Source organism: Gavia stellata, chromosome Z, assembly GCF_030936135.1.
Source record: "Gavia stellata isolate bGavSte3 chromosome Z, bGavSte3.hap2, whole genome shotgun sequence".
NCBI classification, from domain to species: Eukaryota; Metazoa; Chordata; class Aves; order Gaviiformes; family Gaviidae; genus Gavia; species Gavia stellata.
Window position 1 is genome coordinate 57024668 of NC_082637.1, and position 144179 is coordinate 57168846.

General features: G+C 44.2%; 2 protein-coding genes across 4 annotated transcripts; both read left to right on the forward strand.

Annotated features, from left to right (window-relative positions):
• The first annotated feature begins 8244 nt into the window (after positions 1-8244).
• Positions 8245-8406, forward strand: LOC132320710 (uncharacterized). The gene has a single exon (XM_059833786.1). The coding sequence runs from the start codon at positions 8245-8247 to the stop codon at positions 8404-8406; it is 162 nt and encodes a 53-aa protein (XP_059689769.1).
• A 453-nt stretch (positions 8407-8859) lies between these two features.
• On the forward strand, positions 8860-109801 carry NRG1 (neuregulin 1). 3 transcript variants are annotated; one of them, XM_059833785.1, is made up of 9 exons: positions 8860-9487; positions 82860-82989; positions 89098-89165; positions 96091-96114; positions 100614-100716; positions 104095-104221; positions 105916-106046; positions 106559-106762; positions 109150-109801. In XM_059833785.1, the coding sequence occupies exons 1-9, from the start codon at positions 8860-8862 to the stop codon at positions 109799-109801; spliced, it is 2067 nt and encodes a 688-aa protein (XP_059689768.1). The 3 variants fall into 3 exon arrangements, with proteins under 3 accessions (XP_059689768.1, XP_009817999.2, XP_009818000.2); XM_009819697.2 differs by lacking the exon at positions 89098-89165 and adding an exon at positions 89821-89879; XM_009819698.2 differs by lacking the exons at positions 89098-89165; positions 96091-96114 and adding an exon at positions 89821-89879.
• The last annotated feature ends 34378 nt before the right edge of the window (positions 109802-144179 follow it).

The following is a 144179-nucleotide window of genomic DNA, read 5'->3' on the forward strand; positions in this document are numbered from 1 at the left end:
GTGCCAGACCATATATAGCACAAAGAGAGCCTGGGTGCAGAGGTGAGAAAGATGTAACAAGACATCTTAAAACGCAGGCTGGGGTTTGCATTCAAAACATAGCTATGTAATAAAACTGTATTTGATTAGACTACTGAAAACTCATGACTAGACATAAAACCTCCTTTGGCATACTTATTTGAATTCTTCTTAATTATTTGCTGGAAATTGACAAAGTTTTCCAGCCAATGCCAAAGGAGTGATTCATGCCTTCTATGGCTTTCTGAATGCACTAAGAAAGAATATTAAATATTAAATGTCCTTGATGATGCTAGGATTCTGAGGCATGATGAGAGCTGTTGCTTTTGTTATTGCTGGAATTTTTGCAGTTATAAATACTGTGTTGCTTAGCTGTTTTAAACAGCGAACATCTCAATTCTGCTAACTTGAGCTTAATCAGACTACATATAGACATGACCAGAGCTGAAAGAACCGGTGTAATTGAATTGATATCTTGATTTAGGATAAAGTAGATTAAATTCTTTATTTGGAGGTATTTGCAGAAAGCTGTTAAGCAAACCAGCTCTTGAGCTGAAATCATAATATTTTCTGCAAGCAAAATTCTGAAACTTGCAGATTCTGAATGTATAACTGTACTGTAAGACGTACTTTACAAATCTAAGCCAGTAATATGTCAGTGTTCTATCATCAATACCCGTTTATTTAATGATACAGAAATTCTTCCATGCAATAGGCTGGCTCCATGTCTTTGACTTCTTTTCATTTTTCTAATACTAAAACTCTTGAATATGCATACACTAGAGAGTTACTCTATGAAAAAGTCCATGTGTAGCTGAAATTTTGAAAATGACACTTTGAAGTGAAGTGAAGTTTGATGCCTTAAGTTTTAAACAGCAGCAGTTGAGAATATGTGCAGGTACAAAAATAATTCTGTCTTTACAAAAAAATGAAAGATGTAGTAAGTAGAGTCAAAATTTTTCAGAATAATGGGTATCTTGTTGGGATCTTCTAGGAGCTTCTGCCTAAGTTAAGCCTAGATTCAGGAAAGGCCTTCGGTCATGGTCTCACTATGCAAAGTCTGTAGTGATAAGACAAGGTCAAAGAACTTCTGTCCTCTGGAGCATGGTCCTGTCCCCATTCTTCCAGTCTATATATGTTCATGGGGACAGGCTGGGAATTAATTGGTAAGCTTACCCATTAAAAAAAAAAATCTTAAATTCTTTTTAAGTCAAAAATCAGTTCTCTGATCTCTGATCTCTGACAGTTGACAGTCTGGCCACATGAAGAACGTTACTGAATTAGCACAGGTGACAGAACAGAGGGAGCAAAAAGAAGGGAGGGACAGGGAAAAGGATGATATTGCTGCCAAACTGTTTATCATGAAACCACAGCACTACGCTCCAAAATACCTTTTCAGTTCCTGAATTAGGCTCTGATTCAAAAAGGCACTTAGATATATGATGTAGCCCACCTCTAATCAGGAAGGCTTTTCACCACTTGTTTAATTCTATGCACGTTTAAGTACTTTATTAACCAGGGGTCAATGGGGGAGGGATAATTCCTTGATTCAGGGCTTTCAGGACCTTTACTCAAATTATCAGTGTCCAGTGACTCCCTCAGCAGCAGCACTGCGGATATGAAGGCTGGCCAGCACGAAATCCTGCATAGCCATGCCTGTCAAAGTAGCAGTACTGCCACTGTCCCATGAACACCAATGAGGAATTTCTTCCATCTGAATAAAGTGGCTCAAATGCAGGTGCTCAGATGCATTTGAGCACTAAGGTGAGTGGGAGTTAATGAGCAAGCCTGGGCTCTGCGACTACAATGCTGCCGCAGCTCACTGCCACACTCTGAAAATAAATAATTGCGACAGCCCCAGCAGGTCTGCTGGAGACTCCAGTGACAGGGTGAAGCTGGTGCCAGATCTGGGGAAAGAAAAAAAAAAAAACACAACAAAAAACAACAACAAAAAAAAAAAAAAAAAAAAAAAAAAAAAAAAAAACCAAAAATAACCCCAGAAAACTGCACATGGTCTTTCTTCTGCTGCTTCTGCCCTCAAGCAGAAAAGCTTAGCTGTGCGCATTACATGTCTTTGCATCTCTTAAATGCTCCTTTACCACATGGCAGAGCTAATTGTCATTAACCTGAACAATGGCAGGGCTCATCCCAGTTTTGTGACTGAGCAGAGGCTGGGGCAATGAGTCTGTGCCATTGATGAAAACCCCTGACATTTGTGGTTTGATGTTGGATTTCTGTGTCTCGTGTAGTGCCACTAGCTCTGCTTTTGATTAGGATGAAAGAAACTCAGTGTCTCACATTTCACTTGAAGATGAAAAGACTCAGAAAACCTTTTGGTTACCCTGAAATAACAGCCCGTTTTATGGCAGTTTTCAGCTTCAGTTACTGGCTGTAGCTATTTAAAGTATAAACATCTCTTGAAATGGCCATTGTAGTTGTGTTGTTTTTTCAAATCACTGTTTCTACAACAGTGGAGCTATTGGACTTACAGAAAGCATGTTCCTGGTGTAAATGTGCACATGTGATGTCAGTACAGAAAATGCTGCCACAAAGGCAACATGTGCTCTCCCAAATGTTTTCACAAGCACTGACATTTGTATTCTGTGCTCCAGACATTTCCAAGAAATGTACTAGTGTGAGGACCTGCTTCTGACACACCTACATGAGCAGTGTAATAATTCCAGTACAGTTGTTTTGGCTTGAGGGTACAAAGATGGTTTCGATACAGCCTCTTCATGTCCCTGTCTCCTGTGTTGTCTAGGGTAGGGGGTCTTCCCACAGCAGCCCTCTTACAGCAAATGAATTAAGCACACTAATGATTCTGCTGACATTGACGTATTTACCCTCATGTCTAAGGCTGAATATGTGCTTAAGGGTACGTATTTTTACTGCTCATGTTTTCCTGCATTTTCTTACAGGCTTGATGTTTCTTCTCCTCAGTCACATGTAGCTGAAAATGCCAGGGGGTATAAAAGAAAATAAAAGGGAAAAAGGTGGTGGGAATAGGCAGAGACATACAAACTGCACTAGCACATGTATTCTATTTGCTTTCCATTAGGTGAAAAATGCGATGTGTGTGTGTGTGCAAGTGACATTTTAACATTTGCAGTTCCAGTAACAGGACCAGTATAGAAGCAAAATGAAGTTTTCTCCTTGTGCCATTTGAGCTGAGAGATGGGGGTTTTGGTGAAGGCTTTTGGAAGGACTCAAAGGGAGAGAGTGCTGGCATTAATCCAAGGGAGATGGATTAAGGAGGGGAGGTTGGTGAAGCACTGAAAGGAGGAATAAATGAATCATTTGCACCGTGTGTGATAGCCCACTGTTCCTACACCATGATTGCTGGCAGTGATGCTGCTTATTGGGCCTGCTCACTTGCTTTGGGTCACCGCCCCCCCCCCCCCCCCCCCCCTTAAATAGTGCACTTATTTAATTTGAAGAAAGTGCCTGCAATCAATAAAAAGAGATCCTTTTATCTTCCTCATCAATCTCTTGTTAATGAACATGCACTTTTTTTTCTTTTTAGCTTCTTGGTGACAATGCTTTTAATTTCTCAATGTATGTAAAAAAAGGGAGTGCAATCAAACACACGATGGAGCAGCTGATGCCACATATTGCTGCTTGCTTCTTTCTGAAGAACGGGCATGTTCTTAAAGGAAAGCAGTGGTGTGGGAGAGATCACTTGCCCTGCAGGGATGTGTGGTCCTCTAAGCATCCTTTCTTAAGCTGTGATCTAGCAGAGCCATGAATAACCACTTGTGAAGACATACTTTACTTTCCTAATGTCACAGTAGTTGCAAAAAAGTAGGTAATTCTTAGAGAATCTTTTGGACTACTGGGATTTTATTTAAAGCAGATGGATATTTGAAATCCAATGGCTTCCATGAGAATGACTCATGACTAATTTCCAAACCCTTCAGCTTGTTTGGGTCTGATTATGGTATGACCGAAGGGTCAGATGAGTTAAATGGTACTTGCTGCTCTAATTTGCAGGATGTTGTCAGTTGTGATCACGTATCTGTTTAAGCTTCATTCACATCTTTGTGGCTGGCCAGAGAGAATGGTCCTCTGCAGTTTGGTAATAAGAAATCAACCTCCTTTTAGGACCCATAAAACTGGAGGAACACATACAGCTGTTCATCCTCATCACAGGCTGGAGGTTCCTGCTAACTTTGGCTTTGTGTCTTTCCATGATTCTTTTGGGAGTGGAACTTAGCAAAATAACACTTGATTATTTGCAAAAACACTCCACAAAATAAAATTACAGTTTTGTAAGACTCTGAGTTTCAACCTGTCACATATGGCAAAAGTCCAAATCTCAGTCACAGATTAGCTTCATTAGTGTAGAATCAGACTACTTCCTCTAAGTCAAAGACACCCAAGCCATACAATAATCAGAAATAAACCTTTGCACAAGGACCTAACCTAATTACAAACAGGCAAGTAATTTCCTTCCTTACCCTTCTATATTGCCCGCCAATGGGCTACCCTAGTAAAACTTTGTTACCTCCAAGGTCATGTTCCCTCTTGTTTTCTTCCAGGGTCTCCCTTTCTATTAACAAATTGCTGGCTCTTTTCCAAGGCACTCATCTCCTCCAGCCTGGGCCATGTTTAAGCACAGCATGCTAGTGCTAGCATGTCACTACAGAAATGTAAAAGGCTCAAAACTGCAGCTGCAGGGAAGTATTTCTACATTGCTTTGGGGGTGAAGGGAAGCAGAAAGGACCCCCAAAACCAGCGAACTGTATCTCCAGTTTACAGTCATATCTTGAGACTCAAAGTGAGAGACCATCAGCCTTTACTGCAGCCGCAAGAGCCAGCACGAAAGGCAGCATGCTCCCTTACCAACTCAGAAGCGGTAAAGAGCGTGGGGTTGCATTTTTTGCCCGAAAAGTCCCGAGAAGAGCCAGCCCCGTGCAGTATCGGATTGCAGCATCCCGGGCAGGCTGTGTCCTGGCCCTGGCTTTGGCCATATGTGGAGCGGGGCCAGGGAAGCAGCCTGGCCGATGATTCAGCATTGCCTTTCTCCCTTGTTGGCCGGGGAATAACGGGAGCCGCCAGGCACCTCTGAAGGCAGGGTGCCGCCCTGCTCTTCTCGCCACAAGCCCCAGCACCCCGCAGCTCCAGCGGGAGGGTGAAGCAGCTCTGCAGGCTTCCCTGGGGAGGGGGACGCGAGGAGGAGGAGATCTGAGCAGAGCTGGCTGCGCGGTACTGAAGCAGCCGCGGGGGAAGGGACCTGCAGCAGAGGAGGGTACTGCAGCCTGGAAGGGAGCCAGGCCCCACGGAGATGCTGCGGCCATGGAGGCAGCGGGAGGGGCTGGAGGTGGCTGTGTGCCGGGAGGAGATGGTGCAGGCAGGCTGGGCCCTGGGCGGTGGAGGAGAGCGTGAAAAAGCAAGGGAGGTAGCAGAAGCTATCCTGGCTCAGTTTAGCCAGGAGGGCTTGGGGTGGGGGGCAGGTGAGACCCCTTTGGCAGAGCCCTTCCCCGGTCCCTGCGAGCTCACAGCCCCTCCGGCAGCAGCGTGAGGAGGGGGGCAATTTACCCACATGCAGGGAAGCCCCTGCAAGTGTCCCCACGGGGGTCCTGGGACAAAAGGCTCTGAAGTTTCACGGGGCACTGTGCATGCAGAGGTGACAACCCATGGTCTGAACTGGTAATAATCCGTCTCTCTGTCCAGCTATGCAGCGTTGTGCATGATTACTTTAACTTCATTACAGCCCTTGTAAGGAAGGTGCAAGATCTCCACACGCGTTTCTGTTCACATCAGCACCAGAAAGATGTGAGCAAAGCAGAAACATAATTTAAAGGAGAGCAGTTAAATGTGGATAGGCTGGAGAGTAGTAAAGATTACAGGAGAAGATTGAACACGGGTAGTTTGCCTGGAAGGGCAGTGCAGGGAAGATGTGGACAGGGCAGTGGATTAAACACAAGCTCACAAGCTCAGCATCAGCAGGGAGAATTGTCTTAACCGGAAATAGGAAGGTTGAAAAATTAGACGTGGATGAAGAAGGCAAGGCATTTTAAAAAATTTGTGCCAAGCACTCAGATGCTGTAGTATCTCATCTGTGCAATGAAGAGAATATTCCCAGCTGGTTCTCCACTTGCACTCTGCTTTGAAGAGTGATGCTTCAGCTTCCCACCTGAGGAGCAACTTGTGTGTGCAAAAGTATGTCTGGGTTTCCCAGATTTATCAGTTAATCTAATAAAATATGCATCCTTTCCCTAGAAACCTTGCTTACCTGTACCCACAGACCACCACAGCTGTCACAGCAATGCTGCTGTGATGTTACTCTTTCTACAGTGGCTGTGTTGTTACTGCTGTTTGAAATAGGTTTTGAGATACTTGAATCATGCAGAGTATTACCAGCTAAGGAGCACATGTGCTTTGCAATCAGAGGAGCCATGTACGTAAATATGCAATGCAAGCTGTCCATTCTGTCTGAGGTTACTGATCACATCATTAACCTGAGGACCAGACACTTCAGTGGTAACGTAGACTAGATTGTATGATGATTAATCTTTTTCCATTCTTCCAGAGAATGTTATCACTGGCTGTGCTTTAAGGTAAATTCTCCAGGCACTTAAATGTAGTAGCATGATTACTTCAGTTGGCTACTACAGCCTCACAGGAAGCTTTGTGATCAGACATCCATCAATTAGTCCTTGACATGAGAGTCTGTGAAAACACTATGGGATCCATTGATATTTTGATAAACCTTTTTTACGTGAATGTTACTAATGTTCCCATGGAAGTCAGGGCGGGGACGGGCAGGGACGGGCAGGGGGGGAAGAGCTGAAGACAGTGAGAGGAGATGGGTAAAGACAGATGTCTTTTTTGCCACTACCAAAAATACGTGACTACAAAGAAAATTATCTTTCAGATACCTGACTAAGGTACCAGCAAAAATTAGTTCAGGGCAATTTGTAGCACTTGATGTTTTGTTTCCTTATGTGTCCTGCAGCCATTTACGCTAAGAGGAAAGGGGGATTCATACTGCCAAATCTTCAATGCAAGTGTTTTCACAAAGTCCAAGGAACTGGAAATTGTGTTAAAAGCCCCTCTCCCTTTATATATATGCCTGTATTATTACTTTTCTGTGGGAGACAAAAGAGACTGGGAGTAGAGCTGATTCTAATCTTACTTTCATTATGTTAACTGGACTGTTGATTTACCCTTGCACTACACTGCGCTGGTGGAAAAGGGAGTTAGTGCTAGGTATTGGTAGAGGTGAGGCATGACAGCAAATGTAAAAACAAAGTGGAAGCCTTGTTAATAATAAAATTCTTTGATTTTTTTTCTTTTTTTTTTTTTTTTTTTAGTCTAAGGGAGGGTGAGGATATATGCTAGCAGCATGCCAGCTCTTGACAAGTATGTTCAGGAGCTCACTTTAGTGTGAAGTCTTTGCTTTTTTGGTTTTGGAGGGTTTTGGAAGGGAGGTTGGAAAATGGAATATAAAAAAAAAAAAAAATTATGCAGACCTCTTTATAATAACTTAAAGGCAAATTTGCCAGAGGTGGGAATGTTTTAGGGATTTTTTTTTTTTCCTCTGCTTGACCTAAGATGCATCCCAGCACTATTCCTAGTGAATGAAACTTATTCAGGGACTTGGAAAGAAAAGCTGTCTCTAGGTGTTAGGCAGGGAGAAACTGCTGCTGGAAAGCGGTCTTCCCCCTGGGAGAGATCGGGTATCAGACTGTGCGAGCCCAGTCCAGCCCAAAGAGCTCCCACCGACACCCGGTCCTCGCCGGAGGACCGTGTCATCGATGGCCGCCGCCTCCGGCCGCGCTCGGGCTGGAGACTGGGAGCGGGCGGGCGCGCAACTCCTGCACGCTCCCTCCCTTTGATTTGATGGCCTTTATTCCTCCTAATTGGATAAAATAGGAAGTCACTGACAGTCCTGCGTTGCTGGGTGTACTGATTTCCCTCAGACCAGCCCTGCAGAGGGCGGGGGGTGGGGTAGGGGAGGAAGGAGCGAGTCTGTACATCAGGGAAACAGGCTGAGAGGGGGCTGGGGGAGCGGGGCGGGCGGCTGGGGGGAAGGAGGAAAGTGAATGAGCGCTCAAGAAGGACAAAGAGGGAGGGGAGAGAAAGGGAGTTACCACCGTCTTGGCATCGCTCTTCCTTTCAAACCTCTGTGTAATGATATTGTTTGCAGTGATGCTCAGACAGCGAGCACCTGCTGCTCTGTAATGATTCAGCCTCTTTCAGCCGCCGCTGTAACGCGACAGGATGCTGCTGCTACTGTCACTTCTGCCGCTGCCGCTGTTGTTACAGATTTTGCTTTTGCTCCTTCTACCGCATGACAATTGTTTTCCTCGTCTAAGCAGATACCAGCCTCAGATGCTCAAGGTGAGAGTCTTGCCTTTCGCTCTGGGCTATTGGTTCACTTAATCCGGTCAATTTGTTCGGTGTTCGTGGTTTTCTTTCTCTTGTCACCCTCCTTCCCCCTGTTTTGTTTTGTTGTGCTTGCTTTTGGGGGGATGTTTCTTCCCTCCCGCAGAAGAGCTGGAATTGCTTGAGAGGCATTTAAGGAATTATAAAAGTGGCCACAAACAGCAGCTCAGTAATTGTGAAGCTACTCTTGCTTCGGAGAGGCAGAGAGAGCGACAGAGGGCTCGGGGGCAGGGGAGGACAGGGGGGGTGTCTCATTTTTCCTGTGCATTACTCCTCTCCCAGTTTGGATGACGTTGCTGGGCTCGGACCTTTTGTTGACTTGCACTCTGTGATTTTTGCAGAGCACTGTGACTATTACTACCATCTCTTTTTGTCTGTGTCTCACAGTAATGGACTGTGATAGAGTTAAGGCCTTTTGGAGGTGAGCTGTTTGAGAGCTGATGCTTAAACATGTCTGAAGTAGCTGCCGACACTTTCCCCAGCCCCTCAGCTCAGCTGAGCCTTGATGCGTCCCTCGACGGGCTCCCGGCTGAGGACAACATGCCGGGGACCCAAAGAGAGGACAGGAGGGTCCAGGGGATAGCAGGCCTTGCCGCGACCTGCTGTGTGTGCCTGGAGGCAGAGCGACTGAAGGGCTGCCTCAACTCTGAAAAGATCTGCATCGCCCCTATCCTGGCTTGCCTGCTCAGCCTTTGCCTCTGCATTGCTGGCCTCAAGTGGGTCTTTGTGGACAAGATTTTTGAGTATGACTCTCCTACCCACCTTGACCCTGGGAGGATAGGACAAGACCCAAAGAGCGCTGTGGATCCTACAGCTCTATCTGCCTGGGTGCCTTCGGAGGTCTATGCCTCACCCTTCCCCGTACCTAGTCCCAAGAGCAAGGCTGAAGCGACAGTGCAAAGTGACAGCTCGCTTGTGCCCTCCAAATCGTTCCTCCAGCCTTCTCTGTATAACCGCATCCTAGATGTTGGCTTCTTGTCCTCTGCCGCACCTTCGCTGTCACCACCCGCCCTGGAGCCTACCACAGCGTCTCAGGCACAAGCAACTGAAACCAATCTCCAAACTGCTCCAAAACTTTGTAAGTAGAAGCTATGTGTTTCTTTGTTTTTCCTTCCACACACACACACACAAAAAAAAAAAAGGCACTTAACTATTCTGCAGCTGTCCTCAAGGAGGACGTGTGATTGGCATGCAAAGCTTAAACGTGCTAAGACGGGTATAGCATGGGTTACCTTCTGAGGAGAGCACCTAGGGGCCTCTGAACCTAGTTCTGAGGTGTGCATGGCAATGAAGAGGGCTTCATTTGGGACCTTTGTAAAGCACCAGTACCACCCTTTTCTCTGCATCCACTTGTAAGGAAGTATGTGATTTACTTCAAGGGTTTATCTGATAGCTATTCCACATGGTCTATTAGCGTATTTTTCTTATAAATTTGATTTGCGTCCTGTGCTGGATCTTCGATGTGTGTTCATTTTCTCTGCCTTGCCTGCAGAGCACTTCTGCTACCTCCTTCCTGAACTCTGTTGCTGGCAAACATCCCTGTCATCCTCCAGAAACACTCAAGGAGAACAGTGGGAAAGAGTGACAGCATTTTTGAAGCAGTTAGAGACTGGGAATTATTAATTTAGCAGTTAGCTTATGATCTTTCCCTTTCTCTTAAGAGCATACCACACATTTCTCTGCGTCTTTCCCCTCCTCTAGGAGCTGATTCTTGTTGAACCTGTTTCTCAGACATTGCCTCATTGACTTCTGTGGGGCATTTCAGGAAAGCATTCTTGCTGATGCAGAAGGGGTCAGTTTCCAAATTAGTCTTTGCTCATCCTTAAAGCAAAAAATACCCACAGTACCTGGATTATTTTCTCAGTAGCGATCATAAAGCATCGAAATACCATATTGCTGAAGTGTAATTTCTTTGACATTCACCATTTTAACCCATCAAATCTGGAGCAGATCAAGCCAGTAATTCCTGAGCTGTGTAAATTGTGCAACTCTAGTAGAAGAGAAGACAGCATGCCGTTGTGCCGAGAGCACAGGGCTGAGGTTTCCTTCGGAAAACTGCAGTGGTCAGAGTGAGCAACGGTGTTCCTTGCAAATTGCCTTGCAGGACCCCATCTCATTTATTCTACCTCATGCCTTCCCTGTAATGCCGCAGGATGGCCACCCTGTCGGTGGTGCATACTGGATCTCACCCTGGAGCCCTGAAGTCACCAGAAGTTCGCTACTGAGTTTAGCCCCATCAGGACTTGACTCAGTATAGATATGTGGCAATTGGATTAGATACAGTATTTTGGGCCAACCACCTTGCCAGTGAAAATGAGCATAACTACAGTGATTTCAGTAGAGGTCCTTTCAGCTGAGAGTCAGTCTTGAACAGCAATTCCAGAATCACTGAAAGAAAATTTTAAGTATTCCTATAGAAGCCTTGCTGCCTTTTGCTTAAATAATGGGTGCCTGGATTAAAAGAATTTGTCTGATGGAAACAGTCTAATAAGGAAATATTGTCATGCAGTTAAATGACAGGGGGCTTTGTGGTAGGTAAGACATTACTGGTATTACTGGGACACGTAGCCACCTTTGCAGTTATATAGAACTATTCTAAGTGATTTTTTTTTTACCACTGATGCAGAAAATATTTTTTGTAGTGCAAATATTGTGACATTAAAGATATGACAGCACTTTTTACTTCGTAAAGAGACCAGGGACCACCATCCAGTCAAAATGGCCTCTTTCGTGTAAGAGGGAGAAGCAACAAAAAGCTAGTTATGCCAGGACAACCCTCACCCTCTTGAATTTCTACATCTGAGGCAAGCCTTTATCCATAACATGCTAACTTCATCTCTGAAGTAAATGAAGCGGGGGGGAAAAAAGAGATTCTTTGGAGCAGTCACTGACAAAAAGCCATTATCTGCATTCAGATCTGCTCACATCTGGGAAATAAATGGTTGTTCAGAAATTAGGTGATTGGGTTGAGTTGTGTTTTTTACTGTTGCCTTAATTTTCTTAAGGTAAATGTGTTTTAACGCATCATAGACTTCCAGATAGATGCAGACTGAAAGGAGAGGGTGAACTGGCAGCAGGTCAAGTTTGGGTTGCTCTGAGGGACAAGGTTGTGTAGACAGTATTTTTTCTAACTGTGGCATGTAATTCTGGCTATGGCAAGGGGCTGCAATTCCCTGCAAAGAAAATAAGAAAATAAGCTGGAAAAGTACACTACAGAAGGTCTGCCTAAGAATTCAAAGAGGCATGAAAATAACTTTTTGGACAGCTCTAAAAGCACTGTCTTGGGGTTTTTGAAACAGATGCATTTCAAACACATCATTGTGTTTTACGTAGAGCAAGATTTGTTGGAGAGGTCGACAGATTGCCTTTTTTTTTTCTAATGAATGCCTTTGACAGCTATAAAATTCTCAGAGAGATGGCTTCAAAAGTAGGATCAGCAAATTGGATTGTGCCTTCTTTTGCCTCTCAGTGTCCTTTTTTCCATTTCAGACAGAGTGAGGTAACTTGTTCCCAGAAAGCCCCTTTTGTGCTGATAATTTTCTTTTCCAGTGCAGAAATAAAGAAGAACTGACACATCTCATATTCTGTGGTTGATGTATTGTTTCTGAACCAAGCCCTTCCATGAGTTTCCAAATCCTTTTCTCTTCTTCTCCTCTCTTTTCTGTCTTACTCAGCATATTCCCTTTAAAGCTGTATCCTTCAAGGTCATAGTCTGCAGAGAGCTAATTGATTCTTCTTTCTCCTGGAGCCGGGGAGAGAAAGCAGAAGAGAGACAATCCTAGTAATTGTGTCTGGTGCATTAGATTCAAGACTGGTCTCACTCCTATTATTATACCATGCCCTTTGTCAATATAGAAATAATCTCTTCCTTTCTGTTTGGTTTACATTTTATATTGTAATATCATTTCTCCTTCGCTGAAAGAGAAAGGAAAGGTGAATGTTTTAAAGCATTGCCATATTTAGGGACTGTGTCAATCTTAGCATAATTACACCAGAGAAGATTTCATTACAAGCGGGATATAATATTACACACTAACCTACAATCTCCCTCCCTCTAAGAAGACATGCAGATTGTAAAAGTGCTAACACAGTTCGGGAGCTAAATTTTACTTCTTCCTACACCATCAGCTTTAAATACAATCCCACCCTTTACACAGGCTGGTAATAGACTCAGCTCTGTAGTACTGTCAAAACTGTGTTTCTGTAATAACTGCATCTATACATCTGCAAACCAACCACTCCGCTCTTTACAGGTCTTTCCACTGCCTTCTCTTTCCATTTAAGCACATTTCCCTCAAAACCACCAGCCAAAGTCCATGTGGGGTTGCCTTCCTGGGGTGACAGCTCTGCCAAAGGATGTAGCGCTCCCATGTTTTGGCTCTGCCCTGAAGTGGAGGTGCCCAAGCCCTTGGCTTTGGGATCACAACTCTCCTGACTTGATGAGGTGACATGGGGCACATAAGAGGCAGGGCAGGAGATAGATACACCATGGCATGAGGACTTTGCTGGAGTGGGTTTCCCTATAAGCAGAACAAAAGGTCCGTCAGAGAACAGGGTCCAGGCGATCCGCCTCCCCGCGGCACAGCCACGCTGCCCCTGCGCCCTTTCTGCCTTTGGCTTCCCTGGCCACCTTGGGTGCCGTGCACTGATGGCCAGCTGCATGCCTCACTCCACACTGGCAGCCAGCAGGTGACTAACAGGCACGTCTGCATCTCCCTACCTCTGTGCCCAGTGAGTTGTTCTGGTTGTAACACGCAGAGGTGGGTGAGTGGGTGCAGCACCAGACCTGTGCATGCCCCTCGGGGGCAGGCAGGGCTCCCTCCTAACTCACTGGTGCTGGCCCTTGCCTGGAAAATGTGGCAAAGCGGAGAAAGGGCTGTGCACTGCTGTCAATCGCTGCTGACTGGGTCTGCTCCCTTCTTGTGTTTCTGATTTCTGCTGCCACTTCAGGTGTGCTGGGCCAGCATCAGCAAAGGCTGCTGCTTTCTCATCCTCAGTGGAAAAAGTGTTAGAAGAGTGCCTCTGAGGACTGGTAGTGGGTGTTTATGTAGGAAATGGTCTCAGCCCCCCTCCAAAGTTATTCAGGCACAATGGCTGAATTTCTTGTGTCTTTTTAGAGCTAGAGGTGAGAAAAATGGAAAGAAAACTAGCCTGTCCCTTGTTTTGATATCATACTGTAAATATTCCTTACATTTTCTCTCTGCCTCTTTCACCTCCGCTTGTTCTTTCCCAGCTCTGCATTTGATGTCTTTTCTCCTATACACTGTGATTTGTGAAAGTCTGTATTTTATCTCTGTGGCAGGCTGGAGGGAGCCTTTCCCCCTAGTTATGGGTGCTGCAGCCCAGCTGAAGGCTTCAATTTATGGACAGTGAGGGTTTGCTCATAGCAGCTTCACATGGTGTTTGTTCTTTTTCTTGAAAGAGTCTAATTCTGACCCATGCTCTGCAGTTCAAATCCCCATTACAACGCCATAGGGTTGAGTCCATGCCTGGCAGCCTCTGAAAGTGTCAAGGTCAGGGATGTCTCGGAGAGCCGCAGGGGGCTGTACTCACAGAAGGGGAGAGCAGATGATACAGCACAGGCTATATACCAGCCTTTTCTACTCTCACTGTTACTATGCAGGGCAGCACCACAAGGGAGATTGCTTTTTCCCCAAAGCTTGAAGATGCAGGAGGAGAGCACCTTAAAGCAAATGTTGCTCCATTTCTGATACAGTATTGGTGCTGATTAGCTTCAGACACCTGACTTAAGTGCCTACATTAGGAAGCTAAGGCGTCCTTCAGCTTCCTATTCAACATAATGGGAGAGACCTCCCCCAGCCAGTTCCTAGTCTAGAAGGAGTAACTCTTTCTCCAATGAGTGTATAGGGAGACTAACCTTGCAATTCAGTTTTTAAGTGAAATGTCTGCTACACAATATGAAGACTCGTTTTGAAAGCCATGACTTTTCTTTGACATGTCCTGTGAATTAACAATGTCTTGTCACAGAGAAGTTATAATTATTCATGATTAAGATACCAGACAAGTTCTGAGCCTAACTCACAAGAGTAATAAAGAGATGCTGATCTCAGTAATCCCTGGAGACAGAACTGGGCCTCCATTAACAAGCAGCAATAAAGCAAGTACCACTGTACTGAGCCAGCCAGTCCGTATTTCCCTGAAACACTTCTTTCTCTGCTTTCCCAAAGGTCATGGTGGCTTACAGATGTATATACTTGCGGCAGGAACACTCAGAGTAAAGTGGGATTGGGACTGATGGGGTGAGATGCACAAGACGCTGCAATTTTTAGGGAGTTCAGGTCCATTAAGCCTTCTAAAGTGATAACTGGGACTTCCTCTCCCCAGCTGAGTTAGTCACACTGTCTTTAAAACGCCCTCAACAAGCACACTGTTTCTTCAGACAAATTTATTGCTGTGTTTCTTTGTTCCCCCTTTTTAACATTCGTTGCTTGCATAGGAACAGTTCTTCTATTTAACATGCAGAGGACTGAACTAATTGGTCCCGCACTTCTTTCTCTTGGACAAGCACCCCAAATTCATGGCTTTCAAAACTACCTCATGGGTGTGGTTTTTTTCTTTCGTGCACTGTGCACCACGCACCATGCACAGAACATGATGGAGAAAAAGCAGTATTTCCTGAAGTATTTTCTCTGAATAACAGTATGAATTTCTCAGTGCAAAATAGTAGTTTGCACTTGTATTTCTTTTTAAAAGCTTCATTTTACTTCATAAACTTCACTGAGAATGTTATGTATTCATGCTACATGGAACTTCTGCATGGTCTCCCTCCTCATTTATATACATATGTATATGTGAGTATAGAAAATACAATAGGTATATGGAGTATACGACCATTGTTTCTTTATTAAAAACGACATCAGGGACTCTACTGCGTCATAAGTTGCTAAGTAAAACTGATTAAAAATTGATGTCACAACAAAACCCAGGGTTTGGATTTCCACTGCAGGGGACTGAAATTATCATCCTTCAGTATCTATTGTACTTCTAAGTGAAATGTTTTATTTCCTATTCGTACACTGCAAATAAACACACACAGCATTCCACCTCAGATTTGCAGTGCCTAACTTTTAGGTGCAGAGAAACCTTGGGGAACTTTTTCAGCATCAGATGACAAGGCAAAATTTGGCTTGCTGGAGGCTAAGTAGCAGGTTAATTGTGATGCAGAGCTGGAATGATACAAATGAGCGTTTTCATCATTTGCAGTCTTGCTAATGGAAATGCAATAGATTTGCTGCAGAAATCCAACTCGGAATCAATAGCAATGCAATGAGGCAGCTGGTTCAGGGAGAGCACATGTGATGCCAATCTACTGCAGACAGTACCTGGGGAGAGACTGCTCTGGCTCTCTGTCAGGTAAGGGCAGAGATCCCTAGAAGATACCATGGCAGGTGATGAAAGACTTCTGAAAGGAAAAAGCCTGCTTCACCTAGGATGGAGTGGTGTTAGGCTCTCTGACTGAGTGAAAAGAATTGTTTTCTTTGAGGAATTCAGATCTGTTTGGACCCAAATATATCTTTTTTGCTACAAGGTACTAAGTTAAGCAAAGACAGGAGTCTTGTGCTTCAGGTCATGTTCAGGCCACATGAAATCAAGGAAGGACTGAGTCACGGCGCGTAACTTTGGAGACAGGTAGGCGGTTTTATAGTATCTCCTGCTAACAGCTTCTGCCCTCTTGTTCCCCAGGCAGACCATGAAGAGGAGCAGGCACTGCCTTTTTGTGGATTGCTTTATAGTAGGCACACTGACTACCTTTACTATTTATACTGCAGGGAGCCCAGTTTCCTGGAGAGTGAGCACTGTTGAATCACATCTTGATCTTTCACATTAAAATATTATATGAAGTTACCAGACTCAGTAGGAGACACACATGAAACTCAAGAGCCTGAGCATGACCATTGTTTGGCAATTAGAGACCTCTGGAAAGCAGCATGGGAGAAAAACCTATGCGTTATTTTCGGGCAATGTAATGTCTGCTTATTTACAGCCTGTCCTGTCTCATCCTGCCTCTCATCCCTGCCCTCCCACCCCATTTATAGTCTTAGTCACTGAGATGAAAGGAAAGGTTTTAGCTGGGGAAAAATGTGGAGGAACAAATACAGTGGGACATGGCTGGCCACCACTCAGGGCTGCTCTAAGCTAAACCAGAGGCAAGGTCCATCCAGCTCCGGACGAGATCGGTGGTATTGTGGCATCCATCTATTACCTTTGCTCCTGTATTGTTTTATTACAAAAGCCTTCTTTTAATATATATCTTCTTGCAGAGTATATTCAGCTTTTTCAAATATGCTTTCACTACCCCCTCCCCCACTTTTTCTTTTTTATATCTATGTTTCATCCTGGAACTTGCTGGCAGTGCATTCTCATAACTCAGACAGCTTTTTATTTTGGCAATGAATATCGCTTCAGTTTTTGAGATGAAAGGAAATCAATACTGGGTTGGTAGTCACATGGAACTGGGGGGAGTATATGCAGCTATGATCTTAAGCATGATTCGTGACATAGTTCAGTATTTCTATGGAATTCCTGAAAGAGATTTGAATTTTACAATTTTTAACAGTCAATTAATTCATGTGATTAGACAGATCAAAAGAGAAAAAAAGAACATCAAGCTTGTTCAAAAGACTTTCTCTTATGCAAAAGAAGAAAAGACTCCAAGCTCATAAAAGATCACTTGAATCTTCTAAGGTGATAACAGGAACCCAGCGTAAAGCTGCTGAAACTGGGTCTCGAGAAGAGAAACTTATGCTTTTCACTATACTAAATTAATCTGGATAATTAATTTAGGTTTTGTAGGACTGAATTTTCACTGGCATGAATGTTCTCAGGTCCATAGGCCTGTAAGACCTAGCAGAGCATGGGGATGCTCTGGTCCATGGCCTACATGACAGAGTATCTTCCTGACTAAGGTTTCTCCCAGACCCTCACTGGTTGTGGTGTGAAGACCGAAGGCGAGACAGTGTCTGCCTTTTCCCCTATTCTAGCTTTGCTTTTAAACAGAACCGCTTACTTTGCTTTGAAAATATGTGTTTGTATTCTGGCCGTTTGTTCATTTACACCTTTCTCTCCTAGATTAAAAAGCTCTTCCATGCCATGTATTTTACCCTCACAAAGGTGCATATACACTGTAATCAGCTCAGCTTTGGATAAGCCTTTTTGACAGGACAAGCAGGCTGAACTCCATAATTCTCCCCATGGAGGGAATTGTTTTCAGTCCTTGAATTATTCCAACCCCATTCATGCTTTCTTAGTTTTCAGATAAATAGAGCTATAATTTTGATATGATACTTACACATGGGCTAGTCCAAAATCCCGACAAAGGACAACAAATCTGTTCGGTGTCTCGGTCACTGTTCAGAAGCACCCAAGATGCATGAGGTAGCACCAGTGTCTAATATTTTAAGCAGTAAATCAGTAATAATGTCCATTCAGAGCAGAAGACCCATGTCTCATACATGCAAGGGACCTCACTGTCCTGCTTCTTGACCCCCAAGGTTGCATGCTGCTTCTTACTGGGGTGCAACAACAATCATAAGAGCCAGTCAAGGGAAGAAAAGACAAATATCAGCCGTCCTTGGCAATGGTGTGTGCTTTTTAGGAGGAGTTTCAGCTTTCGCATTCCCCAGCTGATTCTGTCCTGCTCTGAAGGATGCCCTCAACAACATTTCTTGGGTGAACCGGAGGTCAGCTCAATGGTTTTAACTGTGCAGGCTCCCCTATTCCCTTCACTTCTGCTCACGTTTTCGAAGATTTCTCCCTCTGTACCCCACTGACACTTCTCCTATTGTTGGCCCAAGGACCACTGCATTAGTTTGCCCTTCATTCAGTTTATTGTCTCAGCCTCTCCAACATTTGGTTTTTTCCTTCCAAAAGCAGAAACAGCCCCAGAGCATGGATTTGTGGGAGGGAAGTATTTTGGTGTTTGTGCATTGCTCCTGTCCACTCTGCTTAAAGACACTTTGCTTATGTGATGGATTCTCTTGCATTTCTGTCCTACAGTTGGTCTGCTGCATGGACTCAGTCTGATAGGGTTCCGTGACACCCAAGCATCTTTTATCATCACAGGACATGGGAATTAAGGAGCGTGATCATATCAAGAAAGTCACAATGGCTAATAATTTCAAGATAGCTGGGATTTTCAAGACATTTTGATATTTTCAAGATAGCTTTTCTTGGGCTGTTCATGTGCTCAGCAGAATGGTTAGCAGTGTGAAGGTAATACTGCCTTAGCAAAGGAAATGAAGTGTATCAGGGTGAGAGAGAAAATTGTAGGGGAATGGAAGAATGATCATTTCTGTACCTAGTCTGAGCTGGTCAGGGAAAAAACTGCTGAGTGTGTTGTTAGGGTTTTAGGAATTAAAAAGCACAGGATAAGACGGATGACAAAAGGCTTCCTGCTGTGTTGGTACAGGGGCTTGGAGAGGCTTGAGCTCACACTTGCAAGAGAGGAACATCATTAAGTAGCCAGGAAAGTGCCAGGAAACTGAGAAGAAGTGGTTATATCTGCCAAGCACAGGAGAGCTGGGGAGGTCTGATCTTTTCTTGACTGGAAGAAAGCAGGAAGAATCTGTTGCCCAATGCCACAGGTACCTGCAGTCTGCCTGGGACTTGCCAGAGATCCTAAAGCAGCTTTTCCCCCTGCTGAGGGGCTGGACTATGAATGCAATCATCCATTCTTTGGCCATGCTGCATTTCCAAGGGAACCTCTGCAGGGCAGATCCCCTTGCCATCCAGCCATGCTGAGTATGGGCTCCTCACTGACACGGAGATGAAAGGAAGTGCCCTTTGCACCCTGCTTTCCCCAGCCTCCCTGAGGGCTGGAGCCACTCTGCTCTGCCTGTGCCGCGAATGCTGCAAAGTGGCTCTCTGTCATTGAATTACCTCCCACCACTTTGTTCAAAAGCTTTCCGTGCACTCCAGCCATTGCCTCATGAAGGTTAGTAAGCCCACCCTACTTTTTGGAGACTTGGATTTGGTGATAGCATTAATAGATTTCAAAGGTTATCAGTACCAATTTTTGAAAACTTCTTCAGCTATGTAATTTTCATGACGTATGGCTGTGTATGTATTCTGTTTGTGCACAACGAAAGGCTGTGTTCCAGGATCAAAAACCCAATAAATGCATTAGTGCACAGAGTCTTTTCTTCAAAGTCAGTTAACAGAAAGATACCTCAGAATTCTCCTTTCGCTTTATAAAATTGTATCTTGCCAGTAAATCCAACAAATACACTGAGTTTTGTACATGTGAAGGTTCAAGAACATGGCTCTCAAACTCTCTGTTGCCTGCTGGCTCCAAGCATTTGAATTCACCATGCTATAGAGATTAATGGAGATCTCTCAGATAAGTAGCTTTTCAAGCAACCCTGTAATTTTCCTAATTGTTGCTAATCGACTGTTTAGTATGTGCAGTTTTTCCTTCACTAAATTTGGAGGAAGGATTAGAAAGACAGGTTCTGTAAGTGTATTCAGATAACTGCTACAAGCCCAGGAAGCAGATTTACTAGCTGTGAATCAGAAGTATCAGTTCCCTCCAGCCACTTAGCTGGGCAGAAGCTGGCAGGGGAGGGGGCTGAAGACAAAGAAAGCAGAAAAATATTCTGATGCTTCCTGAAATCCAACGAGCATGGCATGTCAGTATGCCAGTATTCAAGGAAGAATTCGGTGTCTAAATTGACTGGCCCCTAAAAGATATCTAGCAGGTTCTCCAAGTTGCAGAGTAATATGTGGTTATTCTCTGCTTTTGCTTTTCCAGATTATCTGTAATTTCTTCTCAGGGCTGTTACTGATACTTTCAGGATGCTAATATACATTGATTTTAAGAAATGTGTATGCCAGCACTGCTGTCTGATGTTAACTTACATTCCATTCATATATTAATTTTCATACATTACTCTGTTTTACAAATGGTGATGGCACAATGACAAAATATTCCTCATTATTAATCCAAAATTATGACTTAGCAGAAACACTGACAAAGTTTTTAAAATCACAGCTTGCAAATGTTGTTCAAGTCATGTAAATACTGCCCCTGCAGAGGAAGACTTAAAAATGTCAGTCAATAGGAAAAGATCAGACAAATTACTTGACCATGACTTTTGTGTAATGACAGGTCATATAAGAGAAAATTGGGGGTGTTTAGATCTGGCAAGCAAACACTGCATCGTCTGAGAGTGAGCTGAAAGTAGATTATTCAAGCTAGAAATTAATGACAGTTTTTTTAAGAATAAGGCTGTTCAACTGCTGGAATTTTTACTTTGGGGGTTAACTGACCTTCACCAACCGCTCAGGAAGAATGCGTGTCCCAACCAGTAATGTCACCAATTGCACCACGGTAACTTGCTACCCCAAGGTAACTGATTCATATCCCAATCTCATCAAGACAGAAATTTTAGCACATTCAAATCCCACCCTCTGTTGACTTTAGGTGAATGCAGATTTCTTCATGTTTATAATAGTTACTGGAAACAACTCTTTACCTACATGCTGACTCTAGTTTTCACTGAAAACTAATGGGCAGTTCAGCCACACTGGCCTTTGTTTTACCTTGTGGTGAGTTCAGGATTGAAAATGCTGTCTACCTTTCCAGTTGCAGCTCAACCTGTCTGGGCTTGCATGTAAAAATAGAAAAAACCTTGGAATGACCATTCAAAATCTAACAGCAATTCTGCTTTAAATTCTGCTAATTTAAAGAGCATTATGTTCCATTCTTGTGGGGAGTCCATACGGTGAATATTCATAAAGCATAAGAAGACTATGTAGCAGAAGGACCAAAATCTAGAGATACCTGTAAAACTACAAGAGCTTCTGGGGATGTTCACTTGCTAACTGAGCTTTTAAAGTTGTCAGTTTGTGACTTCCCATGTGTGATCTCAGCCTCAGTCTTTCCTGGGCTTCATTTTCTTGCAGTGTGATCTTTTCATTGCTTGAGAAGCCTTCAAGCTTGTGCTGCTTGACATTCTCGGCAGACTCGGACTTAGAGATCTCCTGAAGGCAGCTTGTGTTTTGAATTATGCATGAGTCCATCACAGAGGAGCTGCACTTCATGGCTCCTTTTTGGGGGTGATGATGTAACGGAGTCAAAGTAATACAGTGACACTTTTCATTTTTCATGTCCTAGCTCAGTTAAGAGCAACCCTTGAATTGTGTCATTTTTCTCCCATGTGGCTGTTTAATCACCTGAGAGAGTACCAGCCAGAGTTTTGTGGTAAGATTGATTATACTCCCAACAAAGTGCTTCCTTCAGCTGAGCGCCAGGAAGTAGCCTAGTTTAGCAGCTAATGGGCTTCAGTCTGAAGGGGAAATGGCGACTGTGATTGAAATGTCACTGCGGTGCATGCCAGCCCTTTGGGCTGTGTGCTGAACAGTACTTAGATCCTAGGGAGGTTGTTCAGGTTTCAAGATGGGGGAAGATATTCCTAAGCTGGACCACACAAAGCTGTGCTATGAGGGGGCACTTCACCTTCTCCTTTGAAAGCGTCAGGGGGGCGAGTGTGGGAATATCCAGACCTGCAAGTAGAGAAGGATGTTGCTGCAGATGTAACGACGATTTTGTTCGCACTGTTAGCCTGCATTTCCATAGGGCTGGCACTGTGAGGTTTGCAATATCACTGCTGGTGTCAGCAAAGCACACTGCAAGACCAGCTAGGACCCCAGTTTGCATGGCATGAGACAAAGAGAACCATAATGGAGTGATCTTCCACCAACACCGCCCAAAAACACGTTTTGGCAGCAGCCTGCACTCATACCCATTACAAGCCTGGGAGAGAACTAAGGAAATATACTTGCCAGCCTCGTTTTACAGAGCATGAGTCAATGATAACATCGTAGGTGACAGTTTACAAATGTTTTGCCTTGCTTGGGTGAATTCACAGTTTCTAAGTGCCAACAGCTTCTCTTACAGAGGCCTCTGTGATTTACCCAGTATCACAGAGGAAACCTGTGGCAGCACCAAGAATGAAGTCCCACAGCCTGAGAGGCAAAATAAAAGGTCACAAATAAAGGGTAGTAAGTATGGTTGAATAAAGATACAACAAAGAAACAATCACTCCAGAATCCTTCAATTCCAGAGGTTTGTTTTTTTAGTTTGTGATAAGCAATATTGTTTAAGATACATAGGAAGACAATACACTTTCACTGTTAAAAGACATTCCTTTCTGGCATTTATTGCTAAAAAAAGATGAAATAAATGTAAACAAAATCAGATCCTGACATTTCAAGTTAGGCTGTTTTTCTGTCATTGCATCATTGAATGTAATAGACTGTTAACTAACGGCTTCCTTCAGAAAAACAAAATAGCAACATTGCACTTCATTGACAATTGACAATTCAGCCGAAGTCTAGGGATCACATTTCCAGAAGTTGAGAGCTTTGAATGTGGAAGACTTGTTGTTCACCCTTTGGCTGAACCTCAACCAGCTGCGGGCCCTGTTTGTTTGTGTTTGTTTCTGTTTTCTGGTTTTGGTGGGGTTTTTTGTTTTTCTTTTTAATAGGGATTGATTGCTTCTTTCCAAATCTTTGCTAGTTTCAATTTTTGTGCATAAATACGCAAAATCAGCTGGTTGTTTTGAACACTGTCTGCTCCTCCCATGGCTGTTTTTTCACTGTCCCCTGTAAAGCATGGGTCCAGACCTCAGTTCCTCAGCCACTCACAGACCCCCATTAAATTTAGCAGCCTTGACTTGCACAAAGCAAGGCTGCAGGAATGACCTTCACACCGTCACCTCCTGTGTCTCTGGCCAGGCGATTTCTCCCCAGGCAGCAGTCACTGCATGGCTCTCCTGCTTGGGCCAGGGGAGGAAGGAGTCCAAGTCTGGCAGACGGAGGAGCATGATGGTGAGGTGGAAGAGGAGCTGTGAAGGCTCTGCCGCTCCATTACTGTGGTGGTGGCAGGGTGCCAGCCGTGTGGCCAGGAGGGAGGGCAGACCCCACAGTGTTGCTCGGCGAAGGTGCAGGCATCCAACAGGTACGCGGTGCAGGGATGACTCCAGCTCACCAGGCAAAAAGGCAGACCCTTGAGGTCGGAGAAGAAGGGATGTAAGCATTTTCTGAACATCCATGGGGGACTCATTGGTCTGAGTGCAATCTCTTTGGCAGAAACCCCACTCCTTGCTGGTCAGTCCTGTCCAGAAAGATTTTTTAGCTTTGCCCTTCACTATTGTCATTACTGTAATAAATTGAGGATAATTGCTTGGTTTGAAACAGCTCTGCCTTCTGCTGTGTAGGTGGGGAAATGATGCCAGGAACAATTCTTTCTTCTCCTGCCAGTTTGCTTTTCTCTGCAGCAAGGATACTGTACATACCGGTTCTGCATAGCCGCTGCTGTTAGCAAAAAGCAACCTAAGCACTGCCTCAGCTAGAAATGCAAGATTGATTACATTAGATGTGCTCTATGCCCAGTGTCCTGCATGAAATCAGCTCCTGAATAGGTAAATGCCATTGCTTCAGAGTGCAACATGCCCATATTAATACAGGGTTTGCTAAGGATAGACAGCTTGGTACAGAGCACAAATGCATGGGATTGGATCACTGCCAGACTTGTATTTGACAAGGGAGGTCAAATGAAGGTTTGCATGTGATGATATCTCCTATACCAAACTCAGCATGTGACCAATTGCTGAGACACCCTAGGGAGCTGTATCCTCTTTACGTCTGAGTTCAGCTCTGCCATGATGCCGTTTACAGAAGACTCAAACATGTTTTCAGCCACAACCTAAATTATTCTGTTGCTTCATGGTGAGGGCAGGACACCATGACAACACTTTAAATCCCACTTTAAAATGAAACAAGTCTTCTGGAAAGTGTCTAGTTTGAAACTGCAGGGAAATTACTGGAAGTAGAGCACATGATGCCTACTGCAGGGGCAAGAGCCTCTGCATGGTACTTGTGCAGTGCAAAAGGGAGGGATCCTACCTCTTTTTTGGGACAATGCACAATATCCAAAAGGCAGTAGCTCTCTGCTGCCTGGCAGTCCAGGCCGTCTGCTGCACTGGCCCAGCATCAGTGGTGGTGGAGACGTTAAGGGATTTTGGCATGGCTGTAGATGTGGGAGATCAAGTTCTGCTTTGCCCTTGCTCTGTGATGCTCTTCTCCAGTGGCCCACTGGCCAGAGAGCAAACTGGACTTACCGGCCATATGAAGCCAGGGTATCGCCCAGGCAAGACTGTGGTTCTCAGGGGATGGATGTGCAAATGAACGGAGAAGTGTCTTTTCCATCTGTCTTATCTCCAAGAGCCCAGCCTTAGAGTTCAGTTTCTGAGTGTTCTGGTATGACCAGTGTAGCCTCCCACTTAGAAACACGGTGGCTGGCATGGGGCTACTCACAGCCAGAATGGAGATTTGCACAGAGCTGGAGTGAAACGTATAGTTCAGAGGGGTGCCCCAAGGGGAGAGAGTGCCGCTGGTCCATGACCTGTCCGTAAGGAGTGCTGCACAGAGCCTTGCATCGTGCTCCCTTGTCCCCACCCACCACGTGCTGCACAGAATCTCATTTGCGGTATGCCTTTGATGTTAACCCATCTTCCAGGATGGACGTTGCTGCAGGGGGGGGACAGAATGGTGGATTCATACAGTAACCTGGTGACGCTTGAACAGCAAATGATATGCTGCTCCTTAGGTGAAGACTGGTGCTAGGGTACGAGTATGGGGCTGTACACTTGGTTGGCTGTTGTTCAGGCTTGCAGGCTGCGAGGAGGTCCTAATCCTTCAGAGCCTGACCATGCCAACATAGTTAAATTTTCTGGGTCAGGATGTGCTAGTTTTGTACACTTTTTACATTTTCTTGGCCTTTGCACCTTCTCAGGTCACAACCCACGTTCATCATGTACCCCAAGTACTTTTAGGTAAATGCAAGAGCAGTAGTCAACTGTAAGGCAGAGAAACAGCAGCTCTGAGACTTCTCAGTATCTTCTATTACTGGGCAAGGTTGCATAATTTGTGGAGTGCTGCATTCTGCAAGGCATGAGGCAAAATGCTGCACACCTCTTAGACACAAAACAATAAAGAACCATTCGGCTTGCAAAATACCAGCAGCCAAAGTGATGCTCTGCCATGCGACACATCTGTTTTGCGTTCGGATCAGGCAAAAAGGAAACACACTGTAGGCTATTTTTAACATTTCAGATGAATTGGTGGATATGGCAGTGGGTTGATCAGTCATAAGAGTCAAAATTAGAAAGGAGGAAACATACCTATTTTTTCATAGCTACTTCTACAGTAGAGTGCATGTATGAGTTAGTGCCTGTTTAATGAAGCACTAGTTCTAGTCCTGGCTGCTAAGCTTTTACCAAAGACTCCGGAACATCCAAGCACCTGTTTTCATTTACTTTGTTGGGATAATCTCTGGGGCTGGTGTGGACTTTTACAGGTATTAAATCTTAATATTTGGAAGATAATTGAGAAACACAGATTCAGGATATTGTGGGTGGTGGCCTTATATGGTATGGCCCTGTTCTTTCACCCTTCCTTAGAGATCTGACAACCCAAAACCAAAACCAGCTGTAGTAAACAAGGCTTATTGTCCTATTGCTGTCACTGATATTCATGATTAACTGTCTGTCTCTCAACTACCCTCACCTACTTTGGCTTTCCAAGGCACTTTTTTTTTAAGAGGTCCCTTGCATCCTAAAACATTTCAGTGGTATATTGTTTCCTAATCACAGTGCCTTATATCATGTCCTGGTTATCTGACACTTCTAGAGAATGACAAGAAAGCTAAAGGCTTTTTATCTATTGCCTTGGGACATGGCTAAGACCTCATTTCACTTACAGATTCAAGGCCTTCATGGGGGAAAAGGGGAAGTTGCCATTGCTTCTCACTAGGCTAAAATTACTATATCATTATGGAGATTAAACAGAATAATCTTGAATGCTCTTAGTGTATTAGCACTGCCTGATTCCAACTAAGAGCTGGTGGAACAATATTTCCAGGGGATCATCTATTATTCATCTCTCTCTCTTCCGCTAACTGAAAGACCATAGACACGGACCATAACTAGTTTTACTTTTGCTTCAAAAGTAATACCATGCTGTTTCATCTTCCATGGTGCAATTCAGTCAGGTTCTTTTGGTGAACTACATAACAATCTGTTCTTGCCATGGTGGGGAGGCCATCATTTATTCTAACGGAAAAGGGCTTTGCAGGAGTATAAGACGTTAGCAGAGAACAAGCTACAAGGTTTCATAAATCTCCAAAGATAAATAGAGAGCTCTCTAGCAAATAAGGATTCTCGTATAGCCTCCCACTCCCCTTCCCAGTGTGTTGCCAATTTTAGGGAAAATTAAACAATTTGGCAGGGCCCTAAGCCATACCGTTTCTCTCAAAACGACAGTTACAGCAGACCTTTGCTAGTAATGTTTTACTCAGTTCCTCTCACACAGATCTGCTCAGCTCCATAATTGCTTTTCATAAAATGCATTTGTCTGCATAACTCCAGCTTTGTCATTCCTGCAGTGCAGGGTCTTGCTGGTGCTAACGAACAGAGTTCTTGCAGGCTCAGGATCATGCAGCAACAGGGAAAGGTGCTGAAATTCCATCAGGCCCTGGATTGTCACAAAAGGGTATTGCATCATGCGGTAGTTGCCCAGGGCAGGACTCTTCCAAGCTGTATATTGACAGAGCTACTTAGGTACCACAAACGGTATATGTGTTCCCACAGGGGTTGAACTTGACCTGAATGGGGGGCAGAACTAATTAGCCCACTTCACAAGCACAGCAGTGCTGTTCTGAGGGATGCGTTGCCCTGTGCAACATGGGCAACAGGGTCTGTTTTCTCACGGCTGGCATGGCAGCATCTCTTCATGTTCACCCTTTTGGCATCATGCGCATGGCCAACTAATTGCAGCATGTTTCCCAAGCTTTTCCAATGTGTGCCAAATCATACTGCTCTGCCTGGCCAACTGGGAGAGAGATAATTCTCAGATCCCATCACTGCATGCTGTATGAGCTAGAATAGATGTAGCAGCCTCTGCTGTAGCTCACAACCAGCAGGGATCATCAGGAAACAAGAGGGTTAAGTTGCACCTACATCCTGGTGTAGGATAGTCTCCTTCCCAGTGTTGTGATTGGTGAATGCAGGCTCTCCCAAAGTGCTGAAGGACACTGACGAAGGTGACATTCAGCCCTGGGGGACTTGGACATCACTGCACCCTCCAGGGTGAGGCTGCTCTTCCCTCTGCTCTGACCCTAGCTGTAGTCTTTTGAAGACTGCAAAAAGACAGACCTCAGCAGGACCAGAGTCGGAAATGATGCTCGTAGATGTGGCTCCTTTGGGCTTCTGTTGTAGGTCAGCATAACATTTCAGATCCTGTTAATAGCTTGCTAATGCATGTTTATTATTACTACCATTATAAGGTATGTCTTGAGGACTGCTATGCCAACAAATTGAGATAAGAGGCAGAGCCCGCCCTTTAAGGTGTTGTACTGCACAGAGCCAAGGCAGATGAAGGGCTGAAGGGGAAAGCAATGTGACCGAGCTCATGCTGCGAGTCAAAAGCAGGACAAGGCACTGAATCTAAGGCTTCCGGGTCAGGTCTTCTCTGCTGATGCTACCTTTTCCCAGCTCCTGCTCCTGGAGCGGCTGCAATTTACCAACGCTATTGCTTACACAGCCAAAGCCGGTGATATCCCATACATACTCATAGAGCTCCCTGCCCTTGAATAGCATGTTGGGAGGCTGTGATTTGACAGACAACCAGCTTTGGGAGGACCTAGTGACTGGGACAAACATACCTCATCCAGACGCTGCCAAGTACTGTGATCTGAAATCAACTCTGATGCTTCAAATTTGTTCCAGAAGTGATTGTATGGGCAGGCTTTTGTGCCGTCCAGGTACTGCCTGCCCTCTACAACTGGCAGAAGACCACTAAACAAAAAGTAATGTGTAAAACAGGTATTTGCACATCTTGTGGTGGTGCTGCAAATTAAGAAATTCAGTGCAAACTCAAGGGAAAGCATAAGGAGCAGTAGTTGTCATGTAGCAGTTCTGAAAGGGCTTGGCTTTGCTCTGGACCAAAGGCTAGTAAAAGGGATTCGGAGGTGGAGGGCAGAAAGCCGCAGGTTTGAGCCTCAGCAGAAGCAGTGTGCACTGACCCCGATGCCTGCCCAACAACAAACCACTTCCCAAGCAGACTGGACATCCCTTATGTAGGCCAGCTATGGCCTGAGTTTGTGACTACCCCTTACAGGTACGTGCAAAGAGAGAGCAGAAGGCTGTCCCATGGCCGCAACAGCCCGGCTCAGTCTGCAGTGCCTGCTGGTTCAGGCTCTAACTGTACGCAAAACCCCTACAAAAACAAAGGCACAGCTGCTGGCCCGTTTTGTGTGGCAGCCCTTAGTTAATGCTGTGTAATGTGAGAACTGCTCTGTGCTGAGACCACTGTGTCCCTCCTTCCTCTTGCCTCCCTCCCCAGCACCAGATGCATCTCCAAGCTCAAAACCTGCCCCCCCCCACCCCCCCACCCCACCCTTGGATAAGGAACAGGGCAGATTTTGCAGGAGTGGAGAGGAGCAAAATCCCTCATGGCACAGGGTTCGGTCTGCTTTGTATTATCCACCTGGAAATGGTCAGGATTATGGCTATCTTCTTTGATTATACTAGTTCACATATTGCACATACTCCAGACCCACAGCAATGCCTGCAGAGGAGTATAGCAAATTAATCTCCCTATACTCAGATTTGAAATCCCCTCCCCAGGAGAAATTCACACCCAACCCTCCTACATACACCCACACACACAGAGCAGTGAAAGGCATCGAGGGAATGGCACTGAGGCTGATATTAAAAGCATATTAAAATATGCTCACCTATTGCTGACAGATGCGCCTTCTGCAGCAAATTGCTGGGATCCGCTGGTAGCAGGTGAAGTTATAGAAATGACCTTATGCAGAAGGAATCGTGTGTCATGTGTGGCCAACATGTGACAAACATGTTCTCTCTCCTTTCTCTTTTTCCCCCTAAAAGCTGTATGAGATGGAGGCAGGGAAGGAAGAATGGATGCATTTTACTCCAGGGGGGAGTTAGACACTTTTAGGAAAACTCCTTAGGTGTCAGCCACCTTAGTTAGGTATTTAAATCCCTCTGAAAATCTGTCTGTGCATTAGAGAATTGTTGCTCTGCCCCTGCAAAACAAATTCTGCAAGTGCAGCCTCGGTCCCTGCTTTCCATTAAACCTCTCCCTCTTCAGGAAGAATAGCAATCAAGTCAAAAATGAAATTCAGCATTGCTTTCCACTGCCTTCCTGCCTGCAAAAGGGAGGTGATAATGGCCATGGCTCTTGCTGCAGTAGCACATTTTCCCCACAGCATCTGTTCAGCCATTATTTACCTAGGTTGACAATAAAAGCTCCTACTTTTGTGAATTCAACCAGTGTAGATAGTGTGAGCTGTCAGTTGGATCATGGCCCTGATTTGGTCAGCTGTTGTCAAAAAATACTAATGACTATTGACTAAATATCTGCAAACACTAATTGACAGCTGTTCTTTGGAGATACCTGCTTTGTAATAAAAAGAACCTCAGAAACAGAGACAGTCAGAACAATTGTCTTAGAAGTCATTTGTAGCGAAGTGATATATTCCACCAATGCAGCACTTACAAGCAATGGAGAGTGGCTTGTAAAAATCCATCCAGACATAGACACTGGCTGTTCTGCAGGGGCCAACACTTAGGCTATTACCATGAGGGTCTTAGTACTTAGAGCTTTCTTGAAAAAGTATCAGCCCATTCAGTCCTGATACTACTTGAAATCTGTACTTCTTTCCTCTGCAATTTTATTTTTTCATTTATTTCTAATCGTGATGATTGCAAAAATCTCGGCAGCTAAAATTCAAAAATCCAGAGGCCAAAACCTGATGTGTCATTTTAAGAGTTATTTTCATTTTCTGCCAATTTCATGATTTTTGAGCACTTGGGTTTAGCAAGACAGACTGTATAACCTTTTATTGAGAACACAGGCTTCAAATCTTGGCATCTTCAGGAATCTGGATTTTAACAGAACTTTTTGTTGTTGTTGTTAGTTACAGTAAGACATCTTTTAATTCATTTTATTTTATGGCAAGCTCTTTAGGCCAGATTTCTGGATGACTTTTTCTTTAAATAACTGTCCTTGTTCTACAAAGTCTCCAGTTTGGCTGAATAAAATGTAAACAGGCCCATACATGTGACTGATGGAAGATCTGGATGATGTTACAAATGTCTAAAAACCTCTAGAATGTTTCAGAAACACGTAGGGTAATTTTTGAAACTTTCTGGAATTACTCCACTAATAGCCTTTTCCCACAGGAAATTACTATTCTATCCCCAGCAATAAACATCCAGCATCCTCCAAATGACACTAAGCTGATGAATTGTGAATATTGCTTTCCCCTCATCCCCACACAAAATTTCACATACTCCTATGCACATGTACATGCACACACACACACACCATGATCCAAACACTGAACATTTTGCCAAACACAGCATCAGGATCTTTTTGTCTCCTCACTAATTCCTCTACCATCTCAAGAGCTGCGCGTCCTGTGTTGTACAGAAGGTCATGTTCACAAAATATAACAACCCTCCCTCTGCTGAGACTGTAAAGCAGATCTGAGACAACCAAATGGTTTTATCATCTGCCCCAAACAGACTGGTAATTTTTGCTAAAAACTGAGCCACGTGTTCATTATAAGCACACTCTAAAAAATAAACTCCTTTTGATCTATTGTCTAGTGATAGTGCTCTTAACGTAGGAGTTTAAAGGTTAAAGAGGGCAATTGACTCAAGGCTCATTTAATTAATATCCTTCCACCAGAAGAAGCATAGAGCAGGTTGTCTGTCTGAACAACATTCCTTGAAAATGAAAAGGGGTGGCCTGCTGGAGAGCTAGCCTCTCCCGTGCACTGAGCTGCATTTGAATTTGAACCGTGAAAGGGTAAATCCAAAAGACATGTGTCTGACATCGGTAGGGAAACTCCATATCCCAGCAAAATCAGAGTCTGGCATGCAATGATCTGTTGCAGCAGTAGCATTAGATTGTTACACTGCTAAAGCCAGAGTAATGATCTAAAGTTTAAATGCATGTAATTTCTGTTGCCCTGTTTAAGCATTTCTGATCTTGACGTTAGTCACTGCTTTATAATAGCTCAAGTTTAGGGTGATTGTTGCTGTCCTCTGGACTCTCCCTGGTTTGTCCACATCCTCCTTCTTCAAAGAGCAGTCTCAAGTCTTGCAGGGGAAGCTTACTGATGCAGCACAGCATGGCAGGTGCCTTTTCTGTGGCTTTGTTGTTTCCCACCATTTGTGATCCATAACAACTCAGATGTCCTCTCTTAGAGTCACTCATCCCCACCTGTGTGTATGTAGTTGATTCATTTTGCTTATTTGTTCCCACTGAGCAGCACCTTTCTCCTGTTTTTCAAAATCCCTTTTCGTGAAGAGACTGCCAGATATGCATTCATACCCTGAAGACCATAACCGAACTTCTCAACCTTTATAGTTTTGCCAGTGTGTGACACAGGCCACAGCAATGTGTGACAAATGACAGAAATGTGGAACACTTGTGCACCATTGTGTAGCGTGCTGTAATTGACGGATGATAATCGGTTTTAACCATAAAAACTGTTTACAGAGTGCTTTTTCAGAGACCGTGCTTCACATAAACCAGTTTGTGTCACTCACTTGTTTACACGTGATTTGAAAAATGGGTGCTGTTATCTGTGGCTGTGGTCAAATTATCTGATGGCTGAGGCAGAGGATCTCATCTGGGAATCTCCATTGGTACCTGAAAGAGTGAGATGGTGGCCAAAAGAGGAGACACCATCCCAGTGACTTAGCTCCTATGTGTATCCTCTTCTGTAACTCTGCAGGTGCTCCTGCCTCTCCCCACAGAAGTTGGACCAGGTGTAACCATTTGTAAACGTGCTACCGTCTTCTGAAGCCTCTCCCTCATGCAGTTGGGGCTTAAGCATCAGGACTTCTTTCTTCCCCATTCAGTCCCTGCCGGCAGCATGTCAGAAGGCACAGTGTTTTGGACAGATCAGGCCCCAGCTGTCAGAAAAATGAGAGAAACGAGATTAGTGGCCATGTCCAAGAACGTTGTTGCTTGCTTACGCCGCACTGGAAGCATGTGGCAGAGCCAGGGATAAAGCTTTAGTCCCCTTCCGGCACAGCACAAAACCTTAATTTTATAACTGCATCCTCCATCCGTACCACTTCTTCAGTTAGCTGGTAGAAAGCAGAACAGTGCCAGAAAACAAGGTGTGCATCCTGTGGCAGGGATAGAGTCAGCAAGGCATCTTTGACCCAGAGGGACAGGACACCACTGGCATTGCTGGCCTGGGAGCCATGCAATTATAAATGGTGGCGGTGGAGTCTGGGAGCCCCACAAAAAGGAGTCTTTCACCCTCCCCCGCCACACCAACACAAATCCAGTGAATGCGTCAGGAGGATAATATACAGTTTTATAGCAGCTTTAACCCAGCTCACATTTAAATGTGCAATCTCACACCCATTCTAAAAACTTGCCATATTTAAGATTTGCAATTAAAATGAAGGAGCCTTGGTGAGCATTGCTCCTCATAGGATGCTGCAGAAAAGCAATGGGGTTTTTTGTATAGTTTTTAGAAAGCTGTTACCACAATGCCCTCATTCCATAAATGTATTGATTATGAGAATAAACTAGCAGTGAGAACTAACTCAAAGTCACCAGAAAGGGAAGTGTAAGAAGCTTCTGAAAAAGTGCAAAGGTGTCTGTTTGGTTACCTGGAAATCCCTTGCAATATTTGCTCTTGTAATTCTCACTCGCACCAACCTCAAGAATCAAACATTATAATGGGATCAGGCCCTGGATGGCGGAGAATAGATAGCCTAGACTGACTCAGCAAAATTTGACATCTCACTTCCTTGCCAAGTTTGTCATAGGAGTTGTTATTTATCACGGTTAGACAGACAGGGATTGTCCAGGAGGGGTTCTGACCTAGGCTTCACCAGGAGCAGTCTGGACACATAAACACATAGATGAAAGTCCATCTCTGACCCACATCCCCACCCCAAAAAAGGAGGAAAATTGTATTTTAGTCCTTCAGAAACCAAATAAATTTGCACAAAGACAGCTCAAGTGTGGAGAGCTGCAGCTGCCTTTACATAATCTCTGCAGCAAAAAATAAAAAACTCTAACAAAGAATCAGGTTCTGAAAAAGCTGCTCCCTTCTGCAGTTACCACTAAATTTGCACAGCAACAGCCACTACAGACTGCTTTGCATTCATTAGTTATTATAGTTATTTTAATGAAGTGCTTAAAGATGTAGGAAAGCATAAAGTGCCATGACCACACTGCTCAAGATTTTTTATAAGCATTAGCAATTAATGTTGAGCACTAAATTAGAAAGCTTTTTCAGTTTGTTGGCAAAGTTATCTGCAAACCTATTGCATAATAACTGTTCTCAGGACAATGTTCTGTCATGAAAATTCTGTCATTCAGGCAAATATTTCATAACTTTTCAGAGCCTGATAATTTTCAGGACATAGCTACTTATTTCACAGTGAGGGGACGAGAAATGAAGGAAGACATTCTCATTAGTGTTCAGTGTTGCAATATCATTAAGACAATTTATTATTTTAGGGGAAAAGCTTTCCTAATTCAGCTGCACTCATTGATTTTTTACTCTTGCCTTCACAGTATTTGTTTGTTATATGCTCATATGAAAGTGGAAGTAATAGAGTCTCAGATGATTAGCTGATGAGTTTGAATGCTTTGTAGCAGGAGTCTGCCTAGAAATGAGCTGGTCTCACCTGACAGCCAGATATTACATTTTTAAAAAAAAAGGGGGGGGGGGGGGGGGGGGGTGGAGGAAAACACAAAACCTTGCTTCTGTAATTAGCTGCCCCTTTTTGGAAGGCAGCATATCTTCCCTCCTCTGTACAGTGAGGGGACTGACCCTTGCAGTCAGAGTCTATACAGTGCTGAAACCACACTGACCGCAGTGGGGTGGAGGAGCTAGAGGGGCCCTTTCCATCAGCTCACATTGCCCATGTGCATGTGGTTGGTGAAGCAGCTCTCCCAGTGTGGTCTCACCATGAGGATCTCCGTCACAGCTTTGTCATTTTCCAAGCAACAATAATAACTGCAGATATCCAGGGGCTGGAAATTCATAGCCAAGCCTTCACACAGGATTGCTTCCAAGTCCTCTTGCCAGCATGGTTTTAGCAAGGCCTGAGCGTTTGTTGGACATGGTGACTACTGCTGCAAAGAAACAGTCTGTCTGAGGTGCATTTCTGGACGTGCAAGTGGGGAGTCACGCCAGCTTCTCAGGAACAGGACCCACACCTACATTAGTTACTGTAGGTAACAGCATCCACAGCAAGGCAGCTTGGACTTGAGGCTGGCAAAATGATGGTGGAAAGTGTGCTGTGTCCTTTTTGCTGCCAGATGGGTTGTCAGTGTTCCAGGTTTTGCCTTTTATATTCAGCCATGCAGCTAGGACATTCCCTTCCCCTACACATACTGGTGTGGCTCTGCCAGCTTATCGAGATCTAATTGGGTGAAGGCAGTGGATGTAGATGGTGGAGTACTTGGGCTGATGAAACAGTTTTCTGTTTGCTCAAAAGAAGTAAGGAGAGTGTCTAGCTTTGGAGGCGCTTAGGCCCTTGGAGGAAAACCATTACTTTATTCTTTTCACCACAAGCCAGATATACTGGGCGCTGCTAAGCATCTTTTGGTCCTTGAATATGTCTCTGATCACCTACTACTAAAGTCCAGCTGAAAGCAAGATGTGAGGCAGTTCCACTCACAACAGAGAAATTCTCTAATTCCTGTGGAAATGCTGCCTTCCTCCCTGCATCCGTTGTGTTCCCTTCACCAGTACAGCCTGCTACTGTGAGTCATCTGCCTGGGGCTTAATGAAGTTAGTCTGCAGTGTCAAAAGCAATTAAAGTGCTTTTGCAGAACAGGTCCACACAGTTACCTTTAGCTTGTCCTCTGAGAAGTCCTGTGCTGCATCTGCAAAGACTCCCCTGGAATTGTTGGGGAACGGTTGTGCTGGTTTTACATGTGAGAAGAATAAATCAGGATTGCTCTTGTCCTCAGTGTGGCATCACTCCGCAGGCTGGCCTGCCCTGAGTTCAAGAGTGTGGCTCCTGGAGTCACATGGTGGAGAATGAAACTTGGAGGAAGGCTGAGAAAGGAGGCTGTTAGTGGCCAGGTCGCCTGGTCCTGGGTTAGAAATGGGCTTGCTGTGTTCCTACAGCTGCCACAGACTCATCCTTCAGGGGGTGCAGTCTTCACACCTCCACCCTCTGATGGTACAGGCAGTCCCTGAATATTAGCCATAAGAAGATGCGGATGTGCTGTTGGGTTGCTTAGGACTCCAGCTGATGTGTTTCAGTTGGGCACCAAAAGGAAACCCAGTCCTTCCCAGCCATTCCCCGCACTGAGCACCAACAGCTCAACAGTGAACATAATCCCTCACAGTTCCCGGGATGCAGATTCACTCCCACTTCAGAGAACAAGGAGCTTTTACACCCTAGCTAAGCTCACCAGCCTTCCCTTGTTTCAAAGGCTGCTACCCCAAGCCGTATTCCCACTGAAAGCTTTGTAGAAATGCAGACATTTGTGCAGAAATGCTCCGGTTGCAACAAGTCAGTGCTTCCTGAAAGACTTTTCACTGCACCGCCTCAGCTCTCACTCATGCTAATCTGCACCCTCTGGGATTTTCCAGCTGAGCTGATGACAATGACAGCCATCTGGATGTGCACAGGTGCATCTCACTCTCCCTCAGGCCTGTGACTTGTTGGTGTCTTGCTCTTCCTGACGCTGAGGCTGATCCTCCTTCCCCATACAGGGCCCTCAAGCCAAAACTGAAGGTCAGGTAGGGCAAGCTCTGCACACAGTCAGAGGACGTGAGCAAGGGATGAACAAAGCTGAGCGGCAAATGCATGGGAAATGCAGGGACTGACTTCCCAAGCCAGGGCAGAAGGCACCCAGAGGAAAGTGCAAGAAACACAGGTGCTCCAGAGATTTACAGGGAAAAATAAGGGTAGCTGCAGGTACAGGGAAAGTGATATGTGAAGCAGTAGCAGGATTTGGGAGGAAGGCATAACAAGTACAGTAGTTCTTAATAGCTGTTATTCTGAAAAAGGGAAGTGTGGCAGAAAAGACGGAGCAGCTTGCTTTGTAGCTGTGGCAGCAGCAAAGATCTCACACCCTCTCCTCCTGCTCATGCCTCCCTAGCACATCTGCCTGACCCCACACTGGAATGGATGGGATCCCACTTTCCTTGTTCTCCATGGTTTGAGTTTTGTTTCTTTAGTTCTTAAGATTCATTTCTGGTCATCTCGTTCAAGCAAAGCAATATAGATATATATTTTTCATCTTCTTTTGCACCTCACCTCAAGTCTTGTGGTTTTATGCAGACACCTCTGTGTAATGTTTCCTGACAGTGGATGGCAACAGGACCCACAAGCAAGGATTGTGTGTGTAGTCTCAGGAGGTGATGTGAATACTTGGGAAATGTCCTGGACCAAAACCATGCAGCAAAGGAGATAATTTTAGAAATAAGCAGCATGCTTTGCCTCTAGAATGCAGTCTGGCAGGAACTGCTCATGGACTGTTCTGCATTGCCTTTCTTTCCGTTGCAAGGCTAGGACAATGGTGTGAATGAGCTAACCAAGTCGTAGTTGTTCAGAAGGAATCAGGTCCTCTTTCATTGCTTCAGCACAGTGTTGAGCCGGTAGTTTCCTCCTTTCTTGAGTTTTTCAAGCTGCTACCCTTGGGCGTCAGTGCTGGTAGTGAGTATCACCAATAGTAAGAGCATCACCCAGCTCTGTGCTGGGCACATCTGCCTTGAAAATGGTCTGGGTACCAACATACAAACCCTTGTACAGCAGTTTGTTCCTCACCGTATCTCTCTACGCCTCCTTTTTCCTTCCACACATATGTGCCTGCCTCTGTGAGGGTGCAGGCAACAGGGGCCGTTTGTGGGCAGTGGAGCTGGAGCATAGAAGGTGCTGCGGTGGGTGGCTCCACATCCCTAAAGAAACGTAGCAGTGGCAGGGCTAAGAACCAAACCAGAGCTGCAATGTCATCCTACCCGGCCTCTTCAACTTAGGGGTGCAGAGTGGAACCTGAGCAGTGTATTGCAAGGCTGCCGTGCTGCCCAGCAGATCTGTCCGCAGAGCCTTTGCTGCAAAGCGCTTCTTTTAAGAGGAGGTTAGTATTCTTCACCACAGCTGGCACAAGCTTCTGCCCTAGAAATCAAGGAGGAAAGGCAAGCAGCAAAGCTCTCATTAAATAAGCAAACAAAGAAACTGTAATGTCACACAGACAAACCCAGATTTTCTTGCACTTCCCTCCCTTGGGCAGAGTCTGTGGCACTGTGCTTTGAAAAATAGTGATTTACTGCATAGTGTGAAGGAAGAAATGTTGCACAAATATTAAAAGATCCAGCAGGTCAAAAACAGCTTAGTCATAAGTGAAATAGCCTTTGTAATACCCCAACAGCTGTCTGATGTCCTCTTCCTGGTGTACAAACCTGCTGCTTCTACAGCACTGCTTTTGTGGTTATCTTTGTTTTTAGGGTGTTGGGTTTTTGGACGAAAACTGATCCATGTCAGAAATACCTACCCCAGATGTGTGGAATGCCACATGGAAATTTCCAATGACAGCTGTCTGAAGCAGAGGGGGAGAGCGGCAGGTGGTGCTGTCTGGGTGCACATAATTCCTATTGTGAGATCTGCAAAATAAGATGAGAGAAAATCTCCATTTCTGTGCAGAAATGTGCTTACATGTATGTGCTTACATGCTTACTGTATGTGCTTACAACAGTAAGCAAATAAGCAGGCAGTACACTGGCACCACAGCCAACCAAAGTCAGTAGCACCTCCAGGCTGTAATTTGTAAGATATCTTCCAGTTAGCAAGTTGGTTTCTGCTAGCAGAAGTGGCAAGCTGGCTTCTCAGGAGGTGGTGGAGTGCAGTAATCTCATTTGAAATGCTTTGAGCATTGTGTTGTAATTTTCCTCAGCCACGGGCTACAGAAACTGTTTTAACACCCTCATTTTCCATTCCCCTTCAGCCATTAGGTACCTCTGATCACTTACTGAGTGCAGGACACTGCTGCATGTGCTCCCTGAAAGATTGCTCCCTCACTGGAGCTCTTGCATGTTTCTTGCAAGCCAAGAATAGGACAATTACTGGCATTTTTTTAGGTGACACAACACATGAACCAGCCTTGGAAAACTGCTACCCTGTCCACAAGTTTTCAGAGTGTTAGTACAGAGAGAAAAAGAGGTTGTGAATTACCTTGAGACGAGCATGATTTAGTGATCAAATATTCCTTGAAATTCAGAGATAAATGACTGGGGAGACTCCCAACTGTTGCATATTTTGAGTTCTCTATGGTATACCAAGAACAACTTTTGCCTGCTGGAGTCTGCCTATTCCTAAGTCACAGGGATGTTGCAGTCTTTTGTATTTCGAGGACAGAGCTGGAGCAGGTGAGTAAGTTACTGCCCCTGGTTGTTCTTCACCATCAGTCTTCTGGAGTCACAGTTGAGCTACACTTTTGAGGGTACAGCGCTAATTTGGAGTAACTCTGTACAGATCAGTGTCAAAATACCTTTGTTCTAATGGAGTCATGTTAGAAGTAGTCCGGCTGACTCCATCCTGATATGAGGGGAAATAAGAGAATTCTCTTAAATATTAATTTTAGAGAGTTTGGAATGAAAAAAAATAGTTCTGATTTAGAGGCTATGTATAAAGCTGCTAAAATAATAGCTCTGCATGGCTGAACATTTCTGGGCAGTAGCCATGTAGAGTCCTACTTTCTGCAGTTGTCTGGAATGCTTGAGTTTCTCTGATTCAGTTTGGAAATACAACACTATCTACTTTTGCATTGGTTTGACAATCTCTTCATTGCTTTCCGGTGCCTTAGACAATTTGAGGTATGTCTTTGGATATGACATGCCATAAAACAAAGCAGAATAAAAATTTATTGTGCCTCTGCCTATATGTCAACACTTTGAGCACTGAGTGCTGCTAAGGCCTTTAGCAGAGCCCCTTCACTTAGCAGATTGTTTGCTTCTTCCACTATCCCTGACTCTAGCAATGCATGTGAGGGCTATGTCACTCTTGTTAACCCCTCTTGTTCCATGAGCTCATTTTGACTTAGGATACCATGAGGCACCTCCACTTGCAAAATCATTATGGTAATAAAACAATGTCAGTGTTTCAGGTTTTCATATTGCACATGACACATAGCATAGAAGGATGTTGTTTCAGTGCATGCTTCATACCCTGCTCATTGCAATATGCAGGCCAGCAATGCAAACAAACTTCTTCTCTGGCTTTAAAAAAAAAAAAAAAAAAAAGAAAGAAAGAAAATCCGGTATCATTTTTAGCAGCACCCCCAGGACGATAAGATATTGGTGTTGCTGCTATGTGACCATAGAATCGTCAGTGGATTTGCTTGTTGTGAAAAGGCACAGAGGAAGGAGGGAAAAACTCCTTGGATGATTCATTGTCTATGTGTGGAGATGGAATCTCATTACCAACTTCATGAAATGTCTCCCAGTTTCCATAAGAAGGGGAAAGTTTGGGGGAGAGATGGTGAAGACATGAAGAGAGGGGGACGGAAAATGACAGGCACAGGATGAGTTTTGAACACTGCGCTGACAGATACCCTATCATTGCCTAGTGGCTAAAAATAGGCTCCTGCTAGTGTATACATAATGGATATCCAGCCTGTGTCCAAACAAGGTGTGTGCAGGTTTTAAAAACGCCTGTTTTCTTCCCAGTAAGACAGAAGAAGGCTGCCACCCTACAGCCTCCCCTATACACAGGCACACAAACTCCTGACTCTCATGTACACTCATTTACACTCATTTAGGCTTTTGTTTAGACCTGGGATGAAGAAAACCCCGCATGCTCAGTCTAAATAAAGGGCCCTGGCTCCCACTTCCACCAAACCCCTTTGTGCTTCAGGAGGAGTGGAAGTGGGCTTGGGAACCAGGAAGAATGAGACCCTTGTGCAGGGCCAGCTTGAGGCGGAGCTGCTCGGGCAGCTCATCCCCAGAGATTTACAGGGGCAGGTTTCCAGCTGGTGTTGCTCTGAGGAGCTCTTGTAGCCAGTGGACCTGCAGGGATTTACAGTTGATGAAGCTGAGACTCCCAAGCCTGCAAGCATCTGGTGCTGACTCACTGCTGGGTGCAGCAGCCGAGTGTAGATACAGTGTGAGAAGGCACTGACATCTCATGCTTTCTGCAGCAAATGCAGCAGTAAAAATGGGAGCACAGCAGGACCTGCTCCTCACCCTAAAGCGAAGGCTCTCCCTGCCAGCAGCCTGATGCAGAAGCCATGGGGGGGTTGTACAGAAGCTGTGAGGCTGTGGAATTGTTTTAAATTTTGTTTTCTGCTCTTTGCTTAAAAGGAGATTTCTTCATCCAAATCCTCTTCTTCTCACTGCCCACCCCAGCTCCCCAAGAAAATCCATGTAAAAAGCAGCTTTAGTCACAGAGTATTGCTTCTGTCGCATTACTGGCAATAGTGTGTAGCTCTGTACAAACTGCTGCCTGCCTGTGCTGCCAAACCGCTGCCTACATGAGCCCTCCTCACTGTCAGACGTCTTAGCATCCACATGTGCTCAGTGAGAAGCAAGATTTATTGCAGTGATAAGTCGTCTCTGAAGTGCAGTCCTGCTGCTCAGTAACTGAAGCCAAAGAGCCAGGAGGTTCTCAGGCCTCGTGTGACTTTCAGCACGGCCAGCACTGCCTATTCCCTGTCATGTCTCTGCCTGTAGTTCTTCCCCATACCCAGTGGCAATGCCTCCCTTAGAGCTCTGCCCTCTTCTGTCTCCATTACTGTGGCTTAGCTCCACACAGGCAAGGGTAAGCAGTTTGCTTTTGAGGTGTATGCGTGCTTTCCTCTTCCCGCCAACATATGTGCTAGTTAAGGAAAAGGAAAACCCTCATCTCAACTCTCTTGCTGTCAGCAGACATCAGTCATGAGCATCTTCCTCAGAGGTGAAACATTACAAATAGAGTGTGCTTGGTATGGGCAGCTTTTGACAGAGTGTCCAGGCAAAGCTGCCTCCCCTAAGCGGACCTTTCGCTTGGGGCTTTCAGAACAGCTGCCCAGCAAAAATCACATTAGGAGGGGAGTGCAGTCACTGCTGGACAGGTAAGAGGCAGCCCAGGCTGGAGGGAAGGTCCACATGCTGTGGTTGGTTTTGTTCTTATTTGCTCACTTTGTCATTCAAGGACTTTCTCTGACACCTCCTTTATGAGCACGGCCTCCCTGCTCAGGCCCCAGCAGGCAGATACACAGAGCCTTCTGTAGGGATCCCAGAGGGGCTGAGAGCTGTTTCTGCATGGAAGTGTTTAGGGAAAGCATCAGGAAATGAGAAGAGGTCAGGCTGCGAGAACAGGAGAATATGGCTTGAGTTACTTCACAGCTGAAACATGCTGACTAAGGGCAATTAGGTATTTTCCTAAGCACTGTGCCTGTCTGTTATTTCCAACCCAACACAAGCTGTGTAAAACATGGAGGGATGGTGTAGCAGGCACTGCACAGGAAAGTGAGGAACCTTACCAGAGTAGCTGGGGTGACCCAGCAGATCCCCACCACACAGGTCAGCCAGGGAGAAATGCCAGTGATGTACAATCACATTGCTGAGCCTGGATGGGATCCAGTCCTGGGGGCCTCAGCTAGATTTTAAGGCTTGTTATTTTGGACTCACTGGGAAAGCCATGCACATGGATGAGGCTCCCTACCCTCCTGACTGCCCCAGGATAGATTTATAGGCTGTGAGACATGCACAAAAGTCACCCGGGGCAGTGCCTGAAGACACTGCCGTTGTAGTTCCTCCCATTCCAGCACACAGAAAGAGGCCAGAAAGTGAAAATAGGGCATGGTTTCCCAGGGTGTCCTGTTTCTACCAACTGCTGTGACCCTTGGCACTGGTGGAGGGAAAGCAGAGAGACTGCATGCAAAGAGCTCGAAGAATGAATCGGAGCTGTTAGCATTACTGAACTGAGATCTTTCATACCTACACGCATCTTGGAAGCTATTAATTATCATCCATGTTGCAGGGAGTAGGCTGATCCTGACTCTGAATAACTGCCTCTGAATAAAGAGGGTGATGGAGTTGTCTGTGGGCTGGAGGGAAACAAAGTGCATATGAGACAGTAATTCACAAACCTCTGACTGAGTGTACTCAGCTTGTTGAGCATTAGCAGCTGAATTGCTTGGCTTATGAGCAGTGATATATGGGACACAACAGTAAGGCCTTCAAAAATATTCTTGGTTCAGTTGCAGCATGGATAAATTAGGACAGGTGCCAAGTGGTCCAGGCAGTGTTAGAGGCAAGAGCAAATTCCACAAGTTTAGCAAGCTTAGAGACTTAGATGATATTGTGTTCAAGCAGAATACCTGTTAACTACTAAGCCAGCAGCCATGGGGTTGGGACCACAGCTAAGTCGACACCACGTTAAGTCAGCTCAGTCAATCTCACTAAGTGATGTTCACTAATATATTCAGTACATACACACATAAAGCCAAATCCAGCACAGATGTAGGGAGCCGCATTGACCCATGTGAAGTTAAACCCCTGGAACACCAGCAGAAAGTGGTGCTTATGGAGTGTAAGAATATTGTGGGATTAGATGAATTTGTCGAAACTGTAGAGGTCTGAAAAGACACTGGTGGGCTTAAATGCTCACCTGTCTTTTTCCAACTCAGTCCATCAGTCTACCAAAAGACACTGCCTCCCAATACAGACCTTACCTCATTTAAAAGTTAAGGTGTACTAGCGTGTATGAGTTATGAAGAGGGTTCTGCTGCCTCCTTACCTATGTTACTGCAAAAAATACAATTAAATCTTCAGTTGTCTGACATGGGAATCTCCTGCCATCAGCAAAAGCATTGCAAGCAGCCATTATATTTAGCAGGGCATGCTTAAAATGGATCATCAAAAATGGTTTCATGTCCATCAATAGGTTAAAAAAAAAAAAAATTCCTCCTCTGTTTTAAGATGCTAAGGAAAGCATCAAAGCTTTCCACTGAATGGAGGACATGGCTGCAAACAGTCAATTAAGTACTATTCCAGAGCTGTCCAAAGCACACAGTAACAAATAGCCCTGAAAGACAAGCGCATATCTTCAGATGAGGAGGAAACTGTGCCCAAGGTCTTCTTCATGCAGATCTAAGCAATGGCCACAATACAATGCAAAAAAACAGACCAGAGAGTATATCTGCTGTTTTGTCATTAGTGACCCAGTCTGAAAGCCCCTGTGGAACAATGTCTATAGTACACTGTTTTCATGAGACACATAATCACAATAACAGGGCAAACCATAAAGAACAGAGAAAGAATGTACAGAGTCAGGAAAGGTGAGGAACCAGATACACAGTTTAGTTACTAATGCTTTTTGTAAGAAGCTGGATACCTAATGTTCAGGCAAAGGCAAATTTCATCAAAATTAGACTAGTGTAGAAAAAAAGCTGATTCAACATCTTGTCCTTTGCTGAGCACCCTGGGGAAACAGCATAAGTATCCATCTCCATGAGAAGTCACAGAGAGGATAATCCACACTGCTGAGTGTGATGGTAGTGTGTGTTCATGGCGACAATTATCAGAGCAGATAATCTTGTGAGACAAAAAACAGAGGGGGAGGAGATCCTTTCCAGCAGTCACTGACTGTTTACAGGCAGCCAGGGAGGGAAAAGAGTCCAAAATACCACAAAGCCTATTGAAGGAGAGACCCTGTCTACACCTGGCCCATATTTAGCAAAGGCCAAATGACTAAGAGTCATTAAAAATGGGAGGAACAGTAACCCTTCCTTAGTCAGGAGAGTGGCTAGCGGAGATCTGCCAGATGTCTGGGTTTGTCTGCCAGGGAAGAGCAGCCAGCTGGGCAGCACCGCTCCTTCTTCAGGTGTGGGATAGCCCCAGGGCCCTCTCCCAGCCAGGGATGAAGGACAGTCTCAGCAACCCCACAGAGGTCATGCCAAGGAACCTGTATGCAGTGCAACAAGGATGATTAAAAGCTGGTTTGCTTGCTTGTCACCATGTGCATTGTGAGTGTTTTGCCAAAGCTGCAGTCACGAGCTAGGTTGGCACTACCTGGGGACTGGCGATACATAGCTGAATATACCTGTGAAGTACCAGACAGCTCCAGCTTCTATTTAGAACCTGGGATGAGAAGGCAAAACCAATTCGGAAGGCACTGACAAACTGGAAAGGAGAAAAAGGGCCAACTGGAAGGGCCTGCTGTAGCTGATGCGATGACTGCTGGACTTTGGGCCATGTCCTAAGACAAGAAAAGGGACAAGCAGCAGTGAGAGGGAGGAAGAGAACATGACCTTCAGCTGTAAAGTAGAAGCCAATCCCTATGGGTCACAGCAGCTCTGCACTGGAGCAGATCTCCGGGGAGTGTGGTAGAGAGAGGCGGGAAGGCAAAGGATGCTGCAGCTCCAGTGCTGCAATGGGTTTTCCTTTCCATGGATTTGCCACCCTCATCAGTCCCTCCTTGTCCTGTTTCTCCTGAGGCTAGCCCCCAGCAGCAGTGAGTAGCCTCTGAACGCTCTGGCCATGGAGCCTATGTGCTGGGCAACCTGTCACCAAGGCACCCTCATCTTCCACTATCCCAAACCGCCACATCTCAGGGATTTGGAGAAACACCAGGAAGTGAAGACAGCCTAGAGGGCAGACTGTGAGGACTTTGCCAGAGGTGACTTGAGTTATAGGCACCTGGGGCATTACCCTGGATATTCTGTAACAAGATGCTGTGCTGAGTGACCGGTTTGAAACTATGTTTCCTTGAATTTTGGTCCCCTAAAAATGACTGTTATCCCCCCATGCGCCAAAGGTTCTTTTCTTCATTGCAACCTAACCTGAGGTGTGTATAATCATTAGAGGCTGTCTGTTTATCAGCTGAGCATCTCCAAAGGAAAACTCCATTACTTTTTATTTCACTTAAAGTTTATTGCCTTCACGTTGCAGTCAGCATCCCAGAGTTATAACACCCCAGTCTGAAACACAATATGTGGTTTGTGTCCCTGATGTCTTCCAAGAAAGCATTTTGCAGCCAAAAAAAGAAGAGATAGCATCTTGCATACACTGAGAGACCTGTTATTACTAAAAACATCTGCACAGACAGCCTTACAATAGACCAGAAAAATTGAACATACTATTCCTAAAGTGATGGTGTTGTGTTTTCCACCAAACTACCTTGTTTTAAAAATACTTCTCTATGCGACAAGATCTTCTTAATTCCCCAAATTGTTTAAAAGTCTCCCTTTCTCAAGCAGGTACTGTGTCAGTTTTTGAACAGAAAATTTTTTATGGGAAGAAAAAAGGACGAGCATGTTCATCTTTTACCTTAATCACCTCAACTCAAGGAGATGTATGTTGCATTTATCTGTACCTTAAGTGAGGAGTAGTTACCATACCCATGGCCTTGTGGGACTGGAAGTAGAATGAATGGGATTTTGTTGTCTGTGATAAAAAGAAGCATGTTTTCTGTGATTAATTAGCACTGATCTGCCCTATGCTGACCATGTTTCATACTCCTGAAGACAATATATTGTATTTGCTAGGAAGTGGAGAAATCTGGTAGCCCCACTGAGGTGAGGCTGTGGCAGCTTCATGCCCGAGGTTCCAGGGAGCAGCAAGGGTGGGCGTGCATTCCCAGCAGGCACGCACACAGACACATGTACATATACACATGATCTGTACACACATGCACACACCTCACCCAGGAAAAGAGTTAGAAATGCAGTTTAATAAGAAGACTGGGCAGACTGCACTGATCAGGTGCAAGGCACAGCCACACAAGCAGACTGATCAGCTGCCTGTTTACACATGACTGGCCCCCTTTTGTCCCCTTATCCCCTTGTTTTCCCATGCTTGTTTCCCCCTAAACCAGCTAGATCCCTCCCTTTGCCTGCCTTTGGTTCCTCCCCTAAACATCTCATCATGAGTCTTGTACAATACCAAAATGCACTTCCCTTCCATCCCATAAGGAGTCCCAGAGGCCCATAGGCAACAGCACCCCTCTTTTTGAAAGTTGCTCCAGAAAGCCTTTCCAGTTGCATCACAGTGGTTGGTTTCATCCCTCAATGTGTGGCTGACGGCTCCTGAGGTGGGCCTGGGAGGAGCCAGGCACATTATGATTCAGGTCCCCCCCATCTGCCGTTGTCTCTGTGTACTCCCTCACGAGTGGGCAGATGAGCTTTCATCATATAACTTCATGGTGTAGGAACATAAAATGATGCTGAATTGTGATCAAGCGAGATACGCTCTTCTTTCAACTCTCATTCTCGAAATTTAAGGTTAATTACATTATGGGTCTTTGTTAGCTATGTCACTTACCAGGAAAAAAAAACAACCCTAAACATGAAATCAGGGTTTTCTGCTGCTTTGTGTTTGCCTTTAGCTGTGCTACAGGCACACAAATTACTTCTGCATGTTGTGGTTCCCAGATTGCCTCCAGGGATGTCTTTTACATAAGCATTTTTCACGTAAGCTTAGTGCTGTCACTGTCTCAGGTGTGAAGTAACACAGTCACAGCCACATGCCCATCAGGCGATGTTTTAGTTTCAGATCTCAGGCACCTCATGGCCAGTCACACAGACTACCCTGGCTTGTCCTTTTGCTTTGGTAAGCCTCATACTACAGCTGTGACCTTCAGCTCTGTCACCAGCTTTGTCTGTTACAAACTAGGGTTTCTGGCCCAAAGTTTCCAAAGGAGTGAGTGTTTTGGGGCACCACCAGCAGAGTTGAGGGTCAGAGGAGGAGGCTGATCAGGAGGACCCAAGTGCACAGCAGTTTGGGGTCCTTTAAGAAACCTCTAAATGAACACCATGCAAAAATTGAGGAGCCACTGCTGCAGAGGTGTTCCCCTCTTTTAACATGCCCTGTGAAAGGCACAGGTACTGGGGAGGAGGTGAGGGTGTCAAAGAGACGTTTGGTTGCTAACCCAGCTATGGGACTGACAGCACTTTTCATCTGGCCAGAGGCTGGGTGCCAGGGGAAAGTTTACCAACCTCCTGTTGGACCCTGACTAGCAGTCAAGCAAAACAAACTTTATTTAAACACTTGTTTAAAGATTAAGTGCAAAACTGTTTTTTCCTGCCAAGATCTAAGCTCAGAGCTTTTTATTTCCTCTGCAGCAGTGAATGACATCATTGCCACTCTCTTACACTGTGTTAAGTGTAAAGGAGGCCATCCAGTGCTGAGCAGAAACAGAAAACAACTGCCTAGAAATCTTGCATAACAAATAAATGACTTTCTTTTAAACATCTAATATTTAAATTGTAGCAGCCAATACGTTGTAGCTAAGGTTGCATGGCATTTGTCATTTACAACTTTGACAGACTATTCAAATGGAAATTTTCCCTGCCCTCATGCTGTAGGTAGAACATTGTTTGGAAAGTTTCAGTGAAAAAGTATTTCTGTTCTTCTGAGAGCAAGATTAGGAAAGTTTTTGCAGAACAGGTTTGCCCATGCTAAAGAATAGCTTCTGAGTACCTAGTGGATGTACTCACACAGTCACACACACACACAAGTGACTCTTTAGATACAGAGTCATATGGCTGCAGGGACATCACTATAAAGCACACATATTCAGCGTAATGTTTCATTTACGTTGTCGATGCGCTTATCAGAAAGGTAACAGCCTTGCTAATGTTTGGGGGAGACAGGGTATGTTGGCGGCTAACAGTAGTATGCAGTGTTCTGCATTTTGTATAGCCGTGTGCAAGCTGTTCCTTCCCAGACCTCAGCGTAAGCGTTAACTCACGTCTGCCTCTGCTTTCTACTTTCCTGCCTATCGGTTTTGGTTTTGAAACCTCGTCTGAATTAGGTAGCATCTCCACATGGTGCAAAACTGTCAGCCCAGTCTGCATTACAGGCTTGGTCTCTGGCAGCAGTCCTGAAGGTCTGCCCTGGGCAGCGATTTACTGGCCCGCTGGACTCCTGCCAGCTCCCTACTGGTTCGTCAGCCCCTGTGCTTCATTCAGCCTCTTCACACAGCCATTTTTTTCCAGTGGCACCCAGTTTGCATCCATGTGGGATACTAACCTGTTGCTGTTGTGACCACAGCATCTAAAATATCTCTGCCTCTGTGGATCACAAATGCCATAAAGGGGAGACAATGGGGAATTAATGGGAGGACAGAGATGTCAGCAGCAGATTGATTTGATTTAGTGAGTTCCTGCTAGGAGAAGAGAGATTGTATGCTCACCATGGTAACCTTGTTCTCCCAAAAAGAGGGGGGGGAGACAGGAGAAGGGGACATTTCAAAGAGAAAGTGTATACCCTCTAGTTGCAGGATTCCTGAGAAGAGAGAAGAAGCTCTTACTTCAGTTTTGGCACAGCTTCCCGATTCACCATTAAGGGAAGATAAAGGTGATCTGCCTTCTGGAGTGAGTCAGCATTGTATGCTATGTTGAGAGGAGTTTGAAGGGTGTTACTAATCTTCTGGAAGAATAACTATCTGGGATTGTGACTGAAGACCACATTGCCCTGAAGCATGATTTTTTAATTATTGTTCATCTGACTTTTTTTTTCCTTTCATTTTATGAATTATCTGTTTTACGTGTAGCTGAAAGATACAGACTAGCTGATTCACTTGCTGCAGTCTTAAACTGCAAATGGAAAGCCAATTAAAAATTAACAATAGCAAAAAAACCCACAGTCAAGGATAAGAGCTGGCATGATCAGTGATCCTTCCAATTGCATTGAGAGGATGTAGCACAGGCCACATTTCTATTTTCCCCTTTGATTTGCTATGAGAGGCTGTGAGTAATGTTAAATACCTTATGCTGCTATGCTTCTCCCATTCATTTCCATGATTTCTTGGAAAGATATGACAATGATATGGTATCTAAGATAAAGATAATGCCCCAACAGACAGAAAGAACGAACATTGACTTAGAAACAGTGGCTACTTGTCAAAATAATTCCGGCTGCTGTAGGAGAAAAGTCTCTCCTATATGTCTAAATCCCTTTCGGACTCTTCATCTCCACTTCCCTCTTCTATTCATCGCAGTTTTTGTTCTGAAAGCCTCATCTCAAACTCAGCCATCATTTAAAATCCTGGGATAGTAATCATAAAGCAGTCTGGCCAGTATTTTAACGAGCATACAATATTTCCGGCATTGGATGAGATTCTGTTGTTTAGCCTTTTGCATCCAAGAGTGAGTGTGTGTGCACACGTCTCTCTGTCTGTGCACGGGCATGTGTGTGTGGTTTTGGACATTGGTTGGCTAATTTTCTTTGTTACTCTTTTTACCTGCCACACGAGGATGACTCCTGTTGGGTTGTCATTAACAGCTCAAACTTGCATTTCATCTGAACTGGGATACGTCTGATTCATTAGTTGCATCGTGACTGTTGCATAAATTGCATTCAAAATTACAAAAACAGTGTGGCATGTAAGGGTGCATGAAAAGGAGAATGCACCATTTGCTGGTCTCTCAGCAACTGCTCTTAGGGAGCTACCAGGGCTTGCCCAGCTCGTGGCGTCCATCACTGGCCGCGTGCGTGTTTTGCATCTTCCTGTCATGTTGATCCCCAGCAGCCTGGAGCCTCAGTCAGCACTGGTTCTGGGAGCTACCTGTGTAGATCAATCAGTGGGAGAGGGCTTTTACTGTTTCTCACAATCTCTGTGGAGCTGAGAGACAGTAACTCTTCCACTGCTTCCCTGGAAAACTCAACTCCTTTGGTCAGACAGTGCCTCTAAACCTGGAAATATACAGGTGCCTTAGCAGAGCAGCTCTGCAAACCCCGCACTGGCCACGGAGCAGCAGCCCTGCATGGTCAGGAACTGGCTGAGATGCCATGGTGCATCACCATTAGCCTGAAAGCAGCAGAGAAGGAAGTGTCAGGGCATTGTGCACTGGGAAGTTACAGAGGCTGCCCGAGCTGCCAACTGCCAGAGGGATGGTGCAAGCAAGAGTCAGCAGCAGACTCATGCCAGGGGTGACAGGCCCTGGCAGAAAAAACAGCTTTGGGAACAAACGGCCAGTCTGGGAGCAGAAAGCTGTTGAGATCTGGAAATCACAAATTTCAAAAGATGTTCTAGCCTGAGATTTTGTGTATGCTCATCAGCTGAGAACAGATTTTCCACAGGCAGGAATGGGGAATGTAGTGTCCCATTGGCAGTCAACAGGTGAGAGCAGCATCCCCGTCCACCAAGGTGCTGACATGTCCCAACATCTCCTGATATGAAACAGAGCCTCCTGTGACCCTGGACCTTGGTCCTGGCTTGCCCTTTTGAAATCCTATGCAGATTAGCTAAATTTGTGGCTGTTCTTGATATTTCTGGTTTTTTGCACTTCCTGTACATAAGAGAGTTCAGAAAGATACTCTAAGATGGTGGTTAGGTTTTGACAACCCTGCAGCATTTGAGAAAGAAGACTGAATGTGGTGCTCTCAGATTTCCACATCACATTTTCACTTCAAGTGCATTTTCTTCTGTAGTGAAAAAACTATTAAGTACAGTTTATAACTCAGAGAGTAGAAATGGTGATTGTCTTTGTGCCCTGTACTGTCAGAGACACCTCACCAAGTCACAGTGCAATAATTTATTGTAATGCTTTTACATTTTGCCTTCCAATAAAAAAAACTGTAGGGTTCTTCTCCCAGAAAGCCCTCATTTTCTGTGTTTTTCCTCTCTGCCTCCGCACAACCCTCAGGTTCCTTTTCAGTGTTATGCATCATGGCAGCAAAGCCCTTCTACATACTATTACCCTGCCTTGGTACAGAACAAGTGTCCAAGCACTTAAAGAAGTAGCATTTCAGAAATGCCAGCGGTGTCAAAAACCCACTTTAACACCCCATTCATGCAACTGATTGTTTTCCCCGCCACCATGGTTTCAAAATCTGTGAGCTGCAGACACTGTCACTGTAAAAAGCAGGCTTTGCTATTTCAAAACAAAGAAGAGCTGGTGGTCCCTCTGTAGCTAAGGCTGTGATTAGCTTTCGTTGTTAAGCTTGGAATTAATCTTCTCTCCTACTGCGGTCAATTGAAATTGGTCCATCTGTGATGTACATGTAGTTCTTTCTAGGGACTAATACCTTCAGAAAGTCAAGGATAACTGAATGGGAGAGAGGAGGAAGGTTGTCAAACATAAAAACTCCACATTACCATTTTTGCATGTCTCTGGTGGCTGCTGGATGGAATAGAGAGGGAGGATGATATCCAGAAACAACTCCAGCAAGAAACCTGGATTTATGTTTTGCTGTTGTCTTAACTGAAAGCCAATGCACTGGCCTGTGTAAAGAGTGCAGCATAGTAGCCCTAGAGGAATGGATAAACCAAATAAACTCCAAATTTCTGGCTTGGGTTTTGTAGTTACATGAAAATAGATATTCTCTAAGTCAGAAGAATGAAAAATTGCAGCAATCTTGCTACATATTAATAGGGGTTGATTTACAGTTTTATAATTGTCTTAACATTCCTTCTTTTTGTGGCATCCTGTGTTGTGTCACTAGAAAAATATGGCTGCTTCAGCTTTGGACTTCTTAATTTGTTAGTAGTCCAGGCAGTGTTGGAATGAGGGTGATTCATCCTTTTTTACCTTTGTAAGTATGTAAGCACAAGCAGGCATCAATCCATATCAAAGCACCACCTCTTTTAATTATGCAACAGCATTTCATCTGTTAATCCAAAAGGCCAGACACCCTTTCTATCTGTGCTCAATATGCAAAAAATGTTAGGCAGCATGAGGGCCTGGCAGAGTACCTGGGGCACTTTGCATGGGCCTGCCTTAATAACTGCTAGGGACATCTGCTAAGACAATTGCTTAGTCTTCCCAGTTTGGATTGAGGCCTCAGTTAATCTTCAGTCCAAGCGGCTTGGTGGCACCTACAGCGCTGCTGCATCCTGTTACTTCTTCCTGCCCAAATCAAGTGGCGCTAGCTTTTCTCTCCAGATCGTTCCTGTGGTTCACCGTCACATACTAAGTATGACATAGGCAAGATTAGTCTGTATCCAGTTGTGTCCCCAGGGTGCCCATGACACTGTGCATACACTCAGGAAATTACAAGTTCTTCCAAGCTTTTCCAAATGTAGGTTTTTCTAATGGCAATAAAATTAATCCCAAGAGCAGTCTTCCTTGGTGCATTTTTCCCATGGAAGTTTTGAGATGTCTTGGATCTTTCAATGCAGCAGTAGATGGAAACCCATCCTGTTTACTATATAGGTATGACAGCTAAAATGTTGAGTGTTCAGAGCTGAAATGAGTGAAGTTTGGCTGTGAACATGAGGGGTTCAGGAACTACTTGTCCTGTATTTTGTCATACACAGCTCCAGCCCTTCAATGTCCTTTGGAAGTTGGTAGCTGAGGGTTACTCAGACAAGGCAATGTTCAGAAGAGGCATTCCAGAGGAACAGGCAGTGGGCTGAAGTTTTCCCTCTCCTGCTAAGCTGGCACGCCTGGCAGCATGACTCATCAGGGAGCTGCAGCCGGCAGACAGCAGTTTCTTCATCTGTATCCGGCTGCCATCACGTAACCTTTAGTGTCCTCTGCAGATTTTGCTGCCATCATTCATGTTGTTGTCACTCGGAGACTGACTGTTGCACGGTACCCTCTCTCACTGTCACCTCCCATCCACTCCATGCCCATACCCCATCCCAAAGGCACTTGTCTGAATGGAAAAGCAGGAGAGGCAGAAAGTGTTTAAGGAGTTTGGAGCTCTCCTTTTGCACAGTTTAACAGCTGGCAATGCCAAGAGGGAGGCAGCATCACACAAATAGGCAGGTCCCTAGCTGCAGCTAGGTGCCGTACTTTGGGGCCACATGGATATGCACAGCTTCCTCCCAGGTATTGCAACTGTCTGGGTCAGATGGGTTCTACAGGATGTTCTTGCCCAGCTCATGAGAGCCGCCATGATCTGCCCCTGAGGCTAAAAATAAGTCCCAGGATAGTTCTTGAACAGAGTTGGAAACCAGAGGAAGTGCCCTATACTGTCCCACCTATAAAATCACACATATATCACTAATGGTATGCCAGGCATCCTGGGATCAGTAAGGTCTGTCCATGCCTGTGCAGAAAGCAGGCTCCACCTTTGATCAGAAATTTGCCCTGCATCATTTTCTTCTCCCCTTCAAACACCCCAGAAGAGAGGAAAGTCAGGCAGAGCAGCATCATGTACACTGGAAAAAGCCAGGGGACAGCTCAGAGGAGTAAGGGTCTTGCAGGATTTTACAGTTTGCTAAATGCAATTCCTTCTGCACTCTGCCCTTGCTCCATGACTCACAAGAGACAGTATGTCCAAGACTCAAAATGTTTCCATGTGTGCAAGATGGTCTGTTCAGAATGGGAGTAGCAAAGCAACAGCCATCAGGAACGAGATAGCCCACCAGGAAAGGACTTTCTTCTCTATATGTTACGATGGCATTTTATGTAGTGTTCAAGGAGTTGGTGGAATATGGGAGAAGTTAGGGAAACTGAGGCAGCAGATCCTTGTGTTCCTAACTTCTCTGAAGCACTCAGCCTAGAAAAATAGCACTGCAGGGAATAGATATGCAAGCTGTGCTTATCTTTGCTTGGGATCTGCAGTAAGCAACACAAGATGTACTTGCTAGGATCTAAGCCTCTTGATACAGAAGCATTTGGAGTGATTATCTGTTAGTGCACTGTTTGAATGTCAGCAGAAATTAGGAGATCCTTGGCTATCTTTTTGTCTCTTGGGGGAGCTATTGCAAATATATTTAGACTCTTAATCCCTATTTATGCGCTGCAACTCTCACTGAAATATGTGGGGACTTGGATTCTTATGTGAACCTGTCCTCTGGCCTTTCAGTTGTCAAGGTGCAGGTACACAGACTACTGAGACAGCACACAGCTCAAAGGATAGGGAGATGCCTCCCATGGCACAGGTGGCAAAAGACAAGCCTCTGCTTCTGTAAGCAGCTCTGAATATGCAGAGTCCATCATATGCACAGGCTCTTGCACAGAAACATTTGCAACACCAGGGTCAGAGTGAGGTGGCATTTCCTGAACAAGTAAAGCTAGATTGATGTATATCAAGGAAGGGGCCATTACTGAGGACCTATGTCCTCTTGTGTACCACTACTAAAGTAAAAATAAGGTTGCAAAAAAGCATTATGGCTGTACAGGATCCCAAATACAGACAATTCTACAGGCTTTGTAAGGAGACCTCTGTTTATTTCTCACACACACCATTTGAGAAAGACGAGTTGTGCAGAAGGCATTCTTCCTTTACTACAATTTGTGGCTGCCCTTAACCATAAGGAGCTGTGCAAGACCTGTCTCCTTCACTGCCTTTCCTTTTACTTGTGTTTGTGTTGTTTTTAATCTTTACTGCTTGGTAACACCCACTACTGGACAAATATCTGCTGCTCTTTTGCCCATTCTCACAGTGAGGTCATACACCTGTCTACACTCTCACAGCCCATTGTCATGGCACCATGACTCCAGACATCTCAGGCAATGACTTTGTTGTGAGACCAATTAAGACAAAGGGCTGTGAGGCAACAGTTCTTTGACACAAGGCAAAGCCCAAGTATGCAGAGCGACTGCAAAGGAAAGGTGCAGTGTGGCAAGCTCACAGTTATCATGTGTTTGCTGTTTACATGCAAGCTTTCATTGAGTTGTTTTTGTAGTCACTTGCTGAGCATCTTGTTCTTTGAGGTACTGTGGTAATCTTGAGGTCAGCACTGTACCTTGCCTGTACCTTGGCTTGGGTGATCTCCCAGACCTCTGAAGACCACATTCATGAGCTAGAATGCCTCACCCAGCAATCACCCCCATTTTCTATTCAGCTGGCTTCCTCGAATCCCCTGACCAATGGCTATCCGTGAATGAAACTGCCATGTCACTTCTACTCTGCCTTTAAGTAAGTAGTTACTGCAAATGAAGCAGTTTCACTTCCTCCAGTTCAGTAGGTGACAATGATGGAGTGGTCCGGTATGCCCACAGTGGCAATGACATTGATTCATTAAATTGAATCAGTTTTAAGACCCAGGTTTTGATTAGTTAAACAGCTTGCTCGGTTAGTGATTAATGTGGCTGCAGGACTGAAATATGTTTTTTTCTAGAAGATAGAGAAGATAACCCCTATGAAGTACAAGCCGTGGCACACATCTAATTATCAGAACGGTGACCAGAGCAGATTTTAAGTGTAATGCAATACTGTGTTTTTTAAGTCAAAAGATGGAGTTAATGCTACAAAGAGCCTGAGGATCAATCTTGTATTGCTGCAGAGTCAGCCATGAAAGATGCATTCTTGGGGTAAATGCAAACTCATGTCTCTGGCTCATGGACCTTTGTAGCTTGATGGAGGCCAGCTGAGCCCATTCAGCCTGAGACCTTGTAAGTGGCTGCCACCGGTAACCTGGCAGTTTTGCTACTCCAGCAGAGAGCCTTCATGGTGACAGGCAATGTTGGAAAGTAATTTTCACTTACCATACACTAAGAGATGTGAAGAACCTTGCAAGAACAAATCCTAAGTTGCTTCAGCAGACTTTTCTACTTGGTTTCTCAGAAAGCTCAGCTTTTAATTTAAGGAAGTTTTCCTCAATGGAAAATCTCCAAGGAAAGATGTCGCTGGCACTGCCATCTGTCTCCTTTCCGGGGACCTATCTCTCGTGAACAAGGAGGAATGCTGGCTAGCCAACTAATAACAAATTTTACCCTTGCATTTGCCAATTCTGTCCCTAAAAGCCATGGATCTGTAACAAAGCAGCGAATATATAAATAAATAAATAAATAAATAGGCTGAACTAAAATGTCTAAAATTAGGACTTGTTACCACAAAGTTTTAAAAAAAATTGAATTTTTGTTCTAGATACATCTATGACTCTAAAAACTATTTACAGAAGCTCTGCTTTTGAGGGGCCGGCACATCACAGTGCAGACTGCTTGGGGTTGGCTAGGTGATGCCTTCCAACCCATTGCCTGTCTGAATCATTGGCACAACTTACATCAATAGTGCATGTCTCTCCCTTCTGCTCCAGCTCTGGGCTGGATATCTATTTGTAAGGAAAACAGGAAAAGGGGAGGGAAGGATAAAATAGCAAAATCATTTTTATTAAGACAAAAAAGTGAAAACTAATAGAAGGAAATACTTTTTCACACAATACACAATTAGCTTATGGAACTCACTGCCAAAGGATGTGACTGAAGCCAAAGACTGCAGGCCTGTTCAAAACAGGATTAGGCATAATACGAAGAGCAATATCAGCCAGAGTCATAATGGTTAATACTTAAAAATAAACAAGAGATTTTGGAAGGAATATAAATCCTTGGGCATCAGGACAGAAGCCAAGCTCTAGCTAAAGGGGCTTAGCAAGAAATTTTCCCTGGGGCCTGCTTATTCCATAACTGAGCATTAGCAGAGATCTTGCACCTTCCTCTGAAGCATCTGGTGCTGGCCACTGTCAGAGAGGGGACACTGGGTGACTGGGCCCTGAGCCAGACACAGTCTGGCAAAAGCACTTCTCTTCAGTTAAATGCAGATTCATAATTAAAATAGAAACAAAGCAAAAGTTGTGCGAAAGCAGAGCCAGTTTTCTCATTTCAGATTCTGTGAGCAAAAAACCAGAAGTTAGCCTATCCCCAGTCAAAAGCAGGAAACCTAATACCTAGCCTCGTATGTTGACACAATCTATTGAGTTCAGCAAGACCTAACCACACACATCTTTATGTCTGAACATCAGTATGAATCTGAGAGGCCATATTATCCTCTTCCACTGTAACACCAGGGCCAGTCAAAAACCTTTCTATTTTTAATGCTAGGTTTTAATTTTTAAAGAAATCTCAGTGGCAACTTCTGTGCAGGACAGGAGGTGTGGCAGTTCTGCTAACACAGCAGGGATTTTGCCAAGACAAGGTTTCTCCCAGGACCTTCCCGAAAAATCTCACAGAGCTGCAGCCCCTGTGAAAGAACAGCATGTTTGTACCAAGGCACTTGTCAGCATTTGATCCCAGTGGAGAGGAAGGGAAGGGTTCCCATGTTTCGGATGTACAGGCAGGGTAAGACTGCAGCAATGGGATGGGGCAGACAGGGCGAGAGGAAAAGAAGAATTGGGAGAAAATATGGAGATAGGCAAAGAGGAGGCTGGCCCAAAAAAGAAGGTAGAGTTCAACCAATCGTTCAGATGCATCTTTTTCTAATGAATAGCCATGTACAAAAAAAAGTATGCCTGTTTAACAGAAAAACTCCTAGTCACCCAAGACTTGGGTTGAATTCTGTATTTCTGGGGCAGAAAAAAGCCCTCGGAGACCAGCATAACTGCCCTCTGTCTGTCCATCCATCCTGCCTGCCCGCCTTCCCCTCTTCCCTGTTGGTACTGTTCTTGTCCAACTCAAACCGGCATGTTTCTTTCCTGTGGGACACCCTTTCCCCCAGCGTTACAAGCAGTAATGTGGCAGCAGGCCTAGGCAACCTCAAATCTTCCCTCCATGCATCAAGAGCCAGTTTCTGGGTTGCACTCAGCACCCACGATGCAACCTTGGCTCCTGGTTAAATCTGTTAGCAGAGAGCTTGCTCAAAGGAGCTGGCAAGAGAGGCACTCATCAGTTGTGAAAACTTCACTGTGGGCAGCGTTCAGTGTCACTTCTGACAGACAACAGTCCCCATAGAAAGCCACAGTGGGAGATGGAGTGCCTCTGAAAATCAGGTCCTGGTAGTGGAAGCAGACTGCTTTTAAGTCTTTGGAAAAGGCTGCCCCCATTTTATTAGGTTATTCTTTATTGCTGCAAGATTTGGTTTCCTCTGAATGTCAAAGTTGAGCTATTTTTCTTCTGTTTTGTTCAACTTCTCTGCTTCCAAAATGCAAAGCAATCTCGTGTTAAACCTAGAAAGAGGATGATATCAATACTGGAAATTTTTCTGTTCTGAAATGAGGCATACAGCTGGAAATAGATTAGAAAATCAATGTTAGAAATGTGGGAGGGAGGACATAGAGGGTCTCTTCTTCACTTAGCATCATATGGGCTCAACAACATTACTCTGGTTACTGGAAAATTGTCACTTCAGTAAGAAAGTTAACTAAAGCATCTGCAATAGTTTCCTGTTTAGTGTCCATTCTTGGACCAGATGTACCAATAAGAAAATGACAAAGAGACAAGAAATAAAAAGCAGGAGATATACCTATTTATAACTCAGACCAGCTGTAAGGCTCAAAGGACCCCTGAGACAGCTGGAATGAGGAACGAGAATTAAGAGCTCCCCATTTCCTCCTTCCCCTCTACCCTGAAAAATATACTGTGGAGTGTATTATGTCTTTCAGGGATAACTGGCTGACTTTTATCTTTGGTTTTCTCCTATTTTCCTCCTTCAAACCTTTGGATCAAAGGCATTACTTATTTCGTTGTTGAAAATTAAACTTTGGCTACAAGTAGGTCAGTCAAAGTTTCGTTGTCTCTTGGGTGACCATATCTGTGCAGATCTGTAGAGCAGAGCTCGTGGAACAGAGTTATTTTTCATGATTCATATTAAACAGAACTGGCAAATAATACATGATTCAGGGGGAAAAAAGGAAGAAGAGAGCCTCTTAGGGGACAGTGGGAAAGGTAGGACCCTGGATGCAGGAAAACAGACTATAGGAGACAGAACTGTTCCTAACAGTCCTTTGTGATGGTTCCCTTTCCACTTTGTTAGATTGTTTGAGCTGACACAGGACATAGGTGTAATTAGCCCAACTGCCCGTTTCCCAAAGGGAAAGCCATAACCAAACTTCTCACCCACAGTCCTGGCCTTTGCTCAGGACAAGTAAGCTTTTTCCCTGCCTCTGTCTATCCTCAGGCACATCACCTCTTATCTTTCATACGTCCAGTCACTTTGAGTTTTAAGCACCTTAGGGGTGGGTTTTTGCTTGTGTTACAGATATTTCTGAAATAGAAACAGCTTATTCTACCACTGCCTCAGCACAGCTATAGTTCAGTAATTTTTTGTTTTTTAAATCCAAATGAAGCGCTCTTCTGCATACACCACTGTGCTTAAAGACCCAAGTAGATGTTAGGAAACATACAAATTGGAATGGGAAAACTATAGGGAAAACGTTGTGATGCCTTCATACAAATTTGTGATGTACTTTTGTCTGGAATGCTGCCTGCTGCTTCATTTCACAGATGGAATAGCAGAGTGGAAGGGGGTCCAGCAAAGAGTTAAAGGGATAGCAGAGAGCTTGGAAAAACTCTCAGGGTTTTTCCTATGTGAGGAGATAGGAGCTGAAGGATTTGGGGACATAATAGGTAGGCTGGGTGATTTTAAAAATTGCCTTGAGGGGCTAGACAGGAGATCCTGCTCTCTTTGTCCACTGGTATGAAAGAAAGGATGTGCTCAGTCCCACTGCTTGATGGACTAAAAAGCTGATCAAAGGCAATATTGCTTTATACTACATGTCATTAAATTGTGGAGCTTTTTGCCACAGGAAATCATTAGGCTGAAACCAGAACGGTGTTTAGGTGGATTAGATTTCTGTGCATGGGATTGTCGGGAAAGCACTGGAACTGCTCAGTGGAAACCATCAGAGGCCCTGATTTTTCTTCTTGGAACTCTTTGTGTGGTAATGGTACAAATGGCAATATCTGGCCAACTTCAAAACCTGCACCAAAACAGGAATACAGGCCAGGGCAATGGGTAGGTGAAGAGGGAGATTGCTCTGGCTCAGCCCAGGAAACAATGCAGATGAGAGTGGTCAGCAGAAGGAAACGCTTTAGCTAAGGAGCGGATGAAGTCTCTGGCTAATCTATCTGGTTGTCAGAAAGTGAGCTTGCTGGGGTCCTTCAGGCCACTCGACAGCATCACAAGGCAAAAATGGCAGCTTTCCAGTGGCAGCTGGCCAGCCACTTCCAGACAGACAGGAATGCACCGCAATAGCACAGACCTCCTTCACCTTCAGTCCCATAACACACAGGCAGGAAGACCTTCTGGCTCAGGTTGGTATCAGGTTTGTCAGCCCCCCAAAGAGCAGAGGGTCCTCTGAAACTTGTAGGGCAACCCACTGAACAAGAGAGGGATGCTGCAGGGGTGAGTAACAACAGCAGATGTAGCACCAGTCCTCTGTACAGGCCTTTCTCCTGGGTCCATCTTTTGCAGCCAAGTGATGCTCAAGCCTCACAGACTTGTCTTCCTCCGTTTCCAGCCCCCCACATTGCGACTGCGTAACCGAAATAAGGGGACAGGAATAACACAGCTAGGGGTGAGCAGTGGGACTCCAGGTAATGCATGGGCTGAGCTGATAACTCGCTCCAGGTTGTGGGAGTTGTATCACTGCTGATGAACATCCCTTGGCTTCCAGAGAGCAGACCGAGTTTCCTTTCGATTGCTCCGCTCTCCTCTCACCATGCAGATCTTCTCTGCAAGAAACACAATTCTCTCTAGAAGATTACATCCTGGCCCCATACTGATAAAAATGAATGGGTTTGCTCCCATCAACAGGTTCTGTGTGGATCCAGGCTAGGAACAGATGTAGCTAGACTTTCGCTCTCAAAAAAAAACCAACCACAGGCTGCATGTTAAAGCTTGAAACCTGACTCTTTACAGGTGGATTTGAATTAAGAATGCTCACTGTTTCTCTGGATACTAATAAGTGTTGATGACAGAAAAATGAGGCATTCTCGACCAATTGTTTCAGTCTAACTTCAGGCATCTAGGTTTGAATAGAATAGTATTAGTTTTTTACATCATTCCCTTATTACTCTGCTGGAGGCTATCTGTAGCTCATATCAAACAGCCCATTTTGGATGCTGTAACAGGAGATTTTTTTTTCCTTTAATATCATGCTCTTCTTGCTTGTGGTTTTTAAATGATCTGTCAGATCAGAGGAGAAAACTTCCCATATGCTTTGTTAACACACAGAATGTATGATCTCAAAAAGTAAAGCAGAAGAGACTGTGAAGGAAAAATGAAACATGACACAGGAAGTCTTCTAACTAATCAGGTCCAGTTTTCTGAAGTAAACAGGCTGACAGTGAAATACAGTGAGACAGAAGCATAGGCAATGTGTGATACAGGAGCTGACACATCTTTTCACTTACAAACCATAGCTGCAAAGCAAAATCAATTGCATTTTTTACTTCTTCCAATACTAATAAAAAATAGAGTAAATCTCACAATGAAATCAGTAACATTTTAGTTCTTCTTGCAATAAGACACACACCCCCAGAGCAATCCCGATGTGCATTTGTGATTTATGGTCTGCCTTCCCCACAGTCTTGAAATTCATTGGCCCTTTCAGGGATTTTTTTCCTTTAATAATATATCTGTACTTTTGTAAAAAAAGCCAGTGATTACACAGACACTTCATATGCTGAAGGACATAGTTCCTGCCTCTGTCAGCCAGAGGAACTAGGAGGACATTCAAACCACCCTGGTGCCAGTGAGTGATACACCTTATCAGCAGCAGAGTTCACACCCAAAGGCAAGAAAGCCTCTGTTTTCTCCATCCACCCTGACCCTCACCCCAGGTTTTCAACTTCCCCAGGTTTTTGCTGTTCAGAGGCTTGTAAAAATAAAACCAGTGAATAAGACCTCCCACAGACACTACTTTGCTTCAGTGTTTAGGGTCTGATACCAGAGAGCAGCTGTTTGCCCCATTCATGCTCCGGCTGTGATTGGGTTCCCTATTAGTTGATGTGATGCTGCCCATGCTGAGGTCTTCCTCTTCCTTGGCAACATGTGAGTGATGTCCAGCTGTCCATGAGCTGATGGTTACCTGCAGCTGAACAGGGTTTGTTGTGATCTCAGGATCAAAAGACATTTGAGCCAAGAAGGTTTTGGATTGCGGTCATTTTTGCCGGTATTTCTGCATGGTAGGGCTGGGGTGCACAGAGAAGCCTGGGGCCCTGGGCACTGGGCTCCTGCCTGGCTGATGTTAACCAGCTCACTCTCTTTCAGCTGCTTTGCACATCCCATTTGGGGCAGACTGAAGCCCCTGAAAAAAGACGGTTTGTTCTCTTGGAATCCCCTATAGGAGGCCTGAAAAGTTACTTTCCTGGTTTGGAGGTGAAAGGGCAGAAGAGAGTGTGTTTATTCAACCTTAACTCCCAGCACTCTAACGAAGAAGCCAGTTGGTTTCAGCACTCCTTGTAGCTGGTGGAGGCATGCCTGGAATGTGATTTAGGGGAGGTGTGGAGAGCCCGCCAGAGTGCCACTAGTCCTTCCCTGTATATGGCCCAGTCTGCCTGAGCCATCTGTTTCTGCTCTGCCTGTTGACTCGTCTTTCAGGAAGCAAGAGCAGGCACAGGTGCATAGGTGTTTCTGCGGCAGCATCATTGCACAAAGGTCTACCCTGGTGCATGCAGGAACTGGCTGTCCTTTCCCTCTTGCTCCTGATGAGGGGCCTTAGCAATTCACGCAAAGGTGCCCATGGCCAGGGAGGGTATATCCCACGTGAGTCTTCTTCTGAGGTCTTTGTCAGTCAGGTTGAGAGGTCTGGCAAGGCTGGAGAAACAGGTCAGGAGGAGGAGGAGGAGGAAGAAGAGGAGGAGAAGGAGGAGGAGAGGGAGGAGGAGGGGGAGGGGGAGGGGGAGGAGGAAGGCTCCAGAGCTATGTCCTAAGTCTGATTCCCTCCCAACAGGGCCTGGGACCTGCAGTGGATGTTCTCTGTGTGTGAAGGAACAGGGTTTTGCTCTTATTTGAATTTCCCTTCCACCACAGCTTTGTCCACGTTTGTTCAGCACTTTAAGGGCACCTCCACAGTGGCGTATACAAATAAGAAGGCAGGTGGAAGAAGGATGCAGTTTCATCTGCTTCTGCTGCTTCCCAAGAGGAATGAGGTTGTCTCTTCCCAGCCACTTTTTCACCTGGCTTTAGCAATATCACATCTGTTGCATATGGCAGGAGAATTTCCTCCTTCCTTTCAGATTCCACTACCTTCAAAGACAGCATGCAGTCCAGCATTTTCTGCAGTAGAGGAGATCAAGCCCAGATTTGATCTAATCTGAAATAGGCGCACGCAGTTATGAGGAGGGCTTTTTGTGGGCCTGTTAACACGTTGGAAGAAGAAACCCTGATAGCAATCACAGCATAAGCCTCTGGATCCTCATGGGAACCTTAGAAAAGGCTCCTTTTTCCAATGTTTCAGAGAGTCTGGATGTGCTGTAGCTATAAAGTGTCCCTCGTCTCTTTACCTCCCTGCACCTTTAGCGTCACCTCAGTGAGCTGAAGCTGCATGGAAATCAGGATAAGAGAAAGCAAATAGAAGAGCTGTTAAGATGCTTCTCACTGCAACTTTTAATGAAGGCATCCTAATTTTCATAAAGGGCTGATCAAGGCAGTCGCAGCTACTCCAAATGCTCAGTTGTCCAAATTCATTGATCAGCTCAGATACCCAAAACCAGTGCTTGACATCAAGGGTCTGCAAGCCTTTGGCAATGTGCCATCAGATTTCCCCATCTCATAAATCACTGGTCTTTCACTGAAAAGTGCCACCTACTCCTACTACCACAAGAGATCTCTGTTGTGCATGAATGTCTGAAAAAAATGTAGCAGATTAATTAAACAGAAGTAGTAAGCACCTGCCAGTCACTTTGTTTTCAGTGAAAGCTGCTCATACTCAGCACCTATGAAAAATGTATTGTATGAGATCATGGTTTAATCAAAGAAATATTTAAGTACAGCTAGAGTCAAGGGCAATGCTGAATTCTGGAAGATTCACATCAGCTATGAAATCTTGCCAAACTATTTTTTTTTTGTGGTAGTGTACTGATTCTAAGGAATTATGAGATTGATCCAGACTCATAAGCAGGGAATTGGGAATTGCATGTGATGTGTGATTCCACATGGTTAAACGTCCACCTGGAAGTGTGATCTTTCATTTTAATATAAGTTTTTCAGGCATTATACTTAGTAGGCAGGAGACCAAGCATTTTAGTTTAAGTGCGTCAAGGGACAAAAATAAGTCATATGCAAAGGACCTGAAGATCTGAAAGTCCTGGGATCCATACGCACTTTTGTCTTTCCCATACATGGCTTTTGCTTTTCAGGGTTTGCTGACCCTTCAGAACAGACGTACTTAGAGCACTGCAGTCTGCTTTACATATTGGTTGTAAGATTAATGGCTGAACATGCTCCTCAGTAAGTCAAAAACCAGAATAATGGACATGCTGTAAATGGCCAGAGGTATATCTTCTACTTATTCTTTCTCTGTTACATGAATAAGTATCTCTTACACAATTCTATGAGCAAATAATCTCTTGAAGTATTTAATTTACTTTGGACTCTCTTCCTTCTGCAAAAGAGCATTGCCAGAAAGCATGCCACCAACTCCAAAATGTCACTTCTTTTGTCTTGAGTCTTTGAAATCCCACCTTCTGTGAGGTCACTATAAAATGATCATGGCTGACAATTATGATCTGCATCCATGCTTGTTTGCTCTGAGTATTACTTCTACTGTATGTTGGAAAGAATTTTGCAAAAGAAAAGATATGATCTCCTCAAAAAATTATATTACACGTATCATAAAGAGGGGGACTGAAGCAGTATTACTAGGCTGCAATGTGTAGGCTGCAATGTGTGAAAGCACAGGCTGAACCAACACATCATTCGATCAGGCAGTGAAATCAGCTCCACAGGTGGCTGGAGCATAGCTGGAGCAGAGCACAAAACGCGGCACTGAGCTGGGTGGGTTTTTGTAGGAGGGACAGGAAGGGCTGGGAGCTGGGAGCTGGGCTGGCACAGCCCTCCCCTTGTGCAAGGCTCTTTCACTTGCTCTCTGCTCTGGATCTGATTTTAAGGTGATAAAGCAGCACTGGCAGCTTTTTGCCGGTCACAGGAGCAGCTCCCGGGATTTTTGTGTAATGATCTACCCAGCAAGCAGTGATGCTTCTGGGGCTGCCCAGCATCCTGTTTCTTTTGACATTCACAGTAATAAAGCCATAAAAACTCAGGATCTGCATGGACCGCCTGCATCCAGCTTTCTTCACAAAAACAGGGCAAAGCTTGGGGAAATTCAGTATTCTCTCCCCTTGCCAACCCTTTCCTCCTAATGTGATCTACTCAAGGATCAATGAACTTACTAAATGTAGTATCAAGGGGGTTTGAAAGGCAGGCAGCTGCCTGCCCACTGATGTAATCCCAGGGCATCAGAGCTGCGCTGCCGGCTCACCGAAGGAAGGACCTGCATCAACAGTTAGACTCGATGATCTTAAGGTTTTTTTCCAAACTAAATTATTCTATGATTCTGTGATTCTATGATTGGCATGTCCGGAAAGTTTCTGTCCTTGGTGAGCAGGGCTGGCATTACTGCACAAAGTATGCTCCCGCAGCTCTGCTGACTGTAGCTTGGCACTGAATACAGCAGGACCAGGTGACCTGAGCTCCTCCAGCGCTGCTCACCAAAGCATGACTCCAGGAAGGGCTTTTCAAGGCGTTTGAGACCCTATGAGATTGAGACCCAGGCCCGACATCTTCCAGTGGTCATGCCCTGTACACATGGTATATGTGAATGTTGCATCAAGGTAGTGTTTTAAGCACGCTGTCTGCGCTAGGTTTTGCGTAAAGTTGAAGCCTAAAGGTTAATTAACTTTATTATTTAACAGACTAAGAAAGGGGTGTTCTTTCTTCAGCTTCCTTACCTCATTGGATGGAATTAGCTCAGATAATGGCCTCACTTTTCTTGCCCTGTATTGCTTGGTAATTTCCTCTCATAATGTGCCTGTCACTTGCTCCTAATTCACTGTCTACTAAAAATCCAGAATAGCCCAGGTAAGGGCTAGGGAAAAGAAACCCACAGAAAAGCTGAATCTCCAATTTCAAATCCAAAGCAATAAGCTCTAGATAATAAATAGACTGCTGAAGTCCTAGCAAAATGGGCCACTTCAAAAATGCTTTAAAAGGCCTTTTTTTTCCGACTAAGTAGCTGAGCTGAGGCTTTTCTTTGTGACCCTTTATTTAACATCAAGGGCATGTTCTGTATCAAGATATAACCAGACCCGTCTCCAGAGAGCAGTCAGTCTAGGAGAGGAGCCAGGCACACCAGAATATGCAGGGATGCAATTACTGATGGGTCTGGTTACTGTGTGGAGGCTGCTCCTGTGCAAGAACCCCCCCTGCCTCTCTCACTCAACCAGATTACACACTCAGACAAACTCATACCTGGAGGTAAGGAAAGAGGACAGCCCTGTTCAAGTTGGTCGCAGGGAATTGGCATCTTTGCCAGCCCAGCACATCATCTGCTGCTGCATGCCTCACTAGCCCGCAGGAGAGCCGGGCAGCATTTGTCAAGGTCTGGTGCTTCTGTAGCCCCAAAATATCCCTGCTGTCCTCACATCTTGCAGGGACACTGCTGTAAGGGCATGTAAGTGGGGTAGGGAGAAGAAACTGAAATGGCTTCAACCAGTGGAGAAGGAGGGCTGTGAGGAGGACTAGAGGGAAGAAACGTGATGAGAAACAAAGACTCAGACAGACAGACTGGACTGCTGGTCTGGCACAGCCTAAAATAAACTGTCAGGGGGAGGGTGAAAGGATCTGGAAACTGAAAGGGGTAAATGTGCTCTGTAAGTCCACTGCTACAACAGTAAGAGTCAGGTTTGGACTTCAGCTCTGCATGGAGTCAGGAGAGGTATCACTTTAGGCAGCCGTAATTCTTTTTCAGCCTCTGGAAAGACTCTAGTTGGTAAATTTCAGGCTATAATAAGGTCAGAGATGAAATCCCTGAAACTTACTTTTTCACATTTTATCTCAAAGTGATAACCTCTTCCATTTATTTTTCCAATGGGACACACTCCACCAGATCACACAGAATATGTGTGAAAGATGGGAGGTAATGAATGGCATCCTGTTCTCACTCATTTGTAAAATGTGTCTGCTATTGAATTTCAGCCAAAGACTGATCTCAGTTGCAAGAAGACAGACCCAGGGTAATTCCACTAGGAGTTCATACCATTGCATTTAAACTTGGATTTTAGAGACTGCTGATTTTTTAGGTACTTCCATTTTTGGACTCCCTAATTCAAGGCAGCTTCAAGGCAGGATGAGCCCAGGCTGTCGAAAAGCAGGCCTGCTCAAGAGGTGTCGAGCTGGTCCAACCAAAACCAGCAGTACACTATAGCAAAATGCTTGTATCTTTTATTTTAGAGGAACCACTTTGTGGCTATCCCAACTACTGAGCACTACATGAGTAAAACAGAAAGGATTTTTTTGGTAGAATTTCTTGAAAAATCAGTATGATTACTTTTCAGACATAGGTAATGTTCTGCTCCCCTAATGGGTGTCCACAACGCAAACAGCATATACTGTACCAGCCTGATAGATGTGCACGGGATATGCACCAGACAAGAGCTGTGTGTGTTGACAAGACACCTAAAAGATTTTGATAATTATTCAGTTCAAAACTTTATTTTTTCTCTTTTACTGATTTTCATGTAGTGTATTTCATTACAATTCAGAGCAAAATGATCAATGAAATTATGACAGTGATTGTTTCCTTGCAGGGAAAACTTCCCATTCTTTTCTAAGGTAGTAGAGAAATATATCCTAAATGTTGAACCACTTCTTTTTCCCATTCGTTTACTTTCAAATCAAAAATATTAAACATTCTTCTTAACTGCTATCTCATTCTTCTTAACTGCTATCTACCGACTTCTTGAAGTTTTTCTCTGGTTTTGATTACTAGTTAGGAAATAACACTTAGGAAGCGAAAAATGTTCCTCATGCTTTTGTTCATGGGGCTTCTTGAACTTTTTTCTAGCTTTGCAAAATTCATGAAAGATTTTTTCATTTTATTTTTTGTAACATCATCTGTTAATGGATATCTCTTTGATACCCAAATTTCTTCTGATCAGCATGAGTAATTAAGGGAAGATCCTTTTCCACAGCAAATTTCTGAAAGACCACACAAAACTAACAGGCCAAAACAAGTGAAAAAGACTTTCTGCTAGAAGTTAAGCAAATGTATTTTGTATTATACTTAATTTGATCTTATTATCTGTGAAGTCTTTTTCCATTAGTCAACTCTTTAATCAGGGCTATCATCCACTGATTTAGACTTTTATCTTTCCCCACATACGATTTTTTTAAGCTAGTCCTTGTTTTCATCCCTAACTAAAAAGGAAAATTTTTATCTAGACGTTCAAATTCATTCATTTTTATGCAGGCAGTGTCTCAAACTATTTAATTCAAATAGCTGTTTTTAGCCTTAGAAGCATTAAAGAAAACTGTGCTCAAAGGACCACTCTTCATCGGTGCATGTAAATAAAAACAGATAAATCGTGCAAAAATATCAGAGAGGAGAAGGACCCACTCTCTCTCCCTCTGTCTCAATGGGATCAGTTTCTCATTTCAGTCAAGTCATAAGTGACTCTGGCAGACAAATCCTTCTGGCCTGTTTGTCCTTTTGTCTCAAAGCAGACTCCTTGCACAGTAAAATGCAATTTCATCCCACTCAGTGAGTTTCATAAAGGCCATGGAAATTAATGGCACCCAGGGGTTGTGTCTACAGTACTGGGAGAGTAAAAGATTGCACAGGCACTGTAACATAGCTCACTACTGGCGTACTACCAACACAGGACTTTCATTGCTGCCATGATATTGCTGATGCTGGTAACAAAATACATGGATTTGATGGAATGAAGCAAGCCACGTTGGGTAAATGGAGGAAGACAACAGTGTCTGGCACAGCACTATCTGTCATTTAGGTTTTGTGTCCTGCTCACCAAGGTTAAATAAGGCAGACAGCTGACATAGGTCTCTGATTCAACAGTAAAGTTGAAAAAGACATGAAGTCAGCCTTGCTCGACTGTAAGAGAATACCCTGAAGAAAGAAAAAATCATTCTGTTTTGCTCTAAGATGCTCAAACATTGCCTTGTCTTCACTGACCTTGAAGTATTTTCCAGTGAGGAAATGCATCCTGTGAAAGGCAGGATGGGTTTAGGCTAGAATTGCTGTTCTTACTTTACATTCAGCGGGCTCTTTGTGCCAGGAAACTTACTGAGTTTCTGGAGGTGCAAATTGGTAAGGGAGGCTGCAGGGGAGGGCTGACGGCAGAAAGTACAGAGGCACCACTCCCCCCAAGCAGCCCCCGCAGCTTTTGGGTGCAGCCTCATACCAACAGCCTCAGTGCTGGCAGCACAGTGATGTGACGCTGCCTGGGCACAGCCACGAAGCCACCACGCACACCAGGCTGGCATTCAAATTCTTTCCCACACACACTCCTCAGCTCTGGAGAAAATCAGCCAGTGACTGCTTTTGTCCTGTGAAAAGGCTCAATCTTGTCTCAGTATTCCTAAGAGTCAGAAAAATTGGTCATTACTAAAACCCTTATCACCTCCCAGGCTGGTAATTTGCTCCTTGCAGTTCACTCTGGGTATAGCAGCCAAGGATTCTTTGAAAGCAGTATTTAGAGGCAGTTCTGCAGTGGATTGCATTGTTTCTCAGGCTAAGGTAAAATGCTGTTGCAGTGCTACCAGCCTACAAAGTAGGCAGAATACCTGCACTATTTGATTTCTTTCTTCAAGTTACATTTTAGCTTTCACATGAAAGGAAAAAATGAAAGCCTAACTTTTTGGGTTGCAATACAAGATAGGCTCAAATGCTGAAAAGCAATAAAACAATAAAAACAGGGAGGGAATGATTTCTTTTATATCCTGCTGTTCTCCTTCTAAACTAATCTCAGGATTCTGAAGGCTTGACTCAGGGTTTTTAAATGTCTCAGACTGTCGATCTTCTTGTTTTAGCTCATACTACAAAACAATATTTTTAAATAAATAAATGCTAAGCCTATATCTTCCATAACTTCAGGAGAGCTCCACCGCTGCTGCTGTCAAGTGCTCACCTGAAACATTGGCCCTGAGCACCTGGTAGATTTCTCTTTCACTGTTTTGTGTCAAATTGCTCTCCTGTCCCGGAGACCTTCAGGAATTTCTCTTTGTTCCTGATCCTAGAACAAGGATGGAAAAGATTGATACATCTGCCCAATAATTGTGGCATGTGAAGCACATTCTGGTTTTTGGTGGAAACCACACCTATCTTTGCTGGGCTTGGGTGTACAATTCTCTTCCAGCCTTTGGGTTGTCTTTTGGACTTTGTTAAATTACTGGCTGAAACCCAGGAAATAATGCTATCAGAAGAGCACTATGACAAGGGCATTCCCCAGGGTCTGTCCTGTGAGGTGGTGGATGGCAGTTTCCTCAGTCACCTGCAGGAGGCAATGACACATTTGACACTCAACCTTCTCATCAGCACAGATTTTTGCTTGAAGGTACACCCCATGGCACCATAAAAGGGATGCAGCAGTTGAGAAACCGTAACGATTCAGTTTGTAGACTGAAAGAAGATGGAAAAAGAAACCCTCTAAAAGGTTTACTAATGAAAATGTACCTTAATTTTGATACAAGGGACTCAAAAGCATTTGGAGCAAATGGAGCGCTCAGAAGGTCATTGGCAGGGTATCACATGCAGTAACAGTTTTCTGAAATGAACCTGAAAGATTAGGCCCAGCCTACAGGAGAAAGGTGATCCTTTAACCCCATGTAGTCCTTTCAAATGAAGAGGTTAAAAAGGTGTATGCTCTGTGGATGCCCAGCTTGGCTTTCTGTGCCTGGAGGACTCCTTGTGCATGGCACCACTAGAGCACAGCTTTCTGCTCCTAACCACACACCTAGGACCTCCACTCCATCAGGCTTTTCCAGTGTGACCAGTGCTTTCCTTCTGCACCCTTTTAGTGGTTTCTCATCTCATTGCACACCTGCCCCCTTACAGCTTATCCCCTCTTCCCTCCCACTCACCCTATAGGTACAGGTTCCCACCTCCAGGCAGCAGTTGGGTGCTGCTTTCCATAAAACACTTGTTCAAACAGCCCCTTCAAATGTTGCCCCCTGCTTGAAGGGTCTCTCTGTAAGGCACACATCTTCATTTTACTTGGAATATTCTCTTTTGTGGAAGAACCTACAAAAAATCTTGGCTGTCACCATGAAGAGTTTCTTGATGTTTTCTTGTGTCTCCATCTCTGCGTACCTCTGTTTCTGGCCCTTTACAAGCCCTGCGAACTCCTTGCATTTCTGGCTTGTGTTCTCCTTGATCTTCGTACACAACAGCATCCCAGCTCTGCTTAGAGTGACAGAAATAATAAACACCAGCAAAGACCCCATTCTAAGCTGAAGAGCAAGGACCAAGGATAGCACTGCCTCAGCAAAAATGGTTTACCTTACAAAGGCAGCTGTGGTGTGTAAACAGGGCTTTTTTTCCTTGGTCAGAAGTTTTCCCTCATGTGACTGTGCGTGCACTGTTGCCACATCTCCTCCCTTAGCTGGACAAAAATCTTGACTTTCTGTTGGAAGTACGATGTTCACCTGGACTGCATGTTCTCCTTCACTCTGAGACTGCCTCTTCCAAAGAGACGCACTCTCCTCAGGCTGTTGAACCCTTTTCTTATTCTTACAGATCCATCCCTTTTGCAGATCAGTGTCTGCATAAATACATGAGTACGGCAGTGACTCCATTAACAGCAATTGCTTGGAATCTGCTAGCATTTCATCATAAATCTGATTTTTGACAGATTTATAACCAGACTGTAGGAACTGCTGGAGGAAATGTGCCATTTAGTCTCAACATGAACCCATTTTCTTTTTCTACGTGGTTGTATTTTTTCTTACCAGACTTTTTTTAGAGGCTAGAAAAATAACCTTATGCTTGTTTTAATATACTTCTTTTGAAGTGAAAAAACTCCAACCTTTTCATAAACATTTAAAAACTGTCTGGCACAGTGACGCATGTTCATTGAATAGTCCTCTCTGATGTTTTTTGAGAACAGGTACTGATTAAATGACAGTCACTGTATCAGCACATTAAAATATAACTTCACTGAAGAAATAACAGCTGAATAAAATAAGGTTAGCAGGTAAATAAAATAAAGTGCCAGAACAAACAGTGCCATTAATAGATGGAAAGTAGTCCTTCCTATTGCAACAAATAAACTACTGTTCATTTTTACAAAACTGAGTTGACAGCAGATATTAATTAAGGACAGCATCCCATTCCCTTTGCAGTAACCTGAAGTTTTGCCACAGAGCTTTGCCAGTGAGGCCAGGGTGAAGTACTGCACACCTTTCAACGCAGATGGTGGCAGAAGTCGGAGGAGTGAGGGCAGAGGAGGGAGAGCAGGCTCACAGCACTGGCTCTGGGTGTAAGCACTTGCTCATCTGCGCTCACAACTGCCATCCGCAGCAGTTCACAACGCTCCTGGGCAGGGGCAGCAGTAATCACAGCCAGGTTTCACTGGGGACACACTGAGCTGGTGCCCGCTAACACGGCTGCTCCTGACATGTTGCGCCATCCTTTGAAGCCTGTTGGAGTCAGTCCCAGCAGGACTACAGCCCACAGTTTGAAAAGGCTAGGCAACCTGAAATCTTTCAGTTTTGCCCCACTAGTCATGTTTTATAGGTTAATTCTTGTTTGCCTTTTTACTGACAGGAGTATGTTTTCCCTGAGTACCATTCATACAAACTTATTTTCAAACAGCACTATAAACAGTGACAGTTTCATACCTCCAGGTTGGGAATTAGGGAGGGAAATAAGAAAAGGCTCCCTTACTGCAGAAAGCACTTTCTTTGATAGGAATTTCAAGTGCTTTGACAATTTGCTATAAAAGGACCCTGCTTACAGAGTCCAAAGGAACTTGCTCCAAGCAAAGCAGCTGCTAATGTCTCTCTCCGCCGCTCTCCTCTGGAGAGAGAAATTCCAAGCAGGGAAGTGGTAAGTCTGTGTTTTTCAGAAAAGGCGGGTCCCATGGCTGTGCTGGTGGGTAGCAGAGCGGAAATTTCCCTGTGCATCCTCCCGGAGAAGATTTTTCTCCTTGGTCTCAGTGAGCAACTCCAAAACAGACCAGGAGGCTGGATCCTCTAGCAGAGCCTGCATAAGAGACCCAGCAGCTCTGTTTAACAGTTTCTAACTTTTTCCAAGGGGAATGGTCCATTTCAAATGTAAGGAATAAGTTCTAATAGTGAGGGAGGAAGTCTTTCTTCTTTTCTACTGGTTGCCTCTCAAAACTTGTTTTGAATTGTAGATCACCTTTAAAAAAAATTAAAAATCCGAGGCCTTGGAAATCTTTGCTGGAATACAAGTATCGAAGTACACTGACAAATAAATTTGAGCTTTGGTGCATCAGGAAGGAAGCTGTCTTCGATAAGCATTCTTGTTCTTTACTTATCTCCCATATCTGCCAGTCTTATTGAGGCTCCTTTCTTGTAATGCTTTCTTATTGTAGATGTCAAGGAGATACTTAGCAACCTGTGAGCAATGCTGTGTGTTTTCTGAGAGACGTTGCCTTTGCCATATCTTTGACTCAGAAATGGAGGTATATTTCTATGCTAGTCTGTGTTTCAAAGGGTGTCCCAAGAGCCACCATTACATGCGAAGAGTTAGTCTTTGCTACTCTGCTTTTCCTCACCACCCAGGGACCTCAGGCTTGTTAAAGAGACTGAGCTGCAATTGCCTCAGGGCCAGCACATCCCTTTCATGCCTCAAGTTTCCAGTGGCTTCTTCTCATGGCCACCCCCATGAAGCAGAAGGCCACTGGGAAAGCAACATATAGTCTTCTGTGCTTTGGGGATGGGGGCAGAGGGAGGGGACATGCCCTTAATGACTTTGAAGATGTGCTTTAAAATCAATGAAAGCTTGTTTGATTGTGGAATTAGTAAACCAGAAAATGTTTTTCACTGCAGAGTATGCAATAGGAGACAGATTAATGCATTCCCAGGAATTCTGGACTGGACATTTAGAATTATTCGAGGAAAGGTTGCAGACACAGATTCCTCTTGCAAATTTATTTAACATGGGGTATTTCAGTGGGAAAGCTTTGCTTTCAACAAAGCTAAACACTTAAGGCACCGTGCTGAAATCCATTCTACTGCAGAAAAACTTTTTAAAGGAAAAATATGGAAGTGAATATGACTATAAATTAAGCAGGTACTTGAGTGCTACCTTGAATTTGTGGGGGCTTATACGCTCAGTTTTAAGTATGTTTTTGCTGAAATGCTTTCCTGAAGGATTATCATGATGACTTCATACAAAACATCATTTGTAATAGAAAGCTTCCATGCTTCCTTTCATAAGCTGCTGAATAGTCTTCACTATTCCTGCATCTCTGTGAGCAGATAGCGCTGAAGAAGTGAAGAGATTTTGCACTTATCTGCAGAAGTATAATTGGATACTTTAAATTAATAAGAAAAATCCTTCAGAGGAAAGAAGAACAAGAACAGATTTTGACTGATCATGTTATAATGGGATGGAAATATTTCAATACTCAATATGATAAGGAAATAGTTACATCAGTATCACTATGTACCCATCAAGGCAAACTTGATGGTACCAGGTGAAACCTGTAATACAATCCTCTGCCACAGTAACTTTCAGGAGCAGTAAGACAGCTACCTGAGCTGAGATAGCTAACGAGAGTTAGATTTTTTATCACTATTTATCTTAGTAGTTGAATGGGGGTTACAGGACTGGTGAACCACATGATCAACCCCCACAGAAAGCATCAGACGTGGACTGGAGAAATGAAAAAATCCAGATTTTGCATTCTGAGGCAGGGAGAGCATTGTTAGCACAGCTGTACTTGCTGCCTCAGGGAACTTACTGCCACGCCAAACCTGCAGTTGGATTTGGGCAACTGGCAGGGCCCTGGGATAGTGTAAGGATTTCTCTCTGTCCCTTGAAGGACAGCAATCTGTCTTCACAATCTTTGTAGTCTTTGTGTGTTTGTCCTTTCAGTTCTTTCAAGGTTCTTTTTTCCCTTTTTTAAAATTAAAAGTCTTTTTGAATTAAAACTGTTGAGTATGGTTGTTTGCTGTATGCAGAAATGATGCTGTTTGCACTAGGGTGCTCCCCATGCTGCCTTGCAGAATCAGGGAGTTTGAGACGTGAGAAAAGAGCCCAAGTTCTCCACTTTACTAGCGCAAGTCAAGACCTCCTCGCAGGAGGGAGTTTTCCAGGTAGGTCTCATCAGTCACCCCTCCAGGCTATAATGCAACTGCATATGGTGCAATGGCCCATTGATTAGGCAGGGTCATGACACCAAAGGGAAAACCTGACCTGCTCAGCGGTTTGGTGCAATCAGTTCTCCTGGGGTTGGTACCTGCACCCGGACATGCAGAAGAAGATGGCTTTTCACCTGTACAACAGATGATTTCTCTTCTTTATGCATTGGCTCCCCTAGCTGTGCAGGGAGGAGAAACTGGAGTCTCTGGGCAGCTCTTGCTCCATGAAGCTTCACCTCCTCTTTTAAGTCTCCTTTACAGTTTCAAGGGCCTGCTCTGCATCTGCACTGATGGTCATTCCCCAGCAGTGTGAAGAGACCTTTCAGAGCTCTGTGGAGGACCTGTGAGATACATGGGAGTAAGGCCCCCCATGACAGAGCACATCTTAACAAATGTATTACAGGTTGTTTTGCATGGGCTCTGCCCCTGTTATGAATTTCCAGCCCAATGAGTTATTTAGCTTACCTTGCTGCACAGCAAGCATGGAGAAGAGCAGGGTGCAGCCTCTGAAGCAAGGTGATCCAGGAATCCTTTCCTACAGTTTATTTGTCCACCCAGGCTTTTCCGCATGGTGGCATGTTCTCTAGTGCAGCAAAGGACTCCACATGGGATAAAGTTCACTGTATCATGGCAGTTGCATTCAGCTCCTTATCTGCTGTCTGCTTTAATCTAAGGCCTATCAGTTTTCAGACCCTCCCACCCATTCCTGGCATTTTCAAGGTTGATTGAGAGTCCCTCAATAGTAAAGGTACTTCCCTATCTTGCTGTCAGTTTAGCGTTCCTAGGCTTAGACCTGTTTTTTCCTCCACTGGTCCTGTTTATGCATATTTCCTCTGCAACCCCTTTCTTTCCTTTTTTTGCTGCCCTTCCCCACCACACACACATTTTTCCTCTTGGGACCCTCTGGCCTGTCACTGCCTTGTGTTTTGCCATTCACGTCTCCCCTCACTGGGTGGGGAATGTTTTCTAAAGGCCCTTGCAGATCTTTTGCAGACGCTTATCACATCAGTGAAAGCTGACATCTTTTGTGGCAAAGGGAAAGTATGCCTTGTCTCAAAGCCCAGTTTCAACCAGGTCTCTCCATGCCCCCTTGCACTCTTCCACAACCCATGTTGTCCCCCTTTTTCTGAAGACTCTAGTGTTTGCAAGCAGTAATTGCCTTTCCTCACTAACAACCTGTGAGCTGTGTGTGTCTCTGCCCCTCTTCCCTCTCATCTCAAAGTTCAATGAAGCAAACAAAAATTGTGCCTGGTCAGGCTGTCTTTAGCATGTGTCACCTCTCGACCCTGCATGGTGAGCCAGATGCTGCGCAGGTCTCGCAGCTGCACGCCTGCCAACTGGGTCAGTCTGTTGGCCTATCGGGGAGGAAGCGATCGGGTGTTGCAGTGAGCTGAAGCGTCTGTCTTTTGTTTTTCTTTTTTATTTTTTTTTGCTTTCCTTTGCTTTGCTAAGGTTGGATTTGTGAGGGGAAACTGCCACAGAGTTCATGTCTTAGAGGGAAGAGGGACACACTGCCTTGGTTCAGCAAGAGTTTATGTGCTCTCAATCTTTCCTGAAGTTTCTATCTTGCAGACCCAGCGATTTCCTGTTTCCTTCTTGCTGGCCCTGATCTTCATAGAGATAGTGCCAAAGTGAGAAAGCATTGTCTTAGGGCCAGAGAGTAATTCCACTAACTTGTAAGCACTTAATTCCAGCTGCCAGCAAAACAGCAGGCTCCTTAAATGATCTCCTGTGAAGGTCCCAGGAATCTGTTACACTGCATGTTATTTGTGAAGACAGAGGCTGAAAAAAATTTATAACTAGATTGAACAGCCAGTTTAGCATATTACATCACCAAAGCAATGTGAAAAATTTTGAGCAGCCCCATGAAATAGACCTTAAATGCTTCCTATAGAGATTTGGGATTTTTTTTTGCTGTGAGGTTTATTTTTTGGTCTTGGTAGTTTTTTTTAAACCTTTGGTATGTTCAGAGCTACATGGATGCAGTTTCAGCTCTGGAACCATTAAGTATAAAGGACATTAAACACGTCCTTCTACACACCTGGTAAAACCAAAATTCTTGTCCATTCAGAAAGGGGCTAGTTTTTGATTGCTCTCAGGCTTTGGCTTCTGTTCTCCTTGAAGGTACCCATACAGCTTTTGCTGCCCACAGTTATGCTGGAACCAGCAGTTTTCCTCATTCAGTGCAGTACAGAAATTCCAAGGCTTTCTGCAGTCGCAAGTACTTTGCGAGTCAGGCTCATCGGGGAAGCCAGAGTGAGTTGAAGAGGCTCAGTACTCAGTGAGAAGAAAATGTAGATGGTTTAACTGAGAAATAGAGGGATTAAGTGCTACAGCCAAGGGAAATCAATCTACTCTGCAGATCAGGGCTGGACATCTTTAAACTGCCCATCAGCAAGTCAAGAGGGAATTGGACTGTGCTTTTAAAGAAATGAATGAGCTTCAAGTGAGGGAATGTGAGTTAGTAAAGCAGACATTCTTCTGGGGGCACACACTTCATCACCCCAAAGCTTGCTTGCATGTGCTCTCTCTCCCCCTCCTTTTTTCCCTCTGGCCCTCCCTCAGTCCATGCAGGTCCCTTCCTCTTCCATTGGCATGAGCTGCAAGTAAGCTTTGCTCAAGTCTTAGTCTCAGAAAAGAGTGATGAACAGAAGTATTTGTTCTGTTCCTCCCCAGTAATTTACTCTTTTTGTTCACAAAAGGAGACTGGAAAGGTCTCCACACTGCAGTCCAATTAAGGTGACATATTTACATCCCATAAGTGGCCTTCCAGTGAGAATGGCAAACCTTCCGTTGCGCTGCAGCTGCCGCTTGAGTTTGTCTCCATTGAGTGGTAAGCATCTCACTGGTCACCTTGCACGACTTTGAGCGTGTCCTCTGATTTTACACCAGCTTTGCAGAAACTCAATTCAAAGTGGCATCGATACTATTCTGTTTAGGTTGCAAAGCCCTTCCCTCTCAGTCTGTACTCAGAGATCCCATAGGGCTCCTCTCAGCAGACTGCCTCAGCTGTGCGGGGCCTGGGAGTCCTGCTGCTGTAGCCACTGAACTTCAGAGGGTTTTTTGGAAAGGAAGAGAAAGAGAATGCATTTTTCTGTTCCAGGACAAAAAAGGGTCAGAGATTCCCCAGGTAAGCTCAGAATTACATGAAGTCGTGTCTGCTTGATATGAAATGATTCTAAGGTAGTTTTACAGCAGTAATTCACATTTTAGAGAGTAGTTTTTGAAAGATATGATAGCTCCTATTTTTCTTCTTCTTAATGGCTTTAGGCAGTTCCTGTAAATGGGAGCAGATCTCATTGTTTCTCAGTGCCATGTGAATATTTTCATTAGTGGGGACTTTGTTCATACTGCCTGCAGTTGCTTTTTTAAGTATAGTGTTTCTGCATTCAGGGGAGAAAAATATAAAAAGGTAGAGTATGCAGTGTTTTCAGATGTTATGTCATGTGTGATATTTTCAAATTTCATTACAGCATGTAGTTTATCCTTTTCAGTAAGCTAGGGGTTTGGTATAGGACTCTAGAACAAACCAGTTTTTCTATCTTGTGCTTGTATAGCTGAAGAAAACATTACGGAAAAGAAAGGAGGTACAAATTTTGACTAGGTGAATAAAGAACAACACACAGATACGTGGTCTACAGCTGTGCTTTACCTCACCACTGCTGGTCATTCCCACTGTACATACTCCAAGCCCACGTCTGCTAGATATGTATGGAAAGGCAGTGTTTTGGGGCTAGTTAAGAGCTGTATGAAATGGGCTCTGATGAACACCTGCTCCCAAACACCACATTTCTTCTGTTATGTGGCTTTAAGTGAAACCCAAAACCGTAGTTAGTGTTTCTTGTATTTAATTTGCAGAATAGACTTACAGTGCATACACTGAATACTGGCCATATGTCATAAAAACTATGCATGTTTTTCAAAGAAAAATTAATTTCAAAATTAACTCACTGGAAACTTTTTTCCTCCCCTCACCCCATGGAGTTAAAAAGCTCAGGCAGACTGTGTCTATGGTGCCAGTGGATCAGAAAATTCTCATGCAAGATTTATACAACAGTTTTGAACATACGATGCCAAAAACATGGGTAGAGGCACTGTTCACAAATACATATAAAGCCCTTGTATCATGAGATTTCTCTGAGAGCTGCAGATTATTCCCATCTCTAGTAATCAGTTCAGAGCAATTGGTGCTATCCAAAGCTCACTTACATCAGCTGGGAAATAGCTGTTACTTTGAAACTCCACGGTGATCTGGTTTTGATTGAGCTGCTGCTTAAAGAAAAAGCGGTAAGCAAGAAGATGAAAACAATTATAGATAGCTACAAGCCCACTTGCTATTATATCTACCTTCATAATTCAATTTAAAACATTCCATTAGCCAACAGGGTAGCAAAATGGTTTTTTTTGTCAGAAACGCTGCAGACAATAGTGCTTTTTTTCCCTTCCAAATTAATGCGTTGGCTTTCTGAGCTCAAGGACACCCTCAGAGTGCTTGTCTCACTTGCAGGTTGAAGTCTTTTAATGAGGTAAAAGGACATTATGGTGGATAGGCTATCAGCAGGGATATGCTTAATAGTGAGTTTACCTGTTAAGACTCACAAAGGCTTCAAAATGTGCATTACTATATAGATGGGATTCACTCACACACATTTGTCACATCTTAGGTCTTGGTATGCCGTAGCCTGTCATGTCAGGCTTCTCCTTTGGGCTAATAATCCAGGCTCCTTTCAATCCAGTGAAGAAGGAAAGGCTTTTCCATAAGCCAAATATCCCCATCCTAAGATTCATGTCAAGGATGGTGGTCAACCCACTGACATCCAGCGTGGGCGACCCTTCACCGCTGAGCTGATGGCAATCTGTTGGCCAGCCTTTTGTCAACATTGGGTGCAAAGTCCTATTTGAACCACTGCTAGCTGAAAGAGTGTCAGACTACTCTTAAAACATGACCCCTTTTCCTGCCTCTAAACAAGGCATAAATTTATCCTGGTCTGAGAGGTTATAAATCATGCTTTGAGGGGGCAGGAGAAAGGAATGTGTTATTACAAGGAATTAGTACTCCATGTTTGCATTTCATTAGCACTTAGAGACTGCAGTCAAGATCAGAATCTGGGGAGATGTGACACAGTGGGTGGGTGCAACAGCGAGAAGCAGGAGGGAGCTTGAGTTTTGGAAGACATTATAGGAGGGCTTTTCCTGTCCTGTCAGAGGAGGGTACCCCATGCAAGCAAGGCATCATGTAAGAAAGAGAAAGAAGCTGGCATGCTAGTAATTAATGGCGAAGGAAGGAACGGGTATGAGAGACATTAGCTGCAGAGGCAGACAGGATTTTGATGGAGTAAAAGGGGGGACTTAAATACCCCAGTCACTGTCTCATGTCTCATTGAAACAAGGTAGCTAAAGCCACGCTGAAAAGGGTGCCAGCCAAGGTGGCCGGCCCATTCTCCCAAGTGCTGAGTGCTAAAAATGCAGTTTTACTTGGAAGATGATGGGAAACACAGGAAAATCAAATGTGGCAGGGACTATGTCATCCTTATTCTCCGAAAGAAGAACTTGAAATTTGTAAGTGGTATTTGTTGATAGCCAATCTGCTAAAAGCATGTTATCTTTGGATTCAATGTGTGCGGCAAATGGTAGAACATCACGCATCGCCTACTATAAACATGCCCCTTGGGTGCCTTCGTGTAAGAAAAGGCTTTGAATATCAGTCAACTTTTGTGTAGGTGCTTGCAGCTTTCTAGTCAACTCCAGCGGAATCAGTCAGTAGATAAAAGCATTGTTCCACCTCAGGGTAAAAGCTATCTTTCAGAAACAAAAATATTGGGATTTGTTCAGCACTGTAACAAAATTTCTTACTTCTGTATGTCTGGAAATGGCTAAACAAAAACCATGCAGGAATCATCCCCACTTTTTACAGATGACAGATAGTCGCTTCAATTAGTTTTAGCCATTTAAAAATTAGGGGGCTATTTGCAAGAGCTTAAGCTTGCTCTGCAGTTGGTATAGAGAGACAGGCACCATCAGAGAGGCTGTTTATCCCAACCATTGTAGTGATAAATTGAGCTGCTTTCTGTGAGAGGTGGAGAGGGCCTTACAACTAAACAATTCCTTTTTAGGCAGATAAAATCAAGTGAAATGAATAACCTGAATGACTTGCTAGAGGTCACATAGCCCATCAGTGGCATGGTTCCTGAGCTGGATACTGACTGGTGTCCAGGCTTCAAGCATGTTTTGACAGAATTTAGAGCAAAACTTATCCAAACTAGGGGGCAACCAGAGACTGCAGTTTGGGGCTGCAGCTGCAGCTTAGCAGGTACATGCCTGACTTATATTTAACTCAGCTCATAGAGGTGGTTTTGCAGGCACAGAGCAGCGTGAGGAGCTGAGAAGATAATAAGGCCTCCCCATCATCCCTGTTGCTGTTAGCTAGTTTAGGGCAGGTAGATTCAACTTACACTAGTAGTTACCAGCAATGACTGCAGTAGGGACTTTTTGAGTACTGTCTCTCCTACAGTACTTCTCCCTTTGCTCAGGGCACTATCATTTCCTTGACAGACACTGCATGGGCAAATCCTAAGGCTGGGATTTCTCATCCTACCCTGGTAGCCTCTTTAAAGGTTGCTAACTACACACTGCTCCTGCCTTCTCCAGGTATTTCCTATACGCAGCAGGGAGTAAGCTAAGAAACACTGCAGGCACAGTGGTGCTTCCATTGAATAGCGATTTAGAAACCTAATCTTGTCTAGCACCATTGGCAGCCCATGCAGATGAGCCCATCTGGAGGAGATGCTAGGTTGGCCTCCGGATCAAAGACTTCTGTGGACACAAGGGTGGCAATCGTATACTCACAGGAAGGGACGATGCCTCCAGTGCCCCTGTCCTCTCCCTCCCTACAGAGTCAAACCAGAGCAGCCACAGCTCTTGTTTATGAGCAGGGGACGAGGCATTCAGCGTTCAGTCAGCCACTCTTGCCTGGGAAGAAGGCAGTAGCTGCAACAAGGGGTTCAGTCCCGAGGGGTTGAATCAGCATGGGTCCTCTTGTTAAATGCCACTGAAAAACACGTACCTCAAGGCAATGCCAGGAAGAAACCTTATCCAGGGCCTCATTTTATTGGGCACTATATCAGCAGTCTGTAATGACTCTCACACCCCAAAATCACTTGAACGCAATTAATGCATTATAAGTAACTGCACATAAATTACACATTTTTAATTACATACACGAGTGTTGCAGAAATTTAAGGTTGCTTGATGGACAGGACTAGTGAAATCCTCTCTTCCTCCCAGGCAGGGCATGGGGTAGTGTATCTCTGCATTTAAACGCCACTCCCTGTGTAGAGCAACAAAATACAGGGTCAGGTAATTAGTGCTTGTGGTAGCAGCAGATAGAGAGCTCAGAGTACGTGCAAGATCCTCCCTAGCCTTACTTCTTCCCACACATACAAGTACACTTACCAGTCATGAATAAAAACTAAACCATTCTGATCTGTATTTTCACTCTTGTCTTTTCCAGCCACTTCCACATCTACAACTGGGACAAGTCATCTCACGAAATGTGACATAAAGCAGAAAGCCTTCTGCGTAAATGGGGGAGAGTGTTACATGGTTAAAGACCTCCCAAACCCTCCAAGATACCTATGCAGGTAAGAAATCCTATTTGTTTACTTTGGTGGAACCACCAGGTTCCAGAAATGCTTTTTCTTTAAAGGACCACCTGAACAATTTCTTCTCCTGTACTTGCAGCATTAGATATTTCTTCATTTTTAAGTATGTGGATGTGAAAATAACCTACGAAGAATGACCTCTGTGTTCTATATTTGAGGCATAACAGAGGCTAACCAGGAAAGCTTCCCACGTGATACTGGCACAGCAAGCCCCATTGATGTTTACATGGCATGAAGTAACACAACTTGAGCCTTATGTTAGAAATCATGAAACAGATACTGTAAACTAAATACACTGCAAATAGCAAAAAACCCACGGTGTGTCAATAACTGCATTGGACAAGTACCCTTTATACAGGACAAACTGATTATTTTTACTGTCTGCTGTAGTAATTGAATACTTTCTGATGAGACCGGATTCACAACTGGAGTTTTTGCTGTTGTGTTCAATTGCATAAAAAACAATGAATGTCATGGTAATTGGTGGAGTTACTATCTCATGTAAGGATCTTGATTCAGGAAGTCATATGAGTTTAGTTTTAAAGGTGTGCTTGTGCACCTTTCTCAAGTCCTGGCCTGTGCTGCATTGGGCTGTTGCAATAGTCCAATTATGTTGCAGAACATCGTGCGGTTCACAGTTCACCACCTGCCTGGTAGCGCATCATGTAGCATTTACCTCTGGAGCTGAACTAGTCATAGTGAGTTACTGATTCTCTCTGGCTTGAGAGGCAACTCAGCATTCAAACCTTGGGAAAGGTCCTCGGGAACTAGCCAGACTGAGTGGAAAGGGGGCACTTTTGTGAGGATATTGCTGTTTTTCACACAGACAAGAGGCAGTTGTCAGTAAAGACTGTTGTCTGCTGTAACTGCATATTTTCAGTCTTCTAGGACTGAAAAATCAAACAACACTAATTGTAAAGATGACTCTGGTGGGTGAGTTAGGTGAAGGTCTATGGTGCTTTCATTAGGCCAGGAAGGCATGGACTGCTCGTCTCTGTTATTAATTTAAAAAAAAAAAAAACAAACAACAAAAAAAACCACACCCCAAAATCCCCACAAACACCAAACCCCACAATGTTCTGCTTTACTTGTGAGTTTTCTTTTTTTGTAGAAGGATGTTACCTGCACTTTATGAGCTTTGTTTTGCTTTGATTTTCCATGGATTGCTCTGTTGCTGAAAGTGATGAATATTTCACTGATTTTAGAATCATTTTTAGCTAAAGTGAATATGGAACACTTAGTAGCTCTGGTGAGTTGGATTCTTTTTTGAGAGAGAGAGAGAGAGAAAGATTTGTGTTAAGTTTGCATGATCATTATAAGCCAGCAGTACAAGATGAGCAGTTTGCTATGAATCTCCAGGGGATGTATGAGAGCCTACCTGCCTGTTTCAACTTCCTGTCCAAACACGGCTCAGAAAACTCCAGGGCAGCAGAGCTGAGCATCTAGCAGACTTGCTAATAATTAGCATTGTCTTGACAGTTTCAGAGGTATGCCATTTTCACTGGTAAGGGGAGATCTGATTGTGTTTGTTCTTTGATGTTACAGATTGGCTAATTTTTTAATTAAATGTCTCGGAGACACTTGAATGAAATGGGGATTTTTTCCCTCTTGTAGACAAGAAATAACCTTTAATTCTGGCGCTGGAGTTGAAAGAAAAGGAAGTTCGCAACTTTGGCAGACGTGCCTCTCTCTGGGTGGTCCAAGACCTATTTGGAAAAAGCATCAGAGCTGTAAAATCAGAGAGGGTGAATCTCATTTACAGTAAGGTAGTGGAAAAGGATTCTTATCCTGAGGACAGTCAGGGCCACCGCTATTTTGCAAGGCCTTTTGCTATGCCCTCTAATACTTGCCAGAACTGAAACTTTATGTTGTGTAACAAAACAGGACGCAATACAGCCATGTAAGAAATAAAAGTGTGAGTACTTGAAAGTGGGTGTACTGGGAAACTGAAGAGACAAAGTACAGTTCTCTTCTTATTTCATTATAAATACAGATGTCTACTTTTAATTCTAGTATTCCAGTGTTAATTAAAGTAAGTATCTAACCAGTACACATTGCCTTCATTGTTCTGAGAAAATAAATCTTCCCCCAGAACATGCCTGTGGAAACAGAATGCTTGAAATATGGTACTTGCTCTTCGTATTTCTGCCTCAGTAGCAAGTTCACATTTTTCCATATGGTCCATCTGTTGAGAGCAAAAACAAATTTTCTAAAGCATGAGCCATATCATTCTAAATTGGTTTTATCCCTAACCAAAAAAACATGACTCAGATTCACAACCACCATGGAATTTTTCAAGTGATATCTCTGGTTTTGTAAACCTGCTATTCTATTAAAAAAAAAGGAGCTCCTAAATCCATCTTCCGTTAAAATCTAGCTATGTATTAAAAAAAAAAAAGTGTTTTGTAAAATACGTGGTATAATGATCCAGACTGGATCAGATCTTGCTTTCATGGATACTGGTGTGAACTTTGAGAAAATGCCCTGCTTTCAAGAGGTAACCATGTGAAATACTCAAGAAATACATGAAGACTTAGTAATGCATTGTATAGCTACATCTATGGTAGCATGTGTATTCCCTAGATGTATTTTAATTACAACTCCAGGCTGAACAAAACAATCTCAAAATATGAAAGATGAAAAAGGAAGCTTTGAGACTACTTAAATAAACTAGTGTATAAAATTTTCAGAAGTTTCATAGGAACATGAGTCACATTTTGAAAACATCATAGACTTTGGAAGGCTGTGTGTTACTGGCTTCCTATGAGACTGTAGTTCCTAAGTAATTTCTGTTCAGTTGGAAATGTGTCCCCAAGTTCACTGAAGACAAAAAAATCAGATCGCTTTCTACAAAATTAAGATCAGAATTCCTAGTGTTTGCTTCTTACTTGAAGAAAAATCTATATGAATATAATATCTGTTACGCTTTTAGAGTGTTCTTTTGAAGTACCCTACCATGAAGGCCTTGCTGGTCTGACTAATTGATTCCTTACTTGCAGAGATCATCTTTTCTAGTGCTTTTGTTGTTACTGAAGAAATGAATTTACATCGGAATTTCACTGGTTGAAAATAATTCTTCTCTCTAACAGAAGGATGCCGCTTCCTTTCTTAAGAGCAAAAGAGTGAATTATGTACTTTTTAATGATATAGCCATTTTCTATAGCCGTCTTCATGTAAAGGCCTTGGTGGAATAGAAATTGATAGAAGGTTCTTGAAAACAGCGAAAAGAGAAAATTTGTTTCCATGATGCCTAGCAAAAGTTCCAGAGATATTTATTCAACAGGCAGGGTAGAAATACTAGTTCTGACTTAGGCTATGAAATGGACTACTAAATATGGAAGTGCACTGTACTTCCCATGAAAAAAAAATTTCCCACAATGCATTTGCTTATAAGCAGTGGATGAAATGGAAATGTGAGGTCCTGATCCATTCAGCCATTCCTCTCCTCCCGAAAAACTGTTTGATGATATGCGTTCGATGTTCTGAGAAGTGTCTTCTGAACTCATGCAAATACTGCTTTTGGCAACTACTGTGTGTAGAGGAAAAAAAGCAATTATTTTAGTATATGTGGTTTAGTATTGTGGTTTCACCCAGCTAATACGATAAATAGTCTGAGTAGCCTGTTTTTAGGCAGAAAGGAAAGTATAAGGCTCTCGCAGCACAAATGTCTACTTGTTGCCCTGAGTTGCTTGACTCCAACTTTTGCTAGTGTCGTAAAAGAAAATGGTATATGGGTAATGAACTAGAAAAGAAAGACACAACAAGAAATAGCGTCTGGAAACTTTGAGTAGGACAAGATGTTTTGAAATCAACACAAATCGCAAGCGGTTTGTAAAAGCACAGTCTACAGTAAACAACCTGCCAAACAGCACTGGAGACGGTGCTGCACTGCCTATCTGAGCAATAAAATGCCTCTAGCATCCACACATAATCATAAGCGGACAGGGTCATCTTGGCTCTCGTCTTGGCTGGCCCACCCTGGACCCATTCTCAGCGGCAGGTGCTGCACTCTATTTGCTGACAATGATTTCAGAGCAAATATAAACACACCTGAACTGTTTTCAGCACCATCTCAACAGGGCTGAGCCTGCTTGGTCTGGAAGCAATTTCAGCATTGTCTGCACCAGTGCTTGAGTTGTTTTCATCACCTCCACAGCTGCACCGACATCTGAAAACAAGCACAGACAGAGCAAGCAACCACCACCGGCCAGTGGCAGGAGCAAAGGCTGAGGCTTTTAATCAGCAACATGTTCATTGGGATTGTGTAGGGTTGAGCCTGATAAAAAAGATGTAGAGGTCCCTGTGAAATGAAAGTCAATGCAGGTGTGAATGCCAGCTTTCCAGGGACAAGTATTTAGCAAGATCACCATAGTGCAAAATAAAACTGAAATCACAGGGATAAAACATTTTTACTCCCATTCAGTAACATAGATCAAAATGCCTTCTATCAAAGGCATTTTGCCTTCTGTCAAAGGTGCAAAAAGTCTTCTATCATGCCCAGCAATATCACCTTTTCATGACAGAATTATCCTTGTTGTATTTTTCTCAGCTGAATATATCTGTGGAGGCTGGGATCTCTCCACACTGGGTACTTATCAAAAGATGTGACCTTGGCTCTGAAGAACATAAACTCCCTTGCTTAGTAAACAAATATAACATTACAGCAAATCAGCTCCAAAGAATCATCTGCAGATCCTCAAAATCTTTATTATACAAAAATAATTCCTGCATGGTTTATTTGATCAAGATACTAGTGTTTATGCCTGACACTGGTCCTCTGCCAAAGTGCTTTTCTGGAAGTCACACTTGTACAAGGGCAGCATCCCTGACCCTTAGGACTAGAGGCAAATGTGGAAGAGTGGAATTCAAATACTCAAGACAGCTTTCAATACATGTGAAACTCAGAGGGATAGAAGAGGTGGAGGATTGTTCTGAACAACTTGCATTTGTGAATAAGAAGGCTCTTCAGCCCCTGGCAAGTAAAAGATGAAGCAGTTTGAAAAGGAGGCTAGCACCAGACCAGCAACAGAAGAAAAAGAGGGGGAGATTCTTGCACCATGGCAAACTCAGGGAGAGCATCAGAAAGACAGGCAACACAAGTGAGATGTATTCAAGGAAGAAGATACCAAGTTATTTCAGGTTACACACTGAGTAAGAGTGGATAGAAGAAGGAGGAGGAAAGAAAATTGAAACCTAGAGATGTTTAGTGTGGTGGACAGTCATTCACACTTACATCTGAAGCACAGGAGCCTGCATTGGTATGGTGATATTTTGGGAGTGTACACCTGAGCTCTGCCCCGAAATGAAGAATAAAGGTGAAGGAAGAATTGACAGCCAGCAGCAGAAGAAAAGACAGGCAAAGCACAGAAGCGAAATTCCTTCACTATGACCAAGGGGAAAGCCACACTGAAGTTTTTTGCAGAAGAGCTTATGAACTGAAAGGGCAGACAGCTATGCGGCTTCAAATTTTGAGAGCACCTCTGCCTTCTCATATTATTTATAGACTGGACTGACTATTTTTCCATTTGTCAGCCATGTTGAATATACTTCCTGCCTTTCAGTTTGAGTTTGTCTTCTCACTTTTTGGAATTTTTTTGACTTTTCTGTGATTGCTGTTTTAACTATTCCCCTTCAAATGAAATTACTGGACGAGACAACATGCCATTACAGAAATAGGGAAATCACGGTATTTTCATAGATTTTATGTGACTAGTGGAAGCAACAGTGTAAACTGCTGTTCTACACTGCATTGCAAATTTAAAAAGACTCAATCTGGTCCCTTCATGAGGTGAAATAAGCAATGAGCTGATAAACATTTTTGCTAGCCCTGATTCTTCTTTCTTTTTCAAAACAGACAAGCAGAAAGACTTCCTAGTGTTTTTTTTTTCTGGTGGATTTTTGCTGTAAACTTTGCCAAGTGTTATCTTCTGGAAAGGTTACACTTTCTTGCCTCTTTCCTGATCATTTTTCACTAACACCTAACCAGGAGGTCACTTAATCCACTCCCATCTCCATAGGCCAGCAGATGTCAGTCTGTTAGTGCAGTGGTTTTGGTGTACTATTGCTTATCACATTTTTGCCCTTTAGGTGCCAACCTGGATTCACTGGAGCAAGATGTACTGAAACTCTGCCCATGAAAATCCAAAACCAAGAAAGTATGTTAAAATAATCTGAACTTTGCTTTCTTCCCCAACTACAGCAACAAAATCAATAGTACTTGGTGTTTTCACAGTTCAGCTGGAACTGGCCTCTTTACACACTAATTTATGACCTGATTCTCTAAAGTAAAATCTGTACACCATGGCATTATTGACCTCCAAAATGTTTCTCATTTGTGTGATTTTTGATCTTTCCATCCGTTCGCAGATGCATTTGTATTGCACATAGTGGCAGCTTTCTTGTTTTGGGAGACTGCTGTAAAGTGCAACCCTAAAAGAGCAAACTCATGGAGATGAGTGATGTACAGATCTTGTGTCCTTGCTGCCTTGTGGAAAGTGCATCCTAAAAGTAATTTGGGAATTTGGAATGGTGAATTTCTGTCTGGCATGTCGAAACACACTTTGATCTGGATTGGTTTGGTTTTGGCTGGTTTTTCAGGAGTGGGATTTCTTTTCATTTCCACAGAGCAAATGAGTTGCTCTCAACATCTTGAGCCATTTGGACACGCTAAACCGAGATTCAGTTTCTGAAAGTGAACTCACCAAGTCATATCAGTTCACACTGAAGGAGCTTCTTTCTTAGCATATATTCACCTCTTCTCTTTTCTCTGTTTTTTCTCTACCATTTTTTTTTGTTTGTTTTTCCTCTCAGGTGCCCAAATGAATTTACTGGTGATCGCTGCCAAAACTACGTAATGGCCAGCTTCTACAGTACGTCCACTACCTTTCTGTCTGTGCCGCAGTAGAAGCATGCTCAGTCGGTGCTGCTTTCTTGTCGCTGCATCTTTCCTCCAATTTTTTTTTTTTTTAATCTGTAACTAGATTTGTTGCCTAAGGCCTAATATTGATTATCTCTGCCTGTTGCATGAAAATGATAACAAAAAGCAATTGCAATACTCTCCTGGATTGTTTGGCATTGAGGTTATGGGGAAATGCAAGACTTAGGAACGCTGTGAAATTAACACTGAATAGTGTGATACAGACTCCCCACTGACATCAAGCAGTAAAAGTGCAAAAATGACATTTTGAAAGTCTCATGTTTTATTTGCCACAAAAAGCTTTTGAGTCTCTATACAGGGCAGTACTCCCCCAACAAAGGGACAGGTAGCTAATCCTCTACTTGCATATGAGATTTGTATTCAGACCTACAAGTTAGAGGTAATTGACATACATACATCATTTCTAATGAGCACATGCCAAGCAGGATCTTCCTCCTCATTGCTCAAGTTTCAGGGGAAAGAGCACAAAAAGAAAAGGGGGAGAGACAGCATAAACAATGGGGTCTGACATATTTATTTGTGGGTAACAGGTGCAAGAGATCAACTATTTCAGAGCCGAATTAATTGGCCAAAGAAATGTACCAGACAGACAGACAGACACACACACACACAGAGGCCTCTGTCTGTGCCACAGTGCTGGTAGAATCAGGACTGCAGTCATATATCTCATAAGCTTTCCCATGGAGGGACGGGTTAATTAGTATTACTTGTCAGGGATGAAACCAAAAGTACACTGAATATTTATTTTCTCTCATTGGTTATAGAAAAGTCAAAGGTAACATATAAGAAAATTACATTTTAATGCATGTGTACTATTCACAATTAATTGTAGCTGGCATCAGAATGTACTATGATCTAAGAGCAGCATTATAGGAACTATTTTTTTGATGGATTACTTGCCAGCACTGAAATATTTCAGAGACTATAAGCTAGCTTAATTTAATTTCCATTAGTATATAGGACAAAAAGCTGTTAGCATCTGCTGGACATTTTGGAGCCTGAAGAGATGCATAGGTTTTCTCTTATACTGATGGATGAAAAATATCCATACATAATTCATACTGCCCATCATGGAAGCTACCCATGTAAATCCCAAGGGTGCTGACTGGAGACCAGACCTTCCAGCACTGAAGTGTATATTTTATGCCCTATTTTAAAAGCTTTATTAGTGTGAGTTATTTTTAAAATGCCTCTGGTAACTATGGATATGGAAATTTTTGTGCTGTTACAGTGTTTAAGTTTATCAAATGTTAGATATAAATGACCTTTTCTGTGTATTGTGGTGAAAAGTACAGTTAAGATGAATTTACCCTGAAAACTGTGGAAGAATTGTATGTTGATCATAAATTCGTTTCCCTACCCAGGAAAAAAAAAAAAAATACTTTTAGGTGGGTTTTCCTTCATTAGTTTTTCAGTTTCCTAACTCTGGTTGGGATTTTTAAAGGAATCTTTAGGCAGTATACACCAGGCTGAGATTTTCTGAAACTGCCTGGAAAAAAAATAGATGCCCTTGCCTTGCTGAAAGAGTTATGTAAGTACTTAAGTACTGTAAGTACTTAAGCTGGTCCAGCCCTTCTCTTCTTGAAATGCACTGGCAGGACAGCTCACCGCTACCTACCTCAAGCTACTCTGAGAGCCCTAGGCAATGGCTATGAGACTCTGGCACTTCTGCCTAACCTGGATCTGCAGTATAACATCAGGTTTCTTAAACTGCTACAAATATTAAAATTACACTTTTGGAAAGTGTGCAGTGAAGGTGCATTTATATTTAACCAGAAAAATCAATGAAGAAGCATTTGTATGACTTTTTGTTATTACACCCAATGCAGACCAGAGCATACAATTAGGGGACTTGAAATGAGAGTTCTCTTCAGGCAAATGTTGCATTTGAGGCTTAAAGCCAAGCTCATATTTTGTACCAAGTGTTGCAGGTGATTAACTTAGCTCTCTGGATGCAACTTTTGCAAAGTACAGAGCAAATCAGGATGTTAAACAACATAAGTGCCAGTAGGAAACTAAACCGTACAGGTGAACTATACAGTGCTATCTAATTTTACTTGCTTTCAGAAGGGTCTTTCTTCATTTGAAAAGAAAGGGTCAATGGGGTTCCATGCCAAGTGTACCTACTAATGAGCTGTTACTGTCGTAAGTCTCTGTATTGGGCTGTTGAGAAAAAGTTAACTTCAGAAATCTGCCCTAGAGTTACTATTTGTAAGAGTCCTGAAGTTACAAGCTTTACTGAGGGCCTTTTGCAAGATCGAAACAAGGCCGATGCTAAGCATTCTCGAAATCCGCCATCCCAACAGAGTGCAAGGCTCACTGGCTTATCTTGGCGGGGGTTTGGTTAGCCCTGGAAGATTCATTTATTATGGTGCACTAGAAATAAGTTGAAAAGGGACACAGGAAGTTAGGTGGATCTCCATTTTAAGAAAAGTTCTTCCATAGAAATGTCTTTCTTTTCTGTCAGTGGAAATGTGAGCATAACTGGGAATGGATGTGAGGGAGACTACTGGAAAGCACATGTTTAGGCTGACTGTCCCTTGGCTTCCAGCTTTGCAAACACACCAAACCATAGGACAACCTGTTGTGGCTGAGAGGTGATTCCCCACTGCCACAGTTACCTCCAGCACTGCAGCTACACAGTGTTTCCCCTTCAGATGGTGCTTATTGTCACTGCAGACCAAGGGAAACTAAACAACAAACTGCTAGTTTTGCTCATCTCTGGAATCTGGCTGGCAGACCCTGTAATGTCCTTTCCTTGAGCATAGCAGCCACAGCTGCTTCCGGATGTTTTCCCCAATACCCTGGCTTTTTGCTGTGGAGGTTTTGACTTTGAGGATGGTGGTCCACCGTTGGTCCATAAGACACCAGAAAGTGGTCCACAGAAGTGTTGCAAAAATGCACCTGTTCCATGCAGATATATTTGCTGGTTTTGAACATTCACACATTCACTCCCTTGAAGGTAAGGAAGCAAGGCAAATGGAGGAAAATAAGAGAAAAAAAAATTAATTAACATTCAAAATTTTGGCTAATTTTTATGCAGCTATGCTTGAGCACTCTTATAGCAACACTGTGCAGAATGATCCTTGAGATAAGAAACACTGGAGGAGCCTCAGATTAATAGAAGGTTGAGGAAACTTCTCCAGAGCATAATCATAAGTAAACTAAGTCCTCCCAAACACTCCAGATGGGCCAAGGACCCCACCCAAAGGGCCAGTTGACTTGCTTACTTCACTAGTTAACAGTTATATGTGTATTGTAAATATAGAACACCTTGTGGGGCATGCTGTGAGCCATCTCAGGCATGAATTGAGTGTGGTCACTGTCTTCCTGAGGCAAGTGTTTCAGCATAGACACCATTTTAAACTGTGTCCATTTCAGCTCTGCCATCCTTGGTGAGCAAGAGGGACAGTATCAAGAGCAGCAGAGGGAAATTTCTGTTTAGATGACAGCCCGTGCCTCGTATTGTCAAGATAAGCCTGGCTGAGAAATTAAAGAGGCCAAGAGTTGAGTAAAGCCATGATATTGTAGAGGGGTGATCAAAACTGCTGTTACTCTGTAATGGCCTTGATTTTTCAGTCTTTCCACATAAACTACAGATCTTCAAAGTCCATTTTTCAACAATTCTGCTACTTCAGTATTTCTTAGTTTCTATATATTTCTCAATTTCTATATATTTCTCAAGTGATCACATCTGTGTAAGGGTACTAGACCACCTTACCTGAAATTTTCATTTTCTGAAGCCTTTCGGCACCCAAAATTGTACTCTTTATGTGCTGACACCAAGCCTCCTAAATGGTATAAACAGATTTGAAAAATGCCATTGTCCATCTTCTGCTCAAGGCTAAAGAAGACAGTTTTTCACTGTAAACTGCTCAGTTAATGCTCATTAAATGCTAAATTTGCTATGACAGAATACTCTAATTAAGAAAGGACATTTTCTATACTTGTGAGACTCGAATCAGTTGTAGGATAACACTTTTACAGGAGCCATAGGACTTAACATCCCAAGTTCAAAATTGATTTTGCAGCCTGAGTACCACTGAAATGAGCCAAGATTTAGGATCCAAAGTGGATCCTAAGCCTCACGAAGAGACATAGCATCCCAGCCCCTCAAGAAGAATTGGCCGACATGTAGGTGTTCTGCTTTGTGATAGTTTGGGGGATTTTAGTTTGTTTTCAATTCAAATTACATGAAAAAGAAACTTTTTTAGAATTTCTTATTACCCACAGAACACATTTAATAAGAAAACTAAACAATGACTTAAGAAACACAGCACCTTGATGCTTCAGAGGTGAAATTGGTTGGTCTCCCTGGACTTCTCTGTTGCTGGGTCCTTCCCTGGTCAGGTACAAGGTCTCCACACAAACCTGCAACTTGCTTACCCCTCACTGGGCAGCACCATGTTCCCAGGCTACCCACCCGTCTAACTCTACAGAGTATCCACCACAAAATTTTGGGTGCCCAGCAGCTGTGGCACACCACTCATGAACACAGCATGCAGTCCTGGAGGACCTGTTCCAGCATTTCCAGGCGTCATACTCCTGTTCTGTAGACCTTGGCATGCTACAGTATATCCAATGAGTTGTAGTTGTAAGTCACTTTTTTGGAAAAAAACCTGCATCCCAAGCATTTTTTCTTCCAATACTGCCCCCACAAAAATCACAGCCAGAACGAAAACTGAGTTGTTAAAAATAATTATTGTATTTCTTCTTAGAGCACCTAGACAAATATTCAGTAGAAACCACACTGCATGTAAAAAGTATGCAACAATATTGGCTTAAACAGGAAAAGATCAAAAATAATGACCTGTTTATAAAATGAGAAGTGTTGGGATATTCTGCTTTCTTTTAATCAGGTCTAGGGAATATAGCTAGGAATACCAAAGATAAATAAGAGCTACATGACATCTAGGTTTGAATGAGAAATGCATGTTTCTTCAGCATGTTTTCCTCTTAGGGCTTTCAGCCAGAACGTATTCCCATTTTAAGTACCAACTTCCCATTGAATTATTTGAAATAGAAACTGCATGGTATGAATGACTTCCCCTAAAATTAAATTACATCCAGGTTAGGCATCTTACCTATAAGCAAGCATAAATATAGCAATATATATGCATGGGCATGTCATTAATTTTATTGAAGACTTAACCACGCTTTCTGTTCAACTAATGTATATCATTAGCAGTGTTCATGTAGGCATGTAATACTGGCTCTTTAGGAAGAGACCTGGATTGTTTCCAACTTACTTAACCCTTAAAACGTTACCGATTGGCAGGAAAGAATTGGCATTCCCCATGTGTATAAACTACATAAAAAATCCATTTGGTCAGAAAATTAGGATTGGATTAAATTTCACAGCACACAAGGACAAAGAAAGTGAGAGCTGCCATGGTTATGGTCTTGGCCCCGTGGGAAGGGTCTCCTAGGGTACCTGCCAGGGGGAAACGGGTGTTCCTCCTCACCCCCATCTGCTGGGGCCTGGGGGTGCTAATTTAGGCATGTGATCCGTGTAAACGGCATCAGCCCCCGCACCCCAGGGTGCATCCAGCCGGACAGCAGGTGTTCCGCTGAGGAAGCACAGCCGAAAAGCAGGGGGAAAAAGGTTGGCTACTCATTTTCCAGAAACGAGAGCCCTGCTGCAGTCAGTTTGCAAAGCTGAGAATGGCTCCCACTGCTGAGCAAACAGTCCCAGCCACCTCTGGGTTGCAACCCACAAGTGCAAGGAGCCGCATACCTGCGACAGGAGCAGGGCCAGAACGGAGGGCAATGCATGACCCGTTTGCAGGGGGATGCCGCCCCTTGTAAAGCATCCCTGTGCTCTCATGGTCCCATCTGAAAACAATCAGCTGTAGCCCCCTTCATCTCAATAAGATGGTTCCTGCTGAGTCACCTTCAGTATGGCTGTTCAGATCCCCCATATGTATTTTGGTGTGTAACCCTTGCAGAAGGTCTGATTATGTAGCTTAAAGAGGCACGCTTGAGCACTGCCCATGTAACCACACACCCCTTTGTCCTGTTTCATGTGCAGACACAGAATAGCCGTAATTCTCGTATGTGATTTATTTTTGAGTACAGTGTATTGCTCTTTTCTGAAACTTTTTCCTTTTTCTTTCTTTTTTGTCAACTTTCTGCATTGGCAGAGCATCTTGGGATTGAATTTATGGGTATGAACCAATCATTCCTTTTAGCCTGCAGATTTTAGAGCTTGAGAGATAAACCCCTTTTTATTTTTTTTCTCCACCTCCCCTTTTCAATTCCTAACCGATTTCTTTATGCTTTAGAAGGGATCATACAGCTATAACAACAACCCTTGTTAAAATGTTAGCAGAGATTAGTTCCCTAAAATGGTAATAGTGATAGGATATTCCATACCTAAGGAGTTCTAGGAATTACTAAAGTAATCATAACATAGTGTACATTCATTTTTCTGCTGTGTAATTTTGACTAGTTTTGACATTTGCTTTTGCTAAGTTCTTCTAGGGTTGCCAGATTTTGGAAACACTGAAAGCATTAAGCAAAATTACTAACTAGTCTATAAAAAAAGATAAGCTGTTATAGCCACTTAAAACTGCAAATTTACACTTTTGAGCTCTGGTTGCCAAGTAAGGTTTTATGTCTAAACCCACAGCTGGGTATGTAAATCAGATGCATACATATATGTGTAAATGATATGCATACATACATTCATTTCTATGTCTGTAAGTTAGAAGTGAACTGAAAGTTATTTAGGAACTTAAGTAGAGGTTTACAGTTAGACTTCAGATCCTCAAGTCAGCAAATATATTCAATATTTGTAATACCAAACTCATATTGCATGCAACCAAGAACATTGGCAGTGGGTACTATTTTCATACTTCAGCTTAAATATAATAGAAATAGATCGTATAAGTCCTCTTGATGAATAGACTATACTTATCTGACTAACATTTAGGAATCAGGGGTACAAATAATGCATCTCTTGACTAGGCTAACTTGGAATTCATGTCAGTTTTAGTTTGGAATCTCCTAAAATTCTTGGTAAATGAGAAGAACCAGACAGTGATGCTTTTCACACAGTTTTAGTTCATGTTCTTATTAAAAATGACCCCACAAAATGTCATTAGCTTAAGCTGTGAACTGTGGAAAACCGATTACAAGTCCAAATTTAAAAAATCTCTCATAACCCATCATTATTACTATTATTATTATTATCACAATATAATATTAATTCTTACTCATAGGTACTAGACTGTAGTAAAAGATGTATGGCTACATTGACATATGAGGAATTAAATTAAAATCTTTGAAAAACTGACTTGCAAATTTTGTTTTATATATGAAATTACATCAGCAGAACCACCTCTTGGAATGAAATTCTTTTAAAAATCCCCAGAGACCTGAAAGAAGAAAAACTTTAAAACAGAGCAAATTTAAGACCGTATATATCATCAATTATGTATAAATTAGGGTGATGTGAAATTAATTGCATAATGTGCATGTTTGAAAGGCTGCACATAGAGGGATTTAATATCTTGACTTAAGTATTATGTTGATTTGATTTTCCTAGCATTCTGCAGGGGGAAAAAAAATATATTCAAATGATTTTTAATACTTAACAGGCTAAAACCTTTTCTAAATTCTCACTGCACATACATTTGTCTACAGACTTTTCCCTAAGGCTGGTATTAATTTTTTTCAAGCTAGTTCGATGAGCACTGCAAACACAGCACATGTTATTTGGCTGGACGTCATTAACTGACTCTGTAAATGTTAACAACAGTGAAAGAGAGAGGGCAGTTTTGGGGCAAGACCCCGTATAACCGCAAGTGCCCCCCAGGAGTTCGGTCCCTGCTTCACAAAACTCTTCTGGCCTTAAACAAGGAGGCCAGGTCTCGTCCTTGAGGCACCACGCCACCTGCAGAGCCATGGCCAGGATCCCTGGACCGGACCAGCTGCCAGCATCCCCTGCCACCCACAGCGGCCCCCGGGCATCCCCCAATTGGCCCCCGCTGTCCCAAGTTTACATGGGAGCTTGCTGGTTTGCTGGGCAAGGCATGCCCAAACGTGCGTGCCTTTCCAGGCAGCCATTCCAGCCGTTCATGCTCACCATGTCAAGCTGGATCATCCTAAGGGCCTCATTTCGAAGGGTGTGGCAGGGAATTAAGGCAGTGAAAGCAGACCCAGAGGTTTACCTCTCCATGCCCCTCAAAGCCTACAGTCCCAGCAGACGTGCTGGTGTGAGAGGCATTGCTCAGGGCTGCAGCCACAGCCCTGCTCCCTCACTGCACCCCCCTCCCCTGCAGTGGGTGAGAGCCTAGGAGCATCCAACACACAAGTGATAAGCCTCAACGCCCTGGCAGCCTTAGCAAGGCCATCACCGGCCAGCTGCCCAGCCCATTTGCAACAGCCTCAGCCTGGAGTAAACCTCCTGGAGTCAGCGCAATTTTTCCCTGAGTATAAACAACCAAGCAGAATTTCTACTGTTAATTAATCTTCTTCCTCCTCTCCCTTCCCCTCCAAGAAAAACGGGTTCATATGTCCTTATTCATTTTGCTTTCACAAGCTAACAACTGACAGCATGACCAAAAAAAAAAAAGTAAAAATCATTTCAAATTTCCCCCTAAATTGCTTAGCACAATTCTCCTGTTTCCTGTGACATCCTTGTAATACACCATTTCTATGGCTAACTAATAAGCGCTTTCAGAAGGGGCAAAAATGGGAAGGGGATCAAGCGCCACTAACTAGCCTAGGTGAGGAGTTATGCTGTATGAGAAATCCCTTCACACTCTGCTTCAGACTTTTTTTCCCCCCCCAAGCATTTCTTCACTCTGTTTTTTCCAGTATCAAGCATGCTGTGCCAGGCCTGCAGTTGACTTCTCAACGCTTTAACCTTGTCTTTCCCTATATGTCACCTTCCTCTTTTTCTTTTTGTCCTCTTTTGGTTTGGTTTGGAGTTTCAGCCCTTTCTTCCTTCCCTTTTTTGACTTTCTGTTTTTGGAGTTGTATTTTTGTTTTCTTTAATACATTTTTGCAGCATCCTAGTTTTACCAAATTTCTTCACCCCTTCCTCCTCCCTTGTTAATAATCAGTGCTATTAATTTCGTCTGACAGTGCTCATGATCTGTTTTGGTTTACAGTGGGTGTGGCTTGTAGGACAAATTCGTTCCATGGTAAAGTGCATTGTATCAGAGAAATTAAGATTTCTTTTTGCTTTGTGGTTTGTTGCATGGAGTATTTGCCACTTGCCCACAGCAACTTTAAAACTAAACTAGATAAGCCCGGGAAACACATTGGAGGAATGACTGCTCCCTCTTCAGTAGGGAGCATTTTCTCCTGAACTGGTGTGGCATTTATGACAGCACATCATTTAAGTGCCTGAGCTTGGACAGAGACTCATGGCACATGTGAGGGACCATGGTGCAACACTGTACTTCCTGGTGAATTGCCCAACAAACCTTTTATGTTCATGTAAGTTCCTTCCAGCAGGAATAATGCTGGCATTTATCCCAAAAGTAGTGTGGAGCTATGCAGCTTTTATTAATTCATTTATTTTTAATCACCTGCTAGTATTCTGACTGTGGTCAATATTGCAGTCTGACCCAAGGCCACCCTCTGGTTTGGATCCTCCAGGGCGAGTTTTCTGGACTGTCTGCTTAATCAAAAATAAGAAAAGCTAGACACCCATTTTTGTCCTAAAAGCAGGAATTCAAATCCATATCCGTAAAGCATCAACACAGAATGCGCCTCTGTTTCAGCGCTCCTTACATAACGTTTCCCCGGCACAGCACATAGCGAGTCTCTCTGCCAAGCACGAGAGAGGCTGGAATGCATGGGTAGCTCCAACCCAAACATTACCAGTGCTACTAACGTCTTTATAATAGTGAAATATCTCTGATGAACGAGATCGTTAACAAGTTGTCCTCACTGAGCAAGCTTCACTCTAGATAGAGCAGTTCCTTTGTTGGAGAAAAGAGATGCAAGTAGAAACCCAGCATTTCTCTGATACAAGGTGCTGCTAGTTGTTGATAGTGCTGTGTTTTTGGAAGAGCACTGGAGAAAGAATCTGAATTTTATGACCAAGGCTCAAAACCTATCTTCAATTCCATTGGTAATATAACTACAAGCCAAGCTCATGTCTCAAATGTAGAAGGGTATCTTGGAATCTCTTCTGTAAAGACAACTGAGATATAAATTGACATGGGGCAGAGGGATATTGGATATGAAAACAATCCAAAAAAGAGAATAAGAAAATAAATTTCTCTTACGGCCCGTAAAATTGGCCTTCATTCCAGCTGTCTTTGCAGAGTAAAACTTCCAAAGCATTTGCAAATTCATGTTATTACCTTAGTGCATTGCATTTTTATTTCCAGCAAATGCTGAGTGTTTGTCAATTGTGAAGTTGTTTCTTAGGTATTATTCTTGTTGACTTAAAAAAAAAAAAAAAAGATTACTTTTGACTGTAATTTTACGGATGATTGCTCTTCCCCAGTACTGTGTTAAGAGCTTATGGTGTAGTGCTGTTCTCCTTGCAGTCAATAATGAATCTGCCTGAAGTGTGGTGACTGTGTTTTGGTGTGGCTGTGTGAATCTGTGCAGTGGTTTGTAGCATGCCAGCTGTTGACTGTGTGTTCTTTGCTTAGCCATCCTCCATGTTGTGACCTTCTCTGTTTTTGTCCCTTTCTAGAAGCTGAGGAACTGTACCAGAAACGGGTGCTGACCATAACTGGCATTTGCATTGCTCTTCTAGTAGTTGGCATCATGTGTGTGGTGGCCTACTGCAAAACCAAGTAAACTTTTCTCTTCTTTTTTATAACTGTGGTTGTTGGTCAGGGCCTTCCAGTTGACTGTAGCTTCTACTCCTCTGGGCATAAGGCTGTATCTGGGTTTCTCCAGAGCTGAGTGAAGAGACAAACATGTGGCCAGCTTGCTCTGGTCCAAACCAGATGGGTGCAGGTCTCCGTGTCCATCAGCAGTGCAAAAATAAGATGGGTATCTGAAAGGTTTCTCACCCTTCCAATGTGACTCGAGCAAATTTCACTGACTTGGAATTCTTTATTACCCATTCCAGCTGGTTTCCCCAGCTGGAAAGGAACAAACCCCAACACTGGCACCGTGTTGCTCTCCAGCAGTAAATTTTACGTATCAGTCTAGTTTGTTTGTACTTGAGGCAAGATTAACGGTGCTAGAAGTTACTAAATACCAAAGGCCAAAGAACTGAATGTGAAAGTGCTCCCAATGCAAAAGTAGACACTTAAATGCATTCTGTGAGTCTCTGTAAATTACTGGGGGTGACTCTCAAATATGCATGAGGCACTCTGGACCATAAATTACACTGAACATCAGCAGGATTTGTGCTGCCAAAACTTCTGGGTTCTCTTATAAATCTCCCCACCAAAACACAGAAAACCCTTATCATAAATCTTCCACATTTGTATAAATCTGATTTACTGTTGCAGGGCCTGATTGGCAGTTGGGTTGTTGGTTTTCCTTGTAAGCTCCACCAATAATGGATGTGTTAAAAGGGAGGGAGGAAGGGAATCATCTGCCCCACTCAGTGAGAATTCAGCCATACACACACACTGCTCCCACCCACAGCCTTGTGTCAGTGGTCAGTGGGGAACGACTGAAACAGTAATAAAGAATCACATCAATTACTGCCTTTAGAAATTACAAATGGCAAACCAGGGCAGCTAAACAGTATCTTTTCTGGTCCAAAGTTCATAGAAATCAGCCAAGATATCCCCATGAATTTCAACAAACATTTAGTCACTGTCCTGAAGCACAGTTTTCTATATAAAAGGCACCCAGAATCCATCAGGGGTCTGGATGCTTTATCACAGTTTGTCCCAGACGTCAGCGATCACTGCCAGCCAAAAGTGAAATGTATTCAAACACAGCTGATGGGAGTGAAAGTGAGCTGCCAGTTCATGGCCCTCCAAATGCAGCAGTGATGCCTGACTGCTATCTGTGAGATGTTCCCCACATACTCTTTCCTCCTAATAGGGGAAAACCCTCCCCCAGGGGAAAACTGGGGGAAATCCTGGAATGGTTTTGGGAGAATGCACTAAATAAAATGTAATGGCTTAGATTTTGTTGGTGTCCTTGCAAGAGATACTGCTGGTCAAATGCTAAGGCAGTATCGTCTGACACTGAGTTTTAATTCAGAGGTGCTTTATTTGCAAGTAATTTACATTAAGGGAAAGGCTTGTCAGAGTAATTGAAGTACACATTACCTTTCCCATTATTCTTTCTTCTTAGTTTCCTGGAGTAATTTCTATTTTTAGTCAGTGTCCTTTTACTAGAGGACAAACGGCACACATGGAAGCATGCAAAATGCAAGTACATTGATCACTGAAGGTAGGAAGTAATGCTGTTTCCTAAGGACAGATTCCCGGTCAATATACGCCAAGATCTCACACCCATAGATGATGAACTCAAACTCCCTCTAGAACCCACTTTTTCTACCATGTCAGGGGTCTCGGGTTGTCCTCAGCTCCCAAGGTCTCCAAAGTCTCATGAAGGGGTTTTGTGAAATCAGGTTAAACCCTTGTCTGTGTTGCTTCTCAGCCCAGGCAGGTCTTTGCGTAGCTGGTCAGTTATCTCCTGGCACTGCACTCTCCTTTTGCCTTAACCACCTGTGTGTCCTAAGATGATGCCTGCTTATCCTCAAGACACAAAGCCCACATGGATCAGGGATTGTGTCCTGCTGAGACAAGAGCATTTCCAAGGCAGCCGTGTCTGCTTATACCATTCGCGTGGAGTGACATAAATTAAACGTCTTCCACATACACACAGAGAAAAGAAGTAAAATGCAGTGTGTCAAGTCATGTTTTCTTTGTCTTTAAGCTTCCCTGGCTATCAAGCTTCAACATATTTATTGTTTTCCCTCCCCCTTTCTTTTTGGAAAGCTTGGAATAGTCCCCTTGAGTTCAAAACAAGATTGAAAATGGTTATATCTTACACTGTCCTAGCCTGCCAAAACCATCTGCACTTCCGCATACAGCTTAGGGAATTGTGTGTATTTTAGCTCTTGCCACAGCCAAGGTCATATGCACTCTGCAGTGCATTGGAGCCGGCATACTTCCTTCATTTTCCTGGACTCTGTGGCAGGATGGTGGAAGTTCTCCAGTATAATCAGACAAAACTGGGGAATATTGATAAATTAAGTCTGAAATTGAATAGCTCTGTCCCTAGTTATTTATTTTGGTGTTCTATTTAGTGCATTCTGCATGGCCTTCACAGTGCCAGGTTTTACTATGCTGCAAGTTTTGTTACTGACAGCTTGTAATTATCTCCTGAAAAGTTCTCTTGAGGAGAGCTGGAAGCATTAGCAACTGGGGAAGGAGCAGCTGAGGACGGGGCACAGTAGAAGCATCAAAGTCAGCTGGACACCATGCCATTAGTACATGTGCTTGATGGATGGGTCTAGTGAATGCATTAGTAGCCCTGGCATCCACCTGGTAATCATTAGGTTCCAGAGTTAATGTGATGTTGTTGTAATGAAACTTTCCAGAGCTGCCAGGATGGCTGCAGGCTCAGACATACCTCACACACTCACTCACTCTGGATTTCTGGGGCTTCCTTCTACACCCTTCGCTTTTTTAACACATTTATGCATTTGGAGTGCACTGTTGAGGTAGGGGACACATCCCACAAAAAAATGTGGCACATCACAAAGATTGTGGCACGCGCCGTGTTTTCCAAGGGCTGCAAGCAAGCCCTGAGGCGAAGCCACCTTGTCTCCCTGTGGTGAATGGAGAAGCGTAACCTGGTGGGCTGTACAAAACCTGGCCATGTCTGTGGTGAGAGTGTCAGGGTGGCTGGGTTTAAATCCCTCCACGCTCCCTTTCGAATGCGGAAAAGAGCTCCTCTTGAGAGGGAGCATGGCTTAGAAATGGCTTCCCTCTTCCTTGTACTTTTTCTGGTCCCTCTGTGGCCTGCTGACTCCTGGAAGTGTTTCTACACATCCTTCCCCCTCTGCAGGTCCCCACAGCTCCAGCTGCAATTAGAACTGCGGTCTTCAGAGTTACTCTGAGATCTCGCAGTGGTGGGGAAAGTGCTGGCAAAAAAAGTGATATTATATTATGATCATCATCATTAACATGCTGAAAGGTGCAGCTGCTTTTCCTTTGCCTATTAAAATAATTTCCGTGTTTCGTGCATAGGAAACAGAGGAAAAAGTTGCACGACCGCCTTCGGCAGAGCCTACGCTCAGAAAGGAACAATGTGATAAATATGGCCAACGGGCCACACCACCCCAACCCGCCACCAGATAACGTCCAGCTGGTGAACGTAAGTTTTACTGCCCACGTTTCAGCCTAGGCTGCCAGTACCACAGCAAAGCTCGCCCCGCAGCGTTTAAACTTCTACCTGCCACAGGCTGGTGTCTGAATTCTTTTGGCTTTCTGCACCCAGAAATAATTAGGGACTTTGCAAAAAATATGCAGTAAAAGGAGATATGTTTCTGCAGATGGCCAGTTTACTGGGGCATGCTACAGTGCTGCAGCTGTGCAGCTAGGACACCAAAAGCAAGAAAAACACCTCAGAAAAAAATACTAACATCTCTGCAGCAGGGCTAAGTGCTGCAGGGATCAATTTCTTCAAACACACATGTCTTGCTCTTCCTACTGCCCCTGGCCTGATGGTTGGTTAATAGGGAGAGGCCCCTCAGATCAGGAATGTGACATTACGAACTCAGGGGTAAAAGTCTGAATGAAGATCTCACCTGGACAGTAGCAGTGGCTGGGGAGATGGGGCTGGGGCAGATACCCCACCAGCATCCCCCAGCCATTTGTCAGAGAGGAGCAGACAGTTACTTTTCAACTAACCCCATGGCCAAGCCCCTTGGCCTTAGAGGCCAGGGCTCATGCTGCCTGTAGCCTCCTCTCCTCCATTTCCCAGGGAAGTCTGGTGCCCAGAGGGAACAGTGGTTTCCTGCTGCCTCAAGCCATCCCCACTCTCCTCCTCCACTATATATATTCATCTTCACTATATATGTTCATGACAGCTCATTGCAGAGGTGAGCCCTGGCTCCGCTAAGTCAATGGCAGCACTCCCACTGACCTTGGTTAAGGCCAAGCCACCTTTTCAGAAGTGCTTAGCTTCCAATATTTCCCCTCAAAAGACCTAAATACATGGTCAGATTATTAAGAGAGCAGAAACCAGGAGTTCCCACTGAGAAAAATGGAGAGTCCTACAAGCAACCGCATTGGAGGGGTTCCAGATGAAAGCTGTGTGGGAGGTTGGTCATTGCACACCTCCAGACCCATCTCAGGAGGCTTTGGCCCATTCTGCAGATCATCCCCTGATGAACAGGTCTGCCCTGGTGCTTGCATCCATGGGCACTGAAAATAGCCATTTCCTGCCCAGATTCTTATCCCGCAGTGAACAATTGCTACTGCTAACTACCGCTGGTTAGCAGTAAAGGAGGGATTGCCTTTTCAGGTCTCTATCCATGAGGACTCTCATTCCCTTGTTAAATACATATAGGTTCATAGGATCATAGAATCATAGAATATCTCAAGTTGGAAGGAACTCATAAGGATCATCGAATCCAACTCCCTGTTCCTCACAGAACTACCTAAAATTAAGCCATATGACTAAGAGCATCCTCCAGATGCTCCTTGAACTCAGACAAGCTTGGTGCCATGGGGATCCTGTTCCACTGACCGACCACCCTCTCAGTGAAGGACCTTTTCCTCATGTCTGTTGGTTGTAGTCCAATTGGGATGCAGACCTTTGCTAATTTCCTCATTTGTTTCCTCCTACTTTGAGTTTAGATGGGGTATGTATGCAGAGGTGGACATGAATGTGCTCAAGTGTGTCAGTGTGGTTTCTGCCTGTATTTAAGTAAGTGACAAAGTTTGTGCTTTGGCACGTGTAAAAACCTTTGACTTGGGTGGGAGCGGGGAGGGATTGGAAATTATGTCTGCAAATGTGCTGTGAATTACAGTTTGTAAACCTGAGGTTTGCCTGGTTTTTTTCAGCAGTACGTTTCAAAAAATGTAATCTCCAGTGAGCATGTCATCGAGCGAGAAACAGAGACCTCATTTTCTACGAGCCATTACACCTCAACAACACATCACTCCGTGACAGTCACCCAGACACCCAGCCAAAGGTACTGGAGGGGGAAGGCAAACAGCACCTGTAATAGCTGATCTGTTACTGTTGCAAAACCTGAAGGATGTGTAAAAAAAAAACCCAGAAGAATCTATGCTCCCTTCGTAGTGTTTTCTTTTTAAGACTAACAATATTTGATGTTATGTCACCTAACTAATTATCTTTCCAGGAATTTACAAAGAGCTTTATTGACTGAATGGCATTCCAATACTGTTACAGTGAACTTTAGTATATGCAAATTGCTAAATCAGTGACAGTCCTGGTGACTGGAAAGCCCTCCTTCCCTCTCCTTGTATCCACACATGCAAAATCATCTTGATGCATGTGGATTCATACAATTCACAAAATGCTGCAGCCCCAGTTACCAACCCGAAGGTTACGCTGCACATCCCGAGCAGCAACAGAGCCCTTCCTTTTCCCCAGCTAAACTTCTGCTCATCTGCATTTGCCACCGAAGCACCCTCTCATGCTCCCCTCCCTTCTTCTCCTTTCCTGGTTGCTGCTCTCCAGCTGGAGTAATGGCCACACTGAAAGCATCCTCTCCGAAAGCCACTCAGTGCTCGTCAGCTCCTCCTTGGAGAACAGCAGGCACACCAGCCCAGTGGGGCCCCGGGGCCGCCTCAATGGCATTGGCGGGCCACGGGAAGGCAACAGCTTCCTCCGGCATGCAAGAGAGACCCCTGACTCCTACCGAGACTCTCCTCACAGTGAAAGGTAGGACACACCTCCTGATTGCTTTCAGCTGGCAAGGCCTGGTATTCCCAGATGGTTTCAAAGCTTGGGAGCACAGGAGGAAACCCAGCAATGCAGCTGTTCATGTAGGGCGTACATCTCCTCATTTGTAAAGGTGGAGAGCTTGGTAGTAGTTTAAAATCTACCAAAAGCATTCCTTCCCTTCTTGCCTCTGCTGGATTTATTCCTAGTAGCCAGCAGTTTGCATTTTGATAAGCTTCACTGAAGTAATTTGTCAGAAATTTCCATTGTAAAGTAAAAATGGATCTTTGCCCGATTATCAGTTACTTAAAAGAAGCTAGTGAGAAAACTGAGGGATTTTGTGAGACACAAAAGGTAGGGAGAAAGCAATGTATTGATCCATAGGAGGAGGGTACTAAGGATTCCTAAGCAGTATGGGAATTCTGCCACCACCTAATTTCTAGGGGATTCCAGCTCCTAAACCTGTTCTCTCTTTTGAAAATTCCCCTTGACACTTTATTAAATAAAAGCAAGGAACACAAAGCACAAGCCAGAGGAATCCAGGTCATTATTATATCAGGAGTAGATAGAAATAAAGCTGGCCAGTTTTCCCACAAAGTAATTTTTTCTCAGAAAATTCTGGTTCATCAGTACCTAAGGTCTGTCTTGAAGTGCATCAGTTACAAGAAAATTTTTACTGAAAAAGTATTCTCAGCTTTAGGCTAGGATTTTATTTCAGGAGCATGGGAGGGCCCCAGAGTAGCAAAAGAAAGACTGAGAAGAAACAATCAGAGGCAGAAGAAAAGGAAGACAAAGGGTTACTGGACCAATTCTCTAGGCATTATGAAATCACAAGGGACTTGATTTCATGGGGTGTCCATGATGTCAAAAATGCAGCCAGGCAATCCCCAAGGAGACCAAGTTGTGTAGGAGACAAATTGCTGTTTCCAGAAAAATTAATGTGCAAGTACAGCAGAAGTCATTTCTGTGGTACCTCCCTCTGCTACACAAAGAACAACTGCTTAGCAGTGGGATAAGGCACCACGGCTGAGGGCTGTCTGAATAAGGCCTGTAGGACCACTAAGGATAGTGAACCGGTTCTTTCCTTGTAGCAAAGTTATCTGTTATTTACCATGGAATTTAATTTCAGAGTATGTGGCTCACATGACATAAACAGCCATGGCCCCAATCCAGCAGAGCACTTCAACAAGATTAACTTTTAATCACGCAAGTAGCCCCGTTGAAATCAGTGGGATTACTCACACGGGTAGGGCTCAGTGTGTGCTTAAGTGCTCTGCTGGATCAGGACCTACAGCAGTAAATACCACATTGTCTCTTGCCTGGGAACTGTACAGGACACACGGACACACACCCACCAATGGCGAGTATTACAGCTTATTATGTTTGGGCATCTGAGTGTGAGAAGCAAAGATCATTCGCACTGTCTACCGGCATTGCCTGGGACACCCGGAGCATCATTCCGATATGAGCTGTTTAGATTTTAGCAGGGCAGGGAAGGAGCGTGTGCCTTTCCATTTCAATAAGAAGAAAGAAGCTGTTTCATCAATTATTGTATTTCTTGAAGATTATGCTACAGGTGAAAAGCAGCAACATTTCTGTGATAATTCACCAGACATTGATAGCCTAGCCTGTGCCTAAAACAACCGTGAATTTGGAAAGCAGAAGATAGTTCCGTGGGCATTAAATTAGGCCTTATCTATTTTTATCAAACAGGAAATACATGGCAGATTATTTCTGAGATGGATTGTGTGTGTGTTTGTAAGGAGGAAAATAAGAGTTATTTGCAAATAAAAATGACTGAAACATAAAGGAATGTATGAGCTGACAAATTACTTCCTGAAGCCATCAAATGTTGCAGTGCTGTGAATTGGTAGATAAAGGCTGTGCTCCCTTCAACCTCCAGTCCTCCAGCTCCTTCACAATTTTGAAATTAAATAGAAGAGACGTTATGAGGGGTTCTTTCGCATTACCCCATCCCTTTGTTGGATCACATGCCCTGACACCCATTTACACGAGCAGAAGACCCAAGCACCTATACTTTGGAAAGTCCTTAGCCATCTTACAGGAGGGAAGATAAAAAACCCACCATCTCTGCACGAAAGGCTGGGCTATATGATGAAGTTGCCAGCGTGTAACTAGTTCATGCTTGTTGGCTGGCTGGCTGTGGATACACTCTGATCCCCTTTCACTGAGCCAGTATGGTTTACCTTTTGTTGGCTGTGAAGCTGGATAAATCCAGCCTTTTAACCTTCCTTTCGGGATGGGCTAGAGCTGCATGTGTTCAGCTCCTGTGCCTCAGCTTGTGGGCAGCAGCTTGTTAGCACTGCCCCATTATGGTGTGGGGGAATACACAATGCTCGCAACCTTTCCCCATCTCTTTTCTTCAGGTATGTCTCAGCTATGACCACACCAGCTCGCATGTCACCTGTCGATTTCCACACTCCGACTTCTCCCAAGTCCCCCCCCTCCAAAATGTCGCCACTGGCTTCCAGCTTGACCGTCTCTATCCCTTCGGTGGCGGTGAGTCCCTTCATAGAAGAGGAGCGACCGCTGCTCCTGGTGACCCCGCCACAGCTACGTGAGAAGTACGACCACCACCTTCAGCAGTTCAACTCCTTCCACCATAATCCTGCCCACGAGAGCAACAGCCTGCCGCCAAGTCCTCTGCGGATAGTGGAGGACGAGGAGTATGAGACCACACAGGAGTACGAACCAGCACAGGAGCCTCCAAAGAAACTCACCAACAGCCGAAGGGTCAAAAGAACAAAGCCCAATGGCCACATTTCCAGCAGGGTGGAAGTGGACTCCGGCACGAGCTCTGAGAGCAGCAGCTCTGAGACCGAAACCGAAGATGAAAGAATAGGTGAGGCTACACCATTCCTGAGCATACCGAACCCCATGGTGACCAGTCTGGAGCCGGCCGCTGCGTACCGGCTGGCTGAAAGCAGGACTAACCCAGCAAATCGCTTCTCCACACCAGAAGATTTGCAAGCAAGGTTGTCCAGTGTGATAGCTAACCAAGACCCTATTGCTGTATAAAACATAAACCACATAGATTCACATGTAAAACTTTATTTTATATAACGAAGTATTCCACCTTTAAATTAAACAATTTATTTTATTTTAGCAATTCCGCTGATAGAAAACAGGAGAGGAAAAGAAAAAACTTTTATAAATTAAATATACGTATGTACAAATGTGTTATGTGCCATATGTAGCAATTTTTTACAGTATTTCAAAAATGGGGAAAGATATCAATGGTGCCTTTATGTTATGTTACGTTGAGAGCAAGTTTTGTACAGTTACAATGATTGCTGTCCCATAGTATTTTGCAAAACCTTCTAGTCCTCAGTTGTCCCAGCTTTTTTGTGCACTGCATTATAATGACTGGATGTATGATTTGCAAGAATTGCAGAAGTCCCTCTGGTCGCTTGTTGTTAGAATCCCCAGATCAAAAAGCCCTGTAATGGCACTTCCACCTTACCCACCCCACCAGAAACACACACACACAAACATACACATGCACACACACACAGAAAAAAAAAAAGATATTAAAAAAAAAAAGCTGGAAAAAAAAATTCTTCTATAAGAAGTTTTATTTGCTTTCTGTATATGAAATGAGTTTTGTCTGCTCTCTGCCAGCCAAAAGGTTTGCTTCTTTGAGCACTGGGATAATAGTAGATCAAACAGCATGCTACTATTAATTACAGCAGGATAATGAAAAAAAATAAAAAACACAAACAAAAAAAAAGCCAACCTGCATTAAATAATGTTACTTATAGAAAGAAAGTAATACTGTGATTTTAAACCAAATATATTATTAATCAGAGGTCAGCTTGTAATCATTAGGAGCTGCCATTTCATTATTTTTCAGATATTAATTGTTCTAGTTATCCCTTAGAAAATGGGTTTAGGTTAGCTGAAGCTTGGAACCCAATACTCTATTAAAAAAAGGAAAAAAAAGAAAAAAAAAGAAAAAAGAAAAAAAAAAAGATTTATATTAGTTTAAGTTAATGGGGCAAATATAATAGCAGATATCTGTAACCAAGCAAGGAAGAGATCTAGCTGGAAAACAAATGCCACTAATAAAAGTGCAATCAGTTTTCACCTCTATTTTTTAATGTTGAGTTCTAATAGATTATTTATCCTTTTGTTTCCCCTCAATTTTCTCCCCTTTCTTCTTCTCTTCAGAAAGAACCCTGACAAGCTTCTAGCAATACCTTGTTAGAGTTGCTGTTGGAGTAAGGGTTAATCTTGGACACAGAAATGACTTTCAGGGAAGAACTGATTTGCTGAATGGCTGAAAAGCATAGGCAAGTAGGAAGGACATAGCAGAAGTATGGAGTTCATTTCTACTCGCTTTTATTGACTCCATTATTTGGGGTGAGAGAGGCAAGGCTGATGCAAAGCCCGTTTATGAAGGCAAGCACACCATGGAGGTTACAACCGTAGTGTGCATGGCTATTTGATATCAGTGTTTATATAGTCAGTGACAGACTTGAAGTCTTTGACTAGTAATGAACAAGGATGCTGTCCGTGCTGGAGCAGTTGCATCCGTTCAGACAGAGCAAATGGCCTCTTTTGCACTGAATTCCTATCAGTTTAGTCAGGGTCACTCTGCCTCTTCTCTTATTTTGATTTTTGTTTTGTGTTCAGTTGGCACAGCATAGACTCAGGATTGATGTGGAAAACAAATGTTTTTCCTAGACTCCGGGGATTCTGAAAATGAGAACACATGTTCTACAGGTATTACTGGACTGTAAATAAGAGCCATGTCAAGAGAAAAAGAATTTCAGCCAAACTACACTCATCCTTTGGGCCACATCCTGGTCCCAGTTAAATGAAGAGAAATAAGTCAAGGAAATTTTGTGAGATGTAAACGCGAGGAACTAAAGTCCCAACTCAGTAAATTGTTCAAGCATATGCTTATGCTAATCCCAGAAAAAGTTATCTTCAGCATGTGCTAGACTCCCATTGACGCATCCAGCGCATGCATAAAGTTAAGCATGTGCTTAAGAGTTTTGCTGAACAAGGTGTTCTGTTGATTTGAGACCTGAAAGCAAAGTCTAGTAAATGAAGCTGTTTATCAGGATGAGGAAAATCAGTGAGTTGCTCACTGTATGAATCAACTACATCACATTAGTAAGAACACAGGTGAGTCTACCTGATTCAGCAGAAAAACAACAAAAAAACCTTAGTATAGGAAAAAGATAATGACTAAATTGTATGCTAGGCTGTTGGTTGTAGAAGCAAAAGGCTAGGAAACTAGCACAGCTTTGGGCTATATGGTGGCTGAAATAGCACTGCTTATTTGTGAAGTCTATGAGAGATGGCAAAGTTTGTTAAATACATACTGTCTGGACTTAAGTCCCCTTTGCCATTTTTTCCCTAGCTGGCATGTACTTGAACACACTTTGCCTTTGCAGACCAAAACAAAAACTGTCTACAAATTCTAGATATCATACACTCATTTTCATCCCCTTAGTCATGCCTATTTATCTGCAATCCCATGCAGCAGAACATCCACCTCCCCAGTAACTCTGCAACTCAGTAGTACAGAGGGTCTGGTGGGCTTTCCTGATGCGGACCACCAGTTTCCAAAGGATTTGCACTGTTGAGTTTCCAGAGGCACTTGAAAACCTGTCTTTTCAGTAAGGTCTCTGATACTACAAAGATCTTACAGGACAGACGAGACAGAAAAACAACGGCAGAGGAACAAGATATTTGCCCCAGAATCACCCATCTTAGTGGCAGAATAGAGATTATAACACAGGTCTTCTGTAATCTCCTCCAGTATAGATCATCCACAAGGCCAGCTCTCAATGAAGTTTCTGTGATAGCCCAGACAGATAAGTCAGGATGGAAAGGGAACTTGCCTTGGAGTAAATTATTTGACTACTAACACTGTTATTATAGAGGGCCAGTATAAAACGAAGGAGCAATTGTATGTTTAGGAGCTGTACATGTGAGATTTATTCAGTGTGGGTCTAGGGGAAAATGTCACACCTCTTCTGTTGCAGTGCCTCAAAGTCAAAGTGGTGTGCAGCTCCTGCTCCTCCTCCCCCCAGAACATATAGTAGTGTGTTGTAGGGTAAGCATGAAATTAGGCTGGGGACTTCACATGGACCTAAGAACAAGAAAATACAATTGGGGATATGGCTGCCTAAGCCCTTAGGTCTTTGGGGAGAACCCAGCCTTACAGCACAATTCATGCAACAGTGAGTTGCGGGAGTTGCCCTGGCTTGGTACTCACAGAAGTGGGAGCAGAACGCAGCCCCTCACCTCTGGACTTGCTTTTAGCACACTGTAAGGGTGCTCCATGTCAGTCAAGTCCACACCCCGAAGTTAGCAAGTCTACATGGCCACAGGTTCCACTGGCAGGCTGCAACCAGCTCCTGCTGGCCAAGGGGCTGGAGTCTGCAGCAGCACGGAGCAGAGCCAGCAAGTGCCTACAGGAAAGGCCAGCTTCCCTGTTGGGGATATTCCCTTCATTACCCGCACCTCTGAGCTAGGCAGTCCCAACACCCTTGGGTCATCACTGTGTAACCCTTGCCAACTTTTGGCTGAAAGTCATGGCAAGGAGAAACATACTTTGAAGAGGGGGGAAATACTCCAGTGGTGGCAGAGTTGTTCAGATTGTCCTGGTTTCTTTCTATGCCATTTAACTTGAGCCTAAGTTTTCCCTGTGTATGTGTTTATATGCAGGAATTATCCCAGGATAAAAAGCTTCCTTCAGGGGTGTATAGCTGCAATATGTTGTGCACAACCTGGTACAGCCTGCCTGTTCAGCTGGTGTAAATCATTACAGCTCCACAGAGGTTCTCATGTAACAGAGAAAAACCTACTCCCTCCTCTTGGCCCAGCTGTTCGCTTACTCACTTGAGCCACCCCAACACCCCCAGGTTTAAGAGATCAATCACTGCCTTTATCAGGGAAACAGGAAAGCTTCTTCTCTTTCCAGTCCTCCAAAACAACAACACTGCATCTTCCTGCTTCTCTCACACACATTGCAAGCAGTTTCCTGAGCATCCAGGATAGCAAACTTGTGTCCCCTCAGAGGACACAATTCTCAGCCTGTTGAACACTTCTTGGCCCTGCAGTGTGGCTACTCATGATCAGCTGAGACTTACTTCTAGTAAGAAACAAAAAAAGCACCTATGAAATGCTGCAGAGAAGGGCAGACAAAGAACATGGCCAATTATCATCATTTGTAATTCTCTATTCTATTGTAAATACATCTTGTACATACTTGGATGTTTTCACCATTTACTGTCTTTATGGATTATGTGTTAAATGAGACTCTCTTAGTTTATTGTGTAACACTGTAAATAACATAACATCCTTTATTATTTATGCATAGGCATCTAACACGCGGAGAAAGTTATCTTCACATTATTTTAAGATATATGTCAAAAATATGTTGCATTTTTCTTTTTGCTTTGAAAAAAATTGTAATATATCCTCTTTTTCCCCTCTTTTCCTTTAAAAGAAAAATGAATGCTAATTTATTGTTCAGGAGAGAAAGGGGATGTAACTGAAAGGCAAACTGTTCAAAGAACATGCTATGGAAGCCACAAGCTACTGATAAACTAAAGAATTTATTATCCCAAATACAGCAATAAGTAATTGTTGATTTATTAAGGTTTTGTTATTCATTTTCAGTAAAAGAGGTGCTGGATTAAATTGTTTATGTGTTGTACTGGCCCAGCTGCTCAGCAGACTGTGTCAGGTCACTAGTCACCACCTTTCTGGATCCAAACATTGTTGTAAAGGTCTTGTTCTGTCCTTGTGGACCACTGTTCCCTGAGTTTTCTGACTCGCCCCTATAGAGGTCTCTGGCAGACACTCTTGTTCCTAGGGACAGCATTTTTAGTTTGTTAAATTAGAATTATTAGCTTTACCCTGACCATTACTACTCAAGGTGGATGGGGGTTTAGTGGGGGAGGGGGGCCAGAAATGGCACAGTCTTGGGGCTGTGAGAGCCTGCTTTACAAAAAAGTCACCTCACTACTCAGTCAATAAAGCAAATCAGATACTAGGAATTATTAGATGGTATCACCATGCCACTGTATGAATTAATGATTTGTGCAGATCTTAAATACAATGAGTGTCTTCTTGACTCAGAATAGAAATAGTATGACGGGAAAGGGTTTGGAGGGCAACATGGGTGAAACAAATATCTGGAGCAAGTGAGGTCCAGGGGGCACTCAGTAGGCTGGGTCTCATTAGCCTGGAAGAAAGGACAACTGAGGGGAGATATGACAAAGGTCTATGGAAACATAATTATCTCGTAGAGGGTAGAAAAGAACTGGCTGTTCAGTACATCTTCCAATACAAGAAACTGAGTTATCAATCAAAACTGCTGGGCACCACATTCAGACTGATGTGGCTTTTCATGTGAGGTGTAGGGAATTTGGAGAACTCCTTGCTGCAAGAGGAAACTTTTATGAGTTTCCTTGGGTTCAAGGGTGGTCCAGATGTTAGACAGTAATCCAATGAGAATTACGAAATCCTTGGAAACCACATCAGATTGGGAAATACCTGAACTGAACAAACGTGGAGATTGTATAAAGTGGAAATGTCGTGTATATTTGCCCTGCTTTTACCCTTCTTCACCTGTCTGCCACTCTTGGAGAGAGGGCAGGGTGGATATCTGATCCGGCTGTCCTTACATGATATTAGTAAGTAAAGTCATTTGCTATTGACAAGCATTAAATAAGAGGAGGAAAGCTGGGAGTGAGCAAAGGAGGGAGAAATGCAACAAAGACATCTTGGATGTGTTTCACATCCACTTGTTCCCAGGCCTGGTGGAAACACGTAGGTCAGATTCCTTCCACCTACCTATAGGTACTGAATGAGATGCCAGAGTGAGGAGGGATGGAGGGATGGAGGAATGGAAGGATAGAAAAATGGAGGGATGGAGGAATGGAGGGACAGAGAGAGGGAGGGAGGAAGGGAGGGAGGGAGGGAGGGAGGGACGGGTGTGGGTTTTCTGTCACCCAGAGAGTGAAGACCTGGTGGGCAAGTCAGACCTCAGGACAGGTTCAGTTTACCTCTGACAACTTCCCTGTCTTGCCTTTGCAACAGGGATCCTGTAGCTGTGAGTCTGGTTGCTCAGGCTATTTGACTCACCTGAACATCTTAGTTTGGTAAGGCCTTTGTCACCTCAGAGCAGGCCCAAGCCAGCATCCCATTGTAGAGTAGTACTATTGAGGAAAGGAAGATGCTCCTCTTATCTTCCATTGCAGGCTGTTGAAATGCAAATGGGTTGCTCTGAGGAGTCAGTCTCCTCCTCAGGCATCCCCACTGGTCTTTCTTGGGTGGGAGAGGAAGGTAGAGGATTTCTGAAGCAATTAAGTACCGTAAGAACCACTCAGAGTCAACAGGAATAAGGAGCTCACATCTCATTGGACAGAGATCAGAGTGTTTTAGGGAGGGAACACATCCTAGTGTGTCCCAAATGGCTGTCCTTGCAAAAATATTGTTTGTCACTCCATGCTGTCTTTATCCTATTGTCTCTTTCTGCCAAGCTCCTGCCTCTGCACTTCTCCACAAGGTCTGGAAGCAGATGGCCTCAGGGAACACTACAGGAAAAGCAAGCAAACTCTTCTCATTTCTGCAGCCCACAGCTGGCTATGCTCTTAGCATGCCAACTCCACCCAGTTATGAGCGCATGATTTGGATGACGCATTCCCCAAATTAGTTCTGTCTCAGCTACCACTGATGGGAAGAAAACTATATCAAATGCCTAGAGATGTTGCAGCTAGTTGCTGATGATTAACCTGCGTAGCCCAAGCAGAGCCACATGGACCGTGCTCAGGTTATGAGCCTGAGAACTCTTCTTTAGTGACACCAGACTCTTAACAATGGCACTGGGAACCTTTCAGGGCTAAGACTCATTTTACCACTCAGAAAAAAGACACAGAGCCTTGGAGATTTCTGATCCCAGTGTTCCTTCTGCCTGATATGTTTTTGCTGGAGTCATTACAAAGTAGCCCTTCTTAGAAAAGTTCTACTGATTGCAAAATTATTCCCCATGCCCAGACCAAGTGTGGCAGGACAAATGTCACACATCACTGGTATGTTCCTAATGACCCCATTTCCACCTGTCAAGACAAGGACTTAGGGAAATTGCCACATCTCCCAGCAAGGAAGAGGTGGACCGTGATCAGGCCTATACACATCTAGGAAGGCTGCTGTGTCAATGGAGTTGAGGACAGTATGGCTTTCTCAACCAGAGGGTATTTAGAGGTCTGCACTTTCTAAGCATTGCACAGATTGTCTGAGCCTAAGACAAAGCCATCAGTATCAACAGAAGGAATTCCCCTTGAAAGTTAGACCTCACTCTCTAAGCCTTTAGGTCCAGGAGGTAACCTAGCACCAACCTTAGTTGGAAGCTGGACTTTTAACATAAATGACAGCTGCTGAGGTTTACAATTTTTTTCTTTCCCTTGAGGATAGCAAGAGATTTCCCTCCACTGGATGTGATGCCCTGGGAACCCTGGCAGCAGTGCACAGAAGCTGCCCAAAGTAAGGCCAACTCTTCTGATGACAGCAACAGAGAAGGTGGCGAGGGAGTCGTTGCAAGGTTACATGCTCATCAGTTGGTAGGGAGTACAGTGATTGTTAACAACTGATTAAATCATTACTCTGGTAATGACCAATTTGGAACCAAGCTTCAGAAGCCAAATATTGTGTGGGAGGTATTTTAACTTATCCTGCACATTACTGCAGACAATTGGGTGATGTGTTTGTTATGTGTACACACACATAGTCTCCCAATTTGCTGTAATGATTTCCTGATGTTCAGTGCATGCTCAGTGACGGGAAAGAAAAAATGCCTCAACGAGGCCATTCAGCAGCTGCAAAATTGCCTGCATTCAAGAGGAAACACCTTTTGCACTGCAGAGAGGAAAAAATGAGGGTGGTATGTGACCTGTATGGCTGTGAAGAGATGGAAAGGGAATGATTCTTGCTTCCCCAATTGGACAGGCTGGACCCTTGCAGAGGAGTCTTCACAGGGCCACAGCTGAGGAAGGACTGGCAAGGTGGAGGATTGAGGGGACTCTGACTAGGGTCAAGGGTAGCAGTGTGTCTCTCATTCCATTGAAATAACCCTAGACACAAAGGATTCATCCCAAAAAGAAAAACAGCCACTGAAGATGCCCAAGTGATGGGTCCTAGGCCCTCTGTATGTGGCAAAGAAAGAGAATCTCCAAAGAGCAATTCTTGTCCCGAGTTCTGGCTCTTGCAATGTTCCCATCTTGTGCTCCACCTTCACACTGTAAAGGCCCCAACGCTGAAGGTGAGTGAGTCACATCCTCCACAGGAACAGACAGTAATCTGCTGAATGTATATGAAGAGACTCAGATACCTGCACCTACAGCACCTTTCCTGGAAAAAGCAATGGGAACTGTTAGGGCTGTGAAAGCAGTAATCCAAAACTATTCTAGAAAATAAAGGCCACTTACATAAATGCCACAGTATAAATTCAGGAACCTGCAATTCAGCATCCAGCTTTAAAATCATCCCCTAGTAAAAGCTCTAGAAAACAAAATAATATCATCCTAGTGATACATGAACCAGTTTATTCATTAAAAAAAAGCCCTATCATTCTGACATCTCAGCATCTGCACACACCATCTTACCATATTCAACTAAACCATGCAGTATTTATCTGATGGCTAATGATTATGAAATAAAGCTCAAAGTAATAAAACTCCAAATAAGAACTGGCAGACCACAGCTATCTTGTGTCTGTTTTGTAATCAGCAGCTCAGTTTTTGTGGTACTAAATTAAGCATTCTGGGTCATATCAATGAAACAACAGAAAGGAGCTCTTATATTTTAGTCCCTATTACTTTCATTTCCAAGTACCAACTTCCTTCAAATAGGACTTACATGGCCTGTTACAAACAGCTTTACAAAATCCAAGGAGGAAATTACTGAAGTCCAGGTAACAGATTAGAAGTCCAGGTAACCTGAAGTCCAGGTAACAGGATTGTCTTTACAGTAATTCTACCCTCAACTCTTTCCTTTATTTGGCTGCTGAATATAGACCAGAGCCTTATCTGGGTAAGGATGAGAGGGAAGGCAAACAAGGCAGATATCCTGCTGGGTGACTGTTATAGACTACCCAACCAGGTCGAAGAGGCAGACAAAGTGTTCGACAAGCGACTGGCAGAAGTCTCACAATCGCAAACCCTTGTTCTTGTGGGGGTCTTCAACTTACCAGACATCTGCTGGAAATATAACACAGCCGAGAGGAAACAGTCCCGGAGGTTCCTGGAGTGTGTGGAAGATAACTTCCTGACACAGCTGGTAAACGAGCCTACCAGGGGAGGTGCCCTGCTTGACCTGCTGTTTACGAACAGAGAGGGTCTGGTGGGAGAAGTGATGGTCGGAGTCTGTCTTGGGCCCATTCTACCATGAAACGGTAGAATTCTCAATTCTTGGTGAAGTAAGGAGGGGGGTCAGCAAAACCACTACGATGGACTTCTGGAGGGCAAACTTCAGTCTGTTCAGGACACTGGTTGAGAGGGTCCCTTGGGAGGTAGCCCTGAAGGGCAAAGGGGCCCAGGAAGGCTGGACGTTCTTCAGGAAGGAAATCTTGAAGGCGCAGGAGCAGGCAGTCCCCATGTGCTGTAAGAAGAGCCGTCGGGGAAGACAACTGGCCTGGCTGAACAGGGAGCTTTTGCTGAGACTCAGGAAAAAAAGGAGAGTTTATCACCTTTGGAAGAAGGAGCAGGCAACTGAAGAAGAGTACAAGGATCTCATTAGGTCATGCAGAGAGGGAATTAGAAAGGCAAAAGCCCAGCTAGAGCTCAATCTAGCTATGGTTGTAAGGGATAAAAAAAAATGTTTTTACAAATATATTAACAACAAAAAGAGAGCCAAGGAGACTCTCCATCCTTTACTGGTTGTGGGAGGGAACATCATCACCAAGGATGAGGAAAAGGCTGAGGTACTTAATACTTTCTTTGCCTCAGTCTTTAATAGCCAGACCAGATATCCTCAGGGTATTCAGCTCCCTGAGCTGGAAGACAAGGATGGAGTGCAAAATAAACTCCTCGTGATCCAGGAGGAAGCAGTTAATGACCTGCTATGCCACCTGGATACTCACAAGTCTATGGGGCCTGATGGCATCCACCCAAGGGTACTGAGGGAGCTGGCAGAGGAGCTTGCCAAGCCACTCTCCATCATTTATCAACGGTCCTGGTTAACAGGGGAGGTTCTGGATGACTGGAGGCTTGCCAGCATGATGCCCATCTACAAGAAGGGCTGGAAGGAGGATCCGGGGAACTACAGGCCTGTCAGCCTGACCTCAGTGCCAGGGAAGATTATGGAGAGCTTCATCTTGAGGGTGCTCACAGGGCATGTGCAGGACACCCAAGGGATCAGGCCCAGCCAGCACAGGTTCATGAAAGGCAGGTCCTGCTTGACCAACCTGATCTCCTTCTATGACCAGGTGACCCGACTAGTGGATGAGGGAAAGGCTGTCGATGTTGTCTACCTGGACTTTAGTAAAGCCTTCAACACTGTCTCCCACAGTATTCCCCTGAAGAAGCTGGCAACTCATGGCTTAGACAGGTGCACTCTTCACTGGGTGAAAAACTGGCTGGACAGCTGAGCCCAGAGAGTTGTGGTGAATGGAGTGAAATCCAGTTGGTGGCCGGTCACAAGCGGAGTCCCCCAGGGCTCAGTTTTGGGACCAGTCTTGTTTAATATATTAATCGATGACCTGGATGAGGGGATAGAGTGCACCCTCAGCAAGCTTGCAGACAACACCAAGTTGGGCGGGAGTGGTGATCTGCTCGAGGGTCGGAAGGCTCTGCAGAGGGATCTGGACAGGCTGGATCGATGGGCCGAGGCCAATTGTATGAGGTTCAACAAGGCCAAGTGCCGGGTCCTGCACTTTGGTCACAACAACCCCATGCAACACTACAGGCTTGGGGACGAGTGGCTGGAAAGCTCCCCCGCAGAAAAGGACCTGAGGGTGCTGGTTGACAGCCGGCTGAAGATGAGCCAGCAGTGTGCCCAGGTGGCCAAGAAGGCCAATGGCATCCTGGCCTGTATCAGAAACAGTGTGGCCAGCAGGACCAGGGAAGGGATAGTCCCCCTGTACTCGACGCTGGTGAGGCCGCACCTCGAATACTGTGTTCAGTGTTGGGCCCCTCACTGCAAGAAGGACATTGAGCTGCTGGAGTGTGTCCAGAGAAGGGCGACGAAGCTGGTGAGGGGTCTGGAACACAAGTCTTATGAGGAGCGGCTGAGGGAACTGGGGTTGTTTAGTCTGGAGAAGAGGAGGCTGAGGGGAGACCTTATCGCTCTCTACAGTTACCTGAAAGGGGGTTGTGGTGAGGTGGGTGTTGGTGTCTTCTCCCAAGTGACTAGCGACAGAACAAGAGGAAATGGCCTCAGGTTGTGCCAGGGGAGGTTCAGGCTAGATATTTGGAAAAAATTCTTTCCTGTGAGAGTGGTGAAGCATTGGAACAGGCTGCCCGGGGAGGTGGTTGAGTCACCATCACTGGAGGTGTTCAAGGAACATGTGGACATGGCATTGCAGGACATGGTTTAATGGGCATGGTGGTGTTGGGTTGATGGTTGGACTTGATGATCTTACAGGTCTTTTCCAACTGTAGTGATTCTGTGATTCCGTGATTCCATGATTCTGTGATTCTGTGAATATCTCTGTGCCTCTCCTAATTAGTTAGAATTGCCATTCTAGGACTTCAGATGTGACAATCATGGTATTTTAGTAAACTTCACTTGCTGCCTTACAACTTCATTTGACTGACAAGCACTCTACTGGCTCAGCAGCAGAACAGCTATCAGCTTGGCCCCTATGTGACTGCAATAGGTTCTCAGCTGCAGGAGAACAGCGTGCTTGCTGCTGCTTCTTTGGTATTTCACCAGGATCACATCATCAATGTCAGCATGTAGTTCCAGGATATTCTTTGAAAATATTTCTGGTTGAAGATCTAAAAGGGCTGAGTTTATTTGTTTCCCACTACCTTCCCACATGCGTGCACCACATCCTTCAGATTTGAGGAAATGGAAAGAGTTTTCAGGGGGGAGCAGAACAAAGGGGATGCTATGAGGTTCTGTCTCAGGAGTAAAAGGTAAACAGCTTTGCCACTGAGCCCATATTTAGCTTTGTTACACTCACCAAGCAAGGTATTATTCATCGCAAACTGAGGTGATGGGAAATGCCATACTGCCTGAGGAATTTGGAGATGCTGAACTTCAGAGCAGAGGCTCAAAACCCCTTGCAGAGACCTGGCTGATCTGGAAGCTCCAAAAGTATTCAGAGCATTGCTCTAATAAGGCAGCCATCTGAGTGCATTGCAGTGCATCGTGCCCTAGCCGTGTGTGGAGGTTTCAAAGGTCAGCCATTCTTGGATGCAACTTGCTTTCAGGGGTGTTAAGTGCTCCCAGACCAGCAGAGAAGCCCTTTGGCTTGAAGACACCTATACAGACCCTTCTTCCCGCAGCCAGTGAGGTGACCCAGGATCTCAGCAGTGCTCCTTCCAGCCTGGAGGAGGAGGAAACAAATGCACAGCTTGATTTTCTGTATGTTGGCCTGAAACCAAACACTGTGTCAATGTTCTGCTATGACAGCTATGGTAGTGAGAATTACTTCAGAACACAGGCATCCAGTGACTTAGAAGCTGAACAATCTCTTGCACCAAAGAGCAAATGTTTTCCCTGATTTCTTGGAGCGGTGGTGGAGTGGGCACTGAGATGATCAAGTGCAACAGAAACTTCCAGCCTGCGGTCTGGGTTAGAGTCCTCCAAAGCACAGACAGCACTTTGACAGTAGGTGCTCTCACCCTCTACCAACATGGAGCCTCCGCTTGCTCCTGGTGGCAAATGCACCACAGGGTCTTCAGGAGAGAATGGCAGCTGTTTTCAGCGGTGCTATTGCTTGGTGGCTGGGGTTGAGATAACAAGGTCACAACCGTCCTTGTACATCCAAGCAGTGACATGAGTGTCCAGTGACTGTAGTTCTGTAACCGGCTGTCCCATCCACTTGTAGATAAACATTGTACCTATGTGGCAAGGACTTGCTGGATGTTATCCACTGCCTATGCAAGATGTTTATTTTGCCTAAAGCATGTGTCTGCACTCATCCAAATATAAACTCTTCCAGAGGACTCACTTAGCAACTCTAAAACGTCTAATCTCTCTGTGAGTGTCCCCAAGACTTTGCAAGCTGGAATCCCTCTGAGGGGAGAGCATATCCCCTTTGCTGCTGATAGCAAAGTATCAGTGACAGCAGAGACCCTAGCACGCACTGGGCCACATGGCTACTTAGCTAGGCTTCTGTAAAGATTCTAAAGTGCAGCTCAAGATCTCTGCTGTGGTAGTTAACGTTGATCCACCAGCTTGGCTATGCCTATGTGAACAGTGGGAAGGTGTTCAACAGTTGACATTTCCAGGAATTGCTGAGCTATCTCTGTGGCTAAACATGGTTGTCCTAACTCCTGCTCTTGGACTCAGACTAGTAAATTACCCACCATCCCTCTCCCCAAGATATCTGACTCATGCAGTCCAAGTACAAAATGACCCATGTCATGTATGCTGAATCCCACTCTATGGAACAACCTTTTCCACTATTGCTTTAAACAGGAGAAATGCCTGAGGTCAGATTCTGTAGGAGGGGCTTGAGGAAGTGCCCAAGCTCTAAAGTAGTTGAGCAAAGAGGATCCTGCTTATGAATCATTGATGCTTTCAGGCCTCCCCACAGAAGAAGTTGCTCGCTTTTAACATAGAAATGAAGATAACTGGGTTAAATGCACAGAGTCTTCACCCCTACCCTTCCCAGGAAAAACTTTGCTGCTTTTCTTGGTCGCTGAAGAGTAATGACTTGCCCTGGAGGAGAAAACCTTCTAGAACAATTTTAGCCCTCATTTGCTCATGCTGATTAGCCTCAATATCCCCACAGTTTGGTTGGGCAGATGAGCACTCTGCAGCTTCTCAAAAGATAACGAATGTTTCTGCCTTCATTCACAAAGCTGCAAAGGTTTGGCAACGGCATGAATAACTGCTTTGCTAATAGCAATCACTAATGCAATGACTGAGATTATAAATAAGATTGCTAATGCTATTAATGTAAGTGGCAGTGATAATGTCATAGTTCTGCGTAGTACATAACCTTGTTATAACTGAAGTTTGTTACCACTAACATGCTTTGGGTTCTCTCTCAGCTAATTTGCAGGAAGTTTCAGCTGCACATGGCTTACGTTTGGACTATGAAATACCAATCCCATGCAATGCCCCAGTTCTTGGAAGGACCCCAGAACAAAAATGCATCTAAGCCCTGGTGCCGTTAATAGAAAAGGAGAGGAAAATGTCTCAAGACCCCTGCTGGCAGCTGAAACACAACAAAGCTGTTTGGAGTGCTCAGTAATATGGTTTGGTCTTGTTCCATGATGGCTGGTGTTCAGAAGATGACTTTTAGGGTGTATGTGAAATAGACCATGATCAGTTTCAAAGATGGAAAACAAAGAGCATCTCTCTGCTGCTACCATTTCCTATGGACTGCCTAGGAAGTCTTCTTGGACATCTCCATATGGAATAGGGCAAGAAGTTGACCACCAGTGAGTACTTAGGACCTTTGGGGAAGGACGGCAGTAACAGTTCAGAGGGCATAACTGGAAAGGAGTGGCATAAATTTCTTGCCAATGAGTGGGAGTAATAATTCAGCATTGCTATAACACTTAGGAACACCCCACCCCTGTTAGGGGCAACACCATATGCCTTTGGACTGAATAGCTGGGAGTTGCAGCTCTGGTTTGAGCCCAGGCGTGGTCCCCATTCCCCTAATACCTACATGCTGCAGCCAGAGTGCAATGGTCTGGGGCTGGACAAGCACTTTGATTAGTTCACAGAAAGCTTATTCTAGAAAGGTTGTGCACAGCAGTCATCCTTCTTGCGTCTCCTAAGTTAACAGGAACACCTGCCTGGTCATCAAGAGCAAGTACTAAGAGGAAGAAGAAAACCAGTGGGACTGCTGAATTATCCAGCTCCATAAGGTCGCAGGCTGATGTTGAAGAAGCAGACACTTCTTGCTTCTCCACTGCAAATAACTGTGCACGTTGGCTAGAAACAGCCCAGTAGAAGTTATCCCTGTGCAAGCAGGACTGTAGGGAAACAAACGGGAAACGAACAGTGCTGTTCAGCCAGCAAGGGATTCTGCTGCATGGCAGGGAGAGGTGTGTTTGCCTCCTGGCAAGCTGAGACCCTCCCTGGCAGAAAAAAAATGACAATGGATTTCTGCAATTATCAGCAGCACACTTCCAGAAACTGAAGCCTTTCCCCATTTAGTCTAAGGACGGAGGAAGAGTGACTTAACTGATTGGCTGGGGCATTTGTTGACCATAACCATTTGTTATATGGTCATCCACTAAAAAATCCCAGGCACTGTGCCAATTAGCAGGCCTGTGTGATGTCTGAATTATGCTTATTAGAGTATTCTTGCATCCTTGCTGCTCTGACTTTTCCACACTTCTGAGTAGAAACTTCCAAAACAGCACGTAAGTGCTGAGCCTAATCCTCAGTCTTATGTTTGTCCTGGTTACCGTATGTCTAATTCTACCCTTGCCTCAGAGAACAATAACACAAACTGCTAGAAAACAAAACTCTGTTTCTTATACCCAAATGGGGACAAAGTTTTGCCTTTTGGTCTTTTGCCCATCTAATTCTTCTTCTCCAAGATCACAGCTTAACTCTTGGGTGGCTGCAGCCAGGGCACCTTCCCATAATGACATTGTTCCAGCCTTGCCACGCTTCATCCAGCTGGTGCAGCTTTTTGCTTGCAGAGGACTGGGAATTTTGTTTCTGCAGGGGGGTTAGTGGCAGATCAAGCAACATTTTCTTGCCACCTTGCAGAAGCATTGGGGTTGGTAAGCTGGGTTTCTCTGAGGTGTGCTGTGGAGTTCTTGCAAGGACTGCCACAAATTACCAGGTTGCACTTTGACATTTGCCAGTTTTGTTGCTTCTTCACTTGCCACAGTTTGTAGGATCTGTCATGCCTCAGCCTAGAGGCTCAGCTAGGCTCTCATAGACTGTCATCTCACTACAGCTATTCATAAGTAGAAAACAAATTGGTGTATACTGCTGGACGAGACCTCTTATACTAGCGACAAGGAAAGGAGTGCTCCACCTGAATAGGACCTGTGTTTTTCAGGGACAGGCACTGTGAAAGGTGAAGATGGACCAAGGTAGACAGGTTCTTCAATGGCCCACCTTGCCTCTTGGCCATCTCTGTTATTTTCACGGTTAACAACCTCCATTTCCTGTGTCCCCCCAGGTACTGAACCAGTCTCTTCTCAGAAGAAGGTGCCCAGCAGCATTTATGTCTGATACTAGTTGTCGTAGCTATAATTACTAAAAATTGTATCTCATTAACAATCTGACCCACATAAGGTCACAAGCTGGGGGAAGATACCCTACAGCATTGGCATTCTATTGCCTCCCTACCTTACTCTGCACCAACTGGAGCCGAAAGTCTCTTGTTCCCTAACTGTTATAACTTTTTGATTGAAAACATCTCTTAAAAACATATCTGCAATTGTAAGAGTTTTTCACTTGAAACTGCACTTAGAAAAAGAAAATATAAAGGGCTTAATAACGTTGAAATGCATTGTCTGGCTTCTTTTTTAGTTGATGGTGCTGAGTTACATTCTGGTTTCTATGCAATTGGAAGAGAAATAAAAGACACTTGTGGAAGTGGGAAATAGCCTAAGCAAGGTAAAAGTCAAGAAGGTTAATTAATTTTTTTTTTGAGTCAACTTGTGCATTGAAGTGCAGCCCCTCAGAAAATCATTTTCTGGATGTGTAGACTGTTGCTGTAGGCAAAAAGAGTGAACCACAAATTTGATCAGATTTCTGGCCTCACTTTAATGCTGATCTATCCTATACAGTGCTATTCATGCATTAAAAAAGCCCTGGTAGGGGGCAGGCAAAGTCAATTTCAGATTAAGAGCACTGAAGGCTAAATGAATGCAATAGGAAAGGGTTTCCAGAAGTTATGGACAAAATAAAAGGGAAACCAGGCTATAGTCTTAGTTGCCTTTTAGGGCAACTAAGTCCCTATAGCCCCTTGATTCTGTCTTATGCAGGGAGGTACCCAGTCTTTGAACAGTGTCAGATGATTAATTTTGAAATTAAAGGGATTTGGGAAAAATATCTGTGACATCTCCAGTGTTTTACCTAGTCACCAGCTATGACGAATGTTTTCTTGTGTGTATTCTTCAAGTGGCATTGTCCCAATTGCATAAATGCAGGCAGCACACATATTGAGACACAGGCTGCGCAAATGATTCACTGCTCAACCCAGTTAGGCCACTATCAAAGGTCTGCTCGCTGAAAGGTCTCATAAAAAAATGAAGTGCTAAAAGGAGGCAGAGACTGTGAAAGTAGCTGCTAGTCCATTTAGTAACATCAGCTTTCTCAGACTGTTCTATAGCAGGCAAGAAAAATTGGTTTAAGGACACTGACTCAGCTTTGGCCAAGGCATGTCCTCAATGACCTAGCTGGAAGGGTTGAATCCAATTATCTTCTTCACATATGCAATTACTTGTTAGGCATCCTTCTTGTCCCTGATATAAGGAGGGATGGATCTGCTTTATCCAGCTCCATGCATGTTTTGCATCTGCCCCTATTTGCTCTCTCTCTGAGGGACTTCAGGATGAGGCACTTCAAGTGGATGGGACTATTCCCTTCCAGCCTTGAACAGACCCAGGTCTATTCAAGCTAGACTGACTATGGCCCGCTACACTTCCCTTCCAGGACTGGGCCACTGGTTTATAGATGACAACACTATGTCATCTGGCTCCCAGGCTGCCCTGTTTTATGCAGGACTGCCAGTAGAGGGTTCCTTGTAACTTCAGAGGGCTAAGTTCAAGCTCACCCTTTGGATCAATCACACTAATGTCCTGAGCTGGGGTCTGGGAGACAAATACAGCAGGCAATCCTGATGACACCACCCAAATGGGGCTCTGGGATGGAGAATGCATAGTAAAGAAGTGAAAAGAGGGGGATACTGGCCAGATAGAAGACACAAACCCATAAATAAAGGCCAAAAAGTCTCTTGTGATATTGACAAACCAGAAGGGCAAAGAAAGAGGAAAGATGCAGACATCTTGTCCACCACAATATCAGGCTGTGTAGGACTGAAGTCTGACTGGGTCACAAATTCCAGCCAGTTTTACCCTGCCTTTGGGATAAGCTGTGAATACCTTGCACACTGAAGGGCTGGACTTGTGTTTGCATGCAAGGCATTAATCAAACACTGGCAATTTTGTGCAGCCCAGCATATCAGACGGAGTACATCATAAGGTAAGCAAGGGAGACAAATTTGAACTAGAGTTGCAAAGGAAATTTTTAGCTGATCTTATTCTTCAACAAACCTATCTTTAATTCCTTCTTTCCAGATGAGATCTCTCCCAAAACTGGGCACGATCTTTGGTTTCAGGGGTACAAAAGCATCTATTTGTTTGTGTGACTAGCATTTTTATGGGTGTCTAAGAGAGTGTTAACAGAAGCACAACGTATCTGTTTAAACTATTTCAGCAGCTAGGAGACTAACATACAGTGTCAGATATTTTTCAGATTAGTCCTTTTAACAGCTGATAACATATGGGTCTGAGCTGAAATGTTATGATGTAAGCCATGCAAGAGGCCCGCAAGGCAAATTAAGCAATAACATGCTTGATGCTCTGGCATCATAACAAACCATGTTTCTTTCTAAGCGGTGCACAGTGGGGAGAGGTATTCCCTCCCCTTCACTCTCCTCGCATTCACCCTCAGGCACAAGATGACAGACTCTGTGCTAAGTATCTCAGGCTGCTTTGTACTGCTGAGGGTACCAGCTGTCCTGGCAGCCCCCAACAGCGGGACAGAAGGGCAGCACCTGGAGGAGCTGGCAGTCTCCTTGCATCTCACTGTGGGCTTCTCCAGCCTTCCAGAGCCATTTAGGTGAGGAAAGCAGGGGCAGGGCATCCTGGAGAGACGAGCTGGGGAAAAGCAGGAGAGCAGAGAGAGAAAAAGGCAGAGAAGAGAAGGCTGCGGAGTCGGGGTGAGGAGGAATAAAAGGCTGGTTTACCCCTAGACCAGTCGCGCTTTTCCTGGACACCATTGTCCGTGGATGGATAGGAGCAGAGATGACACCTGGAGCTGGACAGGACAAGGAAGCGTGGAAACCACACGGCAGTGTGGGGCAGCCCTTCTGCCCATGCATCCTCTGTCAACAATCAGAAATCTGGGCTGGGCTGGGCTCAGCTTTGCCTGCTGCCCCAGCTCTGAGTGCCACTGTGCATGTCACTTGCTGCAGCCCAGCCAGGTTGGGAGAGGGCAGAAAAAAGGCCAGGAAGAGTGAAACAGAGAGTAGTACACGCCTGGCCATTATGGTCTGGAACAAACAGCCACCATCGAAAGGGTAGGGGGGTAGGATGGGGATGGGGACCACTCCTGGGGAGGGCTGCAGGACTCCCTCAAGCAGCAAGCAGAGGCCAACCCCAAACTCTGCAGGAGCATTAGCAATGCTACCTCTCCTGCTCAGCAGAGGGGCAACATCTCTACTGTAAGACTCAAAACCAGGCAGTGTCTGACCTATGATTACATGGCTTTCTGCCTGAGAGGAGGTGGCTGGCAGTGCTGCAGTGGGTCCAACATCCCCTCATGACAGTCAGGGGAGCACAGGGTGATGGCAGCCTGCCTGCTGCCTGCTATAGGGAGCTGGCAAGGGATGCTCAGAGGCAGGTTTCAGGATGCCCTCATCCTGAGCCATACTACAGCTGGCATCCACCACCCTAACGAGGAAAGCTGTGGTGACGCAGCAGTAACCCTTAGGTGGCCTCATCGCCACACTGCTGCTTAGGCAATCTGCAGGGAGGGGGATAAAAGGCCTCCCCTACAATGGGTCACAGACCTGCCATGATGCCAGGGAGAGGTGTGGTGTGGAGGAAAGAGGCAAGACTTGCGCTGTCAGGAAAAGCCACAGTTGCATACATTGCATTGAACCTTGAGACTTCCTGAAGTCCAGCTTCATGTCCCTGTGACAGTGCCTGCATAACTGGACTCCTGAAGCTAACCTGGTGCTTTTCCGGATCCTTGGAAATCCATCCTGGCCTCAGTAACAAAGTGCAGATACACACTGGAACATGCAGAGACGCATCCTGTGCTGTAATGCTGTGGTGGGGAAAACTCCTATTTTTTAAATCATTACACTCCCTAGCTGAACTGCATAAAGTTCAAATAACACTCACTGGCTGTAGTCTAGCCAGGAAACCTCGACCTCTGAGGTGAGGTCATTAAAGCTGAACTTCTGGAAACTCAGAGGTGTTTAGAGAGCCTGTTAATTACCGTACTAATCCTTTAGACAATGCTGGCTCCTGGGATTTCCGGAGCATTAGCACTTTAGTAGCAGTTGGGCCCAGATCACCCCACTCCCTCCCCACAGGAGGACCTCCTGATGCAAATACTGCCAGTGTCTTCTCTAGGGCCACACATGCAGAGGTAGGACAGTCAGAAGAGTCAGAGGGTGTCAGAAGCTGGCCCTGAGCATTTCTTAGCAGATGTTAAGTCCTTTTTGTCTCATGACCATGGAGTTGACATCATCTGTTTGCTATGTTTATCTGACACCTATGAAGCATCAGGTGGTTCCTACCCGCTGCAGAGTGAGCTGCCTATTTTTTCCAAAATCACATCCCTTCGAGTACCTTACCCCTGTAGACTCAACAAGTCAACGGGTCAACAGAGGCACAGAGCGCCCTGGAGCCAGAGCATGGTTTTAATGACAGTGTGGAAATCGAATGCCTAATCCATGAAAAATGCCTATGACAAAATATGAACAACTGAATTCATAATCATAGTAACACTGGGAACAGAGCTCAGCAAAACAGTTGTATTCTTTCAATCAGGCGAAGTAGCTGTTGCCCAGCAGCTCTCACTCTTTCCAGCTGGATACTTACATTCCCAAACATGTCCCGTTGGAGGCAAGCCTTCCTTACAGGAGGGCAACTGATGCCCCTACACAGCAGAGGGAACAGCAGCATTTTGTGGACCCATTGTAGTTAATGAACTTTGTCAGGTTGATCAATGATTTTCTAGCAAATTTAGCTGGCCATGGTTGAAAAGCAATCACAACTGATTTGTGCTACTGCATCTACAGTAACAACCCACACCAGCTACCGCTACATCATGGGCCTGAGGATGCTGCTCAACACTTCTGGCCATCAGCCTGCGTACCTGGTACTCCTTCAGCTGGGCCAGAGACCTAGCACACTCAGATAGGGTTACTACACACATACAATTTCCTATGGACATTCAGGCACCCAAATCTTAGCTAATCTAGGCACTGAGGTTTCCAGCAGTGACGGTTCGCAAAGTGGGAGCCCCAGAAGCCCTCAGTGGTGACCCCAACTGCCCTCCCAGACTACACCTGCTCCCCTGCAGGCAGCACAGAGCAATCCAGGAGCTGAAACTGAACCCATACCCGTCCTTAGCAATGGGTGCAGAGGCTCCTGGATAAGGCCTTACCGAAGGACCATCATTTCTCTGGCTTTGTCATTTATACAGCATGGAACACAATGCACAAAGCATGTTGAGACAGATGCACAACTATTTATTAGCAGGGTCTGTAGCTGTTGGCATGCATTGACTGTAATGGTGGAAGTTACTTTTTGGGGAAAATAAATGTGAGAAAGAGAAAAGGGAAAGGAAAAAAAGTCTCTGGCAGCAAGTGGGGAGAGAAGCAATGGAGGTTCCCAGACAAGTGTCCTCTTCCTGATATCATGTGCAGGGCAGCAGATGTTCCCCCCATAATACTTCCCCATAGCAATCACAAAGTTTTTCATTAGGCACACAGACTCCCTCCTGGTTCTCCCTGCTTATGGCATGCTGTACACACTAATGCACCTTTTACTCAGGTGTAAGTGCTGCATACTGACTGGTTGCTAAGCTTTGTGCATGCATGTAATGGAGCTCCCATAAACCGAAGACAGGGAAAAAGGGAGAAAGCAGACAGAGTTCTCATGTCGGTGGCAGTCACTTCCTGGGGGAGCCCATCACAGCACACTGGCAAGAGTCACAGGTGCAAGACCATGAGAACAGCAGCAAAACAACAAAGGGAGAACACTCCAGCAGACAGTCTGGAAAAGAGACCCACAACATCTCAGGTGAAAAAGTACTAAGCTGCAAGTAGAAAGCAGGCGCAGAGTTGCAAGTTTCTACTGGTAGCAAGCCTATTTGCAAAAGCCTTTGGCATTACAAAAGCTAAGGCATCTATAGCACCTTGCTATAAGCAGCTCCAGTAGGGAAGAGTGCAGGAGCCCTGCATTGGGGTAGTTAGTAAGCTAGTGCATGAAGTTCTGTTTTTCACTTTGAGAAAGGAAGGCTAAAGCTCCTGCCCCGTACCTACTACAGACCCGTCAGTGCAAGGATCTGAGCTGCTCTCTCCCTCATCCCAGTCAGACAATCACTACCATGTTGCTGTGGCTGCTCTGTGCAGCCATGAGGGCTGTGCTCTCATGCGCAGAGGCAGGAACGCTCTGTTTAGGAGCCGGAGAAGTGTTTATGCTGGGGATCCTGAAGGAGGTTACCACCTCTGCTCTAGTGTTCTGCAGCTTGCTTGTGTCAGGCTTAGGCACTGACACTTAGGCACTCCTCAGACACTAAAATCTCTCGTGCATTTCTTTGAAAAGTTTCTGCATCTAGTCTGAAGACGGAGTCAGAGGCATATTCCTTAGCTGTTTCTGTAGAGCTGAGCAGTGACTGCACCACGCAGAGATGTCCTTAGCCAGATGATAACACTTGATCCATTGTTCAGCGAAAATTGGGACCTTCAGGAAAGAGTAGTCAATTAATGGATATTGTAGACTAAAATGTTGTTGCAACCTGTGGTTTTCTGTCTCCCCTTATATCAATCAGATTCAGCACTGGCAGCTCTGACAAGGTAGTTTGTAAAAGTATGATTTCTTTGTAAAAGAAACCAAAGGACAGTTTGCTCTGGCTCACTGTGACCTCAAGTACCTGAGTAAGGGAGACTGCTGAAGAAGACTGGGCTTGGTCTGATCTTGAATTGAGAAGCATGAAGTGGTTTATCCCCTTCTAGAAGAAGTCCTTCTGCTGCCGTTGTGCACAAGGTTTAGTTAACTGATTAGTGGCTAGCTCAATTTAACTGACAGCCTTAAAATTGGATCTAGACCATGTACATATCAATCAGGTAGCCTGAACATCATTAGGTCTGGGATCATCATGATAGTTGTGGTGCTTTAGTGTTTCAGCAATTATTAGACAGCACTGCACTTTGCATCCACTTGTCAGCTTTCTCCAAAAACCATTGTGGCCAAACACATTAGTCTGAACAAATCCAACAGTTCTTGCTATTTGGGCATTATTCATCCCTCAGCTTCTGATCCATCTGTAAGTCATGTCCATAAGCCATATTCTGCAACCTAGCAGGTTAGATGCTGATTTTCATAAGCGCATCAACCTTAAGTTAAAGGGGCTTCAACAAGACCTTCATGTCTGTTATGAGCAGCAGTGCTGTAGGAAGGTCTTTACAGAGTCTTGCTACCCGGTTACTAGTAGTTTTGATACTTAAGTCTATGTATTCTCTTATGTCCTGAAAATAACAGGATATGGGAGGGAGAAGTGGGGAGAAAGACACAAGTCCTTCATCGCTGGTCACTGATGTGCCAGGTGAGTTTCCAGTTGGAGAAGGATGGCAAGCTATAGTGGTTGAGGGGGACAAGCAATGCAGTGCCTCCCTAATGAAATGGCAGTCTCTTAGAAGGCTTGACAATACTGTCAGGCAGACGCTTGGCCCCTGAGCAGAGCGAGAAGCTGTTCTGCCCCAGCTTGCTCTGCCCCTCTTTCTATAGGTGGGGATGAGAAGGAGGCTTTGAGGTTTCCCCTAGCTGCTACTAAATTACATGGTACAAAGCGTTGAAAAATCAGCCACAGTTATGTTTTTGAGAAGATGAAATAGGGTGATGTTTTCTTTCCCTGTGTGCGTTGCTGCACAACATAACCAGATACAAACAAGATTTGTCACTCTGAGGGGGCAGAGGGAGATCTTGTTCAGGCTCTTACGTATGTCAGGAGCAGCTTAATCACCAGTAGGGTTGCTTACTTGCCGAAGACCATTGCGGTATCTTTTAGGAATCATCAATGTTCCACTTAGGAAATATTTTTGCCTATAGTGATTTGTATGTGTATGTTAGCTATCCAGCAAAAGATGGCATGACTAAATAATCCAACAAGTGTTTTATCAGCTTGTGTTTGCTCCAGATTCAAAGACAATGCCCCCCAAACAGTCATTCCCCAGGAATGCAGATCTTAGAGCTTTGGCATTAAATTTCACTTAATGGAATTTGCTGCACAGATAAAACACAAAAAACAGCAAGTCCTGACTCTGAGGACATTTCCTCTGATAACAAACAGTTGACATAGGAAAAAATATAATTTATCCACTGGTTTGTCTAAGGTCAATGATTTAAAAAAACAAAGTTTTTAAAAAAAAAATCCAGACAAGCACCCGAGAAGAATGGATTGCAAATTGATGAGGTATTTCATCCTGATTTTCAAGTCATATGAGCTCACTTGTTGCCGGACATGCTTTAGAGGACTGGCACCAGGAGCCGCAGGGGAGTTGTATTGCTATTTCAGCAGCCGGAGGAAACCATGCTTCACATCTGGTGCCCTAAGAGCCCTCTGGACAGCCAAGTGTGACAGGGATCTGGCCCTGTCCAGGAAAGTGGCAATGAGTGTTACACGTACCTCAGGTGTCTTTGGAACAAAACCACCATCCACAGATATGTTGGACCTGATGGCCTTCTGTGTCTGATGCTCTGCCAGGGTAGCCGTGGGGAACCTTCCTCTGGTACACCACAATGCTCTTCCAAACTGGAGACTGAACATGCTGATAGAAACTTAGGGAAAACCAGAAAAGGCTTCCACCTTTCCAGAGTACTACTACCTTCTACAGATGCTGCTGTCTTTATAAGTTTTGCTATCATGTCTTCTTTGCATCCTATGTCAGGGGCCACTGATGCCTCCTTTGTTGATTCGGCAGGTTGCAATGAGGAAGGGAGGGAAGTAAGAGGGGTTTTGATATGTTTTAAAACATTGGCACATGAAGAATTTGTGTGGCAGGCGATTGCCTCCATTAGTTACTGCTCAGGCATACCAGTCAGATGCCAAAGTTAATGGAGACTAGTGCTTCTCTGACTTGTCAAGGAAGGTCCCAGAAAAACTTATTAAAGCATCAGGTGGGGATCTTGTAATGGGAGAGATATACTGTCCAGCTGCCTCTCTGTTAAAGGGTACAAGACCTACTATTGCCTTCCTCATGCCCCATCCTTCTCCTATGGCCCTCTAGTCTGAACTCATGAGGTTCGCCTGTGTTGTACCATGGGATGATTGATTTCCTTATGCCAAAATGAAGGCCTGAACAAAGATACCTAAAACACCTGAGCTATTCCACAGTACCAGGTCAAGCCTGCAGCATAAACTAGATGGCAGCACTCCTTTTAGCAGGCAGAGAAGCATGCTGTGCAGAAGAGTGTGTCCATTGGGGATATGAAAGGGGAGCCTTCTTCTCAGTTCCTGCCTATGGCTTGTCTCTCTGAATGTCCCAAAATTAAGGTGTGCAATGCATTTGGCATCTTTGTTATAAAAAAAAATTCCACCCTGAATGATAGCACAAAAGAAACACTGAGTGTTTTGGCATTTGCTATCAGAAATGGCAGCGTACATGCTTTTTTCAGGAGTAGACTTCAGTCCCCATGTGAGATGTTATTAATAGCAGTACACGTGGATAGGCACAGGCCTAGAACTTTCTCAGGGACAAAAGAGGACAGCAATAATTCAGTGCCCTGGGCAGGCAGACTTCCCTGCCCTGCTCTAAGAGCATGGGTATTGCAAGCGTGTGTGGTATAGAGCCATTTGCAAAGTAAAAGAAGGTGTGCTATGGGGCTTGCATGTTTTTAATGCCTTGGAGTCATCTAAGGAGCTCGGGTGGTGGTGGAGAAAACCATTTCCTCTGGAAAGGAACTCCATTGTCTATAACTGTCAGTGGTTTTCTAGTATGCTGGTCTGCCCATCCAGTACCAACTTTCCTAAAGTACAAGTGAAGATGTGGTAAGGGAGCCACCACCTGTGAAGAATAACATCTTGACTGGCCTCCAACAGCAGCCAGGAGCCTGTTCTCATCAGGAGCCAGGTTACTGTCCTCTTTCCAAAGCTCTGCACCTGTAATAAGCTGACAGACAAATGACAAATGTCACCTGGAACAGAGCTGTTTCTATTCAGCTCACATTTGCAATAATCAAGCACTAAGGAGTAATGTATTCTTGCTGCTGGGAACTCTGCAGACTTCTAGCTAGTTTTGTAGTTTGGAGGGCAAAAGATGACAGCAGGCAGGAGATGTTATTTGTAGAGTAGGTCGGAAAATTTATTTGTTCCAACCATAAAGTAGTGTGGGTGAGAATAAAAATAGAAACCCTTAGTCAGAAATTTCTGCATTCACTATCCATACTTACGGCATTTGTTAAAATGTGGACGTGAGTCCTTTGAGAGCACTGAAATTTACTTTTGTTTGTTTCCTTCCATTTCTTAAATATTTTCACTTGTCAAAATCCCTAAATATCAGAAAACGCATCTTTCAAGAAAGAACTTCCTTCTCAATGAAAAACCCTAGTCTGATTTTAATCAGGAATCAAGATACATAAATATGCTGTCTGCTTGCCATCAGTCACTCTGTGCTATAATAGTCGTTGAAGGTATTCACCAATATCTCAGAGGATTAAAATTCCACAGGTTTTGTGGAACCTGAAACTTGGGTAGGAGATCCACTGTAAAAGAGACTGCAACTTGAGTTCACCAGGTGTTTTCTTTGACCTGTGGGCTGCCTCATTAACTTATGTCTCTTGTCCAGCCAGCAGTTAAGGACCAGTTGGAGGGGTGAAACAGCGGATGGGACAAAATGGGGAACAACAGCAGTGCTGCTTAGAGTGAAATCCTGTAAAATCTTCTTTGGAGAGTGAGCTGGAGTTACGAGAAAACTGTCTTTGTTAGTGCTTCTGCTAGTTTAATAAACTTTCTGAGAGGAATGAAATGCCCACCTCTCTTTATTCACTGCTCCAAAATGAGAAAAGCAAGTGGACAAACTGCCTTTTCCTCTAACTCATTACTGCTCTGAGTGAACAAATGCAGAAATCTGACTGTTTCCATTGCCTTTGTGGTCCCAAGACCAAGGAGGCATCTGCAGCTCCCTTGGTGGGCAATGGAGGTGTCACCTTGAAATAGGCACTGGGGACAAGAGCCAAAAAACATATTTCAGCCCAGAAAGGAAATATGAGGTCCTACAAATATCACAGCCTGTGCTTCATTTTCCTCTTGAGATCTTGAGGGAAAAAATGCTAAAGACACAAATCTTCACAGCACACGACCTTTTTTGCTCTGACTGCTATCAGAGCGTGATGGAAGAACAGCTAAGTCATCTAGACATCTAGAAGGATCAAATTATGTGAAATTTGAGTCTCGCTCTCCATTAAAGCTGAAATTGGACCCCAGTTGATCCAGTTGTGTATGACACTTCACTGCCTTGAGTATCAAGCTGAAATGCCTTTTCATCACTCTCCTATGGACTTTGCCCATAGCCAGTGGTGATCTGAAGCTCCACCACTTCTCAGGAGTTTCCCAAGCCAGCCTGTGATCTGCAATACAGAGCTGTGGGTTGTTAGGAAAACAAAGATGGATCATGCCATGCTGCAATTTCCATCAGAATGCTTGGAGACTCATTTTAAAAGTTCTTTCATTGATACGTGGATCCACAATTAAAAATACTAGTAGGCTATTTTAATTGCTGGTTCCAGCTTTCATGGAATCCAGCTGTCCTTGTATGGATGCAGTTAGATTCTTGCTTGACTCCAAAAACACAGTACCACAGTACCTGCCAAGTGCAATTACTTGTGTGTGTAACAGAATGAAAGAAATACCTTGATTTGTGTATAAGTTCTGACACTTTTCTTGTTTGGTTCTTTGACATTTTATACATGCAGCTGCTGGGCTAATTTAACGAAAATGGGGCCTTTGTGCAAGCCCTGCTGTAAAACCACTTTCAGGAGTTTAACTAACAACTCTTGTGTTTTGCAGATCTAGATGTTTCGATGAAAGTTAACCCAGGATAAGCCATCTTCTCTGAGGGAGCTTTTAAACATACTTTTAGGGCTCCGGCAGGTGAATTACAGTGAGTCAGCTACAGCAGTTTAAGGATTTGTAAGACCTTCCTTGATCCTGGTCTTCACGACTGCCACAGCAGGAGTACCCCCCCTGCTTCCCTCAACATGCAGGTGAGATGGGTTGTAAGCAGCATCAGCTGAGCTGCAGACTGCCCCTTCCCTCAGAGGCCCCTGCTGCTAACAGGCTGGGAGTTACCATGCTGGTCAGGATGCTGCACAGTGACATGAACCCAGGAACAGGCCTTGTCCAAAGTTTTACTTTCAGGTTTGCTATCTGAAGTGCCTTTTTTGCTTGGCATAACTGGGCATTTGAAGAGTCACTTGGACTTTCACTCCAGGTAGCCACCTGCATTTGCGTAAGTATATCTTGGCCAAGGGCACTGGTCTTTCTGCAGAGGTGAGATCCACTGGGCTGGGCCGTGTACAAAAAAAAAGGAGTTTATTCTTGGCCCTGAATACCAAAAGCTGGTGGCAAATCCTATTTAAAACAAAAATCCCCAGTACCCTGTCTGCTACTTAAGAATTCCTCTTAATGGCAGCAGGTCCTGGCAGCTGGAGTAAGAGAAAAAGTTTCCTGGCAGCGTCAGGAGGATACAGTCCAGTGAGGCACAGGAGAGGTCCTATGTGTATCAAGTCTTCGTGTGCAAGTAACCACGTCTCCTTCTGGAAGGGTTAGGCTGGGCAAGAGTGCCTCTCGATTTCCATGGGATTAGCCACGTTCTGCGTCTTGGCTTCAGTTACATGAAATCTTATACGGGTACCATAACAAAGATTTGCCTGGCTGCGGCAGTCAAACAGATGCCACAGAGCTGGAAGAACATCCACTGGCCCACAGTTTTGGCCTTACATAAAATCCTATGGGTTCAATATGGCTTACTTAACAGCCTAGTGACATGAATCAGCCTGAAACTGTCAGCAGGCTCTGTGCCATGTGGACAGGAGCATGAATTTTTTTTTCAGGTTTGCTTCTAAGCATGTCAAAGGGCTTGCTGAAGATGCTGAAGTCCTAGAATGCCAACCCACTATCCAGATTTGATTCAAAAGTGCCTGCTGGCTATTTGTTTTATCAGACAGTCTGCCTTAAGATCCATGAGAGATCGTATGACCTTAGCCTGTACACAACACCTCTGCAGCAAATACCAGTTTCTGCAGGCAGTGTTTCATGGGCCGAAAGGGGACAAGGCATATTTAGGTTAGCTCTCTGCTATAAGACTCATTGTGCCAACATCTTAAGGACATATTGGATGGAAAGGTGAGTGAAAATTTAGGTAGCCTTAAAGTCTCTCCTAGCTGATATGAAGAGGCAAAGGCCGCCCTACTCCTTTCCTAGGGTGTGTTCAGCAGTGACACAGTCCACTTCAGATCAGACTGGAAAAAGAGCCGCTGCAGTACTATTTGTCTTCAACAGTCAGGACAGAGAACTTTGGCCTGCACATTGGGTGCCCTCCAAAGCAACCACCATCATGACTGGATATTGAATTTTTTCCTTCAACTCCTGGTTGGACCTCTCAATTACATTTGTTATCTCAAGTTGTTAACTTGTAGACATGATGGCCAGCAGCTGGCTTTTTTTGTTGTTGTTGCATTTTTAATGAGATTATATTCTACCGTGCCTATCACTCCTGAAGCTAGAAGTGTATGTAAAATCTAGGCTGTCACAGGACATGGTAACATTCATATTTATCTGGTGTATTTGTTGCTACATGACAGTTTACTCCACTTAATTCAAACACAGTGGATTTCTCACCTTAGCTTTCCTTTCCAAACTCCATTTTGAGACTGGTGTGTCAGCTGCCCCTCATTCAACTAATTTACAGTCTGTGGTCATAGCTCTAAATGAAATTAGAAGTTTTGCATAGAGAAACCATAGAGTCTTCAACCCATGGATTTTTGTGTTATACTTGTACTTCCAGATTACCTGTGGAGGAATTAAACCTCTTCATTCTGGTGATACGGACAACATGCCAAGCCACTGGAGTATCAGTGGTTATATATGTCAGTCTTCCTTATCTTGCTTCATGAATTTGTTTTACTATGTTTTTCTCAGCCATTCAGTACCTTTTCCTTATGACTTTCCCATCCCATCAGTCTGTCTGGAAAGATGGAGATTCAGACTTCCTGAATCTAGTGGTACCGACTAAATAAAATACCTGAAAGTCATTTATGAGAACAGAGGTTTCACAGCAGCTTGAACTCTGACTTTGTGTATCTTGTTTACAAGGGACCTGGCCAGTCCCACACATCCAATGGCTGAGAAAGGCACAGCAAGAAAACTGCCTCTGTCCCATGCCTTCCCTTTCTTTTCTCCTCTCCAGAGCATCATATACTTGACCCCAGACTTTTGCTTTACCTCTACTTCCTTGGAGACCTCTGTCTCCTAGACTCTTCCCCACCCTATGGCAAGGGAGATCACAGGCTGGATGGGGTGCTGTCCATAAAATACAGGGCTGTGGAGAGACTGAAGATGTTGGGAGTTGTGGTCCCAAGACAGGAGTTATGATTTTGGCTTCCAAGGGAGGGAAGGTGAGGTCCTGTATTTGCAGGGGTCACAGCCCAGAAGAGGACCAAAGCTAGGAGAAAAACACCCACACTGCATGGCTAGTTTTACATAGTCTGATGAAAAGAACTAGAGTCCAGGGAAAATAGCTCTTATCTCTCCAGGTTTCCTCTGATACCTTCTTTATTTCAGTCTGTTTATGGATGGAGACAAGGCATTTGGGAAACAGCATTAATTCCATCTTAGTCCTTAGTCACTATCCCACTTGCTGTGTGTAAACACTCAGAAAACATAAACCCAAGGCTCCAAGTGAGGATTTTTCCGGCCATTTTTATCCTGAGCCTTAGCTGTTATGATCATGCTCCAAGAATTTCTGTTATCAGTAAGTCTGACCCCTCAGAGACCATGGTCATGCAATAAGCCCACCCAGCAAGGTCGCCAGATATCCCAGAGCAAGGGCAGCTGTAGCCCTGTGTACCCTGCCAGGTGCCAATCTAAGCAGCTCTTTAAGACCTCCAGTCTTGGACACTCCTTTTTAAAGTGAATTAGTGTTTATTAGGGTGTCAGTCTTTGCAACACAACCTGCATTTAGCTACAGATCCCTTCTGCAGAGCTGGTCTTGAGGCAGGATTTGCCTATCCTCTCTTTGAGCAGCTGAGTATTGCTCCCTCATACAGTAACTTGGGCTTGTCCCTGCTGAACAGCATCTCCAGTTTGCTGAGATTGTCTTGAAGGTTAAACCTTCCCTGCCACACTTTGCGTATTGCCTCCCTCCTTTTTGCAGAGTGAACAAAGTACAAGACTTGGCTATTTAAAGGCAGACCAAGGTGCTATTGAAGTGATGATGATCCATCCACTGAAAAGTATCATCAGTTATGAATTCACACCGGCTCCAGCGTAGCAATGACAGCCCTACAGGTTTATATGAGGCTCAGGAAGGCCCTCCTAACAGCCTTTTTCACGTCCAGCAATGAAACCAGCCATACAAACATCACTAATCCCAACACATGCTAGCACAAAGCTGTTTTGAGCAAGTTGGTGGGCTTCATGTTTAGGGGTTTTATTCTAGAATTTCAAAATTTTTAAGAATTCCCTACTCTCCTACAACTTCTTTGCATTTTCTTGCACTTTTGCTTTTGGCTCACACCATGAGAAAGAAGGGCCTTCCTATTCCATGTTATCGCTTTTCACGTTACGGATTTTCACACACACGATAAATCACAGATAGAAAAGCTGCTTCTACTTTCAAAAGACAAATTGATTCATATAATGAGTGTGGTGCTTTTGTGATGGGAAAGGAGTGCAGAGGTTAAAAGAGCTGGTTAAAGAAATGTGAAACTGAGGAGTGCTAAGATGAAAGATCCAGAGGTAACATGATGAATTCATGAATTGCAGGCACCACTGAATAGAGTGGCCTTCAGATAGGATACGTGGCAATCCGGGGGACTTGGTAGCACAGACATAGCATCATGGAACAGAGATGGATGATGTGGAAGACAGGTGATGTGGAAGAGTTAGAATGATGTGGATGAGGACCACCCTGCTGCAAAGAGAAAAGCTAATTCGGTTGTCCTGGAGCACTCAAAAAGAAGCGGGGGGGGGGGGGGGGGGGGGGGTGGGCGGCGCAGAGCAGAAAAAAAAAGCTTAAAAATTTTTTTCTGGGCTGTAGTAGCATCTTTTATTGTCAAATATTTTCTAAACTTAAAAAAATGAGGCTCTGTGATTTTCATATAGTAAATGGCTTCCTTCACTGCCCACTGATCCCTTCCTTAATGTCAGCCTCATGCTTAGCACCCTGGACTCCTGTTGGCCTGCTTAATACCCACAAGAAGGAAAAGTTGCTGTAGAGCAATGGGAGGCTGCCTTTCTCTTCTGTGTTTCTACAGCATCTGGCACAGTGAGGGGCCATTTCCAGACGCTGCTGCACAGATGATACTGAGTGTGAGATCTGCCAGTTCAGCACACCCTTTTCAAGGCCTTTATATGCCAGTCTTGGTGCTTGTTTAGAAGTAAGGAAAAATTTGTAAGAAAACTCTGCTGAAGAACGTGTCAGTCTCAGAAATGTGTCTTCTGACAAATGAGCATGTCCCTACAACAGTGCATGTTGGCCTTCAGGAAACAGTGTGTCCTTAGCAATTGGAGACAGGTCCCTTAAAAACCTAAGGGACTCTTAGGTTTCACTCATTTTTCATTGCCCTCATCCCTGTTCTCTATATAAAGCCAAATAACTTAAACTTCTGCAGCAACAAGAATATATAAAGTTCAAATTCAAAGTGAGTTCTGGCAGCTCAGAAATCCCAAATGCATTTCCCTCTCATAGGATCCATTCCCACTGCTGCAGCACTACAAACCCAGGTTCCCTGGGGTTTGGACATCACACTTCCTTGTTAGCATGAACTCTAGCATATTTCTCCTCAGCCACCTCTTCTCAGGAAGAAGTGTCATGCTTATATTTAATCACCTTTCATGCTGCAGCCTCTCCACACACCAATCATCCCTGTGGTGCTCCTCTGGCTGTACAAAATTCTTCTGCAATGAATGAGTTGGAGCTGGTATTCAGGATGTGGATATCTTAGACACGTATGGATTAACATAGTGATATAGTATGTTCTGTTTTCTTGTCATCTACTAATTTTTAATGTTATTTACTTTTTGTATTTTTACTGAACTAATGTTTTGCAGACCAACCCACAGTAATACAAAAACCTGGTTTTTAGTGAAACTGTGGAATTCACAATTCACTACTTTGTATGCAGTGTTGACATGCTGTTTCCACATGGGGACTGCTTTGTATTAAATAGCACAGAGTTTCATCTACAACCTTTTCTTATGTTATTTTGCATCTTGAGAGTTTTCTGCAACCCTTCTCAGCAACTGTTGTTTTACTACCCCAACCTTGTGTACTTGCCAAAGTTGGTTGCCTCATTAGGTGACTAGACTTTCATAATTTGTAAACAGGCTGTGCAACATGCACTTCTGTATAGATCCACTTCATTAGAAACCTGTCTTCATTGTAAAATCTGACTTTTTAGTCACTCGCTACTTCCTCTATTTTAACCTGGTTTTTACCTATGCATTACCTTTCTCTTTTAGCCCATAGGACTTCAGTTTCTTCAAAAACCTGTAGGGAATCATCTTGTGAAAAGCTTTTTTAGAAACTCACATAGTACCTAACAACTGCATCTTCCTCACAACCATGTTCAGTGGCTCCTCAAAATGACCCTCATAGATTGGTGAAACATGACTTCCCTCTGCAAAACCTGAGGACTCTTCTCGATTGTATTTGTTGTGTCCGTAAATTCTATCTTGTATCGCTCAGCGTGGATATCAGAATTACTGAATAACCCGCACTGCCCACAACACGCCTCTCCACAGCTCTTTCAAAACTGATACGTTATTGGCCACTTGCTGTTCCAGCACTGGGATTGTTTTAAGTGATAGCTCTCATGCCACAGTAACTGATGTGGGAATTTCATACTTGGGCTCCTTTTGAAGTTTTGGATGAATGTCATCATTCATGGTCACTTTTTCACTCTTTTTTTTATAAAGTTGTTCTATAGGTTTATTCAGACACAGATCCTCCAGCATATCCCAAGAGAAAGTGAACTGTGAACCTTAGAGAGCTTCTTTCAAGTGAACACAAATGTGAAAAATGTATTTAGTTTTC

Bases quoted from the DNA above. Each gene is read 5' to 3' on its own strand.
- LOC132320710 (XM_059833786.1), top strand. From the start codon at position 8,245: ATGCTGCTGCTACTGTCACTTCTGCCGCTGCCGCTGTTGTTACAGATT.
- NRG1 (XM_059833785.1), top strand. From the start codon at position 8,860: ATGTCTGAAGTAGCTGCCGACACTTTCCCCAGCCCCTCAGCTCAGCTG. The intron at 82,990-89,097 runs GTAAGAAATCCT...TTTGCCCTTTAG, and splicing joins CCTCCAAGATACCTATGCAG to GTGCCAACCTGGATTCACTG. The intron at 100,717-104,094 runs GTAAACTTTTCT...TTTCGTGCATAG, and splicing joins GTGGCCTACTGCAAAACCAA to GAAACAGAGGAAAAAGTTGC.